Below are 144,179 nucleotides of genomic sequence, written 5' to 3'. Positions count from 1 at the left end.
CTTGGGGTAGGAAGAACCACATGAGAAATTATATTCACTAATATGATTTATCTTCAGGTTTGTAACCTGGGTGGGGGATGAGACAGGGTCTTGGTCACCCCGATACCTGAATTCTGTGCCCTTCCCAAACAACCTCTCACTTGTGGCACCACAGACCAGATAAAATCATCACACCAGAATAAAACAGTAATTAATCCTTTTAATGGTATTGTGTGAGTAGACAATAAATCCAACCAGAACATTAAATTGGAAAAGTACAGTCATGAAGTATAATATAAACTTGCAGTTTTCTTATTTTAAATCAAGCAATATCACTGGATATGGCTTGATAGCAAGGCAACCAACATACTCATATGGATAGTAAAAGAAAAACCTAAACCCTGTCCCAAACACAAAACTGTGTGAAAAAAACAAGAACATGAAGAAGTCCCTCTTGATGTTGGAGTCGGCTAGATGACAAACCAAATAGATGAGCACTGCAGTGTGTGAAAGCTTTTTATCTCCTGGGGAGTTTTCCCAAATGGTTTACTTGGTACTAAACAGAAAGCAGACCTGGTTTCAGTCTTTTACAGAAAAACCACAGTCCACCTGTTTTTCTTTCCCAGTACCTGCCAGCAAGGGTTTATGCTTGACTTTGGCTAAAAGGCTGAAGCAATTAAGATGAGATACTGAATTTATGATAAAAGGCAAGGAAATAAACTTTATCCCTCCTTTGCAAAGTTTAGATTACTTAACTAAGGAGGGTGATCCAGCCATGTGCTTCTGGGCCTGGATATCTCTGGAAAGGAAGTCTCTCAGTCACTGAGCTCCTGGTTCCTCTGTCCCTTTTTGGGATTTTACATGGGGCACAGCTATGAAGTAAGAACAGTTGTCTGTATCTCTCTATTTCCTCAGAGCACATACTCTGCCCCTGTTTCTCTCAGCACAGGGAAAGGAGGGGGAGTGGTGGGAGTTCTGTTGGAGCTTAAAGAAGTTTTCTGGCTAGGAGAACTGCTCTGCAACTCTGCAACCTGTAGTTCCCCTCCTAGTTCTCTTGAACTCCAATGCTGACAATTGCACAAATGAGTCCATATGACTAGTTGAGTTTACTAGCTCAAAATGTTATGCAGTCTGAGCCATTATTGTCCACTGATAATTTTTACACTGGGTTACAAATGTTAATTTTCCCATCCTTGGATTACTGTTATTCCCTCTACATGGGATTACTCGCTGGTACTTTATGAGTGCTCCATAAGTTCACAATTCTCCTGTTTGTCTGTTGGCTGGGACTGGGATATAAGAATATATAACCCTGGTCCTTCAGGCTCTTCACTGGCTTCCCATCCAGTGGGGAATTTACTTTAAGATTACTATGTAAATTCATAAATTGTCAAACAACGTCAATAGTCCATGGATAAATTCCATCTTGAATATTTATTCTCCTCCAGGATCTTTAAGGTCCTCTCAGCAAAGGGTGCTTGAAGTACCTGTTATGTGATATGCATACCATTTAGAGTCTTGGGAGTGAACCTTTTCAGTGGCTGGCCCCAACGTGTGGTACTTTCTCTCATATCCCCTTTGTATGATACCTGACTTGTGCTCTTTTAAGAAGGATCTAAAAACTTTTCTTTTTGAAGAGGCATTCGGCTTATGAAGTGAACCATCTGCTTGTTTTGATAAGGCATCTGACAAAATTTCCTAGGTCAACAGCTGTTTTTTTGGTCTTTGTTGTTCTTGTTTCTATTTTGTCTTATAATTTTATGTGTGTGTTAACCTGTAGGTGAACTAAGGAGGGTGTGGGATAGAATTGGGGTAGATATGGATTTTCCCTTTCCTCATCACCATTTTTCAGGTTATAGAAGATCTTTTGCTGCCTTCAAACTGGCCAGGAGCAGAGCTCCTGCAGTGTGAGCTCAGTTGGCATTAGCCATCTATTTTCCCTCATCACCAGATGCCTTTGATACTATTACAGATCTATTATTTACCATGGGTGTGCAGGCCAAAATAATATTCTGCCGTATTGTTTCATTTTGTTTGGGATCCAAATTTCATGTTGTCCAGAGTTTTTATTTTTTTGTTTTCTGAATAGTATGCAACATTTCCAAATAGTACACTCTATTCATAAATAGTATGCACTAAAATCAATAGAAAATAATACACAAAATTTCATATTTTTCTATTGTTTAGTTTTAAAAATGAGTGAAATGATAAATAATGTCATTGACATTGTCTATGTCATTTCAAACAAAAGCAAATCCCTATTATTTATATTTGCCTGCCATATTTTTACTTTGAGGTGCATGTAGATTTTTTCAACAATTTTATTGAACGTCTTATGTTGTATTTTTATGTATGTCTGTATTTTGGGAGTTTTGGGAGTTTTAAAAAATATTTATTGTATCTTGTTTACTGCTGTGCACCACCTTGAGCTATTTTTGGAAATGGTGAATTAGAAATACAAAGGTGAGTGAAGTAATTAATTTGATTCAGTATTTTCTGTTTTTATAACAAATTGCAATGGCCATTGTGAAATGCCTAGCACAATAAAACCTGCTGGTATCTAAACTGGCTTGCTATGATTTGCTCCTACATCAAGAGGATCATTTGCATGAGAGAAATGGCAAAAGCAGCTGGAAAATAAAAAAAACAACTCTGCCCTCAAAACAACCCCCCCAAATGTTATGATATAAACTGATTATTGTGTTATCATAGCATATTGGAAACATTTTCTCCTTGTGAAAGCACCTCTTTATAATTTAGCATTTGGGAGTCTATGGGGATGCAAAGTCTCTTTTCTAAATGAAAATATTCAGACATCAAACCTTAAAGTGCCAGAACCACTTCAGCTCCATAGATGTTCCTTTCACAATTCATTTTTCCCCCCAGTGAAGTATTTTCGGAGGTTATTAATTGTATACCTGATGAGCAAGCTGTGCACATGGTTCTCAGACTGCCATCATTCATAGACAGTATTAATCCCAATACATCAAACAGAAAAATAGAAAAAGACAGCCATCCCCTCAGAGTGGTTGATACTAACAGAGTGGAATGCAAGCATTTTAAATAAATAAGTAAATAAGTAAATAAATAAATAAATGCAAAGGATCAAATCCGCTGCACATTGTCCAGGTGAAATGAGAAACTAAGCCACGCTATATGTAATTATAGACAAAGATGAACATAAGAACATAAGAAATTGCCATGCTGGGTCAGACCAAGGGTCTATCAAGCCCAGCATCCTATGTCCAACAGTGGCCAATCCAGGTTACAAGTACCTGGCAAGTACCCAAAAACTAAATATATCCCATGCTACTGATGCTAGTAATAGCAGTGGCTATTTTCTAAGACAACTTGATTAATAGCAGGTAATGAACTTCTCCTCCAAGAACTTATCCAATCTTTTTTTAAACCCAGCTACACTAACAGCACTAACCACATCCCCTGGCAACAAATTCCAGAGTTTAATTGTAAGCTGAGTGAAAAAATTTTTTCTCCGATTAGTTTTAAATGTGCTACATGCTAACTTCATGGAGTGCCCCCTAGTCCTTCTATTATCCGAAAGAGTAAATAACCAATTTACATTTACCCATTCTAGACCTCTCATAATTTTCAAGACCTCTATCATATCCCCCCTCAGCCGTCTCTTCTCCAAGCTGAAAAGTCCTAACCTCTTTAGTCTTTCCTCATAGGGGGGCTGTTCCATCCCCTTTATCATTTTGATTGCCCTTCTCTGTACCTTCTCCATCACAACTATATCTTTTTTGAGTAATGGGACCAGAACTGTACACAGTATTCAAGGTGCGGTCTCACCATGGAGCGATACAGAGGCATTATGACATTTTCCGTTTTATTCACCATTCCCTTCCTAATAATTCCCAACATTCTGTTTGCTTTTTTTTTTACTGCCGCAGCACACTGAGCCAATGATTTCAATGTATTATCCACTATAACGCCTAGATTTCTTTCCTGGGTGGATTTTCCATAGGTTTACACAGTCTACTTCATTGGATTCTCATTGCTGACTGGTTAAACTTATTGTCCCATATTCAGAAGGTGGGCAAATTGAGCCAGCCTAAAAAGGGGTGCCTCCAGCAGTATTCCTGGGGCAGGCATATGACTTAGCCAGAAGAAGGGCAGTTTTCAAAGGTGTTTCCACAGGTAAAAGAGTGCTTTCGCACCAGAAATGGCTTTTCACAAAATTGTGTGCCTAATATGCGGTTAAACTTATATATGTTTACAGGGACTTCGCGGAGGCATTTGTAGGGATGGAGTTGGGAAGGGGTATGGATTTACATGTATACTTCTGCATTTTCAAAAGTATGCTTATACATTTTCCCAAAACATTTCCATACAGATAATGGCAGGTATAATTGTGCATAGATAAAACTGGTGGGATAATTTTTAAAGTAGACCTATATGTTGCATAGAGAGAGAAATAACCAGCAGGAAAAAGGGGTGATAATGCCTTTGTTCAGGTCCTTGACGAGGCCTCACTTGGAGTTCTGTGTTCAGGTCTGGAGCCTGAATCTCAAAAAGGATAGAGACAAGAAAGAGGCAGTCCAGAAAAGAGCGACCAAAATGATATGGTGTCTGTATCGGAAGACTTATGAGGAGAGGCTGAAGGATCTGAATATGTATACCCTGAAAGAGAGGAGGTACAGGGGAGATATGATACAGACCTTCAGACTCCTGAAAAGTTTTAATGATGCATGAACTTTGAACCTTTACCATTGGAAAGAACATTGTAGAGCTAAGGGTCACGATACGAATCTTCAGGGGGGACAACTCAGAAGTAACATCAGGAAATATTTATTCACAAAGATGGTGGTGGATGCCTAGAATGCCCTTCTGGAAGATGTGATGAGGACAAAAATAGTAAACAAATTCAAGAGGGTATGGGATAAACACTGTTGCTCCTTAAAGACTAGAGATTGGAAATGAAGGAAAGAGTTCATGGGGGTAATTTGCACAGAGTGGCAGCTATTATCCTTAACAGAAGCATAGAGATTACTTCCCTTAACCAATTAGCCTTGATGCTTTTGACACAAATGCAACATTGTTCTTTGCTTTGACAGCGGGGGAAAAGGGAATTGGATTCAGAAGACAGTCAATGCTGGGCTCCGACTTTTACAATCCAGGGTACTGATCCACAGACATTAGGGGTAAACCACAGGATTGCTTCCATGGTCAAGTCCAAAAGCAAAGCATGTTCAAGAAGCATTTCCTGAATTATCAAGAAGGCTGTTCAACCTGTAAAAATGTTGCTAGCAGTAATTTTGTTATGGGTTTGACAGTTACTTGGTTTTGAGTGTAAATATTGCTACCCTTAACATAAATGTTCTGTAGATTGAGAAGAAGTGGACCCTTAACCCGGTGAGGAGCTGGTACTATCTGAGGAGTCGGCTCCTCGGATTCCTTCGTTGGATGGCGAGGCTGGGTCAAGTAGCTGCGATCGAGACTTCATCGCTGGAAGTCTGCGATTCCCCCGGGAGGAACCCGTAAGAACCCGGACCGCTGGGACTTAGGTGGACCTTTGGGAGGTCGGAGGTTCATGGAGATGGAGCAAGGGCCAACTGGATCTTTGCCACTGGAAGCTCGTGGCCCCCCTGGGAGGAGCCCATAGGGACCCGGGTCGCTGGGACTTAGGTGGGCCCTTGGAAGGACGATTGTCAAGGTCCAGTCCGAAGTTGAGTATAGAAGATTTGTCACTTGCCAGTCCAGAGTCGAGTGCTGGGGGTTCGTCGTTTGCCAGTCCAGAGTCAAATGCCAGGGGTTCATCGGTTGCCAGTCCAGAGCCGAATGCCAGGGGTTCGTTGCTTGCCAGTCTGAGGTAGAGTGCCAGAAGTCCGTCAAGAAGCAAGGCAGAAGAAGTTCACAGGGAAACAGAAGGCTCACAAAGCGAGCAGACTTGTTGCCAAGTCAAAGGACAGGAAGAGGAAGTCTCCCTTATATACTCTCAGGTTCTTACCTAGAGTTTAAGCAGCTGCAGGCAATTAGTAATTTTGCCCCTTTAGGAAGAGGCAGGAGGCGGGGCTGAGCACCTAGGAGAGGGCTGGCCTGCCGAGACCCGGAAGAGGGTTGTGCGGCCCGAAGCTGTCGCGGTGAACCAGAAGGCGTGCGTCCAGTGCCGCCCTGCCCGGGGCAGGGGGGCGCGTTTAGCCCGGAGAGGAACCGGGCCTCCCCCAGAGTCATCTTCCCGATGCTGCCATGATGCCGATGGCAGTTCTGCCATTGCGGCACAGGTGAGCGGGGCCCAGCCGCGGGTGGCCGTGGCTGGGAATGCTAACAATAAGGCTTGGAGGTAACATGCACGGAGCCGCAATTACTAACAGTAACGCACGTCAACTCTAGTCTGAAGTATCCCCAGTGTCATGCGGCATCCCAGGAACTTGACTGAACTTCCTGCAGTTCCAGAACCCTTCTTATAGGCCCTGCTATTTGGATGTCCTGTAACACGCCCTGATGACATCACATTCTGCCTAGTATATAGGTAGCTCAGAACTACTACTCAATGCCTTCGCAACAAGTCTCCTGCTTGTTCTGTAGTGCTGGTTGCTATTGCATGTTCTCACTTTTGTTCTTGCTTTTTTCTTGGTTTGTCTATTTGAATTCCTGCCCTGCCTTGTTCCAGCCTTTTCCACTCCTGTCTGTCCTGTTGTGTTTCTCCCCCTGGCCTGATTTCTTGTTGCCTTGACCTCAGCCTGGACCTTGACTTCAATGAACTGTTTACAGCAGAGTACTGTGGGGTGAACAAGTCAGGGAAAGTGTGATCAGTAGAACACTGTGCTGGACATTTTCCAGCTAGGAGACTGTACAGTTCGTCAGGAGGAGGAAGCCAGGTCAGAGGAGTGACCTTGTAGGTGAGCAGCATTTTACAATTACATCTAGCTTGGTTCCCCATGTCTGAGAATTTGCTCGCATGCAATTTATGAGATCAGTTGGAAAGGATAAATTGTTCAAAAACCCCATGCTGATTGCTTTTTTTTCTGACTTTGAGATACTTAGAGATACTTAACTATTTCTAATTTAATAATTGCCTCCAGTGTCTTTCTTAGAAAGGACTTTTAGTTTACTAATCTGTAGTTCCTACCTGTTTTTTGTTTTTTTTTAATCCTATTTTAATATATCGTTATACCCTGGGCTTCTTGCTGATATTCTAGCATCATGCATATACCAAGTAAAGAAGAATCTTTAGATGAATATCATCTGCATTGAAAGCCTTATTAAACTTTGACGCACTTCTATTATCCCTTACGCCCTGTTCGTAGAAGCTTCTGTCCTCCAGTGTCCTCTCCGATGATGGTTTGTGTGCTATGGCATGCTCTATTAATGGCTTTTTTTCCCCTTAATAAATGTAGGTGAAAAATATCATTTAATATTTCTCCTTTCTCTGTATCCTCTTTATCCCTAGTCAACATGTTTGTAATGTATGGACTCAAAGGGCCCTTCAATATTATTTATACTCTTAAAAGCATTTTCTGCATTATGTACATTGATGAACTTGCTTTTTTTTACAGCACCTCTTAAGTTCCTTCTGATTTCTAAGTGCTTCATCTGTTGCCTGCAGTTGTATGAAAATCTTCCTTTTGTTTGCTACCTTCTGTTTTACTTCTGCTGCATGCCACATTGATTCCCTCCTTATTTCTTTCTGGGTTTTTTTTTCTTTTTTAAGCCACAAACTGGGCCTACATCTTTGTAGAATCCTCTTAGACATCTCCCATTTCCTTTCTGTGTCCTCATCTTTGAATATTTCCACCTCGTTAACTCAGGCGAGGAAATGCATCCTGGGTGTAACATTGCCTGTATTCAAATTGAGTACTTAGATGTGTATCCACCTTTTCAATGCACATTACAGTTTGAAAAGAAAACAAGTTACAGTACTCAATGACACCTTGTGCATAGATGCAGCGGTGTCTGTGCCAGCAAAAATAAAGAGAAAGAAAACAAATCTGTTTTCCCCGACAGTCAGAAGAGGTCTTGTTCTTGTGGTGCACATTGCTACTCACTCTGTGATGTGAGGAGGAAGGTGGTGGTGAATATGGGAATCATCGATCAATAGGATCATCTCCAGGGCTGATGCAAGGGTATTAGCACCCTGGGTAAACCTTACAATAAACAAACAAATAAATAAATCTTTCATGGTCTGTTGTAACTCACTATGTAGTCTCCAATGTTCACAGTTGTTTGGTTTGTACTTTTATCTATTTAAATAAAAAATAGAATGTTTAAAAATATATTTGTAGCAGACGAACCATAGGCCTCATAGCATCAGCTAAAAAAAAAGTATATAAAGCCATATAGTCTGCAATTCTACAATGATCTAGCAGAGAATCTAATGCAGTATTAAAATGTCTTAATATGTATGCCAATTAATGTGGATATTCAACTATTACTGATACCAACTTTTTCATAAATTCTGCTGTTTATGGTTTCGTGAAGGTTAGCAGGGGTGTGAGCCCATCATGCTGTGGCAAACCCACGAGGCCTATGCCAACAGGTGGTGAATGCACCCTGTAGCGGGACAGTCTAGAGCTTCATCTATACCAACTGCCTCCCCCCGCAGGTTGAGCCCTTGGGTTCTGGCAGCTGGCAGGACTTAGGAGGGTCCATAGGGCATTGAAAAGAACTAGAGTCCAAAGGCACAACAGGGTCAGGCCAGGCAGCAGACTAATGGAGTCAGAGGAAGGCTAAGGTTGGGGCAGGCGGCTAGCAAGTGTGGTCAAGTCCAGGCAAGGGGTCAGGTCCAAGTGGCAGGCAATCATGGTCAGGTCCAAGCAAGAGGACAAGAACCTGAGAGTTAGGACAAGGGAGGATGAGGATATATGGAAGTCATTGGACAAGACGGTCAAGTTAAGGTAAGGCTGGACAAGAAGGTCTGGATGAGGAAGGATGGAGAAGATAACGCTGGATAAGGCAAGGCTAGACAAGGCAAGAATGGTAGGGAAGGCTGGAAGTCAATCAGGAACACAGATACTGGAACGCTAGGCAATGCGCATTGCAAAGCAGGAGATCCATTGCTGAGGTGTCCAAGGCTCCACTGGAGGAGCCTTAAGCAGCAAGGGGCCAATGACATCATCAAAGGGCACCATGGTTAAGTTCCTGCTGCGGGCCCTTTAAGTGTGGGACTTTTGGGTGTGCGCTCATCTAGGGGAAGCCGGGAGGAGTGGCAGCTGGTAGCGTCCTGTGCCATGCTGAGGCATCCTGCAAAGGAGGCCTGGCTGCTGAAAAGAAAGCATTTACAAAAGTACCTTGTGAGAGACTTTGAGGAAATTAAAAAGTCATGGGATTGGAGGCAATGTTCTGTTGTGGATTGAAAATTGGTTAAAAATAGAAAACAAAGAATAGGGCTAAATAGTCCATTTTCTCAATGGAGAAAGGTGAATAGTGAAGTGCCCCAGGGATAAGCACTAGGACCGCTGCTTTATAACATTTTCATAAATGACCTAGAGATGGGAATGATGAGTAAGGTGATCAAATTTACTGATGATACAAAATCATCCAAAGTTGTTAAATCACAAGAGGGTTGTGAGAAATTTGCAAGAGGACATTACAAGGCTGGGAGTCTGGGCATGCAAATAGAAAATGATAGCTAATGTGGACAAGTGCAAAGTGATGCATGTAGGGAAGAGCTACCCAAATTATAGCTACACAATGCAAGCTTGCACTTTGGGATTCAGCACCCAGGAAAATGGTCTAGGCAGCATCATGGATAATATATTGAAATCCTCTGCTCAGTGTGCATCAATGGCCAAGGAAAAAAATAGACTGCTAAGAATTATTAGGAATGGAATGGAGACTAAAACAGAGAATATCATAATGCCTCTGTATCCCTCCATGGTGCGACCCCATCTTGAGAATTGTGTGCAGTTCTAGCCACCACATCTCAAAAAAGATATAGCAGGATTACAAAAGGTACAGAGAAGGGTGACAAAAATGATAAAAGGGATGCAAGTCTAAAGTCTAAAGAGGTTAGGGTTCTTCATTTAGGAAAAGAGAGGGCTGTGGAAATATCTGATAGAAGTCTATAAAATAATGAGTGGAGTGGAACAGGTAAACAGGAATCAGTTGTTTACTCTTTCAAAAAGTACAAACACTAGGGACATTCAATGAAATTACTAGATGCTACATTTAAGACAAATAGGAGAAAATATTATTTTACTCAATGCATAATAAAACTCTGAAATTCATTGCCGGAGGATATGGTGAAAGATGTTAGGGTAGCTGGATTTAAAAAAGGTTTAGACAAATTCCTTGGAAAAAAAAGTCATAAACCATTATTAAAGTGGACTTGGGGAAATCCTGGGATAAGTAGCATGGAGTCTATCAACCTTTTGGGATCCAGATTGGCCACTGTTGGAAACAGGATACTGGGCTTGAAAGACCTTTGGTCTGTCCCAGTATGGCAAGTCTTATGTTCTTATGGAGAATGGATACTAATATTAAAATTTTAAAATACATTTTCTGTAATCAGATTGGCTGATTTAGATTTTCTTCCTATGTATCTGTTCATTGTATGTGAGAGACATGTGGGTTAGCAGAGCAAGGGTCAGGTGCTCTCCTTGTATAGTGATGGAGGATGGACATTTTTTGCAGTAAAAAATAAAAGTTTTCCAGTGAATTAATCCCAATATGCAGGCAGTATTTAATAGGGATGTGAATCATTTTTTTGACGATTTAAAATATCGTCCGAGGAGGACGAGCAGGCAGCTGAGGGGAGCAGGAGACGCTTACCATCCTGGGACTTCGGGAGGAGATCTTCCCCGATTACCATTGCGTCCACGGCGTCGGAGGGTGAGGCAGGAGGCGGGACCGGAAGCGGCCCATAAGAACGGCCGGTGTGCGGCGCGCAGCAGAGCCGGCGCGCCGCTGAAGCCGCGCACGCTAAAGGGGCGTGCGCACAAGAAGGCTTTGCCGGGCTTCGCCGGATTCGCCGGACTTTGCGGCCGACGCAAGTAAGTCTATTCCCCTTATTCTGCCTGTTCGGGAACAACAAGTTTAAAAATTGACTTAGCACAAAGGCGAAACTTGGTCCTTGTTGTACGTTTAAGGGCATGCCCCCAAAACGGAAGGGGAGAGTGCGGGTTTTTCCCACTCTCCCACTGCCACCAACCTTCCTACAACAAGAAATTACAAGTTTCATGGCCTCCCCTATACCCAAAATTAAAGATCCCGAAGAATCTGGTGTGCCGGCGGTTATGGGAGAAACCGCCGTGCCTGCAGAGGAGGCATCTTTGAGCCCCAACATCGGGCTCCCACCTGAACAGAGAACACGAGTAAACGTTTCTGATGCTGGAGAATCTACTTCTGGGTCCCCAAATTTGACTGGGGAAATAACAGAAGGTCCCCAGAAAGACCTATCAGGCAGACAAGATGCAGTCTTGCCAATTAACATCATACCAGAAACTTTTACACGACCAGCTCTTGTTACGATGGACACACTATGGGAAATGATGGCAGGAACTATGTCTAGTATAAAACAACTGGAAAGGAAAGTGGACCTATTATGCGAAAAAAATCAGCAGGAATATTCCATAACGCAAAGACAAATTAAAGAATCAGAGGAAAGGATTAAATATTTGGAAATACAAGAAAAGAAATCATTGGAATTCAAAGCTATGGTGGTTAAAGACAGGGAGGGTTTAGCCAGGAGGATTGAATTATTGGAAAATAATACTAAAAGATTAAATTTAAGAATTTTAAATTTTCCTAGAGTAGTTGGGGAGGAACCCCTAACTACTCTAAAAAAATTCTTGGTTGACATTCTTGGATTCTCTCATGATTATTTTCCCATTATCAATAATTGTTATTTTCTTCCCAGATCAAAAAAAGAAAATGAGAGATCAGAAATGTTTCAGGGTAATTTAACAGAATTCTTAGAAGATTCCTCAGCCAATGTAATTGACTGGGGAACTTTATTGGTAAATTTTCAAAATATTTCAGATATAAACTCAACCATGAAAAAATACTTTAATAAATATCCTACAAATTATTTTGGAAAACAATTAAAAATTTTCCCAGATCTGGCAATTTCGACTCAACAACGTCGGAAAGCCTTTCTAGTCCACCGCCAGGAAGTTCTTTCCATGGGCTTTACATTTGTACTGCGTTTCCCGTGCAAATGCATAATAAAGAAACTGGAAAATATGTATATATTTTTCACTCCAGACCAGTTAAACAATTTCTTAGAACCCATGAGAATGTCTGCATCTACCCCAGTGTAATCTAGAAAATAGGTATAAATGGTGTGCTAAGATTCTGTAATGTGAAACGTTTTTCTTTTGTTTCTCCCAGTATCTATGAAACTATCTACTCCTCCAATTTGATTGATATATTAATAGTTTAAGATAAATTATGGATATGAAAATGTAATGTTACGGTAATTGCTGATTATACTATTATATTGCATATGCAGTATTTGATTTATTGTATTGATTGAAAATTTAGAAATAAAGAATAAAAAAAAAAAAAATATCGTCCGATATATTTTAAATCGTCAAAAATCGTTAGAGCCGCGATACAATAACAATTCCCCCGATTTATCGTCAAAAAATCGTAAATCGGGGGAAGGGGGAGGGCGGGAAAACCGGCACACTAAAACAACCCTAAAACCCACCCCGACCCTTTAAAATAAATCCCCCACCCTCCCGAACCCCCCCAAAATGCCTTAAATTACCTGGGGTCCAGAGGAAGGGTCCCGGTGTGATCTTTTACTCTCGGACCTCCGGTGCATTGTAGAAATGGTGCCAGCGCTACGTTTGACCTGTCATATGACAGGGCAAAGGTAGCGCCGGCGCCATTTTGTTTTTTTTGTCCCCCGACGGCAGGAGCATAGGAGATCGCTCCCGGACCCCCGCTGGACCCCCAGGGACTTTTGGCCAGCTTGGGGGGGCCTCCTGACCCCCACAAGACTTGCCAAAAGTCCAGCGGGGGTCCGGAACGACCTCCTGCAGTCGAATTGTGTTGCCGTACGGCCGGCGCCATTTTGCGCAAAATGGCGCCGGCCATACGGCAACACGTATCATCATGGTTTGGGAGCGCTCTGAAACGAAGGAAATTTTTCTGAAATTTCAGGAAAATTCACATTTCCTGTTAGTGCACGCTAACCACAGTTAGCGTGCACTAACATTAAAATGTTTCGGGCAAATTTTAAATCACCCGCGTGCTTAAAATACGGGGGTTGCGCATGCAGCCAGGCCATGCATGCGCCGTGCACATTTTAGAAGGAGCCCAGCTGTGCACATAACCCTCGTTATGTGCACAAGAGTCAGGCCAAAGAAAAGGGGTGGTCCAGGGGGCGGGGCTGGGTGGAGCTGGAGGCGGCTGGTACAGTGGCGCAGGAGCTGGCGTAAGTTCTAAAACAAAGAAAAAAAAAGGTAGGGCTTTTTAAGGGGTCAGGGAGGACAGGGGAAGTGAGTATGGGCAGGGGGATAGGAAAGTTCCCTCCCAGTCCACTTCTTAATTGGAGCAGACTGGGCGGGAACTGGGGAAGGCTGTGATGCGTTGCTGCACACACATTGCATTATTCAACCCACCCTTGCATGCAACACCCTGGATTTTATAACATGCATGCGCCAGCGCGCGTATGTTATAAAATCTTGCATCCATGTGCATGCACCGGGTAGTGAGCGCACATGGATGCACACGCGTATGTTTAAAAATCTATCCCTTAGTGCGCACAAATGGCATTATTCAGGAACCACGAAAAAAGAAATCCTGAACCATGGAAAAAACGAAATTACCCATGAAGGACCCGAACCAAACCACGAAACGAACCCCCCCCCCAAAAAAACAATACATATCTCTATTAAGTATTGTATCCATTTGAAGCTGAAGTTGGGCAATATCTCTCTGTATCCCATCTCTTCCATGCCATTAATGTTGCATTTCAATGCTCCACCAACTTTTATTCCTTATGCAGTAAACAGTAACCTTTATGCTAGAAAAACAGCATTCCTCTATTTTGTTTTCAGTGTAAAGAATTTTCGATTTAAGTATGAATAATTACCAAGACTGCAAGGGAATTGTGCTTTTACTCCACTCTGAAATGAGTGTTTGTGGTTGTTAGTATATATATATATATATATATATATATATATATGCAGTGTCCTTATATATATCACTAAATAAACTTATGTAGGCATGTTACTAAGGATCTGAAAACAAGCATTTATTAGTAGTATCATAAAGCAATGTTAGAGTGTACCATCAACAGTGGGGGAAGATGCACCAGCAGTGCTATGCTGTATTTCTCTGCATTTGCATGGTTTCCTCCAGTTTCTGCCATGTTACTGCAGGCACCGCTAATGTTAGACTTCCTCCTCCTGCAGCTAAACGTGGGCACGTTGTGGAGCTCTCCATATACCTTTAGATGGGTTAAGGGCGAGCACTTACCAAGCAACCCCTTTTACCCAGTACATTGTGGTAAGTAGCTTAATGGCTTTTGAAAATTACTCTGTCAGTACATAGCGCAGTGCACTATTCTGCCTGCCCATTAAACGGCCTTAGTGAGCTTCACCGTCCTTGAGCACAAGTGATTAAAAGCAGGTTGGTAATGGCATTTTAAAGTATTTTGTTAAGATTCATGCCTTTTTTTTTAACTGCTTTGATGGGTGAATTGAAGTATATTAAATAAAATAAATAATAATAAAATAATAATATATCACATCTATTGTACAAACCTTCAGTTTAAATTCATATTTACAATGAGGCATTGTTTTTAATAACACATAGCACACATCTATTAGAAATGATTTTGTATGTTTACACTGCAAACATCCTTTGAACAATTTATAAATCCTAATTCCCTTGCAGTCTTGATAATTATTCAAACTTAAATCGAAAATTCTTTACACTGAAAACAAAATAGAGGAATGTTGTTTTTCTAGAATAAAGGTTACTGTTTACTGCATAAGGAATAAAAGTTGGTGGAGAATTGAAATGCAACATTAATGGCATGGAAGAGATGGGATACAGAGAGATATTGCCCAACTTCAGCTTCAAATGGATACAATACTTAAGACACTGCATATATATATATATATATATATATATATATATATATATATATATATATATATACTAACAACCACAAACACTCATTTCAGAGTGGAGTAAAAGCACAATTATATTCTCTCTGATATCTCCTTTATTTAATTTTCATATCAACAAATATCACAAATTCAGACTTTCATAAAATGACACATAACTCATCTCTACCTCACTAAAATCCACATTCATTCATGCTCATCCACACCATTCTCACTTTGTGCAAAATTTTCAAAATAGAAATTACATAATATATGCTTTAAATACTACAATGATAATGTATACATTAGAACTGTTAATGGAAACACCAGTGCTATGCACTTTGTGATCATCCAGAGCTGTTAAATAGAAATATTGGTACCATGTATTTTTACTGAAATTTGCAAACATAAAGTTGAGCTACATCAAGTTGTATACAATTACATTAATGTTTATCATTGTAGCATTTAAAGCATATATTATGTAATTTCTATTTTGAAAATTTTGCACAAAGTGAGAATGGTGTGGATGAGCATGAATGAATGTTGATTTTAGTGAGGTAGAGATGAGATATGTGTCATTTTATGAAAGTCTGAATTTGTGATATTTGTTGATATGAAAATTAAATAAAGGAGATATCAGAGAGAATATATTGTGCTTTTACTCTACTCTGAAATGAGTGTTTGTGATTGTTAGTATTTAATAGGCACAAGAAGAGAGAGTAGTATTGCATAATATTAGGATTGCTATATATATATATATATATATATAAAATATTTAGTAGCAAATAGATATGAATGAATTACAACATTATACTCCTTGTACTTGTATTAGTGAAACATCTTATTACATTTCCAGGTAACATGTTTTCAGTCTGTCCCAATGTAATCCACAGAGAAACACGAAACCATGTTCACAGTCTATTTACCTAGAAGATGAGCTTCAGCTTGGGTGCAATAGGAAATAAATTAAATCCCATGATAGCTAGACACCTTTAGGGTAGTTTGGCTCTATAACAATATATTCGTATTCGCCAGGATCCCTGTAAGAGCTGAGCAGAGCTAAATTCAGATTTAGTCTCACAATGCTCTTCCTTGATACCGTTAAAGCTGCAATCACAGATGGAGTGTTTAAATATTAAGTGAAGATAAAGGTTAGTAATATTACTAGCACCACCATCAGCTTTGTGACCTGAATACAGATGGTTACAGTACAGAACAGCATGAGCAACAGTTGGGCAACTGCAGCTCCCAGTGAGCCCTCTACCGATGTCAGAATTAAATGCTTCCTAATCAAGAATGCAACAATATGCATATGGCAAAATTTGAGCAGAAAGTGAGTATTACTAAAGGGTCCTTCTCTTCAGGAAATCGGCCAGCACGAGGATAAACAAATTTTAATGAGCTCTGGAGGTTTAGAGTTCATCCACAAATATCTATTGATATGTAAGCACTGGTTTTTTTTTAAAAATAATATTAAGCTTATTCCAAGCTGATGACTACTGAAATTAAGAGCAGGCTGCGATAATGGGGGAATGATAGTAGGTGTGCCTTATAATTGCAGATATGATTAGCAGAAGCTTCCTAATTAGGTGGTGAAAGTCTTAGAGCAGGCAGACATGGTACCAAGAAGGAATGATAAACAGACCTTGGTATCTCAAAACAGGAAAGCAGATTGACATCTTGAAAGAAAGGAACTTTTATTGGATCCAGTTGTTCATGGCTGACGTTATTTATATGTGCCTATTGAACTGCAAGGGCTGAGTGGTTACAATGCTGATTTATAGGAATTTCTGAGTAAGGAAGCAATCAAGCTACATATATCTTCTTTCAAGATATTTTTTTCCTTATGGCTTTTAACTTTAAAAAAAAAAAAATAATTCTTCTCTGTCGCTCTTAGCCCTGATTTGTTACCCCTGCTCAACCAAAGTCTGTCTATTCATGTAACAACCAATAAATGATTCTGTGACACTGTGGGATAAATTTTCAGAAAAGTAGCACGGAAGATACTATAGGGATTAGTCAGATCCATAACCACTTTCCACACAGCCCTAGCTCAAGATCTTATTGCATCTTAAATTGGGGTAGTCTTGCCCTATTTGGTATGAGTTAGGTATGCAAAATTATAAAAAACACATTTGCCTAGTTAATTTGCACCCATCAACAAAGAAAATATCGTAAAATGGATGTTTACTTTGTTTTTCCTGTAGTTAGGTGGAAGAGGGATAGCAAGGGCCCTATCAGGTCTCCCTCTCTTCTAAGAGGAAGGGGGGGGGCAGGGTTCGGGGGGCTGTTCAGTCTCCTCGCTACTCCTTGCTAGAAGAAGGTGGGAGAGCTTCCTTAAGGCCTCTTTGCTAGGAGAACTGTGAGTGCTGCAAGTCCCACAATAACATGGTAGGAGGAGGGTGGGCGCTTCCTTGCCCTTTGCTTTTTATGGGGCCGATGCAATAAAATGCTCATAGAAAACATGCGCCCGTTATGGACACATGCTTTTTGAACGTGTGCCCATCCTATCTCCTGTGCCCTGGATGCAGTAGTCAAATGAAACAGAAATGGGTGCGAAAAAAGCAAGCATTGTTCAAAGCAGAGCATCTGTAATGCTACCCATTTTATTGCATTGGACGTCCATATGGCATCGTATGTGCGATATGTGTACAAGTACATCTGTGAAAAGGGCGTCTGTCAGCTGTAATATGGGAACATTTTATTATAAAAGTAATATTTTGAAATTGACGTCTGCTCCCCCAATGTGACATCAGCATGTTTCCTATCTGCCCATGCTATCCGGGAAGCTTGATCTATGTAGTAGGTCATAAGGAATTGTTTGTGGAAAGTTTTCTGAATTCATTAGTGGACAGTATTCCTTGTTATGCTCATGAATCACAAAGTGATTTTGCAATCGCCAATAAGAGGTGTACAATGTTTATGTTCCCATTCACATTTCTGTCAGCGACCAAGTTCACTGGAGAACATTGGAGACAATGCAAATGGCCAAGTGAACAGACAGATGAACGGAGGAAAAAGAAAGTTACCTCAGGAGGCAGGACCGGTGCAAGGCACCTTTTGCCTTGTGTTGCAACTGCCCCCCGGTCACGCAGACACCCCCCCCCCCCAACCCGCTCCTGGTCACAGCCCTGACTCCTACTTCCAGGGGTGGGGACCACATGCTGCCGCTCCTCCATCCCCTGCACCGCCCCCTCAAATTTAAATAAAATAACCCCTTTGCCCTCCCAACCCCCCCCAAGACTCTGAAAACCCCTGGTGGGCCAGATGAACGGATGGCCGGCCCATGTCACAATGGTGCAGGCAATGGCACCGGTAACCTCCTGTAACATGGTAGGGTCTGAAGGCCACCGGTGCCATTTTGGTTAGTGGCAGCCGATGACCCGGGAGTGGCAGATTGCTTCCAGGCCCCCCGCTGGACCACCAGGGGTTTTCGTGAGTCTTGGGGGGATTGGGAGGGTGGCACAGTGGGGGGAAGGCAGGGTGAGGCGGGGGCTGGGTAGAATTTTGAATTGGCTGCTAAAAGATTCTGCCACCTGATGTGGCCACCTCACCCTGCCTCATTGGCTCGCAAGCAGCAGTGGCACCCCTTAATGGTCAGCACTCTAGGTTCACTGGGAAATAGATATACTATGTTTCATCATAGCCCTTAAGACTTGTCGAAAGTGACGTGAGACTGAAGACTGATTTATCCCTCAAACCAGTCCTACTGTATTCTGGAAACTTCCTGTGGTGAAAAAATGCAAGGCACACAGAAGTTTCGCCAGCCCAGGGACTGCATGGTTGTGAGAGGTGACTGGATCAATATCATTGCACAGGTCCTCATCAAGGGTCTTAATTGCCTCAAAAAATCCAAGGTGGGGTGTGCATGGCTGAATAAGATGTTGCCTGCAGAGTCTATGGTTGGCTCTGAGCTGCACCTGAAAACATAACAACATAGGAACATAAAACACGCCATACTTGGTTGGACCAAGGGTCCATCAAGTCCAACAGCGGCCAATCTAAACGTCACAAGTACACAAATATGCTACTATTCCTTATTGGTCAATAACATTTTATAGACTTCTACTCTAGGAACTACCAGATTTTTTTAAAACCCTGTTAGACCATCTGCCATAACCACATTCTCGGCCTATAACAGCTGTGGGGTGGGTGGGATCCAAAAGCGCACATTTTTAAACTGGCCCAAGACCTCAGGATTCATAATAAACCCTTGTTAATTACGGATGCCCAAGTCCTGGGCCTTTCACACACGCGCTGGACTTGGACGTCCTTTGTCTAGTAACGGCCGTTGTGAGTTAGGTATTGTAGCTGGCGCTGACGCTATTTGTAAATTGCAGTCACATGTGCCAGGTATTCCAATTATATTACATACTTCTCATGCAGTTAAAACACTTATGGGAGATACCCATATTTCTTTTACTGCTTCCAGGCTTGGGAAATATTCAGCCATATTATTCAATTCTACAGTGTTACATAGGACTATTACAAGTGCATCCAAATTTAATTTTCTCCAGGACCTTCTAGAGGGAGCGGTTGTGCTGCCACATACTTGTGGAATCACTGCACTGCCCTTACCTGATAAAGTTGTTTTAATATGTACACCGTTCACAGATGTTCAACTTCTGGGCGTCTTTAGGCATCCTTGTGACGAATGTAATGGATGCCGAAGTCCAGGGTATCTTGTAATGGCCCAGGAATTGGGCGTCCAAGTGACAAGAAATGTACAGGATTTAAAGAGCTACTTGCTAACCTGTGCCTGCACTGCTGCATAGATTTTGGTCTTCTATCATTGGCAGTATTGTTTGCATTAATAATCACTTTGACTGCCCTTATTCTTGCTTGCACATGCAAGAAAAAAGTCAGCACAACAAAGAAGTAAAGAGTTTCCATGATTAAAAAGCAGGGAAGCCTTCACGAACCATAGTTACCACTAGCTCTAGTTCAATAACGCCAAGGTAAGGCAGATGCAAAATTTTGAATGTAAAAAAACTCATTATGGATGCACAAGTTTGGGGCTCACATTACTGGATTGGGTAGCAATAGATAATAGTCGCATTTAAATAGGATTTACATGTCATCAGTGCTATTTGCTATGCTACATGCTGAGTTTGCGTGTGTTATGGACTTGCTAATTCATGTATTGCATGGACGTCCATTTAGTGCATCCAAAACATATGTCCAACCACACGGTCAGCCCCATACTAACTAGAGCACCCAATATTGCATCGGCCCCTATGTGTTTTTATCCTAAGCTTTTAGTGGTAGATAAAAATTCATGATAAAAAAGTGATACATTACAGGTTTTGAGATGATTTACAGAAAGCCGCTGAGTGGTGACTTATCCTGCTATGCAATTAGCAGCAACTTAGCTGGCTAACTTTTTGCAAATTTTCAGTTGCACCGTAGCCTTTCCATGGGGTCTTCAAAGTAGAAAAGGACAGGTACTATCCTCAGTCACTCTTTCCCCACCAGCTCCTGGTTGTGCAATGGTGCCAGCCATTCCTGAGGTTGGTGCTATTTTGTTTCATGGCTGTATGCTTTAAGGCCATGAAACACTGGCACCAGTCTCATGGCTAGTCAGTGCCATTGTCCAGCAGGAGACAAGACAGGAGAAACTCGGGATTTATCTTGACACTTTCAACAATGAAAATCCAATAGAAGGGGTAAATAGAAACATAGAAACATAGACATGACGGCAGAAGAAGACCAATCGGCCCATCCAGTCTGCCCAGCAAGCTTCACACTTCTTTCCTCTCATACTTATCTGTTTCTCTTGGCTCTTAGTAACCCTTGGTTCTATTTCCCTTTCACCCCCACCATTAATGCAGAGAGCAGTGATGGAGCTGCATCCAAGTGAAATATCAAGCTTGATTAGTTAGGGGTAGTAATCGCCGCAACAAGCAAGCTACCCCCATACTTATTTGTTTACCCAGACTATGTTATTCAGCCCTTATTAGTTGTTTTTCTTCTCCCCTGCCGTTGAAGCAGAGAGCTATGCTGGATAAGCGTGAACTATTAGTTTTACTTCTCCCCTGCCATTGAAGCAGAGAGCTATGCTGGATAAGCATGAACTATTAGTTTTACTTCTCCCCTGCCGTTGAAGCAGAGAGCTATGCTGGATATGCGTGAAGTATTAGTTTTACTTCTCCCCTGCCGTTGAAGCAGAGAGCTATGCTGGATATGCGTGAAGTATTAGTTTTACTTCTCCCCTGCCGTTGAAGCAGAGAGCTATGCTGGATATGCGTGAAGTATCAGTTTTTCTTCTCCCCTGCCGTTGAAGCAGAGAGCTATGCTGGATAAGCGTGAACTATTAGTTCATGGAGGCCAGGGAGTTTCCAGTTCAGTTGCAGTGGGCTGGAGAACAAAGGGACATAGGGAGGCTGCATTGCAGGTTCTTTGTTTATTTTGGTTGGGCAAACAGACTAAAACAAAATAAACAGTAAAAGGTGAATTTAAAAAATTGCTTGTGAGAGTATCTGGGCCGAGCGAGAACAACTCATATTTTAAAACGGCCCAATTATGCGCATGTATGCACGTACATGAGCAACCCAATGTGTGAAAAATGGGCAGAGTTAGGGCATGTCGGGGAAATTCTTGGGTGGGGCCAACAATTACGCACATAAATTTAGCAGCTGCAGCAGGCTGTTAGCCGTGCATATTTACTTTTGCTCTTGATGAGGTATAAAACTGAAGAAACTTCTTTTTAGGCCTAAAACACTGGTGAGGGGGCTGGGTAAACGAGGGGGGGGGGGGGGGGGGGCTACAGACTGATGAACTAGAAGGATCTGGATGACCTTGAGAGAGACTGGGCAAACTGGTGGACACATTAGTAAAACTGGAAATGTCCTTCACATGACCATAGTTTAAAACCTGCTTTCCTGTGTGTTAAAGCTGACATATTGCTAAGGAAGACACACGAATTACATTTGCTCAAGTAACTGCTTGAAATTAGGAGCACACATACACACAGCATGTGTATTTTAAATCATACATGTGCAATTGTGTGTACGATTTAAAATTCCTGCATATGTGGATGCTCGCATGCTTATTTTAAATTTACTGTTCCTATGAACTGAAATCCAAATAACAATCTCCTCCTCCTAAAAAAACAAAAAAATAAACACATTTTTGCAGTGCATATCCCCAATAACATAGCTGGCTAATGCTTAAAATAAGAGCTGAATGGCCAAATTACATACCAACCCAGTTTGAAGTGCTTTATTTAACTGCTTAGGGGAGAGGGGAACAATGTTCACATTGCCCAATCTAGCCAGCAATATCCATTTGGCCACATGTTGGCTGGGTGGGTATCAGAATATAACAATAATGTTTTTACTCAAGGTTAGACCCCTCTATTTCAGTGTAACCCTTTATTATCATGTTTGTTTTTTGCTCTGGCACATTTTTTTTCTTCTATACTCTGTTTCATTACCATCCTATAGACTGTATTCACCATAATTCAGATTATTTATTATTTATTTATAAACATTTCATGTTCTGTTTTTTCTAGGATTCAGATTAAGCAGATAACAGACAATTTAGATATATTAATGATTAATCTACTTAATATATTATCAATAAAATAGATTCATTTTAAAAATACGAATCTTGGAAGCCCAGACCAAATGTATTCCACACTTTAAAAAAGATGGAAAGAAGGTCAAACAAGTGATGGCATGGTTTAAGGTGAAGTGAAGTAGACTATTTTAGCCAAAAGAACTTCTTTCAAAAATTGGAAAAAGGGTCCATTGGAAAAAACATAACCATTGGCAAGTTAGATGCCAAACATTGATAAAGCAGGCAAAAAAAAAAAAAAAAGAATTTGAAAAAAAGTAAGCTGTAGAGGAAAACATGCAAAATAATACTTTAAATCTAATTCAAGAAGCCTATGAGGGAGTTGAATGGACAGTTAGATGATTCAGTTTGAATTTACAACTCACATATCCTCTTTGGACTCTTGGATTATCTATTGTACTCAGTAGGAGCTTGTAATCCTTGATGGCCCAAGACATTTTTCTTCAACTGCAACTTGACTTAACAGAATGAGAAACTAATTGGTTTAAAATGTGATAGACATCTTCCCAACTGCAATATTAGGTCATTTGCACTTACTGTAGTCTTTGCTTATGAACTGTACAGTAAACAACAGTTATTCTGTAATAGTGTATTGTGCATGATGTCCAAATTCTTGAGACAGTTGTGATCTAGGCTTTGGCCCCTTTTTGTAGGGCATGGTGTGCATATATGCTTTGTAAAGTGCTACAGTCTTTCATTTCTTCACCAGAGGTATTTTTTCTCTCTTTTTTCTACATAATTCACACTTAAAAGTTCACAATTTATCTCCCCTTGTTGCTTGCAGACCCATGGGTATGTTGTACCCACAGTCCTGCAAGCCAGTGTTTAAGGGGAAACTCCCTGTTGAGTTTCCCTTTGAAAATCCTGTGGTGGGCTGATACAGAGGGGAGTCTTCACCACCACAAACAGTGCGTATGCAAAGTGCACCAGGTAAAGCAGGTGCGGGTATTTCAAAATCAAATTCTTGTGCATACTTCCATAGGCCCATCATGATCCCTCCCCAGCACAACTCCTTTTCCCTATATAGAGGGAGGTGCAATTTTCAAAGTTTTTTTTTCCTTTGGGCTTGCAACTGTCATTCATTCTTTCGTGATGGAACAAATAGACAGACTACTGTAACTCACTATAGTGGAGTTCACAAAATACTACTTCAGAGATTGTAGTTAGTCCGAAGCACTGATGCATGCATTCTGATGGGATTAAGATTATATAACTATAACACTCCAATCTATGATAGCTTGCATTGGGGGCCTATGCATTTCAGAGCCAATTTTTAAATTCTCATAACTCTGGACTCACATACAGCATCTGTAAGATTGCTTGGAGCTGTTATGTGGCAGCTGGAATATTATGTTTGTTGTAGGAAGTTTTGATTTACATGCTCCATCTTTAGCTGAAGTGAAATTTGCTGACACTAAGAGGTGTGCTATTGCCCTGCAGAATTTTATGTTTAGAGAAACAAAGCATGACCTAGTTTTATGGTAACGAAGTAAAATGTGGTATTTTAATTTAGCTTTCAAGTGATTGGAATCCTCTTACACCATTTTGGTGATTTTTAGGTTTTAATATTTGATTGTATTCTAATATAATTAATTATCCTTTTTGTATTTGTTGTTTCATAAGATTTTATTATGCCTGTTATTTAGTTTTCTGTTTTATTCTTGAAGTGTTTTTGTTTTTAGCATGTTATTTTTTTATTGGATTATTGTTAATGACTTTATTCTGTTATATTATTTTGGTATTTTTGTGTTTGGATTGAATTGGATTATTGTTATATAGTTCCAATATGTTTTGTGTCTACTTTTGTATGCCACCTTGAGCTTGATTAAAGAAAGGTGACTAAAAGTCAAATAAATAAATACATGTAAAACTAAATTTACAACACCAGATTTGAGAAAATCTGTTTTTGTTGACTTGCTCAAAAACACTTCTGTGAAATATCTAAAAAATGTACATTCTTAAAATATTTGAAAATGCATCTTTATCAATGGGTGCAATAAGCTAATTACAGGGCATGGGAAAAGGGTCATTTGGATCCCCCCACTTTTTCATAAGTTTGTATAAAACAATTTTTTCACTGCTTCTTACTATCAGCGTTTGCCCTTAGCCCCTTTCCTCTATCTCCTGCTTATCCACTCTTTTTCTCTCTCTTTCTTATACTTAGCACACAGAAAGAAGGAAGGACCTTCCCTATGAAGGGATGCTCTAAGTAGCCCAGGCAACTTTACTACTGTGATTTACCTGCTCAGAATTACCCAATTCTATTTATCTGGAAAGTGCTGAATATTGGTGGTGCCCTCATAGATTTAGGCCATGCCTCGGGAATTTCTCCCCTTCTCTGTCCTACCTCTCTTTTCCTGGCTAAATTTTACCCAGGTAACATTTCACCAGTCAACGGGCCAAGAAGTTGAAATCTATGGGTAATTTAAAAGTTACCCAGACAAACCCTTTTTACTATTGATATTTGTATAACTATCCACGTCTATCTACAATGACAATACAATCAATTTTAAGAAAAATTCATGCTCATCTCAGCGTAACTTTCAGCATTTTTTGTTGTTTTGCCTCTACTTTCACCAAGAAATGGGATTTTAAGCCTATAATATAACTAATCTATTCCTAAAGTAGCACCTACACTTCAGTGGTCATATTTCATCTCTGTTTTTTGCTGTAGTATTGCAGAAAACAGCACTCTGGTATTATTTCTAGGTAAGTGCAGAATTCATTCTCAGGAACTGATTTATAAAGAGTTTTCCCAGTAGAGTCAGAACAGTAGAAAATCCTTGATAAATTAAAAACCTTAATAAGTAGGAAAAACAAACAACTAATGTATTATAAATAAAGAAGTTAATAAAGCATGTACGTACAACTATTTTATTTTCTAAAATATAAGGTTTAATGAACCAGTTTATTAAAAAAAAACCTTCTGAACTAACTTTTGAAAGAACCATGAGTGTCAATATTTTGGAGGATTCTGGAGTTTGTAAATGTTGGACCACAAAATATGTTTTTCCAGTCTTCACTGCTAATCTGAGCATAAAAGACCATGGCTAAGGACAGGTACTGTAGCCTGACAACTCATAATCTCTATTTATAAGTCAGTTACATATAGTGCAGGTATCCATAAAATGTGTTTTGTGCTTTTTTGCTCCAGTGCGCTTAACTCTGCTCCCAGGAGACCAATTTTGCTAATGGTAAAAGGTAATTCAATTGCACGCTTGCTTAGTTCTGAGTAAAGACCACAAATTGATGATAAATAGGGTACAGTGGTTATGGGAGATGAACTTCTGCTCTCCAGAAATAGGCCTGAAACACCCAAGAAATTAATTTACCCTCAGACCTAATGCTAACTACAGTCTTTTGGTGGAAAAGTAGATAGGTCATCTAATAAGTTACTTATTCTCCGTTGGTCAGCTATTAATGTATAAAAGATTTCCAAGTTGCAGACTTGCTGAATGGTGAAGATTCCCCTTTCCCTTATTAACAAGCATGAGAGTTACTGGGCTCAGTTTATTCTTGGGGGTGGGGAAGAATGATTGGGGAATCATCTTTAAGTGTGAACCTGTCAGGTACAGTAAATCATTACTAAGATTTAGGTTATCCAGTGAATACCCTGGACTCTCCCTACAGCAGAGCTCCTTTTATAGCTCATTTGCTTTCTAACAAATGTCACCCTATGGAATAGCTTCCATTGCTGAAGTTCCATGCGTGTAGCATTCCAGTGGAATGGTGCATAGCTCTGGATAGTCTAGTGCTTAGAAGACTTCCTTCTTAAATATAGTAGAACACCGGGCGCTTGCGCATAGGGATGCCACACACCATCACCACCGGGCTCCCTGAAATAACTAACAGTGATCAGAAAGACAGAAAGAAAGAAAAAAAAGGTGAAATAATCCATCTGGAACTGAGAGGGGAGGGGCGGTGAGTGATCCTCGATTGGGAGACCCGCCCCCTCTGATGTCACTGAGGACTGTGATGGACGTTAAAGCGCCAGAACACCAGGCGTTGTGCGCCATGCGCCGAAGGGGCTCAACAAAGGGGCACTCCCCTTTGTGCACCCCTTTGTGCATCCCGTAGTGTTAGCCATTCCCCATGTTCTTTTATATCCCTTGTTAACAATCCCCATATTTAAATGTTTAATGTATTTGACAAAGGTAACGCATGAGTTCCTGCAAATTTTGTTTAAATGTAAACCGATGTGATATGTAAAATCGAACACCGGTACATAAAAATAAATAAATAAATAAATAAATAAAAATGCACAGAACATATGCATTTGTTTCTTGCATTAATCAATCAAAATAATGATGTGGCTTAACTTATCAATCCCCCACTGAACTGCAAGGCAATGTAGAATATAATTTTGGAGTATTCTGAACAGGGTATGAACGTATTTCAGAAAATTATAATTCATGGAATGATACATTAATGCTCAGGTAACTGAATACAATAGTCAGGGCCAGTGCAAGGGTATTAGGCACCCTAGGTGAACCTTCTATCTTAGACTTTATAAGTGATGAAAATTCTAACAAGAGGTTTGTACGCTCTAGTATCTGCTAGCTACATTGTATAAATCAACTCCTTTTCATCACTTACAAGGTCAAAAATTATTTACTGATGTCAATTTTAGAATGGATATCTCTGAATGTGTCTATAACAACACCACCCTAACCCCAACCCATTTCCCGAGAACTCACCCTGAATCAAAGTGCCTCCTTACAATGGTCCATATATAGAGTATCAGACTGAGCCTTACAAAAAGTCTCTCTCTCTCTCTCTCTCACTCCCACCAGACAATTACAGAGGAGCTGGCACAAAGTGACATACAAGCAGCCCTTTTAAAATCTCATATGATATTTTCCATTTTATTCACTATTCCCTTCCTAATAATTTCTAACATTCTGTTTGCTTTTTTGACTGCTGCAGCACAATATATTATCTATTATGATGACTAGATCTTTTTCCTGGTTGGTAGCTCCTAATATGGAACCTAACATCGTGAAACTACAGCAAGGGTTATTTTTCCCTATATGCATCACCTTGCATTTATCCAAATTAAATTTCCCCTGCCATTTGGATGCCCAATCTTCCAGTCTTGCAAGGTCCTCCTGCAATTTATCGCAATCCGCTTTTGATTTAACTACTCTGAATAATTTTGTATCATCCGCAGATTTGATAACCTCACTCGTCGTATTCCTTTCCAGATCATTTATAAATATTTTGAAAGGCACTGGTCCAAGTACAGATCCCTGAGGCACTCCACTGTTTACTGTTTTCCACTGAGAAAATTGACCATTTAATCCTACTCTCTGTTTCCTGTCTTTTAACCAGTTTGTAATCCACGAAAGGACATCGCCTCCTATCCCATGACCTTTTAGTTTTCTTCAAAGCCTCTCATGAGGGACTTTGTCAAATGCTTTCTGAAAATCCAAATACACTACATCTACCGGTTCACCTTTATTCACATGTTTATTAACCCCTTCAATAAAATGAAGCAGATTTAGGGGATCGTGCCTGGAGGCTTCCCTGTAGGTTTCTTTAAATCCGGGAACCTTGTTACTGAGGCCGTAACCACCGCAAGCCCAGGGCCATGCTGAATAAAGCATGGCATGCAGGAACATCGCTGGGAGAGTGCCTGGAGGCTCCCCTATAGGTTCCTTTACACCTGGGAACCTTCTTGCTGAGGCCGCTGATGTCACCACAAGCCCAGGGTCGCGCCAATAAAGAGCGACATGCAGCAGCGCGCAGCCGCTGGCCCGCCAAGCCACGCACCCCTTCTGCTGTTTTTTTTTTCTTGGAAGTTTCTCCACTGCATTACTTAAATTTCACTTCAGGACATGGGCAAGAAGAGGAAAGGTACTTTGAGGAGTTTCCCTCCTGCCTCTCAGTCTACCCTTGGTCTACCCACCCTGGTTTAGAAACTTTTAATTTTACTAGTTCATTATTAGGACCAAGGGGCCGATGCAATATTATTCGCGGAAAGCGGGCTCCGACTTTTCAGCGCCCACTTTCTTAACGCACTCATGGCACCCGCAAGGGGGGCACCATGCAATGCGCAAATTAGGGGGTCGTGCTAGCAAGGAGGCGCTAGGGTTGCTGACTAAGTGGTGGCAGCTGAATATTCGGCTGCAATCAGCAGTCTTCACTTAGCTGGATAAGTACTTATCTGGTTAAGTAGTTAACCGGATAAGTAGTGAGCAGGATATGGGTGGATTGGAGAGGAGCCACTTATCCGGTTAACTTAGCCAGATAAGTGCTGATATTCGGACTTATCCTGTTAAGTTAATTGGATAAGACTTAGCCGGCTAACTGGTGACTTTTTACAGGGTTATTTAGCAATATAGCTGTGCTAATGAATATCCTTTATAAGTTAGCCAGATGTACTTATCTGGATAAGTTTGAATATCTACCCATTTGAGTTTTAAAATACAAAAGCTAAATGTGAGGTACTGGGACATGCAATAGCTTTATTTATTCTAAATCTTGTTTTTATGTTTGACTGTTTATTTGTATTTATGTTTTATATATATATATTTATAATCTATAATCTCCATTGTTAGTATTTTTATGAATGTAGTGATTGAATCTGTTATGAACAGTTTTTATTGGAACTGAAGGAATAAAAGAATAAAAAATAAAATAAGAGGGAACTCCAAAAGTTCTGGGGTGTGGTAGAGTGATAGACATCTTGAAGGGGTACAGAAGGAGCAGCCAAGGGGCTGGACTCTGCACTGGGGTCTCTTGGTTCTGCAGGAGAGGGCTTTCTCCTGTATGATTGGTGAAAAAAAAGAGGACAGAGAAAAAAGCGGTGGAATTAAACATAAGAAAAAATATCGGTGCGATTAAGCAAAAGAAGATTAAAAGAACTCTGACAGAACCCATAGGATGCAGAATCTAAGAAACCGAAGGAGAGATTGAAAAAGATAACAACAACAAAAAATAGTCTTTGGACTAGAAGAATTACTGAAAGATGCAATTTATCAAATATAATGAACTTATTAAAATAATATGGATTAGTTTTAGGATAAGTGAACTGTTGATACCTTTCATGTATGGGTGGGTTTTGTTTTCTACCCTTAAGGTGTGATATATCTAATGTTCTAAAATGTTTCTAGAATATGTCTTTTAGAATAAAACGATTCATACACTTGCTAATGTTTGTGAGAGGCTTTTTACCCTTCCAAAAACAATAATGTGCTATGTGTGGATTAAGTTTACAAAACAAAAAACATTTATAATATGTGCTATATGTGTTGTGTTCCGCAGCCGTGGGAGGCCACGGCTGCGATCCCCTACTTCGCCTGCGATGGTAACCCGCCGCGGGAATTCCTGGGGAAGCCCCCGACGCTAGGCCCATTGCCCCGGCACGGGTCCCCACGCTGATCGCCGCAGGAGGAGTTATCCCTGTTCAGCAGCGTTTCCTCCATGGAGGAAATTCAAGATGGCCGCCGCCATCTCTAGGCGTGAGGCCGCGCCTCCTTCTCAGATTTAAAGGGCCCTGATCCCTTTAACCAGCTTCACCTGTTCCTGATCAGCCTGAGCAGGGGAAGTGTAAAAGGAGGCTTCCTCTGCTCATTCCTTGACTTGGCAACATCCCAACGCTGTCTAGTTTGCTTGCTTCGGTGAGTTCCTTGAGCTTGGATTCTGGTTCCTGTTTCGTCTTGGTGTTCTTGGTTCCTGACTTCGGATTGGCTTACGGTGATTCTCTGGTTCCTGACTTTGGATTGGCAAGCGGTGATTCTCTGGTGTATGACTTTGGCCTGGCAAGTGGTGATCCCTCGGTGTGTGACTTTGGACTGGTAAGTGATGACCCTCTGGCACTCGACCTTGGACCTCCTCTTGACCATCATCTCCAAGGGCCACCTAAGTCCCAGCGGCCCAGGTCCCTACAGGCTCCTCCCGGGGGGACCACGGGCTTCCAGGGTGAAGCTCCAGTTAGCCCTTGCACCGACCTCTCCAAGGTTCGCCTAAGTCCCAGCGGTCTGGGTTCCTACGGGCTCTTCCTGGGGGAACCGCGGACTTCCAGGGGTGAAGACACAGCTCCTCTTCTCGACTCTTCCTCCGCTTCCACCATCGCCACAGTCTCCAGTGCCAAGGGTCAGCTGTCACATCTTCTGCTCAGCCTCACCACCCGACGGTAGAACCTTTGGACCTCCCTCCTAAGGAATTCCATCCTCCCATCGGCCCAAGAGTTCACAACCCGAGCTTAACAATATGTGTATAAATCTTACAAGACAAGAATCTAAAATATTGTTTTCAATAAGTTTTTCTATTGGGGATGAAACATATTTAATGATCAGCATAAATGCTTTAATATAAATGCACAAGGTAACAAATTCTGTGAAAATACAGGTTATTGCTGTCCTTGTGTTAGATTTGGGTAAATGAGACAGGGTACAGCTGAATGGGAGCTTGATGGGCTATATAATAAAAGAGAGGATACCAACCCAGAAATCAGGGAGAAGGCTGCTTTTTTTTACTAATGAGTATCTGAGATTGAGGGAATTCTGCAATTTTCCTTCGGAGCTGAAGAGATAAAGGCCTTTTTTTGGTGGTGGTGATGATGGTGGGAGAAAGACCCTGCGTTCCTTTTACTGTCTGAACCTGACCTGAGCAGCTTAAGGGAATTGTCTGCATATGTGAGCTTTTGGAAATTAACAAAACTGTTTTTCCTGTTTTGATTTTATTATTCTGGACTGTGTCTATTTTTATAGCTTTTGAATTTTGTTTTTATTCAGTAAACTCCATTTTTTCTTTTGGAACCAAACATTTGGAGAGGGTACATTTTATTTTGAGTGTACTTCTCTTAAGGTCCTGCAGGTATATCCTGACCCCCATCACAAAACTTATGCCCTCAACACTGCAATGAGTGGGACAATGCTCAGCAGGGATTAGAATTGTGACCTCCTTGGAAAGAGGGAGTTTCATGGCTCCTTGGAAAGAGGGAGTTTCATGGCTAATAAAAACAAGATGGCCATCTTGCTATCTGAAGAAGGAATCTATGTTGTCTTGAAAGTAGCGTGATACCTTCGCATAACATCTTCTTGCCAGCACCATAAAAGGTAGCACATTCTACAAAGAATATACAGGAAGAAAGGTCAACAAGCCAATTTTAATGGGTAACTTTTTATTGGACTAATTGCATTTCTAACTAGCTTTTGAGAGCTGTAGTCTTTCCATCAAGTCTAAATTAAAATGAGCAAAATGTTTTCATCTGAGGAAAGGGAGGTTAGCTTTCAAGTGCCGCTTAGAATATATTAAAGTTAGTCCAATTAGGAGCTGACCACCAAGATGACAGCATAGTCCCTTTGTTCCTCATTCCTTCCCCCCTCAAGAAAATTAAGTGAATATGAAGATTTCAGCCCACACACCTGAGTGATAATTTGAAAATTAGGACCCTAATGAGGTATATATTGAATATCTTTGCTTTTGCCCAGGTACAGCTGAAAGAGGAATCAGAGTGAAAGATGGGCGGAAGGAGAGCCATGCGGTGATTAGAGGCCCTCCTGCTGTGATCTAGGAGGAAGGCAGTGCTGTAGCAGTAACAGACAGCCCTGGAAAAGAGGTACTACACAGTGCTGGGAACTGATTTGAGCTGGGGCCCATATGCAGATGGAGATGCAGGAGCGCTAGCTTGCAGACAGACTTCCAGGGAGCTCCTTAAGGCAAAAGAGCAGCCGGCAGGGCAGTAAACTCTGAATGTGCTGCTGGGACACCCTGAATGAACAAAACTTGCCCTATAGCAATCTGGGTACTTGTACTGAGAGGGCAGTCAACGTGAAAGATTTCTCCTGATGGCTTACATATTTTAATAATCATCCCACTAAGTGGTTCCTCAAGAAATTATCTTTCTCTTCAAAGTAAAAACCTGTAGGGGGAAGGAGCTGGCTAAATATTAGACTTTCATACGACGCTTGTCAGCACTTTTCAAACAAAGATATGAATCAGAATTTCAGTTAGAACAAGTATAAATTTAATATTCCATATCTTTGGAAGCACATCTGCCAACCTTGCAAGACAGGTAGAGCATCAATGTGTCTTGTAATCTCTGGTACACGCTGTTATTTTATACTTTCAACTATACATAGAAAATGCTTGTGAGAGGATCCTTCACCAATATTACAATGTCACAACCTAATCTCCTCTACCCTGAGAAAACTCCTCCCACCATAAAAAGTTCCTTTATCAACATGGCTTTGATGCACATTGTTCCTTCTGATCCTTCTGATCTTCTGTGTTTTCTAAATAGATAGTAGGCTTGAGTTCTGAATAGATAGTAGGCCTGAATTCTGTTGCTGGTGCCAGACCTCTAATTAAAGCTGTAACCTCCGGGAATCTTCAGTTCACCTGGCTTCTGTCAGTCCACCTGCTTCTTTCAATGAGATAGGAATCTGTGAGAACCAAACTTATATTATGGTCCTTGTATTATGGTTTAGATCTTGCCATTGATGCCCTCCTGGCCTTTAATTATAGACTTTGCAGAGCCTACAGGTTTCCCAGATCTTCCACATTCTTGAGTCTGAGGTGGTCAGAAGTTCACTGTATCTTAGCAGTTTCAGTGTGAATCAGCCAGCTGAGGATTCTGGGACTGGCTAAATGAGCCAAAGTTCTGAACCATTATATCAGAGCCAAAGTGAGAACAGGCACCAGAAACCACAGGTCAAACGATGATGCTGTCAGCCTCTGCCTCAGAGGAGGAAAGCAATACGTAGCTTCCTCTAAGAAAGCTATGGTGGAGAAAGACCTTAAACGGAGACCACCGAGAGATATGCTAGTTGGGATAGCAGCAGATGACAAAGAAATCAAAAAAGAAATCTCTGCGCTGTTTCATCGTTGACTTGATGAAGAGAAGATAACTTTCAATAGTATGTCACAGATGTATTAAGTTAGTCTATGAAAAGGCATCCCCTGCAACTTGCTTGTTGACCCTTCACTCTACTTATCCAAGTGGACTGTCATAGCAATCACAATTCTTTGCTAAGGTAAAAAATGAAATCCAACTAATACATAATAGCATAGCTGGGCTGGATGCGTGGATTAAGGCCCTGGAATAGATAGACACTGCAAGAGTATCCACATGTGACCAGATGGAAAAAGCCATCACTACTCTCATGGACATTATGGATCTGGAGTCCAAATCGTGAAAGAACAAAAGATCAGAATTGTTGTAGTTCCAGAGGATACAGAGAGCAGTGACATAAAGGTGTTTGTAAAGGATCTCCTAGAAGAGACTTTATATTATGGACTCTGCCTTATTTGAAACCAAAAAACCTCACTGGGCCTTGAGCCCTAAACCAATGGTTGATCAAAGACCATATAAAACCAATGGGAAGTGGAGATGATGAGCGGTATGCACAATTGGTATAAACCACAATAACAATGGTATACAGCTAAAATGTTTTTGCGGATCTTTGTACAGGATTACTCAAAAAATGAATCGTGAATAGGTGTCGGAATCAACATTTCCATCTTTATTCATGAGTGGTTAAAGGAGGAGAGTTTCGGTCCCCCGACACGGACCGTATTTCGCCGCATGGGCTGTGTCGGGAGGGACAGAGGTCCATGAAATCAACTTATAGTAAATGTCCAATGTGTAAGACGGAAATAAAATCCAAATGCAGTCAGAGGAGTAGTCTTGACATTGTGTGAAGCGCCCTGAGGAGCATAATCCAAAATGAAGTAAGCTTACAAGCGTAAAGACAAAAACAAACCAATACATTTTTGCTGATCGAAGATCATGCCAGATTATTGTTTGTACAATCAGAGGCGAGAGAAGACGTTTTCAAGTCAATGCTTTTGGTGTGAAATAAAGATGCTTTCTTCCAAGGTTTGGCAAGGGGAGCTTTGCAGCACAGAGAAAAATTACAGGAGGCTTAAATCCTTGCTAATATAGAACAGGTTCATATACACAACTTTTTATCCAGTTGCAATTTATTTGGAAGTAAATGCACAGAGGCATTTGTGCAAAACTCCAGAGAGTAGGCTGGCAGGATTCTGGGAGAGAATGTGAAAGCGTCAGTTCCAAAGCCACAGAGAGCAAAATCTATCACCTGTGGATGAAGGAAAAAATCATTGATGGTTCATATCTGGATGTTATACTTTATGAAGCTTCGCCTTACAAAATGTTTGGTTGAAATTTAAGACTGCAGGTTAAATGCTAGTCGAAAATGAAAGCGTGAAAGATTGGAGGTGACATACCTAACGGAATGGTTCACTGTTGCATCTTGGCAGGTGAATGAGGATATATTTAAAGTTTGCAGTTTGTGAAATGACTCAGGGAAGCAAATGTTAGCTATAATAAAATAGCAGGGATATGGGGACATGATAATCTCCAGAAGCTGTAAGGCTCTTGCTGGGGAATGGAAGTTTTCTCTATTCCAAGGATTTAATAGTGAGATTGGGCGGCTTTAACAATGTCTGTAAAAATAATTCATTGAATGAGTGGATTACAAAGGTTTGGGTGGGAAGGTTTAAGGGAAAGGAAAGGAAGGGAAGGGAAGAAGACTGGGAGAAGTAATCTACAGAAGGAAAAGGAGAGTTTAAACTTTGTTACCAAGCTGGGATTCTAGGTCATCTTTTTCTTAATTTCAGAATACGAAGCTGTTGGAGATAGTACTGTTTGATAATCCTATATAATGAGAGTGCAAATATCCAGGATTGTCTCTGGAATATGAATGGAATTCACAGTACAATGAAGTGAACAAACATTTTGACACAAATTCTTTGGTGACACATAGAGGCCATTAATCAGTAGGCGTTCAGTAGCTGGATAGCCTGTCCCGCATATTCAGCAGGATAAATGTCCTGCTGAAAATACTTGCTTAACTGATTACTTACCCAGATTTCTTCAAAAGATAGCTGGGACAGTAGCACTTTTGGTTAAAAATACCCCAAAAACTAAAAGCGCCTATGGTCCAATTTGCAGTGTCCCCTCACCTAATATTAAAGCTTCCCTATTGGGCCCTTCATTCCCCCACCCCACATCTCAGTAAAAAAAGCCAACATATCTCAGGATCGCTGTCCTCTCCCCCCCCCATGACAAACCTCTTCCTCTCACTAAAATCTATGTCTGAGGCCAGGCCTTCCCATCCCTGCCCCCTGAAATGTACATTACTACCCCGCTGCACCCCAACACCCCCCGGCCCTTCCCTGCAGCTCCAGAGGCTAAAGGAAATCCCTGACAGGAGCGGGGACAGCACGGATCCGCTCCCCCAGCGAGGTCAAAGGTTTACGCTTCCAGCACTAAAGTATTGGGAGCCCAAGCCTGGCGTAGTTCATGCTTCAAGCTGCGCTGGACCTTTCCGGGAGCGGGTAAGTGCTGACTAGGGATGTGAATTGGGTGCCCGATCGTTCCCTCTTTCAGGTTCATCTGGCTGCGGGAAAATCTCGTTTTCCCGTGGATCCTCTTTTTTTTTTTTTAGTGAAAAATTGTTTTTCGGGTTAGCGCGCGCTAACAAAAATAGCAAAAAGTAACAAAAAATAAGAGAAATAAAAGGTTTTTTGTTAGCGCGCGCTAACCCGAAAAACGATTTTTACGAAAATTCGGGGGGAAAAGTGATTGTTTCTTTTTTTAGCCGATATATTAACGAATTTAGATATATCGTACGATATTTCAATTCGTTAGAAAAACAATTCACATCCCTAGTGCTGACCCCACAACCGGCGGGGATTTCTTTGGCCTTGGAAGAGGGTGGAAGGGCCAGGGGGAGCTGAGGTGCGAGGGGGGGGGGGGTTGCTGTTAGATTGCTGAGGGGGGAGGGGGGAGACCGGTTGCACTTTGAGGAAAGGGATTTCTCGGGCAGGGGTGCAACGGCCCCATCACATTTAGAGATGCGGAGTGTAGGAGGTAAGGCCCCATATGGCAACTTTTATATTAGGTGGGGGATGGAAATAAAAACCCAGGCCACAGCCCCTTTTAATTATTGGGGGGGGGGGGGGAGAGTTGTGAGCAAAAGCACTACTTACCCAGATATCTTTTGAAAATATCCAGGTAAACAGCAAATTATCCAGGTAACCTAAAATCCCAAATGGGTATATTAAATCAAAGCTGGTTAGGTTTCTAAGTTATCCGGCTAAGCAAGTATATTGAGCGGGATGTTCATCCCACTGAATATACAGGACAAGCTATCTGGCTGACCTTAGCCAGATAACCTGTCCACTAAATGGCTCTATATAATCACACAGAGTTATACTCTGACAGTTTACTTTTGTTAAGCAAAAGCAAGGGGATAATAGAAGAGGTAAATGAGGATGTAAAGGAAAATGCAGTCTGTAGGATAAAGGTAATATGGCTTCCTACTGGCAATGTGCAGTACAGGATTTCACTATACACAAGCTTAGCCAAATAACGTAAAATAGTTGAAGTGTCGGCATGGGTGTGCTTGGCTGTAACCAAACAGGATTTGAAGGCACAGTTTTCCGTTCAGGATAAATACCTTCCTGCCTTCCTAACTACTTTATGGTGTTTGGTTAGTAATTTGCAGCTGGTTGCAGTACCTGCTGTCTTTCCTCAATGTAGATGTTGAAGTTGTTAGCAGGAAGGGGGGTAAGGGAGAGAGAAATAAGCTCTCAGTTCTTATTCGGGTTTCTCCATGCTGAAACTCACTGGTTCTGTCTGCTTTGTAGGCTGTGCTGCACTTCAGAGACACACACAGACACACACACATGAGAGAGGGAGAGAGAGAGGGAGAGGGAGAGACACATACACACACACAAGAGAGAGAAAGAGAGACACTCACACACACAAGAGAGAGAGAGAGACACACACACACACACACACGAGAGAGAGAGAGAGAGAGACACTCACACACATGAGAGAGAGAGAGAGACACTCACACACACACACGAGAGAGAGAGAGAGAGACGTACACACACACATACACACACGAGAGAGAGAGAGACGTACACACACACATACACACACAAGAGAGAGAGAGAGACACACACACACACACACACACACACACACACGAGAGAGAGAGAGAGAGCACTATCTTGCTCCCTCCCTACCTCTCTCCCTCTCCAGTCTGTAAGGGAACAAATCACTCCTCCACTTCATACTTAAGTCCCGTCTCCTGATTGGCTCTTGCTCCTCCCTGAAAGCATCCAGTTCCTGATTAGCTGCAACAGCAGTTCAGACTTTAGCGCCGACCCCCTAGTTGCTGTATGAAAATGGGCCCCTACAGAAACTGCACTGTTAAATGACAGGATCTTGGGACTGTGAAGGAAACGTATGAACACAACAGTCATAACAGAGAAATCTGGAAGACCAAATAGTCAAAACAGGCCAGACTTACACAGGCTATAAAAAACAAAGAAACAAAAAAAACTTTTCACAAATTTTAGTTTATTGTGTATATCTGGAAGTGAGGAGATGTCTTAGGGCCTGGTTTGCTAAGATTTTTTTTTCCCATAGACACAGATTAAAAAAAAAAGTCTGTTAGTAAATCAGGGCCTTATACGCAAGACATGGGTTTATTTGAGGTTTCAGAAGTATAAACAAAAAGACAGGTCAAAACCTGGAAGTATCTAAATGGTTTTCAGAAATGAAATAGCAGCATTCCAATTTTAAAGAAACATTTATGGAAATGCATTTGTTAAACCTTCTTCATGTTGGAAGATTTTGGAAGTAAAAGACCTCCAATGTTTGTTAGCTGGACCCCTACTGAGATTGTTTGTTACAACAATTTTCAGTTTTGTTTAATGGACTTCTCATGGGTTAAAAGAATGATGTGTGGAAATGAGTTTCAAACTTGGTATCACATCAGATACACTTTTGTTAGCCCCATATAGAGATGTTATATACTGAAACCACCCCGACACATATTCAAAAGCTGTTGGGGGTGCAATAATCAACTTTTGGAAGGTGTGGTACATTGGTGTGGCTTCCTACCAGTGAACTCAAGGCTTGAACTTTATCTTCTTAAAAGTGATGGCTTTCATGCCTTTGAACGTACAGTTTTGGATTGACACTCTCCTTTGAACCATGTGTAATATCTAAGAAAGGTAATATTTCAAATCTCAGATTCTTATGGCCAGGAGCCTGTCCTGATAATGCTTAAATCAACAACTAAGTTATGAAACGTAACCCGAGTAAAGCAAGTGTCAGATGTGTGAAGGAAAAAATATTTCCCCCTGCTAAAAGGCATTAAGTTGAAACTGAGTCATGGCAATGGCTTTCTTCCTGATTAAAAATCCCAAATATGAAAGCAATGAACTCAAAGTGAGCTCCTATTAAGCATTCACATTTCCATCCTTTAGGGATCTATGCTTTTAATTTGTATAGTTGGTTCTCAGCCAAACCAGAATTTGAAACATTGAAAAATTATGTTTTATCCTGATTGAAAAAACCTGATTCGCCCTTTGGCTGTCTACATAAATATAATGCTCCATAAGCAGGACTGACGACACAATATCCCGGTCTGATGAGTGATCACAAACGAAGACCGCATGGTTTTGTATTCCGTTCTTTGTTTTTTTTTAATATTAATTTTTATTAAATGGTGCTGTAATCTTAATGCTGCACCCAGACCAGAAGCAAATCCCTAATTAAATTCAGAATTAGGAAATATTTCTAGCAGAGTATTTTTTCTAAATGTTAAATCATTGACCCTTTCTTGACTCAGTAGGTGGTTACAGGCAAGATCCTGGCCCAATGATGGTTTTACCTTTTTAAAAAGTGAGACTTGAGTCACCTCTCAGACAATGGGACATGGAGCTGAGACTTCTGATGGTGCGGGAATTGATTTCAATAATCAGCACCTCTTGATGTACCCATCCAGAAGGGCTCTACACACAGAGGGGTATGTACATGGAAAACAAATTCATGGGTTAAACTTTGTGTTATTGTTTGTAAGGTTTTGGGTGGACCCTTGGTCACTGTGGCAGCTGACCACGTCCACAGGGGGAAGTTCTGTGAGGGGCCACAGGTCAGGCTCAGCTTTGGGACACACAACACAGAATTATATCTTTTATTAGACAGAGTTGGGAAGCCACCAGAGGTGGCAGTAGTGAGTAGAGATGAAGCCTGGCTGGGCTAGGGTTCCTCAGGATACTGGAACAGCGATTCCCTCTATGGCAGTGCTGTAGTGGAGAAAACTGAGAGAATGAGTACAGTGGAGCATACACAGAGTTCTGATATAGAGCCTCGTTGGTAAAGTTACCCACACAGCAGTTTCTCCCGGAAGGTAACACAGAAGCTGGAATAGAGGCAGGCCCTCGGGGAGCGAGTACCTGGTTCCAGGGAACAGCTCTGAGGAAATAAAGTTGATAACTCACTGATGATGTAGGCAGCGGTTTCTTCCAAGCAGAAGCGATAAGTTCAGGCAGCGAGTCAGGGAACATGGGCCCTTGAGGAGCAAGTACAGGTTCCCAATAGCGACCTGAAAGAAATGAGAGAGGTCCCCGAGGAGCGGGTACCCCATTAGGATAAAGTCCAAAAAGTTGGAGAGGCAGAGTAGCTAGGTACGGAGAGCGAATCCCATCCGTAAGGAGATCCCTTGCTAACTTGATTAGCTAGCAAAAGGTGTAGGCTTTGTATCCAGGATGCGTGACGTCATCACAGGGGAACGCCCCTGAGGTTCGCACCAAAGGGAGAATAAGAAGCAGGGCCTTGCGGTGCACGCGCCCTATGGTACCTGGACAACATGGTGGGATGCAGCGCCCAAGCCGGACCGGGGATGCCGGAGAGGACAGCAGGCAGACGCCGCGGCAGCCAGACATCCATCAACCACGGGAGGAGTCGCAAAAAAGGTAAGGTGGGCGGAGTGGAGACGTCGGGCAGCGACAGTTGTAACACTTTGTTTAACCAAACTTAATTATACTGAGCATACTTGGGAACTCTCCAGATTTCACCCAAAGACTCGGAATTTGCATTGATTAAAGGGCCTGGGGGGGTGGGGGGGGGTGTGGGAAGAAACAGTAAAATACTCTAGGGATGTGAATCGTTTTCCATATCGTCTTAACGATAGAAATCGTGTGGCAGGGCAAGAAAATCGTCTTAGGCACGATTTTTTAGTTAAAAAATCGTTAAAATCGTTTTTTCCGATTAGTGCGCACTAACTCGAGTTAGTGCGCACTAACTGGGAGATAGTGCGCACTAACTGAAAATGATACAATTTGACACTTTTCAGGTCAGTTAAGGTCAGTTTAGGAATGAATACGTATTCCTATTGGCTGCCCTCTTATTTATTCATGTTACCAAGTTTCCTACTGACAGTATATGGGGGATGGGAAATGGAAACAGTTGGTAGCTTGACAAAACAAGTAATGTGATCAGTCAATGTGACTAGAACTTGTGCCCTAACCCTGATACCAGGGGTATTGTGATCTTCCTGCACACAGTGCCCTATCCCTATTAATACCAGGAGTGTTGTGATCTTCCTGCACACAGTGCCCTATCCCTAATACCAGGGGTGTTGTGATCTTCCTGCACACAGTGCCCTATTCCTGATACTGGGGGTGTTGTGATCTTCCTGCACACAGTGCCCTATTCCTGATACCGGGGTGTTGTGATCTTCTTGCACACATCCCGATATCAGGGATAGGGCACTGCATGCAGGAAGATCACAACACTCCTGGTATTAATAGGGATAGGGCACTGCATGCAGGAAGATCACAACACTCCTGGTATTAATAGGGATAGGGCACTGCATGCAGGAAGATCACAACACCCCTGGTATCAGGGATAGGGCACTGTGTGCAGGAAGATCACAATACCCCGGAGGAGTGAGGGTCAGGCAGCTCCCCCCTGTCTGTGAAGCCAGCCTCTCACTAGTAATGCAGGGAGGGGGCTGTCTCAGACTTCACCATCCCCCCCCCCCCCCCCCTTACCCACATACCATTCACTAGCTGGGACATGGGGGAAGTCAGGAGTGAGGGTCAGGCAGCTCCCCCCTGTCTGTGAAGCCAGCCTCTCACTAGTAATGCAGGGAGGGAGCTGTCTCAGACTTCACCATCCACCCCCCCCCCCCTCACCCACACACCATTCACTAGCTGGGACATGGGGGAAGTCAGGAGTGAGGGACAGGCAGCTCCCCCCTGTCTGTGAAGCCAGCCTCTCACTAGCAATGCAGGGAGGGAGCTGTCTCAGACTTCACCATCCTCCCCCCCCCCCTCACCCACACACCATTCACTAGCTGGGACATGGGGGAAGTCAGGAGTGAGGGTCAGGCAGCTCCCCCCCTGTCTGCGAAGCCAGCCTCTCACTAGTAATGCAGGGAGGGAGCTGTCTCAGACTTCACCATCCTCCCCCCCCCCCTCACCCACACACCATTCACTAGCTGGGACATGGGGAAGTCAGGAGTGAGGGTCAGGCAGCTCCCCCCTGTCTGTGAAGCCAGGCCTCTCACTAGTAATGCAGGGAGGGAGCTGTCTCAGACTTCACCATCCTCCCCCCCCCCCTCACCCACACACCATTCACTAGCTGGGACATGGGGGAAGTCAGGAGTGAGGGTCAGGCAGCTCCCCCCTGTCTGTGAAGCCAGCCTCTCACTAGTAATGCAGGGAGGGAGCTGTCTCAGACTTCACATCCCCCCCACCCCTCACCCACACACCATTCACTAGCTGGGACATGGGGGAAGTCAGGAGTGAGGGTCAGGCAGCTCCCCCCTGTCTGTGAAGCCAGCCTCTCACTAGTAATGCAGGGAGGGAGCTGTCTCAGACTTCACCATCCTCCCCCCCCCCCCCACCCACACACCATTCACTAGCTGGACATGGGGGGAAGTCAGGAGTGAGGGTCAGGCAGCACCCCCCTGTCTGTGAAGCCAGCCTCTCACTAGTAATGCAGGGAGGGAGCTGTCTCAGACTTCACCATCCTCCCCCCCCCCCTCACCCACACACCATTCACTAGCTGGGACATGGGGGAAGTCAGGAGTGAGGGTCAGGCACCTCCCCCCTGTCTGTGAAGCCAGCCTCTCACTAGTAATGCAGGGAGGGAGCTGTCTCAGACTTCACCATCCTCCCCCCCCCCTCACCCACACACCATTCACTAGCTGGGACATGGGGGAAGTCAGGAGTGAGGGTCAGGCAGCTCCCCCCTGTCTGTGAAGCCAGCCTCTCACTAGTAATGCAGGGAGGGAGCTGTCTCAGACTTCACCATCCTCCCCCCCCCCCCCTCACCCCCACACCATTCACTAGCTGGGACATGGGGGAAGTCAGGAGTGAGGGTCAGGCAGCTCCCCCCTGTCTGTGAAGCCAGCCTCTCACTAGTAATGCAGGGAGGGAGCTGTCTCAGACTTCACCATCCTCCCCCCCCCCTCACCCACACACCATTCACTAGCTGGGACATGGGGGAAGTCAGGAGTGAGGGTCAGGCAGCGCCCCCCTGTCTGTGAAGCCAGCCTCTCACTAGTAATGCAGGGAGGGAGCTGTCTCAGACTGGTATCAGGGTTAGGGCACTGTGTGCAGGAAGATCACAACACTCCTGGTATTAATAGGGATAGGGCACTGTAAGAGATGACTGTAGTAGATTGAATAAAGATCTGATGTTTCTGCTCTCCTCACACCAAACAAAACAACACACAAGCAGAGAAGCCCTTCTTACAAAGCTGAGCTAGTGAGTTAAGTAGGAGGAAAAGTAAACATACTGGTGCCAGTGTGGCTACTTAAAAAATACACTTACCAACAATCAATTACATATATTTGAACTGTGTACAGTTCCAGCCAGGACCACCTTTCTAAAATGCACAGTGATTGGCAAATTCAACATGCACTAGCATTTCAGGTGCCTGCTAACAAAAATAATAAACAAACAAGTTCTAGTCACGTGAGTGCTGATCATTACATTACTTTTTTTGTCAAGCTTCCAACTGTTTCCATTTCACATCCCCCCAACCATATTGGTAACATCAATAGATAAGAGCACAGCCAGCCAATAGGAATACATACATACATATTCATTCCTAAGTGACCTTTACTGACCTGGGAAGTGTGAACACTTTGTTTCATTTTCTGTTGGTGTTCGTTAGTTTCCAGTTCCATTTCCCATCCCCCCAACCATCACCTCAGTGGTAACCTTGGTAATATCAATAGATAAGAGGGCAGCCAGCCAATAGGAACACATATTCATTCCTAACTGACCTTCAGTGACCTGGAAAGTGTTTATTTGTATCATTTTCAGTTAGTGCGCACTAAATCGAGTTAGTGCGCACTAACGGGGAGTTAGTGCGCACTAACGGGGAGTTAGTGCGCACTAACACGATTTAACGATTTTTAACGATAAATCGTTAGAATTTCTATTGTATCGTGTTCTATAACGATTTAAGACGATATAAACATTATCGGACGATAATTTTAATCGTTGAAAAACGATTCACATCCCTAAAATACTCTGCCTCTCTGTTTACAGCTCCAGCCACTCCCCCCTTCATTAAGCCTGCAGGCAACAAGAGAAGAAGAAAAACCTGGAGCTCACACACCATAGGCATCTTGTGGGGAGAAACTGGAAAAGGGGCTTCAACACACACTGTTCAGCCTGCAGCAATGATTCCAGTATTTGGGACTCAGCTGAAGGTTGAGTGAGGGTGCACAAGTCAGGGAGCTGTGACTTTTGGGGAGGAAGGGAGTGAGAGCAAAGAGAGTGGGAGAGGGAGAAAGGGGAAGAATGCTGGGGTCATCGCTGGGGGGGACGACGACAAGTGGTGATGTTAGCAGAGGGGGTAGATTAGCAGGGAGCGGGTGGAACAGAGAAAGTGGATATGCATTATGCCTTCCTCTCCATCCTGCTATTCAATAGCAATCTCAGGGTGACCACAAGTCAAGTTCCTAGTTATGATGCTGCATCAGGATACACACTGATATGAAATGGGTGGTTTTATTGGGGTCAGGCCCCTTTTCCTCCACCCCATATATGTAACATACAATAACATAGTCCCTCTGTCACAGTTTTGCCTGCTGTGCCATTTTCATGTGCCAAGGTTCCACCTGCTGCGCAACCTTCCTTCCACCAGGGGTCCTCAGTGAGCCTCGCTCTGCCAGTTACCTCCTCACTGGTCACACCACACCGCACCTCAGTCTCAGCCCTACTTAACTCAGCCTGCTCAATGCCTCTTTATTGAGTCACCTTGGTTCTCTGACCTGGCCACTCTATCCTGGTTATCCAGTCTTGCATTGTGGCCTATCCAGGCCTCCTGTCTTGCCTTGTAGTCTATCTGGGCCTTCTACCATGCTCAGCCTTGTTACCTCCGGGCCTCCTCTTGCCTTGTGGCCTCTCACCTTACTCTGTGGACTCTCTTGGCCTCTTGCCTTGCTCTGGGTCCTAACAGGATTTCTGGCCTTGCCCTGAGGCCTCTCAGGCCTTTCTGCCTTCCTCTGTGCCTTCTTGGACTTTTCTGTCTTTCCGTATGGCCTCTAGGCCTACAAGGATTACCTTGCCCAGTCTCTTCCCCTGTTGGGCTTTCTTGTTCCCTGTTACTGTCTAGTCCAGTCCTATCCTTGTCTGCTCATTGTCATGCCCAGTCTAGTTCATGTCATTATCTATTTCTCAGGCCTTGCCCTTGCCTCAGATCCAACCTCAGTTTGTGCTCTGTATCCAGCCCTTAGCCAGTACCTGTGTCCAGCCCTTATGCAGTATTTGTGTCCAGCTTCCATCCCGTGCCTGCCCTGCCTTGTGCAGCTTGCTTTGCCTTGGCCAGCCATTCCTGCCTCATCCATCCTGCAGCTGATCTCAGCTCTCAGCCTGTACCCAGCTTCCAATCCATGTCCTGATGTTATACAGAAGACAGAACTTAAGGGCTCAAGTTGTGGTGAAGAGGGTTGGATGGGCAGAATATCAGCTCCAGTTCTGCCCTGCAACCCTGTACTGCCTCTGTGGGAGTGTTCCCTGACTCCAATTTGCTGCCCCATGACACCCTCTTCCAAAAGTTAGCCTGGAAGGCAGGGGTCACACAGAGTCCTGGGGATAAATCCACTGTTAGTTTCACAACTCCAGGGGTTAGATTCTTCTGATAAGAGGAGGATACTTATCTATAGCTCAAGGTGTGGGGATAACTCTCTTTCTCTCTACCAGTAATTTTGGAATGGGTTTGTAAGTTGCTTGGTTTTGATTCTTACTAATCTAGTGGTATGCATATAATTTTTTTCATTGCTGTTTCATTTTCGGGTCCGGGGTGGGCCATTTCAGTCCATTTTTTAAGATGGTACCAGCCGTCCATTATTCCTACCATGTGACAGGGGCCGGCCAATGGCACCAGTAGCCCCTGTCACATGGTTAGGGCAAAAGGCTGCTGGCGCCATTTTGATTACTGGCAGCCAACGGCCCAAAAGTGGGAGATTGCTCCTGGGACCCCTGCTGGACCACCAAGGACTTTCAGCGAGTCTTGGGGGGGGGGGGGGAGGGTTGGGAGGGGGGGGATTTATATTTAATTAAACTTGAAGGGTTGGGGTGGGTTTGGGATTTTTTCTTTAGTAGATATGCCCTTCCTCCCCCCCCCAAAAAAAAAACAATAGGAAAACCACATGAAATTGTGGGTTTTCCTTTCATTTCTTTTTGCTTCCCGAAATGCAACAAAATATGAAATATCTTTATTTCCTATTTTGTTTCAAATGACTGCACACCACTAAAGAATACTACCCTTAACATTAGGCTTGGGAGTAACATGCACTGAATAGCAGTTACTATCATAAGAATCTTGCTGAGCAGCCTGGAAGGACCATTTGGTCATTACTATGATACAATGTGTGCGTACTGGAACAACTCGCAGATTTTCAAAGTAGGCTTATGGATACAGTTTCCACCAAATCACTTACAGCAAAAAAGACACTTCCCTCTGGGGATGGTCAGATGCATTTTTCCATTGCTACTTTCTCTTACCACATTCTACCAGTGTCCTTGGAGACAGATGTTGCCAGTATGGTATGACTTTGATGATAGTTTTACACCTGAAATTTAGGAAGCTGACAAAAGCTTTGTTAAAAAACCCTACAACAAACAACAAAAAGCAATTCTTTAACTATTAGGGTTATTGAAGGCCCTACTGAGCTGATTTGATCTTGCTAGTGGATCTGCTGTCTACAGAAAGCTGTTTTGATTTCGATACTATTGGTTTTGAATCGTCCTTGATGTTATATTTTTTTTATTTTAACTTCGTGATTTTTTTGTTTTAAGTTTGTATTTTATTAATCTTGTTGTTATCTGGCTTGAGGCTTTCAAAGGCAGAATATAAAACATAGTAATAAATAAATATAGTTCATTAGTCAGCTAACAGCATCCATAAATCATTTTGTGTAGGCAAGATTAAAGGAGTTTAATATCCAGAGGGCAGTCACAATTGTCTGAAGTTAGTCAAAGAAAAAGTTATGATCTGCAGCAAGTTGGTTGAAATTTATTTTGGCTTATATAAATGGACTAACATGGCAAGTGGAAGATTGCATCATTGGGATAGATAATAAAGCTACCGACAACCTAGGCAGTCCCTATTGGTAATTTTTACCCTCAGGGTCTGCTAAAGTAATCAAAGCCAAAATGGAAACTACCTACAAAATTTGAACTTGATTTTTGTGTGAGTCCTTTTTTTTATTTGTAAGGCAAAAACTATGTGGGTAGTTTTGACTATTCAAAATTACCCACATTACAGCCTTCCCTGATCTACGGTTATCCCACCTCGGGAATGTTTCTAAAGATACGCAGGCAAGAGGACCCACATTGCTTATGTATGAGGATTTCTTTTTCCTCGCATAGATGGTGGGCAATAACATAAAATATTGCTCCTTTCTGCTGGTAAAACAGCATTTTTACCTGCAGAAAGATTTTTTGTTATATTGCTCTCTCCTTTAGGATGCATAACTAACAGAGTAGATTTCCTCCTGTCCATGGAATTCCTGCCTGCAATAAACCTAATCTGTGAATTGCCTATAAGACATTAGCTTTTCTTTTCTATCCGATGACATTTTAGCCGATATTTTATGTCTGATGATGCTCAGGAAGGATGATCCTTAGGTCCTGCATTCTAGTAAACTGGTTATAGTTTTCCAGTGTCAGAGAAATAATTTCTGTATTGAATTTTTAGGGGAAGTGCTGCATATTCTCTGCCTTGAGAAAGCAATGGTGAAATTTCAGCTGTGAAACGCATATAAAACTCAATTAGAAAGCCATGGCCTCCTTTTGGTTTCTGTATAAATATTCATGGCTCTAATGGCTTCTTTGATTTCAGTCTTAATGAGAATGATTGAAAGAGAAATTAAATATTTCTTTTTGAAATAATGAGATAATCAGATTACTGATTGGTATGCTACAAGCCTCCAGCAAAAGAGCAGCTCTTAGACTCTCTAATGTGAAATACACGGTACTGGTTTTCTGCAACACAATGAGAGCATAGAGCATACAAGATAATCAACATCTGAACTGGTTAGATCATGATGAGGGGGCAGGAAAGGGAAATCCTTTTACACGGAAAAGTTCAAAATTGACAAATGAGGATAACTGGATGGTTAAACCAAGTAAGGCCAGTGAAATACTCATGTAGAAGGAGAATATTCATTTTGCCTATTCCCCAAACCATTTTTCTCATAGACTTTAATAGCAGAATTCTATTGGGAGGGGGAGGGGAACGGAAGGAGATTACTTCGAGGGGACACGCACAGGTGCATAGGTTTGTGGTCTGTGCATGTGGCTTGAAATGAAAAACAAATCCACCTTTCTCGGAGAGTCTTCATGTCCACTCTGCTGAGTCCGGAAAATTTGGTGTGGAGAGAACACCAAACCCAATGGCGGTAACTTTCTAACCGGTGCGCAGGCCAGGTACGTGGCCATTTTATAACATGCGCGCATACATAGGTGCATGATATAAAATAACCTGACCGTGTGCGTATGTGTGCCCAGTTTTAAGTGGGTGCATCCCTATGCACATAAATCCGGCTTCTACCGTGCAAGTTGGGGAATTTAAAAAAGGGCACCCCATCGCCAATGCTTAGTGCCCACCTCATTGCCAGTTTCACAAGTTTGTCCACCAGTTCACCCAGTTAACAGCCAGGTCCTCCAGACTCCACCTGGTTTGAAAGTCTGCATCCCCCCCAGTTACCCCAGACACTAAACCTCTTCGCAAGTAGATAGAAACAATGGCTTGCACTATACTACTAAAATCTTTGACATAATATTATCTAAGAAATCAAGCTACCCACAGATTTAAAAAGAGGCAGTTTTCAGACTGGTATTATTGCGGATTATAAAAGGGACCGGGACCGATTCCTAAATCCCAGGCTTTGGTTAAAAATGGAAAGGGCTGCCCCTTGAAACAGAGATAGAAATAAAAAATGCAAATCCACAAAAGTCTTAGGAGCAGAAGAATGACTTCTCCAGAGAATTGCAGTTTTGGCTACATTTAAATCAATTCTTTAACAGCTATCCAGGTACCAACAGGGTGCAGACAATCTGTCAAGTTATTTTTAATGTGTCCTGTGTTGCGCGCCCTGTCCGCGCTCGGCCTGCGCACGGGCCTGCTGACCTCACTAGCTCCTCTGCAGGTCATGGGTTGGCCTCCCCAGCGGCAGTTGCAAGCTCCTCCAGGCCTCCGCGTCCCGCGGCGGCAGTCGCCAGGGCCTTCCACTGCCACCAGGCCTCACACCGGAGTTCGGTGTCCTAAGTGGCATTGGGCACACCCCTACATGTGCGCGCACGGACCGCCCTACCTCTTGTAGGGCCAAGGGTCGGTCCTAGCTCCGCGGCGTGCCCCGATTGAAGGTACTGCATAAGGAAGTTCCTGCCTGCACTTCCTTGCCTTGGCAATCAGGTCGGCACTGTATGTCTTTCAGCTATATGCGTACTAGTTTGCCTCCGCGTTCAAAGTCTTGTTCCAGTGTCCTACTGTTCCAGCGTCCTCCTGTTCCAGCATCTGTCTGTCCTGTCTCCCCAGGTAGTACCTCTGGACTGACTCTCTGTTACTGACCTCTGCCTGCTCCATTGATCATTCTGTTCGCTGCCTGGATCTTGACCTCTGCCTGCCTTGTGACCTTGTCTGACCTCTGGAACCTGATCCCTGCTTCATTGACTACTCTCGGATTGACTCCTGATATCTGACTTCTGCTTTGGCTGACACTCCTCGGACTGATTCTCGGAACCTGACCCCAGCTGCCATTGACCACGTCTCTTGATTCTGTCTTTGTCCCTTGCCTTGTCATCGCCTATGCTGTACTGGCCTTCCCTTATTCTCCAGGTTTACAGCCTAATGACGACTGCGCTCCCTTGATGCTCGTGGGCACGCCTCTCTACTACCTCTCCGGGAGACCCTGTGAGGCCCACCTAAGTCCAAGCGAACCGGGTCCCTATGGGCTTCACCCGGGGGGACCGCGGGCTTCCAGTGGTGAAGTTCATCCTAACCTCTGTCTCCTCCTGTGCTCCATCCCCTGGGGGCAGGTGCTTCCTGGTCCCTACCAGGGAGCCCTTCTACACTGCTCCAGGACAAAGGTCCACCTTCACGCGCAACATCCTGAACTAATATTCTGACAAGATGATATAGCTGTATTCCAGGGGTGGCCAATGCGGGTCCTCGAGAGCCATAAACAGGCCCAGTTTTCAGGATATCCACAATGAATATGCATGAGATAGATTTGATTGCACATCCTCCGTGGTATGCAAATCTGTCTCATGCATATTCATTTTGGATATCCTGAAAACCTGGCCTGTTTGTGGCTCTCGAGGATCAGAATTGGCCACCCCTGCTGTATATCATCAGCATAAAACTTATTGTAAGAGGCAATGAGCTTATTATGAGAGGCAATGAGCTTCCCAAGTGGGAATAAAGAGAGTTAAACAGATAAGGCTGACCTCGGTGGAACTCCTGTAATAACAGACTTTACAGTTGAAAAAAATCTCATTTAAAACCTGGTAAACAATTTTAGGACAATACACCAACACAAATCTGTTCCGTAAAATCTAATGTTAGAGGATGTGAAAGGCAGAATATAAGAGGGTGTTAGGAACTAAGGGTCTCGTGCTGTCATTTGGCTTGTACCCGCATTAATAGAGCTCTAATATGTCATTTTTGTCAATGAAACACTGTAACTGGTGAAGGGCACATTTTTCTATTATTATTTAACAAAGAGATGTTCAAAATTGGTCCTTAATTTGCTAGCTCAGAAGGGTCTGAAGTTGCTCATTTAGGACAGCAAAATACCTCCACTCAGAAGGTGACCATTCTTCGAATGATAATCAACAAAAGTTTCCCTAATCCAAAAGTCTTGCAATACTCATTGTCACTCTTATTTAAAAGTGGGAGATGGTAGTTTCATACATAGCCAATTTTGATATGTTACTTGACTGAAATCTCATAATCATTAACTGCCACCAACCCACCATAGTTTTAAGCAGTCCAAAGAGTATTAATTTTCCATTTTTTTATAATTTTAAATGCATATAAAAAATTCATTAAAAAAACTTGCTTTTTGAAAATAATTGCCAAAAACTTATAGTCCCATAGCACAATACTTTGTATTTATTTTTGTGAGAATATGGTTCCAAGATCTTTAAACTTCCAAATTTAACCAAGTTAATGAAAGACTTGACTTGAAATCCCATCCTGACGTGGCCACGTTTTGAAGCAAGTCCTTCCTCAGGGGATCCGACATAAATTTTAATTTCATGATGACCCATTGGCTACATGTCCAAACAAGCAGAATTAGTTCACAATCACAATAATACTTAGTCATAAATCAACCATGTAACACAAAACCTGACAATTTAAAATATAATAACCTAAAAAAAATCACCTTAAATTAAACTTAAACATAAAAAAACAAAACCTTAAGACTTAAAAAAAATCATACCATGATGCTATCAGTGCACATTAACATTAGTTATGCATGAGAATTAATTTTTGTAAAATGGATACAAATGACTTTTTTTGCATGCATTCCTGCAATATGTGCCAATTTCCAATAGATAGTTTGCTAAATTTATCACAGAATATTTCTCATCTGCTGGAGACAGATGAAAATGGAGACTTCCCCTCATGTCTAAGGGGCAAAATGAGAGGCACATTTTTCTCAGCAAAATAGAGTCTGTGATGATATTGTGGTTGCTGAAGAAGACAGACCTAGAGGTCAAGTCACTAAAGGTTAATATTATTTAATACGCATGCTAATTTATCACTAACAACTAATTATTTAGTGTGGGTGAAAACCTGGACTAAATCAGGCATGTGCCTGCATTCTTAAAATTATCATGCAGGGGCATACAAAATATGTAAATAGGGTGATAATGAGCTAATTAGCTATTATTACCCTATTCACTAACATCTGCTAAATCTCTTGAGACCATCAGTTACCGCTAAATTTAGCATGGTGTTTAAATGTTAACATGTTGGAAGACTCTGGACTCTATTAATCCTCCAAGCCTATCCCCCCAAATTGATAAGTATAGGATCTCTGGACCCTAACCCTCCCAGAACCCACCCAATCCTCCCTCCCAGGCCCTTAGACCCCTAAACTCATCCCGTCTTCTGATCTCTGTAAGTCTTTTTCTGGCTGGAGGAAAACCTGCCAGACCTTTCCTGTCTGTAGCACATCATTCCTCCAAAAGGCATCATTTGGTGGATTGCTGCGAGACAGGCAGCAGAGATCTGCATTCCCTCCTGCCTGCAAAGACTTTAGGGATTTGGAATATGAGAGGGTTAGGTGGAACCCGGGGACTTGACTTGATAACGGGAAGGGCATGGGAGAAAGAGAGATTGAGTGGCCTACGAAGGAGCCTGTGTTGCCTTGGTGGGCAGAGGACCAACTGGCTCCTGCAGGGCTCTCTTTTGTGTTGGGAAGGGAAAGCCCTGGCCAATCCACCATTGCACTTTAGGCCAGAAAGCACGAGAGATATTGATATGAACAGAGTGCAAACGTTGAAAGGTTCATTCTCTCTTTAGCATGGGGAACGTGTAGTGTCTCGTAGAGGCGTGCACAGACATTTTTTTCATTTTGTTGTTTGTTTAGTTTCTTTTCATTTATTTAAAAATGAAAAAAAACAAAAAGAAATAAAAGTAAGAAATGAGAAAAAAAGAAGTTGAGTTTCTTCTACTGTTGTAAAAAAACAAACAAACCCCAAAACAAAACAAATCCCTCCCAGGCTTTTTTCACGCTACCCTTCCTCCCTCCCAGACCCTCTTGCCATATTCTTCTTTCTTCAAGGAGCAGCGTGATTATTATCCGGTTGCTCCTGCCCTGCCGGTGTGGCTATTGCAAATGGTGCTGGAGGGACTTAGGCTGGCACAAGTGTTAATTTCGGCTGCATAAAATGGTCCTGGCCTGGGCCATTTTGTGCAGCAGAAATCAGCAAGGGCTCCTAGATCTGTCCAGCATCTCCTCCTCTCTTCCTCCCAGCAACCTCCTTTCTCTCCCTTTTATTCCCTACTCAATCTCTTTGCCACCCTTTTTTGCTTTGCCCAATATCCTCTCCCTCCCCCACTCCATTTCACCTGTCCGGCACTCTCTCTCTCTCTCTCCCTCCCTCCACCCAGCACTTCTTCCTCACCCCGCCAGCTTCCTACTACCCACCACATCTAGCCAGCATCCATTCCCTCCTTTCTTGTGGTGCTGTGCTTTAAAAATGGGTTAGGTGGTGCCAATTGAGCTTCTTCAAATGGAATTTATAAATGCAGTGACAAATGGAACTTACAGTTGTCATGGGGCCAATTACATTGTAAGACACGGTGACCAACACTACACACAAATGGCTCATCAGAATGCAGCAGCTGCAAAAGTCAATGAGCCTTGTATAAATCTCATTTAAATAATAAGATGTCTCAATTCATCTAATCCTCACTGCTAGCCAAATAAAAAAAAAAAAAAGTTAGCTAAATGCACTCCCTATCAATAAAACCTAACCTAAATGCACCTCCTATCAAATAAAACCTAACCTCCATTCAACTATCTTGTACTTAAAAGATGCATTTTATTTTTCTACAGTTCTGGGAGGGCTGTTGCAAAGCAGGTCTGCTCCTACTGAGAAGCTGAGCTCAACCAAATCAGAGAGCCTCCCCTGTCCTTAAACATGTTTCATTCCATGACACCTGACTGGCTAAGAAAAATTAAAACATTTCCAATCTGAGTTAAAAAAAACCAAAACAAAATGTAAATTAATATTTTTTTCATTGTTGTTTGATTGACATATTTCCCATTGCCAATCAGGCATCTCTGTAGGTAACAGTGGAAAATAACTTAAAAAAAGAAAGAGGTTAAACAAATCGGTCACTAGCAAAGTCACAATGCCCAGCCGATACGTTTAAAATGAAGCCCAGACATACATCCCACTGGCAACGGAAATTTGGTTTCACTGCAAATGTCGTTCATTTTAGGAAGGCGTGTGCCATCTCTTAAGTCTTTCGTTAATTTCGTTCTTTTTATTTATTTATTTTTTTTTTTTTGGGGGGGGGGGAGGGGCGGAGATCTTTGTGATTAGTGCTGGGAAGGAGAACAGGGAGACAGATGGAGAAGGGATCTCAAGAGGAAGGGGCAGAGGGATATGGGAGGAAGGGGCGATGGGGGGAAAAAAGCTGGTTTTACATTTAGAAAGGGGGAGAAGAGGGAAGGAAGATCGCAATAGAAGGAGAAGAGGGAAGGATAATGAGAGAGGGGGAGGAAAGGGCCATCAGGGAGATGAAAGGAGAAAGAATGGATCCTGGCTCAGGGAGGGGGATATCCTGCATCAGGAGAGTGAGGGAGGGGATCCGCTTTCACACACCCCTGCTTCTGATGCCGATCCCGTCTCTCTCTCATGCACCCCACATTCCCTCACTTATTCTTCTCACAGTCCCTCTGATCCCCTCCCTCGCTCTCACATTCCCTCCAGTCACCTCACTCTCTCCTTCCTCCTCCCACTCAATCTCCTGATCCTCTCCACCCTTCCGATCTCAGTTTGACGGTAGGAGGAGAACAATGGTGGTGGTAGTGCTACTTGGGCTGCATCCTTCTTCTCTCCTGCTCAGGGCCGGTGTGTCCACATTTTCAGCCACAGAGGACATTGTAAGTGTTGCGTGACTCAAAGCACAGCACTCCAGGCCCGAGCAGCAGAGGAGCAACAGGACATGGCATGAGGCACTAGGCCGCAATCACTACCTTTCTACTGGTATGAACTTAGTGATGAGTGAGAAGGGGGAGATGCTGCTGCTTACACATCTACCTAGCCCCCAGCCTCCAATTGCAATTCCTTTGGACATAGGAAATCCCACAGCAAGGGCCAGATTTTGCGGCTTTTATCATGGCAGCAGAACTGTGGGAGTCTGGAGGCCCTGAGTGTAACCAAAAAAAGACAGACTAGCCACATAACAGAGACAGTACTCAGTGAAGACCTGAAGAGCACAAACACATAAGCAGAAGAAAGAGAGAGAAGACAGAAGATGTGAGTAGGCGCGGTGTTAAAATTGAACCGAAGGACACACTTCTTTTGAACATATCGAGGTTGATATTCCAAAGCCATTTAGACGGACAACTGAAAAGGTATCTGTCTGAATGGCTATTCAGGCAAATTTAAAGACTTATTCAGCTACATTCTTGCTGGATAAGTCGGGTGTGATCCTGGTGTGGGCGGAAGCTATTTCAAAGAGGAGCTGAGTTAGCCACAAAGTTAACTGGCTAACTCCAATATTCAGAGTTAGCCAGTTAACTTATGTGGCTAACTGTGGATGTGCTGCTGATCTGCCCTAAAGATAGCAGGATAAACATGACTGGCCGCTCAGCAGCTGAATATTGCCCCCATCATTTTCGCAAAATAAGGAGAGCAGAGAGCAATAACCCACAGCAAATGTCTCGGCCACACTAGCAATAATAAAACAATGTACCCACTGTCAAGAAGCTGCTTTCCTTGGGGTGGTGCCCTCAAACATTTCCTTTTTACAGGAAGATAAACTTTGTCCAGCACAGCTTAGGCTTTTGCATTTACCTATTGCAAATATTTCTCTATATTCAAGAATGATTTTTAGATCAGACATTCTTTTGCTAAGGATGTCCGCAGCCAGTAACAGTTTTCTCAATCCTTAATTTCAGGGCAGAATCAAAAGCCTTAGCCAAACACTTTTTTTTTCTCCTCATATCAAAGCATTTAAACAGTACACTTTCTGCTCCAGCAATGTTTTTTCACCAAAAAAAAGGAAGAAAAAGAAAAACATTGTAAACACTTCTCTCAGTTCATGCCTGTTCTGTTGCTCTGAAGACTGCTTTAAAAAAAAGGTACTTTTTAGAATATTGCCTCCTCCAATAGTGTAAACAGACTGGATGACTACCAACCTCCCACACAGGTGTTTAAAAGGAACCTCCCCCTCCAAAAGCTACCATAGTTTCAAGTTGCATAAAAAATAAACCATCACTTCCCTTTTAATATTGCAGGGTTGTTAGTCCCTCTGCATACTCTATATTCTGTACAACCACCTTAGAGAGATTCTGCTGTGGATCAATGCTCTCTTGTTCATTATCTAAATCCAGATCTGTTTTAATCCCTGAAATCAATTGCTCTCCTGCTTCCTCTCAAGGCCAGTTCTCCTCCCCTTGTAGTTGCTCATTAGCCTTATAATATATAACTGCTGGGAATACTCCCCTGACTCCTTCCTGCCTGTTTCCAGTCAGGTGATCCAAACTTATTGCCCAATGCTTTCTGGGAGAGGTAGTTTTCACTGGTAGTTCTAATGACTTAGAAACGTTTTTAAAGTACAATTCCCTTTTAAAGCAAGCTTTCTGGTTTCCTTGTGGTTCTTTGGGAATCAGTGGTGATGAATACTCTGGCACCTCATCATACCACTTATCTGACATTTTCTCCCACAAAAATGGACTCCCACTGCCCCAAATCCTGCATTTAGTCAGACGAATTATTGTCCAAACTCTTGTAATATGCCAGGCAAGGAGTGAAGATGCACAGCAGCACACTGAAGATATCAGCAAACAGTTAAGTGTGTGGCAGCAGCAATTCTAGACGTGTCCTTCAGAAAGATAAAATACATCTCAGCAATTTATTCTAAAAGCCTTTAATGAAAGTTCCAGGGAAGTCACTAATGCAAATGTCATCAGCGGTCCCCTGACATGGTCTTGTGTTTTACATAGGCCTGGGGGAGGAGCAGCACGAACAACAGAGGTCCTGAATGTTGACTAGGTTGCATTGCTTAGATTCAAACCCAACACAGTAGAAATATATAGAAACTAAGGGAGATCTTATGCATGACACTTTGCAAGGTTAGAACCAAAATATCATTTTGGCTGCCAGACTACTTGGAGAGAACAGGTGGGAGAAAGTGGGAGAATTTTCAGAGGGAAAGTGCAGTATCTGGAATACTGTGTGCATAAATGTTCATAGTCTGGGCAATAAAATCCCAAGCTTGGAGTCCTCAAGTCAGATTTAGATATGGCTATCACGGTGACTTGGTGAAATGAATCCCATGACTAAGATATTTTATTTTATTTATTTAACATTTTGCTATACCGAACTTCATGACAGGCGTCATATCAGGCCGGTTTACATCAAACTTAGGGATTAATTTAGTAAAAAACCGTATAACAAGAAGGCCGAAGCGCAGTTACAAATAACAGGGAGAATGAACTTGGAGGCTAGAGTAGCCAGGAAATAAAGGACAGAAAAAAACTGGAGAATGAACATGGAAGAATTAGCAATTACTGAATTTGTTCATTTAGTCAGTTGAGCTAAATCAAAGCACTGTTGTGATGTTATGCTTGAGGGAAGGCTTGGACAAAAAGCCAAGTCTTGAGTTTTTTCCGGAAGGTAGTCAGGCAGGGTTCCAGTCTTAGATCAGTCGGCAGGTTGTTCCAGATGAAGGGGCCAGCTGTGGAGAATGCCCGTTCTCTCGTGGAGGTTAGACGAGTGGATTTAGTTGGGGGAGCTTGAAGGGTTCCTTTGTGTGCCGATCTGATGGGTCTTGCAGAAGTGTATAATTTGAGTGGTAACTGAAGGTCTAATGGAAGTTGGTTGTGTATGGATTTGTGGATGATAGTGAGTGCTTTGTGCAAGATTCTGTATTTAATAGGTAACCAGTGTAGGTTTCTGAGTATCGGGGTGATGTGAGTTCTCCGGTTAGTGTTAGTTAATATCCTGGCTGCTGAGTTCTGGAGCATCTGTAGTGGTCTAATGGCAGAGATCGGGAGTCCTAGAAGGAGTGAATTGCAGTAGTCGGTTTTGGAGAATATCGTTGACTGAAATATATATATATATAATAAGCAAAATGACATAACAACAACTGACACCAGGACAGAGGTAGCTTAGGCATCGCCAGATTGCCTGTGGTTCTTCTGAACCGAGTGGAAGAGTCTCAGCTGCTGGTGTTGCTTGCAGGTGTGCCTTCCATATTGGAGCCGTGTGCTCTCTGGCGATGAGCTGAGAGTCTGTATGATAGTAATAAAACTCTTATTTATTTATTTATTTATTTATTTATTTATTTATTTATAACATATTTGTCTGTCGTTGTGCCAGCAGTCACAGTGACTAACAATTTAACACATTCATAAACCCTAAAAACAAACAATATATCAAAACATAAAAGTAAGCACCTTATTGTACTACAAGCATAATAACAATAATAATAACTTCTAAAACAGCATGAAGAAGCTTTAAAATCAAATAGTATAATAAAAAAAGCTAAAATATAAACACAATACCATAAATATAACAATATAAAATATTATGACATAAAATAAGATACAAATAAAATCAGTATAAATACAAATCATTAGACAAATGACAAAAGTACCTACAAGTACAATGTGTATGTTCAAAATAATTCTTTATGCTGTGATTTCCTCAAATACCAATTTAAAAAGCCACGTTTTAACAACTTTTTTTTTTTAACAATTTTGAATCAGATGTTAAATGTAATTGTTCTGGAGTCTTATTCCAGAGTATAGGGCCTGCAACAGATATTGCTTGATTTCTTACCTCTCCTAAATGTGCTTGAGGTATATTTGAAACAACTAGAAACCCTTGTTAGGTGATCTTAAAGTGTGCTGGGGAGTATATATGTACAGAGATGCACCTAGCCAGATCGTATCTCCATTGAACAGAATTTTGTGGATGAGAGACAGTATCTTATAATCTATCCTATATGTAGCAGGAAGCCAGTGAAAAGAAGAAAGTATCAGTGAAATATGGTCATATCTCAAAGAACCAGTCAATATTATTGCTGTGGAGTTTTGTAGGAGTTGTAGTGTTCTGAGAGAGACAGCTGGGATGCCCATGAAAAGAGAATTGCAGTAATTTAATGCTGCAAAGACAATCGCTTGTAAAGTTGTTCTAAAATCAGCTTCTAGAAGTTGTTTTAATCTTTTTAATACTTTTTTACTTGATTTGAGTCAGTTGGTTGAGTGTGTGCGTTGAATCTGTGTTCTTGCACAACTCTTCCACAGGTATGGCCACTGATTTGGAAAGTCACACCAAGCAAGATATAAGGGTTGTCCGCATTAGCTGGCTTAAAACAACCAGCTAGTAATATTTCTATAATATTCCTTTAACCCTGTGCTGATTTTTCTCCCATATAGGGCACGCATACTCTACTACTGAGTATGAGAATCCAATTGCACTTGTCCCAAGTAAGGCTGTTGGTCAGTTTTCAGAGGATGTTAATTGTGAACTCATTTTTGCCCTTTTTTTCTCAACATCTGCTTTGAATATTAGAGATTGGCTGAGGGTCATGGGAGCTGAAAGATGATCTCACAGTATAAATCTGCCTCTGCTGAATTTACTTCACAATTCTGAAATACATTTGCAGCTTGTTTAAAAGTGCAAAGTGTCCAGTTTTCAGCATATCTGAAAATGTATTTGCTATACTTTGGGGAGAGAATTCAATGCAGATTATAACGTAAAACCAGCAAACTGTAATTGACGTGATTTAGAGAAATTCAGTTAGATTTTTGTCCTTTCCGCTTACTCAGTGGTTGTGCATGTTTTTGTTTCCCAGGAGCTATAACAGTAATAATAATTTGGGATTTAGATGGCAACTTCTAGCTAAATGAGATTGCAACAAGCTTTAGAACTTCAGAAATTTACATCCTGCTACCTGTAGTAGTTTCAGAGGACTTGTGGAATATTTCTTGTGCCTATACTACAGGTTTGCTAAGGAATGAAGGGTACAATATTGTTTATAATTATTTATTGCCCACTATCCAATGTCCTTTCCTAGAGGACCTTGAGCAATTTGCTCCAAGGGAATTTGAACTAGCATACTAGTTCTTCTGACTCATTCAGTAGTCTTATAACCATATCACATCTATGGACCATGTTCTTTACTTATAAGAGTTGGGGAAAAGTCATATTCTACTGTTAACACTGAAAACATTATTGACTTGATACAGATTGTTAGAGCTAGCACTAATGTCCCATGTTAGTGAGGGGTGTGTGTTAGAAGAGAGAAGAATTGGCTAGTCAGCTTCAAATGTTAAATGCTTGGATTGAACTTGACATGCATTTTTGTCATTTTGCTTATTATATATATATATATATATATAGGACTCCAAAAGTACAGAGTGAGCCCAGACCAGTTTGTAATCCACGAAAGCCTATCGCCACCTATCCCATGACTTTTTATTTTTCCTAGAAGCCTCTCATGAGGAACTTTGTCAAATGCCTTCTGAAAATCCAAGTACACTACATCTACAGGTTCACCTTTATGCACATGTTTATTAACTCCTTCAAAAAAGTGAAGCAGATTTGTGAGACAAGACTTGCCTTGGGTAAAACCATGCTGACTTTGTTCCATTAAACCATGTCTTTCTATATGTTCTGTGATTTTGATTTAGAATACTTTCCACTATTTTTCCTGGCACTGAAGTCAGGCTAACCAGTCTGTAGTTTCCCGGATCGCCCCTGGAGCCCTTTTAAAATATGGGGGTTACATTAGCTATCCTCCAGTCTTCAGGTACAATGGATGATTTTAATGACAGGTTACAGATTTTTACTAATAGGTCTGAAATTTCATTTTTTAGTTCCTTCAGAACTCTGGGGTGTATATCATCCGGTCCAGGTGATTTACTACTCTTAAGTTTGTCAATCAGGTCTACCACATCTTCTATGTTCACCGTGATTTGGTTCAGTCCATCTGAATCATTATCCATGAAAACCTTCTCCAGTACGGGTACCTCCCCAACATCCTCTTCAGTAAACACCAAAAAAAAGAAATCATTTAATCTTTCCGCGATGGCCTTATCTTCTCTAAGTGCCCCTTTAACTCCTCGATCATCTAAAGGTCCAACTGACTCACTTATCTCTGTCTTTCTCTGCAGAAGATTGAGTTCCAAGGTTTGGGATTTCCTGGAGATCTCCAAGCCTATCCACAGCCCTTCTCTCCTCTTGCTGGTTTCTTGACTTCCAGGACACAGCTTCTCTCTATCTCTCTAAAGCTGGCTTCCTTCCTGCTGCTCTCTTTTGCAAGTGATACTGGCTGAATTTTCTGCACTCTAGCTCTCTGCATACATCCCTCAGTCAAACTCTCCTTCTCTTTCTGCTTCTTAACTGAAATTCTTCCCAGAGATCCCCATTCCTTCAATTCCCCTCTCCTCAGTGTATTGGTTCTTAAAGTCAACTGTTCTCACATAATTAGCTACATGGTGCAGTGACAACAGCAGGAGAGCAGCCATGTTGCAGTTGTCCTCAAACAGTCTCCAGCTCAGTAACCACTGGTAGTCATGTTATGGATGCTGCCTCAGGAGTGATTATCTTTAGTGTCTTGGTTGCTTCTCCATGCCAGCAAATAGAACCAGATAAGTGTTGCATTTCTGGCCACTACACAATTTCCCCTCTACCAGAGGACCCCGGTGAGTCTGGCTCCAAAATACCAGCATGACTTTGGTCCCTGGCCATTGTCTGTCCTATACCCTCTGCGCCACCAGAGGACTTCCACAAGCTCTCGCCCCTGGCTAGCCAAGCCCCTCTTTTCTGCTTGTATCACACCCAGACTCTTGCCCTACTTAATCCTGCTTCTCCCATGCCTCAATGCTTTGGCATTGAGTTCCCTTGGGTTCCTTGCTCTAGTCACCCATGTCTTGCAGCCTTCCTATGCCATTCTCTGTATTTCCTCGTGGCCTCCAGGCCTTCTGACTCTTTTTCCTTGAGTCTTGTTCCTTGACCTTGGGCCTTCTGTTTTCTGGTTTCCTTGGCTGTCTTGTGGCCCCTGGCCTGTTCTGTCAGGCGTGCCTGAGACTCCCAGATCTCTTCTGTTTCTGGGCCTCCCTGTTTCTTAGCCTCTGGCCTAGCCCGGAGACTCCTAAGTATCTAGGCCTATCTCTGCCTTGCCCCTTGAGGCCTTCCTTGCCTATGCTGCCTTCGGGCATTCTATGTTCCATGCTCTGTGTAGGACTTGTCCTGTCCTGTCTTAGCCTGTCTTGCCCCAATCCCTGTTCCAGTTCCATGCTTACCTGCATCCAGCTCCAGTTTGTTCCAGTTGTTCCAGTGCACTCCTACCTGCATCCAGCTCTACGCTTACCTTCACCCTATTCATAAGAACATAAGATATGCCATACTGGGTCAGACCAAGGGTCCATCAAACCCAGTATCTTGTTTCCAACAGTGGCCAATCCAAGACTCAAGTACCTGGCAAGTATCCAAACATTAGATAGACGTTCGCCAGGTCCTTCAGTGTTTTCGGGCTCACAAGCTGTACGCCAAGCTTGAAAAATGCTCCTTTGAGAAAGACAGCCTATCCTTTCTGGGGTATATAATCTCTAGCAGAGGCTTCCATATGGACCTAGAGAAAGTATATTGCATTCAAGACTGGGTGCAGCCATCCAGACTCCGGGCCTTACAGAGATTCTTGGGATTTGCAAATTTCTATCGACACTTCATTCCCAATTACTCTCGGATTGCCACCCCCCTTTCAGCACTCACCAAGAAAGAAGCCTATACCAAGACCTGGCTGGCTGAAGCAGCCATGGCCATCCACAAGCTAAAACAGGCCTTTCTTCAGGAACCCTGTCACTGCCACCTGAACCCCACATGTCCTCTTTTCTTAGAAGTCGACGCTTCCTCTCTTGGGGTGGGAGCCATGTTAAGTCAATAGGCAGGCTCGGGAGTTCTCCGACCGTGTTCATTCTTCTCATGGAAATTTTCTCCTGCCGTGCAAAACTATAGCATTGGGGATAAGGAACTCTTAGCCTAAAAGCTGGCACTCGAAAAATGGCAGCACAGGATGGAGTGCACAGCATCGAATTACAATATACACTGATCATAAGATCTTGGAACATCTACACCAAGCCCAACGCCTGAATGCCCGTCAAACCCTATGGTACCTGTTTTTATCTTAATTTGATTTTGAACTGAGATACCGACCGGCAGACAAAAATGTCCAGGCAGATGCCTAATCTCGTTCCTTTGAGGCATAGGACATTCCCAACCCATCGGGGCATATCATCAACCCAACTTGAATCATCCTTGCGAGCTCCCTGACCATTCTCCCAGGGAAGAAGGTTGTCCCAAGCTGCCTTTGTCAGAAAATTCTGTAATGATCCCATGATTCTCGCATTGCAGAGCACCCTGGGTGGGCCCAAACCCTGGCACTACTCCAACGGTATTACTAGTGGCCCCTGATGAAGGCCTATATGGACTCATGTCCTACCTGTACTCAACAAAACCTGCGGTAGGATGACCTTGGGGGCTGTTATAGCCATTGCCAGCCCCCAAGCAACCCTAGACCCACTTGTCCACTGACTTAATGGTGGATCTCCCATTCTCTAACAGCTGCACAAAGTGGGCCATTATCCAAAATGGCCCACTTTGTGGCACTTTCTGGTCTCCCCTCTGCACCAGAACTGGCACATCTCTTCACTTCTCATATCTTTCATCTGCACGGTTTCCCACAGCATATGGCCTCTGATGAAGCGTCCAATTCACTGCCAAGTTTTGGCTCTCACTCTGTCCGAAATTCAATATTACACTCAACTTCACTACCACCTATCACCCACAGAGGAAAATAGTAGAAAATAGAACAATGTCAGCAAGAAATCAGTCTATACTATGGCTAGCAAATTAAAAATTAAACTTCTCTGGTCGTAAACACAGGTATGTGTCACTCTGGAGAGGAACCTGAACAATTATTACTCTTCTATTTAAGTTACTTCTTAATCAACCCCTACAGAGCCTTGTGAGTCACGAGACCCAGAAGAAACTAGTTTTTTTTTTCTTAAACTTTAACACCAGTTATTTCAATACAGTCCAGAAAGCTGTCTTAAAGCACTGGCTAGATTAAATCCACATCCAACGTGAGACGTTTGCTCAGCGGGGCACTCTGCAGGGGTGCCCTCTTTCCCTTTTCTTACTTTTTTGTCGGTGGAACCTCTTTTGCGAGCCATTCAGTATAATGTTAATATCCAAGGTGTCAGATTGGGGGAACATGAGTTTAGAATAGTGACTTTTGCAGATGATCTGCTTGTCCTTCCTACTAATCCTTAGTTCTCCTTGCAGACATTAGTGGATGAATTGTCTTGTTTTGGTATTTTTGGGGGTTCAGGTTAAACCTTGGGAAATCTGAGGCTTTGCCATCCTCCTCACATTTTAAAAATCTGTGGGTGATGCAGCTCCTCTCCATTGGGCACAAAAACTCCTTTCAGTACTTAGGAATGATTCTTTCTATGGATATGAAACAATTATATGATTAAAATGTTCTCCCTCTGCTCAGTACTTTGAAGAATAAACTACTAGTGTGGAATTCACTCCCACTGTTGGTGCTGGGGAGAGTGAATCTTTTTAAAAATGGTATTGTGTCTGCAATGACTGTGTGTTATGCAGGCTTAATCACTCTGGTTACAAAAGAAAGATATTAAGCTAGTTTATACTTTGTTCCCACTATACTTATGGCAGGGGAAAAAAAGATTAGGATAGGTGTCTGCCACTTGTTAGGTATATGGAAGGTGGAGGGGTCTGGGAATCCCTGAGCTGGAAGGCAATAATGCAGCCTGTATATCGTGGCACTTGAAAGATTGGCTTTTTTGAGTCTTCTTCTTACACCCTGCTTGAATATGAAAAATAATTGGTTTCTTCTCTGGAGCTTCGTTTCATTTTGCATGCTTACCCTTCGGAGCTTCTGAGATCTCTTAAAAAGAATATTTTGGTAGCCCTCATACCAAAAACCTGGATGTAACTCTGTGTTAAAATGGGCCATAGTTTCTGGGAATCCGTCTTCCTGCCTATTCAAGGTATCAGTGTCTTTACTCCGGGCACTCAGTCCGCTCTACACTTTGGGCCTCCAAGGGGATTCAGCATGTTGCTCATGTACTCAAAAGGAAAGAGATTTCCACGCTTCAAGATCTGCAGATCCAGTTTGATTTGGACCCTAGGCATACTGTATGTTCACATGCATTCAGTTGAGGCATTATATACAGTCTATGTTTAAAGCCAATCTTTCTGAAGATTTTAGGGTACAGAAAGGGCAGTTTCTTCAACTGGAGTCGAGAGACAAAGTGAGCATTTCCGGTTTTTATAGATCTTTCAATTCCTTTCTTCCTGATCCTAACTTTGAAATGTTACTGCATGCATGCGTGCCAGATCTTCCCATTCAATTGACAAATATTCAGCTCCATCAGTTCTTCAAGTAGATTACAGGCCTGGTGGGGAATGCTAACCTTCGGGAAGTACAATATACATTTGCTAGATGAGCCTATATTACATCTGTTCAAGCTCTGAAGGCATGCATAGCAACCTCATATCTCTGTGTGAAATGTTTGCAGGTTAGGGATATACTGGGACACCTTTTCTGGGGTTATCTATCCAGAGATTTTGGGGTAAAATTAAAATATATTTAACATCCTTGCTGGGTCATTCACTTAACTATTCTCTGGAAAGGGTTCCATTTGATGATGATAGCACTTTACAAGTGGTAGGCTGATGCCCTACTTTCCTGGTTAAGAAGGCTTAATTGATAGGTAAGAGAGCCATATTGTTATTATGGCAGGATTGTGGAGCTTCCACCTTTTGACCTGGAGAAATGTGTTCCATTCTCTCATACAGACGGAAAACTTAGGTACACTACAATCTTTTAGGAGTAAGCAAAAATGTATTGGTATTTGGAATGCATGTTTGGAATTGCTTTCTCCCAGGGTGAGAAGTATGGATATTAATTATCCATGATTTTTTCACTCCATCCATGTTTTCCTATTTTCTGCTTGAACTGCTTGAACACACACACTCTGCTTTGCTTAAATGACACGTTTGCTCCTGAATGGTTCTTGCTATGTTTATAAACCCCAATGCTTATTACTCTGCATGATTAGGGAAGGGGAGGGGGTGGACATCATCCTGTTTATCGTACTGTATGTTTGAACATAAAAAGAGGAAAATTATGAAACTGTTGAAAAGTTTTCAATTGTATTTGTGCATGTTGCCTGGTGTGCATAAAGATCAAATGTAAACTGGTTTTGTCTGTATTGTTTCTTCACTTCAATAAAAAAAGATTTACATTGAAACTAATAAGGATTACAAAATGTCCTGCTCTCCATGTCTGGGATCTTTTGATTTTCTCTCACCTCAAGCTTGTTGTGGATTGGGGAAAAAGGGACCCGCACAAAGTTTATCCTTTCTCTCTCTCTCACACACACACACACTTCCACATGCTCATTCTCTCTCTCAAGCACTCTCTTCTTCATACACACAACACACACACACACACACACACACACACACACACACAGGTGCTCTCTGTCTCTCACACGCATACACACTGAGTCTAACACACACACACACACACAGGCTCTCTCTTACACATATGTAGGGACTCATACACACACATACATTCTCACACACATGCATGGAGGCTCTCTCACACACACACACAAAGGCTTTCACACACACCCTCTATCTCATCACACACACACACACACACACACTCACACACACAGATATATGAATACAGGCTCTCACATACAAGCTCTCTCACATATACATGCAGGCTCTCTCTCCCCCTTTGTCTCCCTCCCTCTCTCACACTCACAGGCTCTGTCTCTCACACACACACACACAGACACACACATACTCTCTCTCTCTCTCTCTCTTTCACGGCCTTTTCTTGAATACACCCACCCAGTGGGAGTCTTCTTCAGCCGTTATGAGATGGAGTCAGTTGTGGCCCCACTGGGCCTCATCTTCAGCTGCAAGGGGATGTGATCCATGGCAGCCTGCTGGGTCCTCTCTCTTTTCCATTTGGTGAGAACAGGCACCCCAATCTTGTCCCAGCTCCATGGAAGGGAGTTGGACATGAAGGCAGGCAGCTCCTGCTCACTGTGATCCACGCCTTTAGGAGTAGCCAATTCACAGTCAGAAGTTGTAAACTTACAACTTCAACCCACAAGCTGGCTGCTGAGAAGGGCGAGCATTGCAGGGTGCAGTAGGCAGATGACAGTCGACAGTAAAGGAGGCACACATGAGTCACAGTTTGTGTTCCAAAGAGCCACATGTGGCTTGTGAAATGCCAGGTGGCAACCCCTGCACCAAGAGGTCTTTTTCTGTTGACAAGTCACTAGGAGCTCAGAGGCTGAAGGTGCTGCAGGAAATCTCACAAGCTGATATAGCTTGAGGAGAAGGAACTCTAATTCTTTAATTTTCTTGAAAAGATAAGCAAGGTACTTTTATATCCTGTTACAAGCTGTTAGATTAACAGAAAATGTTAATAATATAACTAGTTTTGCCATGTAAAACCTCTGCGAATAAAGAGAAGAGCTTCCTACTTTTCTGTGATAATTACCTGCATTTATGTTAAAAATATTTGGCAAGAACATGCTGCTGTCATAATTTCAATGTATTGTACTAGTTACATTAAAATCAAAAAGCATTCTCATGATTAACATGCATGGTGCATGACGTAGCAGCAGCATAAATATTGTCTTGCTTTGAGAACATTTTAATGCTTAGTCAGTTGGAGTTCAGAGGCCGGCGGTCCAGCAGTGAATTTCTCAGGCTAATACAGTTTGAGGGGAAGGGACTCTAATTCTTTATTTTGTGGCAGGTGACTGGAAATCTGAAGAGAAAATCTGTAAGCAGAAGCAGCTTCCATCCCCCAAATGGAGTCCGAGTGTCTGAAGGATCTTCAATAAGGATTTACAGTACATGATTTCTCACCGGCAAAGTTGTTTGCATTGAACTAAAACTGACTGATAAATGTTGCTGGTGGACCTAGAGCTGAGCAGTTCGTTGACTTTATTTTTTGTTCAGTTAATTCTGCCTAAAATATATATTTTTCTTGCTGTGATGTATACATGATATCATTGCTAATCTGCCTGTGTAGATACATTGAGGCCAATATTCAAAAGCATTTAGCCAGCTTATTCTGCCTCCACAATATATACTTTGAGGTTGATATTCAAAAGCCTTTTAGATAAAAGACATAATGTTTGATCTGTTTGACAGCAAACCAAATACTGTAACCCCCCCCCCCCCTAAAAATCAGTTTCAGTGGTTTGGATAAATCTTTTTGTGGAAGTGTGTCAATCATATTGGTTGATGGTTTGAAGTGGTTCGGACCCCAACCACAATCAATGGTCAGATTCAGGAAACTTCTGCCTTTTGAAGACCACCCATATACAAAAGGGGACATCTGATGTCTAAGTGCCATCTAAGACATTTCTGTATAATGGTAGGACTGGATTTTCATTTTTTTGATGTGGTTCTCCACAAGATGTGGAATCACATTACATAAGAACATAGGAACATAAGATATGCCATACTGGGTCAGACCAAGGGTCCAACAAGCTCAGTAACCTGTCTCCAACGGTGGCCAATCCAAATCACATGTATCTGACAAGTACCCAAACATTAAATAGATCCCATGCTACTAATGCTGGCAACAAGCAGTGGCTATTCCATATTGAGTAATAGTAGTTTATGGACTTCTCCAGGAACGTCTCCAAATCTTTTTTAAACCCAGCTACACTAACTGCCTTAACCACATCCTCTGGCAATGAATTCCAGAGTAAATTGTGTGTCAAATGAAAAACAATTTTCTCTGATTTGTTTTAAATGTGCTACTTGCTAACTTCATGGAGTGCTCCTCAGAAACTAGCAAGTGTGATATATGGTGAGGTATTTCCCATATGATAATTAAGTCAGGAAAAGCTCACCACTTGGAAGGAGTGTTAAAGACAAATTACATCAAGTATAAAAACAACACTTCACAGGATGACTATGGAATGTTTAAACAGCTCATTGGTCTTTATTTGCAAGGGCATTGACATATTTACATAGGAGATGATGATAATGCCACTTATTGCATTTGAAGTGGTGTAATAAATGACTCGTCTTATGTACCTGCCATTTATTGCATCTTAAAGAGATGAGATAAATGGTTAGTACATAGTGCAAGATATACAGTATATCACAATGCTGTATATTGGCCCAAAAAGTCACACAGACTTTAGTTTGTCAGAAACATTTCTATTAAAAAGAAGCCATTTACAGTAGAATTTTTCAACTTTATTTTTTGCTTAACATGTAGAATTACTGCAGTTTCTGAAAACATGAAAGGCATATATGATCCTTTTTCTGAACATCTTTGCTGACTCCCAGAAAGAAATGGAAATGTCACATGCCTTCTCTTTAAAAAATGTCTACTCTGAATGCTTACAGTAAATATCACTTGGAAAGAAAGAAAATATTCTTGTGGCAACAGTTTTAAAATATTTCATGTCTCAGAATTTCCGTTGCACACATAGTTTTGTTATAGTTCTTATTAATGTATAGACCAACCTCTTTTATGTGCCTTGTGTTTTCTATACAATGGACTGCCTGTCCACATCTAAGACATGTTTCAAAACTTGATTACTAAAAGGATTACGAAAAAAATGAAAACCATTGAAAGAAAGAGAGAGGCCACATTGTTGAAAAAAAAAAAAAAGGAAATATCCCACATCAAGGATCAGCACTATTGTATGTTGTGGAAACCCCCCTTAACTTTGTCTCGGAATAAAAAGGCTTTCCTGTTGGGTTAAAACATAGGAAATGCAGACTCTAGTGTTTGTGGCTAGAACTGGAAGCTTCACTGAATAAGTCACAAAACGTCTATGAAAGCAAGATGTGACAACACATTGCAGCATTTGGTCCCCTGGCTACTAAAGTTTTCGAGCAGATTTGGTATCTTTAGGTTAAGTAGACATGTTCCCTTGGGTTCTTTCCTGATGGAGGGAAAGTTACAATCTTCCAAGGCTGTTTGGAGGTCTTCTGACACTTTCCTGTCGGGATAACACACTACCACACAGTTCAAAAATAAATTATTTACTGCAAAAGCTGATGCAGATGAATAAAATCAGGTGGTGTGCAAACTGAAGAAAAGTGCAATGCATACACCAAAAACAAAAAAACAGTGCACAATCCAAAATGTTATGGTTTGCTGCACATACTGGGGGGAGGGGTGGGGGTGGGGTTTCTTACTTCCCCACCAGCCACCAGCTCCGAGCCATCTTCTGAAGATAGGGCGCTTCCTGGCCTCTCTCCTTTTTGGCACCTGCTCTCTGGAGCGCAGATCTCTACTGAGCAGATCAGCTCCTACTGATCCCTTCCAAGCAGCAACTCTGGAAGGAGATTTCCTAGTCTGGCACTCCTTACTCTGATTCCAACCAGAAATTTGCTCTGCAAATCTTCAGTGAAGTGCAAGGAATATGGGATTAACTCCCCTTTCACTATTCATCACCTCTTTTGGTTCAGGATTCTCCTTGGAACCCAAGAAAATCTATCTCCGGGAAGGCCCAAGGGCTCTGACTCTGTTTTAGATACCCTCGCAGGGTGGAAGATAGGGCAAGAAAAGGACATGAGTCAAAGTGGGTTCATAAGTCCCAACAAGTACACTCCACTCCAAGGCATTCTCCTCCAGGGAGGGCCAAAGAGTTCTGTACGCTCCTTATGCTCTTTGACATCTGTGAAGACTTTGATGCATATATTAAGGGACACTTTGGTAACACCATTACAAATGTAAACACAGACTATAACATTAGACAAAGACCGTCTAGTCTGCCCAATTTCCTTCCTGGTGCAATAATGTAGACCTACAGCTTTACCTTCACTTCTTCTCAGCCAGGGATCCTCTCTACATTATGTAGAGGAGGTTTGGCCTCGCTCTTATATATTCCCAATGGTCCTGGTGGGATTTTATAGATAGTTTTTGTATATCCAGTCCCTCCCCAGCTTTTGGGCAATCCTCTTTTTGGGCTGGGTCTCGGTGCTATAAATAGCCACTGAGCATGTGCAGTATCCAGAGGGTTAGGAGACATTGAAGGCGAGACCTCATAGAGCAGAGAGCAAGGAGATCATCCCTGGATCTCACAGTGAGAGGAATATTTTTGTAGGAGGAGATTTGGGTAGGTCCTCAAGGCCTAATCAAGTGAAGAGGTTTTGAGACTAAGAGTTCTGAAAGCTTTTTGAAAGAGGACTTTTGGATATATTTGGATCAGCTTCTGACTGAGAGGGAAGACCCCTGGAGAAAAGGACTGGATCCCTGTTCTTGTATCTCGTGTCCAGTAAATAGCAGGGTGGAAAACAGATTGAAGTTTTTTTTGAGAGATTGAAGTATTTTGAGCAGTCTGAGAAGTTTTTTTAGAATCTATTTTTTGGAACTGGGAAAGATTTTTTGGTATCTCTAATACATGTTGGGGTTGGAGGTGAATTTACCTACCCTAATTGAGGAAGGTATTTTGGACCAGGACACAGCTAAGAGTAGGAGGGTCATCAAAAGAGGCACTATGGACAAAGATTCATATTTTTCTCATCCTGTTTATGATTTTTGGAATCCTAGTGTGGATACTTCCTTGTAAGTTGAAGTAAACCTTATTATTTGAACACCATCTTTGGACTCTAAGTCTCTTTATTTCAAGTGTTTCTCTGGCTCGTCAGACCCACTCTCTGTGAGTATTGGGCTATGTGTGAGAGTGACTATGCAGCCTGGTGACCCCATCATTGCATCTAGGATCCTGGAGACCCAGGCCTTCTCCTCTCTGGAGAACCCAGCCCCCAGAGCTGACGTTGTGAAAGAGTGTTTTTGTGGATCTGAGAGAGTGAAGGCAACGCTAGGACTCTGCTGTGACTCTTTGATTAGGTGGCCCACAACCAAAAGGGGGGTTACAATTATTTTTATCTTTCAGGTATTTGAATGTCTCTATCATCTCTCCTTTTGTCTCTTCTATAGCATACATATTTAGATCCTTTCTTCTCATTTGATAGAAATCATGGTACAGCCTCTGCACCATTGTGATAGTCCTTCTCTAGACTATCTATAGTCTTCTATATCCTTTTGGGGATAGAACCTATAAACTAAACTGGACTCAGTATTCTAGATGATGCCTGGCCAATTATTTATACAGAGGTATTTTCAGCTCCTTGGAAAAGATCACCCTGAAATCTGAATGTTTTATTTTATGTATGTTTTAATTTTGTAATCCACCATGAACCCTTCTTTTGTGATGAGTGTGGAATATACATTTTTAATAACCTAAACCAAACTAAACTGAATCTTTCTCTGGTTTGGTAAACAGCAGTATGTCATCTCCATCATCTTTTACTCCTTGGTTTCTGCACCCCAAATGCATGAATATACCTTTTTGCACTGAATCTTAGCTGCCACGTATTTGAGTATTCTTTATGTTTTCTTAGATCAGTCCTCCACATTGGTCTCATGAATGTCCACCCCAGATTGAACACCCCTATAATTGAAAATATCCACAAACAGGATATTCTATGTCTATTCTGAGTGTTGAATCAGCTTACATTAGGGAAGTAAAGCAATCAAGCTCTTCATTTGATAGACAATTTGTTTTTTTTTTATTAAAGGTGTCTCATTTCAAAAACCGCTGGTTTGATTTTGTATGAAAAATATTGCTTCATCAGGGCAAAGATTAAACAGAAGAAATCATCTCATAAATACCTTCCCATGACACGTAGCATTTTACCCTGTTCTTACCTGTTACTGTCTTCACTGGGAAACCTGTCTCGTAGCCATCAACTCCCTACTCACTAACCTCCACCTTGCCCTTAATACTAACAAAACAGAACTGTTATTTATATCCCACCATACCACACCCAAACCCCCTTTGGCGAATGACCCAGCCTTTAAATCTATCACAGCGCAACTCACGGTAAGAGACCTTGGAGTCATATTAGACCAACAATTAAGCCTGAAGAAATATGTCAGTTCCATCCTCAAAGAAGTTTCTTTAAACTAAATGTGCTAAAGAAGCTAAAACCTCTATTACACACCCAAGATTTCCGCACTGTTATCTCGGCCACTCTCACCTCTAAACTGGATTATTGCAATTCACTCCTCCTGGGGCTCCCCTACTCGACCATTAAACCACTCCAAATGCTCCAAAATGCTATGGCAAGAATCATCACAAACACCCGTAAAGCTGAACATATCACCCCCATCCTCAAAGATCTCCTCTGGCTCCCCATCCCCTTTCGTATTCTCTACAAAACCCTCACTATTATCCACAAATCTATTTACTCCCATGACTCCAATTGGCTTGATCTGCCCTTCAGCCCCACACATTCAGATCGACCAACCAGATCAACAAACAACGGAACCCTTCACGTGCCCCACCTCAAATTAGCACACCTCTCCTCCACTAGGGATCATGCCCTCTCAATTGCCGGTCCTACACATTGGAACTCCTTGCCCTCCTATCTCCGTCTTGAGCCATGCGCCTTTAAATTCAAAAAGAAATTAAAAACATGGCTCTTTAAACAGGCCTATCCCGACTAACTTCACCGTCTGCCTCTAAGAATCCGGCCACTGGACCCACCATGATCCTATGTATATATTTCTGAGATGCCACGCCGTTAAGCATTTGCCTACTCTAGATAACTATTTATGTTAATGAAAGTTTTCAGTTGCACTGTTTTTTATCTACCCTGAACGTTGTGTGCTCCCTGCTCCCACTTCTAGCCCTTGTTTCCAGCTGAATGGAATACACCATTAATACACTTTTATTAAATGAATATAGGATTGTAATTTAAGTAATATAAATAAGATCTTTGAAGTAAAAACGGTGTATCCAACAAGAAAGACCAATAATAACATCAATGTGGTTAGGGAATACAAAGTCCAGTTAGGGCAAGATTGAGGTAAGAAGTAGGAGAGGATTGAGGGTTATAATCATGTGGACTTAATGTTGATTTTAGTGTTAATGAAATACTCAATGATATGTTAAAAATTCATTTCATGAAACATTGATAGGTTAATGTTGTTAAATTTTCAATAAAAGAATAATAATCTTAAGAAACATCACATTTTTGAAATGGTTTATTGAATACACAAGAGTGCTTGTTTTTCTCCCACGTTTTTACGTTGGAGGTTTTTTTGTATACACACTAGTTTTAGCACTGGTGGAGATAATACTGCCAAAAAATTTTTTGATTGCTATATATATATATATATATATAAATATATGTACACACACACACACACCTATTTCCAAAAATAAATTGTAATGACATCTAAAATAAACATAAGGAGCACAGGGCCCGTGCAAGGAGATTAGGTGCCTTAGGCACTTTCTGCCTCGTGCTGTCCCCATTCGTCGTACCGCCTCCCCCCCCCGGTCGCACCACCACCTCCATTAGGGGACGTGAGCCGTGTGGGGCTGCGAGAAGGGGAAATTGCCGAATCTCCACTCCTCTTTGGCGCAACCGCTCAGGGCCCCACATGGCTCGCGCCCCCTAATGGTCGGCACCCTAGGCCCAGGCCCAGGCCCTAGTTCGCCTAGGGGTTCTGCCGGCCCTGAAGGAGCATCATGGAAGTGAACCAATCCCCTGGAGAAAATGAAGGCAACCACTGCTAATTAGGGATGTGCCTTCATTTGGAAACGATACAGAAACAACAACTGTTGTTTCTGTATCGTTGTTTCTGTTTCTGTATCGTTGTTGTTTCTGTAAGTCGGAGGTCCCGAAAGTTTAAAAAAGTAAAAAATTAAAAAAAAAAATTAAAATGGGCCCACGGCTGTCGGGTCGAAAACTGGATGCTCAATTTTGCCAGCATCCGGTTTCCGAGCCCGTGGCTGTCAGCGGGCTCGAGAACCGACACCGGCAAAATTGAGCATCGGCTGTCAAACCCGCTGTCAGCCGCTGCTTCCGTCAAAAAAGAGGTGCTAGGGACGCGCTAGTGTCCCTAGCGCCTCTTTTTACCGCCGGGCCTAATTTAAATAAATTAAGATACTGTATCGCGCACACAGGAGAGTGTTTTTACTGTATCGGCCTGTTGTTTATTTGTTTGCCACCTGTTTGCCACCTAGGCAACTTACAAAGCATCACCATTCCCTTTCAAATATCTGTGAAAGATCAGTAGGCCAATGGAGGTCTGCCTGCCAGAACATACGTTTCCCCTGGGCCCATGCCTTCTACTAGACATGTAAGGAAATGGAATATTTGAGAGCTCTCATATTAAAGCTCTGAAATGTGATACATCAGGGACTCCTTGCGGTTTCCAGTACTTCATCCAGTCACCCCAATGCACCACCTATAAATGAGAAGGACCCAAATAAAATAAACCTGCAGAGCTTGAGATCAATGACCTGAACCGGAGTTTGAGCTATCAGTTCCATCAGCTGCTTCCCATTATGACATCGGTTACACTACATGGACTTTGTAGGACATTTCTAGCTAATTAGAACCTGAAGAAACACAGATGTCTTCTAAAACACCTGACCCATAAATTTACCTAAAAGATATAGTTATTTGCTGAATGAAGTGTCTTTTCCTTTTGGATTAAATACCAGGTATAGAAAATAAAAGCAAAGGCCAATAAAAAAATGCACAAGGCTACAGAATATTAGTCAATCTCCCATACAAGCCTTGCGTTCCTTACACCCACCTTGTAGCTTATGGGTTAGGGTTACCAAATGGTTCCAGGTTGTAAGGGACAGGCAGAGCCAGTCCAGGTGTTACCCCTTTAGAATGCAATAGGGATAAACCCTGGACCAGCTCAGCCTATTGTTGCAACTGTCGCTGCTCGACGCCCTCACTCCGCCCTCTTTACCTCTGTGGCGACTCCCTCCGGGTCTGATGGACGGCTGGCTGCCGCGGCGTCTCTATGCCATCTCTCTTCGCCGTCCCTGGACCGGCTCGACGTTGCAGATCTGCCATGTTGCCTGAAGACCTAGGGCGCGCGTGCCGTCTCTGATTAAAGTACCAGCAAGGGCGTGAACCTTCAGGGGCGTCCCCCTGAGATGACATCATCCACTTCCAATATTTAAAGGTCTCTATTTTCACTATCAAACTGAGTTAGCAAGTGTAAGGGGTTTGCTTCGGCTACACCTCCCAAGCTACTCTGCCTCCTCGGACTTACCAGAGGTACTCGCTCCTCGGGGGCCTCGCTCTTTTTCTTTACTTTCAGATTACAGATAGGAACTGGTACTCGCTCCTCAAGGGCCCATGTTCCTGGACACTCTGAAGATTCTCTACTGCTTGGAAGCTATCGCTGCTACAAACAATTGTGAGTTACCGTCACTCTCTCAGAGCTTTCCCTGGAACCAGGTACTTGTTCCTCGAGGGCCTAAACCTTTCCAGCACCTGAGCTTCCTTGAGACTTTACGTGAGTTTTGTCATCTAGTTCTGATCATGAACTCTGCCTACTCTGCCTACTCACATTCTACAGTTTCTCAACAGCTCAGACATCCTGGATCGCTGTTCTAGTACCTGAGGGACTATAGCCCTGCCGGGCATATCAGCTCACTATTGCCACCTCTGGTGGTTTCAAAAACCTGTTTAATAAAAAAACTAATGTATGTCTGTCTCCATACTCAAGCTTAGCCGGATGTCCCCTCGGGATATCCTCCCGGGAGCGTGGTCATCTGTCACCGGCCCAGGTACAACTACATCAGATTGCTAACTCCTCACGGAGATTCATTACAGATTGCTAACTCCTAGCTCTAACACAGAGCTTTCCTAACAGATTGCTAACTCCTATCTGATTGCTCCTCCCATCAGATAGCAGATTCCTAACAGATTGCTAACTCCCTAGCAAATCCAGAACACCTATCCCAAGACGATCTGGAGTATTCACTAATCAAATAATAGAGGAGGTGATCATCATCTGCTATTGCTGTATAAGGAACAGTTTTGAATCTAAAAATTAAATACAGTAGAAACCAGGTGTTTAAATAAGGAGGTAGACTGGGCTATATTTATTTAATTTATTCAATTTATTTACATTGATTTTAAGTTTGAGGTAAGAGTTATGTGAGAACAGCTGTATTGGGATTGTATAGTAGATCACATGGTTTTCCCTTTAAATTTATAAAATAGTTCTCTGGAGTGGTGGGAGGAGGTGCACCATTATGAATGGATCTGAGACAATGTGTCCGGAGAGAGGTTTGATTTGAGTTTTATTGAATTCAATAGTTATTAGCTGAGGAGTGTTTTGTGACTGTCATTCTTTATGTTCACAGAAAACATATAATGATCCCCTGAAGCAGGAATTCAATGCCAAAACATTGGCAATGTTGGGAGTCTTCATTGATCATTTTTAGGAGGCGTTTGCTCTTTTCAACTTGAAGCTCCGAGTGAGATAATGCTTCGTTTGATGATTTGTGATGGATAATTAGTACCGATATAGTTGTAACATTACTGCCATATTTGCAATGAGGATTTTTGGGAATACTGTAAATAATTAGAATTCAATGCCTGTCTTATGGTTCCATCTCAAGCCCACTGAGGACATAAGACTAGGAATGAAGTTTGGATTGTTTCTCATTCAGTTTCCCTTCACTTGATTGTATAAAAAGTTGAGTATTTGACAGTGAGATTTTTACACAGTACAGTTTGGCACCCAACTGTATATCAAGATGATCTAGATCCATCCGTAATTGAATTCATTATAAAATTATCACACTAAGTTTTACGATTATTCATTTTAATGATGCTAGATGGATCGTTGCAGTGTTGCATTTTTATACTCCGCAACTAACATTGTAATCCCAAAATAAAGGTTTTTGGTCATTCCTACAATTTGGATTGTGCACTTAACTGAAGTAAGAGACTGTGCATTTTTCATAGCAGGCCCTAAGCCATGGAATTTAATGCCAGAAATGTTACGCACTTTAACTGATGGTAAGAGATTTAAATGCGAACTGAAGGCATGGCTATTTAGAAATGCTTACAAGCTTGTTTAAGAGAGATATAGAGTCTGCAACTTTGTAATAGAGCTGTGAATATAATCGTTACTGATGAGAGAAATTAAAGATACGGATATTTTAAAAGTGAGAGGGACGAAAGTTATAAGTAATGTGATGACTATTTTATTTGATGAATATTATTTATTTTTATTTAGGTCTATGAGTGTTTTTTTAATTCATTATATTAATATTATTTATGTAATTTGTAAACCGTTGTGATCTTTATGTGGAATGACATAAAGATCACAATGATTTAAAATGTTTAAATAAATAAATAAATAAATAAATATTATAGTCCAACTTTATGAACATGTAACCCCCCTCTGAGGTAGTTTAAGTTACACAGGTCACAGGAGGGGCAGTTAACCATAGAAGAAATACTATGATACATTATTTCAGGTTTGCTTCCCTTGAAGGAGTAAGACACAGTGGCGTTGAAGTCCCAATATCACACCCGAATCTCCCCACACAGATTCTCTGAACAGTAATATTTTTCCCATGTTCAGTAGATCTAAACACACTGACAACTGTAATAAATGGTTTAACATTTACTGGAATACATTCAAAATAAGACAGTAGAAATAACACTGGCGTTAAAGCCCAGTGAACATAACCTCAATTCAATGGAATACTTTGTTCAACACAGTCAAATATGCAGTAATATAAGTCCTCTATTAACAATTTTACCAGTAATTTTTTTTAATTCTTTATTTATACATTTAAAAAATTTACAAGTATTATAACTTGCAAACAGAAACATTATGGAAACCTCAAATCCAAGAAGAAAAAACTCAAGAAATACAAAACATACATACATTTGAAGGCTCTCGTAAAGCATTGTTAATAATCGACCAAGGGGGGGGGGGGGGGATGAAAATTATAGGAGAATTAAGGAAATTGGTTAATGAAATAACCTGATACATTCAATTTAAAATCCATGGCAAAGACTGGATACATCAAGCAGCCTGTAGTTGAGCTCTAGCATCTATGAATGCTCTCAGCTGTTCAGATCCATTTTTATAATAACCTTACAGGGCTATTTGAATAATAAGGAAATCTCCAAAGACAAAACTTCTTGATGCATAGAAAGAAACCCCCTTCTTCTCTCCTGGGTAACCTTGGAAACATCTGGAAACATTCTTATGTTTTGACCATGAAAGGGAGAATTAATATGTCTAAAATACGCAGATGTGATTCTACTAATATCATGCTCAACAACAAAGGAAACAATCAATAACTTCATAACCAGACTGCTCTTGAAATTTAGTTAAGTTCTCCATGTCCAGATAAAACAGGACAACGGTGCCTTTCACCAGCTGACATCAGAGGAAAATAAACTTTATTGATAGGGGAATCTGATCCTTGACAATAAGAAGAACTTCATGTAAATACTTCTTAAAGGTAAAAAGAGGAGGTTCTCCTCATAACTTTAGGAAAATTAGTCAGTCTCAGATTTCCAAAAGGTCAATTCTCCTGGACAAAGCATTTTTCTCCTTTATAGAAGCGGAGGGGGAAGTTATGGATCTCCTGTATCTCAGATTCTACTTTACCAACAGAAGAATATAACCCTGAGAGAGCTTCATCATGAGATCTTACCAATGGGACCAGCTGATTTGTTAGAAAAACTATTTTAACATCAGAAACCTTTACAGCCTGTGGAAGCCCAGCTACCATTTCCCACAGGGTGTCAAGAGTCACTACCGTCAGCTTGAGAGGAGAGATGAGTAGTAACTTACCCTGAACTGGAAGAGTCTCTACAGAGGGAGAAGATGTTGTGAAACCACCTGGAGCCGACACACCAGAAATTCCAGAGTAAACGGGGGGAGTTGTTTCACTTGGAACCGCAGCTTCACCACATCCTGAATTAAGATATTTAGTGAATCTGCTTCCCCACTCTCTGCTCAGCAGGCCCCCCTCCTCAAGCAACTAAAATGTGACATTATCAGCCAGGGACGCCAGGAGCGCATCTAGAGTGGCATCTCTCCTTGCCTGCGGCACTGGGAATCAGGGGGATGAGGGAAACCTCGTCCCCAAGCAACAGCGGCGCTCCTCCATCGGCTGGTGCAGCAGGGCTCACTCCCTTGATCACTGCAGAAGCAGGAGTTATGAACGATGTAATAAGCACCTGCTCATCAAGGTGAGTTGCAATGGAGGGGAAAACCCTCGCCTTGCCCTTTCTCTTTGGCGGCATAGCAGAAAACGAAACAAAAAAAAATGAAGCAGGCAGAACAGAGCTGTTCGTGACTCGAACCAGGATGCCATCTTGCCCCCTCAGTAAATTTTTAGCATAAATTAGTCCTGTGGGAATTCTGCACTACTGCGGAGCGCAACATTCCTGCAGAATTCTCCTCTTGCACAGCTGAGCAGAATCTGAGCAGACTTTGGCAGGCCCTGGTGTGCCAAAAGCGGGATGGCCTCTGCTCGCGTTATGCCTGAGCCTGCTTCATTTTCGCCATGAGCGGGACGGTCTCCACTTGCATTGAAGATGGAACAGGCCCCAACATGCCATGAGTGGAGGCGGTTTTCGCTTGCGGTGAAGAAGGAGCAGGCCCTAGCATGACAGAAGTAGAGGCTGTCCCGCCCGTGGAGAAGAAGGCTCAGGCCATGGCGTGCTGTGAGCAGAGGCCATCCTGCTTGCGGTGAAGATGAAACAGGCCCCGATGAGATTGAGTCTGTGTGTGTTGTAATACTGCGAGCCTGGGGGGTGAGAGAGAGCATATGTGAGGGTGTGTGGGTATGGGTGCCAGAGAAAGGGAGCCTATAATGAGGAGAATGTGAAAGAGTGTATATGTGTGAGAGATTGGGAGCTAATGTGTGAAAAAGGGATTATGTGTATGTGTGGGTACTTGTTTTGAGAGAGAGCCTGTGTGAGCGTCCTTGTTTGATAGTGAGAGAGGGAGCCTGTATAAAGGGATGTGTGTGCGTGAGAGATAGAGCGGGAGCCTATATGTGTATGTGGGGGGGGGCGGGTGAGCGAGAGAGGGAGTCAGTGTGAAGGGGAGTGTGTGAGGGTGTAATCATGAGCGAGAAAGGGAGCCTGTATGAGGGGCTGTGTGTGTGTGTGAGAGAAAGTGCAAGAGAGAGAGAGAGAGAAAGCCTATATGAGGGTGTGTGTATGTACAGTAGAGAAAGGGAGCCTGTGTGTGTGTGTATGTGAGAGAGAGAGAGAGAAAGAGGGACAGAGGGAGCCTGTGTGAGGGGCAGTACTGAGAGAGGGGTCAAACTGTGGGAGTGGAGATAGAGTGGAACATATTGAGCCTAGAGGGGGAGGGAAGAGATGGCGGCAGGTAGAGAAGTTGGGGCCTGAGAGGGCAAAGTGGCCAGGGGAGTAAGGAGAGAGGGTGGAAGGGACACTCTTACAGTGAACTTCTAGGGAAATTCTGCTCAAAATATTTAAAACTCTGCATCTTTAAGTAATCACTTTTTTCTGTATTACATTTTAAATTAATTACTTAAAGACTGTCATGTATATTGTGTTATTTTGACCAATATAAAGTAAGCAGAATTTTGCAGAATTGTAAGTTTTTGTGTGCAGAATTTTAATTTTTTTTTGTGCAGAATTCCCCAGGAGTAATAAATATGGAAACTCTAGGAACCCTAAAATTGTTACTGCCTATAAATGTGCACATAACATTCAGTCACCATTGGTGCCCGTACTGAAGTGGCACGCTGGGGTTTTATTTTCCTTGCCTTTTATACACACTTCTCACCCAGCTCACTAGTCTCTGGCATTGAATCACTCTGGGGATAATTCTCAAGTTGCTCACAGCTCCTCCGGGCAATTCCTTGGACAGCACCACTCCACCTTAGCAATGCAGTAGAGTCAGAATGTCTGTGTGCTCAGGGAGAGCTCTTCACACCACTATGCATGAAAAAAGGGCAAATACATGCATATGAGGGATGTTCACATGTATCTTTGATTTCCCAAACAGATCACATGTACTTTTGAGTTTATGAGCAAAAGTACATGCATTTACATTTACATTTATTAAAATGTATTAGTTGCCTAACACAATAAAAGCCTAGGCGACATACCAAATAACATTCATAAAATCCAAATATATAATGCGAACAAAGTGGACATGTTTGGGTCATGTCAGAGCATGGTTTGCAAGTTCGCTCGTTCTTTGCTATTTTATAATGAATGTACGCACAAATGTCATCAAGAATGTGCAAACACTTTTACTCCTGCAATTTAATGCACCAAAGTCAAACTTACTTTCTCTATTTCAACCTGGCGTTTGGCAGGCTTGTTTTTCCCAGGAGGAGAGGGAGAGAGAGGGGGGGGGGGGGGGGGGGGGGGGCAGGAAATGGGAACTTGTTTTACTTGCTCGAAATATGTTTGCCAGTAAATATATTTGTGGGGTTTGTTGTCCTGTCTGATACAAGGTTTGACTGTATTCTTTGGGGGAACCTGTCTGTGAATGGCATAGGATTTCAGAGAGGGTGTGTGTATATGTGTGTGTGTTTGTGTGGTGACTGGGGCATACTGGGACAGACTTGGGGGATGAGTATGTGTCATTGGGGCATAATGGGTCATACTGGGAAAGACTGGGGAAGGGGGATGAGTGGCTGGAAAAAAATGATTTAACAACTTGTAGAATGATTTTTGCCAGGCCAGGTTTTGCTATTGTGTTGTCTCGGTTTAAGTAGTACAGTTTATTTTTGTCTTTACTACTGCTTTATTGCATTCCTAACCTTGTACTTGTCTCAGAGTATTTTGATTGATTCTATGTATGTTTTTAATTGTAAACCACTTGGATAACTTGTCTTCTAGGTGGTATATAAAGTTTAATGAATAATAATAAAAATAATATAATAAACCCATGGATACTCATGGCAATAGCAGTGGAAGAGGGAGAGAGATCAGAGGAGGAGGAGGTACTCCTTACAGAGACTGTACGGTACCAGGGCACAGTTTATGGATTTGTCAGAGGACATGTCATTTTAGGTTAAGGTTCAACATGGAAAACACATAATACCTATGCCAGCTGTTAGGGCAGGACCTGTGCCCTTCCACCCAGAGAGGCCACGACTTGCCAGTACATGTCAAGGTCACTATGGCCCTGGCCTTTTTTTGCTACTGGCACTTTCCATATATCTCTAGTGGTCACATCTGGAATAAGCCAGTCAGCAGCCTCCATATTTATTGATCAGTTTCTGGCTTCATTTCTCAGAAAGCACACCACTATATATCTTTTACTTGGAGAAGACAACAACAAAAACAACAACAGTAAATTATGAGGAAAATAGTTAGAAAAAAACTGAAAGGTGCAGCTGCAAAGGTTAAAAGTGTTCAACAGGCTTGGACATTGTTTAAAAATAAAATCCTAGAGGCGCAGTCCAGATGTATTCCACGCATTAAGAAAGGTGGAAGGAAGGCAAAACGATTACCGTCATGGTTAAAAGATGAGGTGAAAGAGGCTATTTTAGCCAAAAAAAACATCCTTCAAAAATTGGAAGAAGGATCCATCTGAAGAAAATAGGATAAAGCATAAGCATGGTCAAGGTAAGTGTAAATCACACAAATACCCACTCACACCAACAGTGTATTCCAGTACACCACTCTGTAAACAACAACAATTCAACCAATGTACTGGTATATCCTATACAGCACACTGTCACCGACAACTTTTGTTAGACCCTCTATTCACGAGCAGGCATATATACTTCCCTCTCGTTTGTCATAAGGGGTCTCATTACTTTAATTGTGAATCACACCTATATTTTGTTTACTTAAACTTTTCAAATTTTCTTTAAAAATCCTCACAAAAACTCATGGGGAACACTCCCAACTGATAAAGTCACACGGATAATGCTGAAGCGGATACTTATCCACGGTGAAAAGGTCCCAAACGTCCCGACATGGCCATGTTTCGGACCGGAGTCCTGCTTCAGGGAAATAGCTCAAAATCTGGAAACCAATTCAATGGATACGATCCATCTTTTGCTCAGAGAAGTTCCATCATAAGCAGTGATTTTAGTCCGTGCATATCCCTTTTTTAAAATTGTGAGCTGAATTGCAGCCCACCTAATTTGGCGCTACCTTTGCCCTCACTATGTGACATATGAGGGCAAAGGCTAGCACCGGCACCATTTTGAATACTGGCAATACGGCCCGAGTGCAGGAGGTCGCTCCCGGACCCCCGCTGGACTTTTGGCAAGTCTTGTGGGGGTCAGGAGGCCCCCCCCAAGCTGGCCAAAAGTCCCTGGGGGTCCAGCGGGGGTCCGGGAGCGATCTCCTGCACTCGTGCCGTTGGGTACCAGGAACCAAAATGGCGCCGATAGCCTTGCCCTTACTATGTCACAGGGGCTACCGTTGCCATTGGTCAGCCCCTGTCACATGGTAGGAGCACAAGATGGCACCGGCCATCCAGTGCTCCTACCATGTGACAGGATCCAGCCAATGGCACGGATACCCTGTCACAAGGTAAGGGCAAAGGACGGCCCGGTAGCCAGAGGACGGCCCGGAGCGGGAGATCGCTCCCGGGATCCCCACTGGACCACCAGGTACCTGTAAAAAGGTTTTTGGGGGGGGGGGGGGAAGTTAAGGGGTTACTTTTAAAGGGTCGGGTGGGTTTTTGGGTTATTTTTGTGTGCCGTTTTTTCCCGCCCTCCCCCAAAACGATAAGGGAAGCCCCACGATCAATATCATGGGGTTTTCCTATTGTTTTCGGAGAGCCCCTGATTGCTGATGATTTTGAAAATATCGACGATATTTTCAATCGTCCGAAGCCCGATTCACATCCCTACTCATATCTCTATATGGGCACCAGCGGACAACGAGGCCATCTTCCATAACCGCAAGGGCTTCCATTCCCTCAACTTGCCAAGGGAATCATCATCATGTAATGCCCAGGTTTATGAGGTTTATTGGGGAAAGCTGTGTGCACTATTTGCAAATAGTATGCATAAAAAAGTGATAGAAAATAAAACATAAATATGACATGAAATCACATAGACAATATGTAACTCCTTTGAAAATTTACTCAAATGGTTTTAATCTGTACCAAATGGTTTTTGTGCATTAAAACTATTTAACCTGTTGAAAAATGAAACAAAACAGCCCCCCAAAATCAAACCAAACAAAACCCCACCGCCAATGAAATGAAAAAAAAAAAAAAAACCTATTAAAAAAAATCTCCACACACCTCTATTGGTACTGTTATGGTTCATCTGGGACATAAAATGCAATTGTGAAGTATTATTTTGGTGTGGCAACTCCCTGGTCGACCACTAGATGGCCCTAGATCCCAGCCTTTTAGGAAGTATAACAGCTTAGAAGGGACTTCCACTCCTTCCCTTCTCTTCCCTTCCCTTTGAGACTGGCTGTGACTGGTGGCCTCAGTCTATTTCGAGGAGCTGGATTAGGAGCATGTGTGGGCGTTTTGGTTTAGAAATGGAGGAGTGAGGAGCATTGTGAGGTTTTTCTTTAGAGTGAGGCCTATTCCCCTCACTGGAATTTTCTTTGGAGGCTAGCCCTTATTGTTCATTGCTTGCCCCTTTTGGATCAGTTTTCAGGCATTTTAAGAAACGGTTTCTTTGGAGTGAAGAGGATGCCTGGTTTTTTTTTTGGTGAAGGCATTTCCTCAGAGCTGGAGGCCAGGACACTGAAGCTGTGGTACTCTGCCTAGGGGCAAGGCAGACCTGCAGTGAAGGTGGGGTTTGCTCCCTTCAGTGGAGTTTGCCTTTTGGTAGTGTAAGGTATCATTAGGGACTGGAACGAGGATTTTTTTGTCCACCTCTCCTCACTTGGGAGCAAGGGCTTCAGGAACCTGGTATTGGTTTCATCATCGGACTTTTCCCTCTGTTAGGCCACATTGGATACAAAAGGTTGAAGAAGAAAGGACCATGAACTTAGGAGACACCCAACCGGATCTCCACCCCAAAGGACCAGGACAGAGACTGGGTTCAAGAGACTGATAAAGTGGACTAAGATAGGAAGTGATAAGTTCCATCTCTGGACTTGAGAGACAGGACACATTTTCAGAGCAAGCGAGACAGTGTAATATATCCCATTGTAAATATATACAGTTATCTTCTGAAAAGGACATTGACTGAACTTTTAAAGAATCAGTACATTTTTATTTGAACTCCCAGTTTGAGTCCAGCCTGTTTCTCCCAACAATAAAGACACAGCCAGAGAACTACACACACCTAAGGAAAAAGCACACCACTGCCTGGGCTAAGAAGGACTGCCTTCACCCCCATAGAAAGAATTCATCCCTTGGGATATGCAGTGAGGGGAAATATGCTTGAGAAGACAGCCCCAGGGAATATACTTTTATGGCCCTAGGGGAAATAGCAAACGCCTGAACAAAGGGTTACATTGGAAAAGATGTACCTTCAGTTTTTGAAGTTTGTAAGGGTTTCCATGGTTCCTTGAGTCCCCTAGGCAAGCTTTCAGTGGTGAGGGTGTGTGTGAGTGTGTATAAGCTGGAAGGGTGAGGATTAAAGAGGAATAAAAAAAATATCTCAGCCTTCTTTCTCACTGCTATTTTAGAAACTCTAAATTCTAATACCTCAATTCTGTAAAAATAGGATGTGTGCCAAAAGAAATGATTCATAAAGCATAAATCTCCTCAGGATAGTCAATAACTCTCAAGCCAGCCAGAATATCTTTTTTGCAGCAGTAGAAAAAAAAGGCCACAGGCAGACTATCTCCAGATATTTGACCGTTTACATAATTCCAACGTTTTGCATAACTAAGGGCTGTATGAATGTCCATCTTTGTATTGAAAAACAATGCTAACAGCACATTGATATAGCAATTGATTTGTGTGATGCCTTTTCATAGAGCAAACAGCCCAGCTCAATAATTTTCACCAGTTCTTACAATCGCTTCAAATATTAAAAAAAAAAAAAAAAAAAAAAAAGTCACACAATGGCCAGACACATAATTTTTGGCAATGGACCACCCCGTCCTAACCTTCCTTTCCTCCTCACCTCTTTCTATCCAACCCCTCCGGTAAACATAGTCACAACTGGTACAGTTTTGGAAAGAGGGTCATTTATGTTGGAAAGCATGGCCACAGCATATAAAGAATTATAATATTAAATAGAGGTGTGCAGTCATTTTTAACAAATTGAAAAACGACAACGAAATTTTCTATTTTGTCTTTTTTTCAGAAAGCCCAAAAAAAACGAAAAAGAAATCAACGAAATTTCATGAAAATTGGTATTTAGCATTACTATATACTAACGGGACCTAATGCGCAGTAACTGGTTGATACCGCGCATTAACTACTGTTAGTGCACATTAACTGAAAATGTTGCAAAATAGATATTGGGCTAGAGGTATGATTCTGTATTCCCATTGGCTGTTTCCTTCTTAGTTACTTATTTGTGTTGCCAAGGTTGCCACTGAGGTGGTGTTTGTTGGGGGATGGTGTGGCACGACCTGCCAGTGCCTGATAACAAGTGTATACGTAAACAAGTTCTAGTCACGTGACATCAGTATAAGCAAAAGCAAAGCATGTAATGCAAGTGCACTTTTTGAATTTGCCAATCCCTGTGCGTTTTAGAAAAGGTGGTTTTGGCATATGCATGCGCACACATGCCTGTGATTCTCCAATCCTGCTTCATTTTTTTTAAAGAGGTACATGGTAATTGGTTAAAGTGTATCTTTGATTTGGACAAGTATATGCTTATTTCCTCTCTTACTTTTACTAATAAGGGATTCTCTACTTGTATGCTGCTTTGCTTGTGGAGTTTGAGACAACAGCTCTTTATTCATTTGATTTTCTAAGGTAGACAAATTAATCATCAGTCAGTGTTAGCTGCAGATGGTGATTTATTTAGTAGCAGTCTTGAGGGGTAGCTAGTGCTACTAGCCAGCCACTAAGAAGCAGTAGCCTAGCCACTCTAGTGCTTGCAAGGTAGGCACTTTCTGTGCAGTGTGGTGGCATACTGACCTCAGTGCAGGGGCGGATTGGCCTATCGGGGGATCGGGCATCCTCCGGTGGGCCGGTCGCGCCAGTCACGTGGTCTGCCGTGTGCAGCCGTGACAGAGCCGCGCTCGGCAGACCACGTGATGTGTCCTGGGCCGGCCTGGGCGGCGAATACCCGAGCCGGTCGTCCTCGGGAATCCGCCGCTGCCTCAGTGAGTGCTGCAGAGAGTGCAGAGTTAATATCTCAGGCAGTGGTATGCTGGACTGGAGGTGGTTTTCCTCCACTGCTAGTAGTAGCCTTGTAGCTACTAGCCACACAGTAGAACCACTTGATTTATTTCCATAAATTCAAGTGAAGAGCAGAATTCCTTCTGCATTTTTTCAGCATAGCTGTGGGGCACACTTGTGGCAGGCTAGCAGCAGCAGCAGCAGCCACTTATGGTTTGTGTATGTATGTGTGTGTGTGTGTGTGAGTGCGAGCTGCCTGTATTGCCCTAGTGTTTATCTACGTCCAGCGTTCCCATAGCCACATTGCCCAGTCCACACAGTGGACTGATCATTTGTTGATCAGCTGGTGGGAGTGACAAACATATGCACACCTTGTTTTTTTGGTAGCTAACTAAATTAGTAGTATTACTATTAAATAGCTACTAACTAGTCATCTGCTACTAGTATAGCAGTGCCAGTTATCTATCTAAGGTGTGTGCTTGTTTATCCTCTGGACTGTAGCTTCGGCTCTGCAATCTGTCCAGTTGCCACTGGTCTGAGGCAACTGGCCCAATAACGTCAGTGCCAAATCTTCAAATTTATTACAAATTTTTAAGAGCAGTGAGAGGACTAGAACAGCAACTCAAGTGCTTGTGTTCACATCAAGACACACATCACATTTTCATGATATTAGTGCGGCACTTGTGGCTCTGGCTGTGTCTGGCTGACAGGCAAGCCAAGCAGGCAGCCAGTGTTAGGTCACTGGTGGTCACAGTGAGTGCCACCTAACCACTTTTACTAACTGTGTGAGGGCCGTGTTGGCTTTTTTGCTGCCCTATGTGAACAAGTATTGTGCTTCCCCCCCCCCCCCCCCCCCCCCCCCCCCCCACCACACTTCATTCAATCTCTATCTCGGGCCTGACAAAAAACCCCAGCTCCTTCCAGCAATCTAAACTTTAAAAACTGTCACCCTCTACCCTTCAGGTCTTCACCTCCTCCCCGGAACCCATTGCTGGTGCAAGAGTAATAGGTGCCCTAAGCAAATCTTATTCCCTTGTACCCTGCCTACTGCTTTCTCCACGTACATAGCTAAAACGTATGCATTTATAATAGCAGATTTTATATGACAAAGATTATTCAAAGTACAGTCTTCTGTAACCTCTTCAGCCTTTCCTCCCCTATGAGGAAAGGCTGAAGAGGTTAGGGCTGTTCAGCTTGGAGAAGAGACGGCTGAGGGGGGATATGATAGAGGTCTTTAAGATCATGAGAGGTCTTGAACGAGTAGATGTGAATCGGTTATTTACACTTTCAAATAATTGAAGGTCTAGGGGGCATTCCATGAAGTTAGCAAGTAGCACATTTAAGACTAATCAGAAAATTCTTTTTCACTCAACGCACAATAAAGCTCTGGAATTTGTTGCCAGAGGATGTGGTTAGTGCAGTTAGTGTAGCTGGGTTCAAAAAAGATTTGGATAAGTTCTTGGAGGAGAAGTCCATTAATGGCTATTAATCAAGTTTACTTAGGGAATAGCCACTGCTATTAATTGCATCAGTAGCATGGGATCTTCTTAGTGTTTGGGTACTTGCCAGGTTCTTGTGGCATGGTTTGGCCTCTGTTGGAAACAGGATGCTGGGCTTGATGGACCCTTGGTCTGACCCAGCATGGCAATTTCTTATGTTTCTTATGTTTGGTACCAACCAGAAAACCCTACAAAAAACGATTCTTGGAACCATATGGCATTAGGGCTACTGTAATGCATGTCAGGTGTGGGCTTGACCCTCAGAAAGCCTTAAGTAAATTACAATTAAAATATAATAAACTTTCCACAACTAAACAGCACTAACTGCCAGCACTTAAAAAGTAACAACCCTACACCAGGCCCAAACACACCATCACACCTCCTATTAGGAAAACAGAAGAAACCAAGCTGCTATAGATTCCAACATGCTAGCAGAATACCCCTCCTCGATCACACATGCAGAACACAGGCAGATCCTCACCAAATACAGAATAAAGAGACCATAAAGTATTAACAGAAATAGTATAAATAGAATTGTGTGCAGACAAAAACTGAATAGGAAAACTGCAACAAGTCAGACTCTGTGCTGTGCAACATTGGAAAGACAGAAACTATCACCAATCCTTGGACATTAAACAATAAAATAAAAAAATATAATAAATACATTAATCATAATAAAATAAACATACTAATAAAAACAATATTTCAAAACAGCTGGTGAATGGAAGATCCAATAATTAAAAACTGATAATTTGTTTTACATTTCTCAAACATCAATAAAATATTTCAAAATAGCAGACTCAAACAGCATTCAAAAAATTAAAACTAATAAGGAATAAAGTAATTCACGCTTTCCATACCTGGAAACTTTTGATTTCCAGTCACTCTGAGATTGTCGTGGATTAGTGAGAGAGGGATGAATAAACCTTCTCCTCTCTCTATCATGGATATATATCTATACATACACATACATACATACATAAATTTGCTCTCTCCCTCATACACGTACATGCTCCCTCTTACATACACATGCTCACATGCACATGCTTCCTCTCTCTCACACACATTCTCACTCACACACATGCTCACAGATGCTCCCTCCTACATATACATGTTCACACACTCACACACCCAAGATCCCTCTCTTTCTCACATATACATGCACAGACGCACACATACGCTCACAAATGCACACACATGCTCAGACACACATACAAAGAGAATACCCTATGCTTCAGTACCTCTACCTTTCCTGATACAAATTGAAGAATTCACTGCTGAAAAACAACTTACTACTATTTAGATCTCTTATTCCATCCTCCCTAGAGCTTGCATCTGTCTCAGTGCTCCCTCTCACACACACACACACACATGCTCCTTCTTTCACACACATGCCTCTCTCGCATGCACATGCTCAGACACCCACACACATTCCACTTCTTCTCATACACACACACACACACACTTAGACAAATACATGTTTCTCCCTGCTCATACATACACCAAGGTCTCTCCCAGTAGCTCTGGCCCTCCACTTCTGCTGCAGGGCAGGTTGGGAGTTGCCTTGTGGTTTGTTTTTTCCTTCTGGATGCCTAGTGGGTTGGGAACCATGTGGTCCTGCAGCTCCTCATCTTCACTTTGTGGCTCTGCAACTCATCTTTGCTGCGCAGCAAGTTGGGAACTGCCACACAGCCCTATGGCTCCTCTTCTTCTTCGCCGTTGAGGCCCTATGGCTCCTCCTCTTCTTTGTGGTGCAGTGGCACCAGCAGCTCGCTAAACTCAGTTGAGGCCCTTAGGCCACCACCACCTCCAGGCTGCTGCTCTCTGCAAGTGCATGGCTTGCACAGTGGGTTGCACTGGCCCTGAACTGTATGTGTGGGCAGCTAGCTTAAGCATTGACCTTAGAGATGGCCTCTGTAGTGTGTGGTCTGTTCTGTATGCACTGACTGAAGTGCAGTGGAAGACTGGTGATAGCAGTGAGTGAGTGCTGGAGAGTTAACATTTCAATCAGTTGTGCACTGGACTGGAGGTGATTTTCAGCGCTACTAGTAACCTATTAGCCAACTAGTTATAGCCACTAGCCATATACTAGAACCACTTGTTTTATTTTTATAAATTCAAGTGAAGAGCAGAACTCCCTCTGTATTTTGTTTGCACAGCTGTGGGCCACACTTCTGGCAGCAGCCACTTATGGTCTGTGTGTGTATGTGTTTGTGTGTGTGTGAGCTGCCTGTATTGCCCTAGTGTTTCTCTAAGTCCAGCATGCCCATAGCTACACTGCCAAGTCCACACAGTGCAAGTAAATCAATTCTGATTTGCTTGCTAATCATTTGTTGATCAGCTGGTGGGAGCATCACACACACACACACACACACACACACAGAGTTTTCTAATGTGCTGTCTAATGTGTGTGTTTCACCACTTTTTCTGACTGGGTGTGCATGCAGCCAACTTAATAATTGACCTTAGAGTCTCTGTGCATGGTGATCTCTAAACTAAGTATAACTTGCCATTTCCCTTAGGAAGAAAACATGATTCTACTAGCACTACTACTGAAAGTGCCTGGCAGATGTTAAAATATGGTAGTAGCAAGAGTGTTGGTATCAAATACAAGGGTATCAACTACTAGTAGCAGTTGCATGGGTAGTGGTACCAGGAAGAGCAGCCCTCCCCCCCAGTACCTAGAAAAAAACAACAAAGTTTTGAGAAGAGTAAGGATGATAATCCTTCTAATACTTCAGAGGATGAGGAAGATCAAGGTTTCTTGTAGGCCAAGATCATTAGCAAGGAAGGAAGAAAGTCTGAGCAAGGTGAAAGTCCAAATCTGTGCAGCACACTCTTTATTCTTAGATGAAAGATCAGTGCTAGATAAGGTCTAGCATATTGATTATTCAAAAATTGATGAAGATGATGATGATGAAGATGATGATGGTGACCATCAATCTGATATGGATTTCCTAATGTTGGGTGAATTATCTGCTGGCAAGCTGAAGAAAAAAAACGGGGGGAACATGTTAGGGTTTCTCGGCTAGTCAGATTTCTGATGAGGAGGAGGAGACCACCAATGGCAATGTGGTTGCAGATGGTAGTCAGAGTGCAAAACCCAGCATCACCCCTATACCATTTGTACATCGGCGAGTGACGTCGCTGACTACTAGTATGTCATTGACAACCAGTGCCCCTACAGTAAGGGATACTAGAAAGAAATCTAAGATTTGGAATCATTTTCATACTCTGGATGATCAGAGATTTGCGGAATGTATCACTGTAAAAAGATTGTACGCCAGGGAAAGATAATTGGATATCTTTCTAACAGCAACATGAGATATCACCTGGAAAAACAACATAGAGCACTGTTGCTTGCAGAAGAAGCTGGTTCTTCCATTGTGGATAGTGATACCCAGGCTTCAACTAAAGCAACAGGGAAGCCACAGGAGGAAAGTACAGATTGTTGTCATTCTTCTAGTGTTACCCCACAGTCCTCTTCCTCAGGTACTAGTGTGCATGTGCAACAGTCTCTTCCATAGCAGCAAGCTAAGATTGAGCAGATGAGGTGGTGACCTACTGCACTGTCCCAGTGCAGGAAACAGGCAGTGTCCAAAGTGGCTACATGACATATTTATTCAATTATCTCTATAAAATATTAATATAATAATAAATGCAAATAATAATACGTATATGTTTATATAATATATCTTAGTGCGTGCATCTATAGCTTTCATTCATTAAATAATTATTATTAGTAGCAGTACTAATGTTAATAGTCACAAATTGTGTCTATAGTATCAGTAGTAGTACTACTACTATTACTGTACTGTATGTAAGCTATAGGTGCGCTCACTACCTGCTCATGGTCACAAATCCTTTTTTGGAAAATTATAAATATTTTTGAATTGCATGCAGTCTCAAATACAGTAGTATACATGCCCCACTGGTTGAGGCTGAAGGTCTCCCATCTCCTGATGGGCCTGGCTGCTGGTGGCTGTGGCTGCAAAGCCCAATGCCTCCATGAGGGAGGATTATCACCCAGACTGATGCATGCAGTATTCTTTCCTTGGTACTAGCTGTTTCCACCACATTTCACATTTCCTCCCAATTACATGGCAGGTCGTTCCACTACCCTGAGGTTCTCACACGTGTTCTTTTAAGGGTCCAAATATAAACAGATGCCCACAGATCCACACAATCCAGGCTGCTTCTGTGCTGCCTGAGGTAATGAATGAAGGAAATTAAACAACGTGACAATACAAGGCTGTCAAAATGATGCTAACAGTAGGAGCCTTTGCCCTTCCAGCACTGTAAAACATGTACATGACTTGTATTGTTCTGACTGCCATCTACCTATATCCTTGATTCTGTTGGCTGGAAAGTCAATAGTGTCTATCATGGTAGCAGTTCCAGTGCAAATGGAAGGAGTCTTGTAAAGGTGCTTGTCTTAGCTCACAGGAGAGATCCCCTTCTTCACTACTTTTATGAAACTGGTAACTATGAGCATGGGCATGAAGATCTTGTATGCACTATGTTGAAAAAAAAACAACCCCAAAACAATCTGATATCATAGATAAGCTCTGGGGAATGGGAGTTCGCTGCTGCTCAGTTCAGGCAGTGAAACAATTGGACATTCAGAAAAAGCAGCTGGGTCAGACAGACTTATGGGTAATTAGGAAAGTTATGCTTCACTTGTTGCAAATAGATGCACAGAAGTGAGATTTAAAGGTGCACCCACCCTGTGCCGCCATGAATGCTCGCTACCCTGTAATCTTATAAAGAGGTCTTCTGATCCATTTTATTCCTCCACTGATGACTTTTTGCTCAAATCAGGACAGGTACAGTATATATTAGAAGAATTAATTTTCGCACAGACTCCTACATCATCTAAGTGTTCATGCTCTGTTATTTCTAATGGCACACTAAATAACTTTAAATGAAATGAAAAAAAAAGGGGATAAAGGACTTTTAAAAGTGGTTCAAATACACCTGTCTGAGAAATGAGCAAGAAAAATGAAGCATTGTCATGGCAGACGCAGTACATGGATTCTTAACAACTCTAAATGGGAACACACTGACATACTTTTGATTGTTTAGATTAATCAGAAGCCAAAACCCCAATCATCCTTTATTTTCCGCTGTAATTATTCATTAATGATTAATTGAGCTATTTTTGCCAGTGAGAAGAAAGAAAAATGTGATTTTTTTTTTTTTTTTTGGGGGGATGCAGTGACACGGTGAAATATGGCCTTGGGTTATAAGAATACTGTTATTTTTTTGCAAAAGCGATGGCAATGCTGGGGCTGCAGGTTTTATAGGCAAGACACATCCCTCCAGCTTAAGGAGCAGATGTAGGATAGTATTAATCAAGCAGTAGAAATGAACTCAGTAAGAGATACTGTGTATTAGCAATGGATGGCATTTAACCTAAGCATATTAGGTTTGGTGCAAGTAGGAACACCTATCCAGCAATGTAAATGCTTTTTCAGCATGGAACAATCATATTTCTATAAATTGAATATGTTTACTCCCCCCTTCCATTTTTGTCCTGTGGTAGAAGTCACACATCCATTTGAACTACTATACTGCATGGGGTCTATATTCAGACACAGTCTGGATAGCAAAGTTAGCTGGATAAACTTATCCAGCTAATTTTGGAGGTAACATAGTATGATGGCAGAAAAAAACCCAAACAAACAGTCCATCCAGTCTGCCCAGCAATTTTCTTATGGTAGTACATGCTCGGGATATGCAGCAGGGACGGATTCGTCCCATTCAGTATTCGTATTCGTCAGGACCCAAATCCGTTGCATCTAATCTCGAGAGACCCCGATCCGTTTATTAGTTACATATGTATTCGTTTCCCCCCAAAAAACGCATCCCAACCCTTTAAATGTAATTAACTGCAACCCCCCACCTTCTGACCCCCCCCCCCCAAGACTTGCCAAAAGTACCTGGTGGTCCAGCGGGGGTCCTGGAGCGATCTCCTGCACTCGGGCCATCGGCTGCCAGTATTCAAAATGGCGCCGATAGCCTTTGCCCTTACTATGTCACAGGGGCTATCGGTGCCATTGGTCAGCCCCTGTCACATGGTAGGAGCACAAGATGGCGCCAGCCGTCCATTGCTCCTACCATGTGACAGGGGCCGACCAATGGCACCGGTAGCCGATGTGACATAGTAAGGGCAAAGGCTATCGGTGCTATTTTGAATACCGGCAGCCGACAGCCCGAGTGCAGGAGATCACTGCAGGACCCCCGCTGGACCACCAGGGACTTTTGGCAAGTCTTGGGGGGTCATGAGGGTGGGGGTTTATTTGTTAGTGATACGTTATATTCATGGGGGTTCGCCATACGTTTCATGACCTCCACGAATACAACGAATATGGCATATACGTTGCGGATTGCCAATACATTGTAAACGAATTACCCCCAAGCCTTATGTTAAGGGTAGTAATATTAACAATCAAAACCAATCAACTGTCAAACCCATAACAAAATTCATGCTAGCAACATTTTTATAGGGTGAGCAACCTTCTTGATAATTCATATAATGTTGCTGCTTGAACATGCTTTGCATTTGGACTTGGCCATAGGACCAGTTCTGCACTTTTTGTCTGATGTCTGTGTATTAGTACCCTGGACCGTAAGGACCCAGCATTGACTGCCATCTGAATCCAATTCTCCTTCACTCCTCCCCTCCCCATTGAATTAGAGAGCGATGCTGCAGTTGTGTCAAAATCATGTATGCTAATTGGTTAAGGGTAGTAATCCCCATGCCTTCTGTTAGAGGTAGTAGTTACCACTTCATGCTGGTTACCCCCATGCACTCTTTTCTTAATTTCCAACTCTAGCCTTTTGGGATCCACAGTATTTATCCCATGCCTTTCTGAATTTGTTTACTGTTTTCGTCTTTACCACCCCTTCTAGAAAGGCATTCCACCACCCACTCTGTGAAGAAATATTTTCTGATATTGAACATAAGAACATAAGAAATTGCCATGCAGGATCCATCAAGTCCAGGATCCTGTTTCCAAGAGAGGCCAAACCAGGCCACAAGAACCTGGCAAGTACCCAAACACCAAGAGGATCCCATGCTACTGATACAATTAATAGCAGAGGCCATTCCCTAAGTCAACTTTATTAATATCAGTTAATGGACTTCTCCTCCAAGAACTTATCCAAACCTTTTTTGAACCCAGCTACACTAACTGCACTAACCACATCCTCTGGCAACAAATTTGGTTTTGAAGTTTCAAAATGTGACCCCTAGTTTTACTGTTTGCTTTCCAAAAGGATTGAGGAACAAGCATCATTAAAACCTTTCAGGTATCTGAAGGTCTGTATCATATCTCCCCTGCACCTCCTCTTTTCCAGGGTATACATATTCAGATCCTTCAGCCTTTCCTCATTAGTATTCCAATACAGACCCCACACCATTTTGGTAACTCTTTATTGAAATGCCTCCATCCTGTCTTTATCCTTTTTGAGATACAGTCTCTAGAACTGAACACAACATTCCAGGTGAGGCTTCACCAAGGACCTGTATTCGGGCATTATCACCTCTTTTTTTTTTTTTTTTACTGTTTATTCCTCTCTCTATGCAGCCCAGCATTCTTCTGGCTTTAGCTATAATTTTGTAAAATTCCTTCAGTGCCTTAAGATTACCAGACATTACCCACAAGGTCCCTGTTGCAGATGTTAGTATCATCTGCAAATAGACAAACTTTGCTTTCTATTATTTTAACAATGTTGCTCACAAAGATATTGAACACAAACGGTCCTAAAACCGGTCCTGTCAGAAAACCAGTCCTGTCAAGAAACCAGTTTATAATCCACTCTACCACCTTGGCACTGACTCCCAAGCTTCTCATTTTATTCACAAGCCTCCCTTGCAGGTCCATATGAGAAGCTTTGCTGAAATTCATGTAAATCACATTGAATGCCCTTCCTCGATTCAATTCTCTAATCACCCAATCAAAAAAGTCAATCAGATTTATCTGACAGGACCTTCCCCTGATGAATCCATGCTGCTTCGGGTCCAGCAACCACTGGATTGTAGATAGTTCACTATCCTTTTCTTCAGCAGTGTTTCCATTCATTTTTCCACCACCGAGATAAGGCTAACTGGCCTGTAGTTTCCAGCCTCCTCTCTGCTCCCACTCTTGTAAAGCGGGACCACCACAGCTCTTCTCCAGTCACACAGCACCATTCCTCTTTCAAGGGATGTATTTATCAGGTCTTTCTGTGGATCCACCAGCACATCTCTGAGCTCCCTCAGTATTCTAGGATGTAGCTCATCCAGTCCCAGGGCCTTGTCCACTTTCAGTTTTCCTAGCTCTTCCTATATATTCTCTTCAGTAAACGGAATTTGTTAAGGAGGGACAGAGAGGACAGAAAAGGGGGAGGAGTAGCTTTTTATGTCAAAAACAATATCCAAGCAACTTTACTGCAAGGAATGTGGGATAAAGAAGAAGCATTATGGGCCAAGCTGAGGCCAACTAAAAAGTCAATCCATAGAAGCAGGAAGGGCCAGGAGAGGAAACAGGCAAGAGACAGGGGAAGGAGCAGACCCCAGAACTGTAATACAGGAGCAGGGGTAGGAAGCACAGGACAGGAACAAGAACAAGCACCACGCACTGAGAAGTAGGTTACTCAGGAGACCTGTTGTCAAGGCTCTGGCTGCTTAAAATAAACTTTCTTATATACCCCTGGAGGATGTGACATCATCAGCCAGCACCATAGGAAGTCCCAGCTAGGGGGCCTAAAAAAGCAGTCCAAGTCTACAGGAAGTTCTATCCTGGGTCCCTGGAATAGCATGCTGCTGGAAGCTATGCCAGAGTTGCTTCGGATCAGAGGTGAGGGGCTCACATGGGGGAGGCGGCAGGAGCCTTTCACAGAGATCCTGATTTTCATTGGTAAAAGGGACGTGAATGCCTTCCTGCTGGCACCACTGCAGCTGCTACATGACACAGCTAGATGGTACTTTAGCACTATCATGCCTTATTTCACATTTTGCTTTCTATCTTGTCTCTCTTCAAAAAAGGTCTCAGAGTGGCTTACAAGATCATATCAAATACAACAAAAATATAAAATACAATAATAATTCTTAAAATACAGATATAATCAAATACAATTAAATTCCCTGTTCCATCTCTATCACAAACAATAGAACAAAAATGAACATCCCACTCCCACCCAACCAGTCAATAATATAAACACTCTCTTCGGTTGATGTCCAGATGGGGGCCACTAAGAGTCCCAGGGCCAGTCTTATCTTCCTGGACCTCTAATTCTTTCTGCCTTGCTAACCACTGTGTGTTGACCACTGGGATAAAGGGGTTCCATCTGTGGGGAGGGTGACAAGCCTCCGGGGTCCTAGACGCACAGTCTCTCTAGCCCCACATGCTCCGCTCGACCTTTCTCACACTGGTACTCCAGGAGATCTCAGCAGTCAGGTTCCTGAACTCAGAAAGAACAGGCAAGGCGCTTGAAATGGTATTCAAGATAACTGTAATTTAGAAGAACTTGATCAAAAATAGGAATATAGAAAAATCACAAAATACAAAATAAAAATCTCTTGATACAGATGGAAAGAAACTACAAGTGCCTTAGTCTCTCTCTCTCTCCAGCTCTGAGTCAGTAAGTATACCTTACTGGTGACAGGAAAGTAGAAAAATCTCTTCTCTAAAAAGTGGGTAAGATGGTGATAGCAAAAAGACTTCCTCTCATCCAAGAATAAAGAAAAAACTTCTTCAAATCAGTTCTTACTTCTGGGCACCTACGTTCTCCACTTTAACTGAATGCAGAGCAAAATAGCATCTTATCCCAATCCCCTCAGGCAGAGATGATTGCTCTCCTGAGCAAGGAGTAGGTCAAGGAAAAAAACCCCAACTCTTTCAAAAGACAAAACTCTTTCTTCTCCTCTCTACCCACCCAAGACAGTACCCTCCAGATCCATGAAGGTTCTAGAAAGGCTTCTGTCCTTGTTTTTCCCAGTTCTGCAGGCTGTAGGGTCTACTGGGATTCATCAGAAAGACACTCCTTCTGCTCCAGAATCAAAACTACAACCAACCACACATTGCACATGCTCAACCCGTTACACTGGGGTAGCCTGACCAATCCCAGCCCTCAAGGAGGGGGAAAAAAATCTTAGAGATGGTCCAAGAATGCCAAAAACCTCTCCCCAGAGATGGAAAAGGGAAACTGTGGTAAGGGAATGAAGTTTGCCCTTACAATAACATGGTCAAAAACTCCCTGACTCTCCCGGTTGTTCCTGAAGGAGCTTCCACCAGGCAGACATCTTTGGTATGTTCTTTTGGGAGCGACCCATGCCAGATGTCAGTGGGGGACAGAGCCAGTCATGGTGGGAGGGGCCAGGTAGGCTGATCATTTCATGGTCTCAAGCTGGCATTTCAAGCAGCAGGGAAGGGTTCTGAGCAGGACAGCAAGATATTGGCTGCTCTACTCCTCCTACAGTGTCTGCTCAGTCTTCTCTCTCTCTCTCTCTCTCTCTCTCTCTTTCTCTCTCTGGTGGAGGCAAGCCTCTTCTCAAACTCTTGTATCTCAGTTATTTCCTGATCCTTTTCTTTTTACCTTTACTACCCAGAGCATGTATCAACTTTTCTAAGTAGTACATAGCATGAAGTGCAGGCATGCTACACCTGTGAAGGCATGTGTACATTCCATGGCTTTTGTTCTGGACACAAAGAGGTGCCCCTTATTATAGCTATAGTTTTATGTGCTGCCTTATTTCCTGTATTGCAACTGTTTCCCTCTGTGTTGTCTTTCTTTCTCTTTTAGTCTTGCCCAGCATGCTGTTCTGTTGCACCACCTCCAGAAGCTGCAGAAGAGGAGGATGAGGCATCCTGGAGATGGCGAGGAGAAAGCAAAGACTCTTAGGCCTCACACCCAGTGCTAGCAGGATGAAGAGCCAGCACAGCCCAGAAGCCTGAAACAGCTCATTCCAGCAGGAAAGGAGTGGAAGATTGCTGCTGTCAATCTGTGGCTTTTTGCATGTTTCCTTCTCCTATTTGCCTCCGTTGGTATTAACACTTTGTCCATCTTTCCATTGATGTCACTGTCAGTGGGATGAAGAGCTGACACAGACCTGTGGGCATGTTACTATGGGCGGGTCATCCCAAAGGGGCAAACCAAGGGGAAATAAGAGCATAAAGAACATAAGAAATTGCCATACTGGGTCAGACAGAGGGTCCTTCAAGACCAGCATCCTGTTTCCAACAGTGGCTAATCTAGGATACAAATAACCGACAAAAATCCAAACAGTAAATAAATCCCATGCTACTAAATCCAATAATAAGCAGTGGCTATTCCCTAAGTCAACTTGATTAATAGCAGATTATGGACTTCTCCAGGAACTTATCCAAATCTTTTTTAAATCCAGCTATGCTAAATGCCTTAACCACTTACTCTGGCAATTAATTCCAGAGCTTAATTGTGCATTGAGTGAAAAAGAATTTTCTCGAATTTGTTTTAAATGTGCTACTTGCTAACTTCATAAAGTTCCCGCTAATCCTTGTATTATCTGAAAGAGTAAATAACAAATTCACATTTACCCATTCTTGTCTTCTCATGATTTTACAGGCCTGTATCATATCCCCCCCTCATCCATCTCTGCTCCAAGCTGAACAGTCCTAACATCTTTATCCTTTCCTCATAGGGGAGCCATTCCATCCCCTTTATCATTTTGGTCATCTTTCTTTGAACCTTTTTCAGTGCAAAGATATCTTTTTTGAAATACATTGACCATAATTGCATTCAGTATTCAAGGTGTTATCCCATCATGGAGCGATACAGAGGTACTATTACATTCTCCATTTTATTCATCATTCCTGTCGTAATAATTCATAACATTCAATTTGCTTTTTTGACCACTGCAGCACATAAAAGTTGACGATTTCAATGTATTACCAGCCATAAAATGCTGATATTTTTATGGGGTGGTAACTCCTTATGGAACCTAACATCCTGCAAGATGGAATGGAGGAGTGGAGGAGTAGTTTAGTGGTTAGAGCAGAGGGTACAAGCCAGGGTTCAACTCCCACTGCTACTCCTTGTGACCTTTAGCAAGTGACTATACCCTTCATTGCTTCAGATATACATTTAGATTGGATAGGGACAAAACTGCAATACCTAAAAGTAATCTATTTTGAAATACAAAAAAGCAGAATAACATTGGTTGTTTTTCCCTATGTGCATCACTTTGCACTTGTCCACATTAAATTTCATCTGCCATTTGGGTGCAGGATCTTCCAGTCTCACAAGGTCCTTCTCCAATTTATCACAATCCACTTATGACTTTAAAACTCTAAATAATTTTGTGTCATCTGCTAATCTGATCACCTCACTTATCATTCCCCTTTCCATATCATTTATAAATATATTAAAATCACTGGTCGAAGTACAGATCCCTGAGGCACTTCACTGCTTACCTTTCTCTGCTGAGAAAACTGGCCATTTAATCCAACTCCCTGTTTCCGATCTTTTAGCCAGTTTGTAATCCACAAAAAGACATAAGAACATAAGAAATTACCATACTGGGTCAGACCAATGGTCCATCAAGCCCAACATCCAGTTTTCAACAGTGGCCAATCCAGGCCACAAGAACCTGGCAAGTACCCAAACACTAAGTAGATCCCATGCTACCGATGCAATTAATAGCAGTGGCTATTCCCTAATACAACTTGAATAATAGCAGTTAATGGACTTCTCCAAGAACTTATCCAAACCCAGCTACACTAACTGCACTAATCACATCCTCTGGCAACAAATTCCAGAGCTTAATTGTGCGTTGAGTGAAAAATAATTTTCTCCGATTAGTTCTAAATGTGCTACTTGCTAACTTCATGGAATGCCCCCTAGTCCTTCTATTATCTGAAAAAGTGAATAACCGATTCACATTTACGCATTCTAGATCTCTCATGATTTTAAAGACCTCTAACATATCCCCCCTCAGTCGTCTCTCCTCCAAGTGAACAGTCGTAATCTCTTTAGCATTTCCTCATAAGGCAATTGTTCTGTCCTCCTTATCAGTTTGGTCACCCTTCTCTGTACCTTCTCCACTGCAATTATATCTTTTCTGAGATGCGGTGACCAGAATTGTACACAGTACTCAGGTGTGTTCTCACCATGGAGCTGTACAGAGGCATTATGACATTTTCCATTTTATTCACTATTCTCTTCCTAATAATTCCTAACATTCTGTTTGTTTTTTTTGACTGCCGCAGCACACTGAGCTGACAATTTCAATGTATTATTCACTATGACGCTTAGATCTTTTTCCTGGTTGGTAGCTCCTAATATGGAACCTAACATCATGTAACTATAGCATGAGTTAGTTTTCCCTATATGCATCACCTTACATTTTTCCTCATTAAATTTTATCTGCCATTTGGATGCCCAATCTTCAAGACCTGCAAGATTCTCCTGCAATTTATCACAATTTGCTTATGATTTAACTACTCTGAATAAATTTGATCATCTGCAAATTTTATTACCTCACTCATAGAAACATAGAAATGACGGCAGAAGAAGACCAAACGGCCCATCCAGTCTGCCTAGCAAGTTTCGCACTTTTTTTTTTCTCATACTTATCTGTTACTCTTGGCTCTTAGTAACCTCGTATTATTCCTTGGCTCTTGGTATCCTCGTATTATTCCTTTCTAGATCATTTATAAATATATTGAAAAGCACTGGTCCAAGTACAGATCCCTAAGGCACTCCACCGTTTACCCTTTTCCACTGAGAAAATTGACCATTTAATCCTACTCTGTTTCCTGTCTTTTAACCAGGTTGTAATCCATGAAAAGACATCGCCTCCTATCCCATGACTTTTTTGTTTTCTTAGAAGCCTCTCATGAGGGACTTTGTCAAACGCCTTCTAAAAATCCAAATACACTACATCCACTGGTTCACCTTTATCCACATGTTTATTAACCCCTTTAAAAAAAATGAAGCAAAATTGTGAGACAAGATTTCCCTTGGGTAAATCCATGCTGACTGTGTTCCATTAAACCATGTCTTTCTATGTGCTCTGTGATTTTGATCTTTAGAATAGTTTCCACTATTTTTCCCGGCACTGAAGTCAGGCTCACTGGTCTACAGTTTCTTGGATTGCCTCTGGAGCCCTTTTTAAATATTGGAGTTTCATTGGCCACCCTCCAGTCTTCAGATACAATGGTTGATTTTAATGATGTTACAAAATTTTAATTAATAGATCTGAAATTTCATTTTTGAGTTCCTTCAGAATTCTGGGGTGCATACTTTCCGGTCCAGGTGATTTGCTGCTATTTAATTTTTCAATCTGGCCTTCTGCATCTTCCAGGTTCACAGTGATTTGGTTCAGTTCATCTGACTCATCACCCTTGAAAACCATCTCCAGAACCGGTATCTCCACAACATCCTCATTAGTAAATACAGAAGCAAATAATTCATTTAGTCTTTTTGCAATAGCCTTATCTTCCTTAAGAGTCCCTTTAACCCCTCGGTCATCTAATGATAAAACTGACATCCTCACAGGTTTCTTGCTTCGGATATATGCAAACATTTTTATTATGAGTTTTTGCCTCTATGGCCAGCTTCATTTGAAATTCTCTTAGCCTGCCTTGACAATGCTTATGCTTTTTCCTATTTTCTTCAGATGGATCCTTCTTCCAAGTTTTGAAGGAAGATTTTTGGCTAAAATAGCCTCTTTCACCTCACCTTTTAATGATGCCAGTAATCGTTTTGCCTTCTTTCCATCTTTCTTAATGTGTGGAATAAATCTAGACTGCACTTCTAAGACTATTTTTAAACAATGTCCACACTTGTTGTCCACTTTTAACCTTTGCAGCTGCACCTTTCAGTTTTTTCTAACTATTTTCCTCATTTTATCAAAGTTTTCCTATTGAAAATTTAGTGTTAGAGCTGTAGATTTACATATTGTCCCCCTTCCAGTCATTAGTTCAAATTTGATCATGTAATCACTATTGCCTAGTGACCCCACTACCATTACCTCTCTCACCAAATTCTGCATTCCACTAAGAATTAGATCTAAATAGCTCCCTCTCTCATTGGTTTCTGAACCAATTGATCAATGAAGCAGTCGTTTATTCCATCCAGGAACTTTATGTCTGTAGCATGTCCTGATGTTACAATTATCCAGTTAATACTGGGGTAATTGAAATCTCCCATTATTACTGCACTACCAAATTGGCTAGCTTCTTTGATTTCTCTTAACATTTCATGATCTGTCTGATCACTTTGGCTAGGTGGACAATAGTATACTCCTATCACTTTACTCTTACCCAGCACACATGGGATTTCTACCCATATAGATTCTACTGAGCATTTAGGAGTAGATTTTCAAAGGGGTACGCGCGTAAGATACGTGCGTACCCCCCGAAAACCTACCCCAAACCCCCCCTGCGCGTGCTGAGCCTATTTTGCATAGGCTCGGCGGCGCGCTCAAGCCCCGGGACACGCGTAAGTCCCGGGGCTTGCAAAAAGGGGCAGTCGGGGGCATGGCCAGGGGGCGCGGTTAGGGATTGGGGGCAGTAGTAACTTTTCCGATAAAGGTAGGGGGGGGTCTAGATAGGGCCGGGGGGGGGGTGGGATAGGTAGGGAAGGGAAGGTGCGGGGGGGTAGAAAGAATTTTCCTTCCGAGGCCGCTCCGATTTCGAAGCGGCCTCGGAGGGAACGGGCAGCGCGCGCAGGGCTTGGCGCGCACCAGTTGCACAAATGTGCACCCCCTTGCGTGCACCGACCCCGGATTTTATAAGATTCGCGCGGCTACGCACATATCTTATAAAATCCAGCGTACGTTTGTTCGCGCCTGATGCGTGAACAAAAGTACACGCGCGCGCTCTCTTTTAAAATGTACCCCTTAGTCTCTTGTATGATCTTTATCCTGTTGGACTCCATACCTTCCTGGACATAAAGTCTCACCCCCCAACGAAGTTGATACTCCCTATCATTGTGATATAAACTGTACCCTGATATAGCACTGTCCCATTGGTTATCCTCCTTCCACCAGGACTCTTAGATGCCAATTATGCTTATCTGATCTTTCACTCCTATACATTCTAACTCTCCTATCTTACTTCTTAGACTTCTGGTATTGGCATACAGACATTTCAGAGTGCATTTTTTGTTTGTATTAGCAATCTGCTTTTCAGTTGATAGGGAAAATTTGGAATTCTTTATCTCAGGTGATTCTTTATTTATAGGCACATGGACTACTTTTGCTTTTATTGGAATCTCTCTGTTGGGATGTCCTAACTCTCCTGTTTCATTAGTATCCTTCAAAGATACATTCCTCTGAACCATGCACTGCTGAGTGACTGTTGGCTTTCCCCCTCGGTCTAGTTTAAAATCTGTTCTACCTCCTTTTTAAAAGCTAGCACCAGCAGCCTGGTTCAACTCTGGTTAAGGTGGAGCCTGTCCTTTCAGAGGTCTTCCCCTTCCCCAGAATGTTGTCCAGTTCCTTACAAAACTGAATTCCTCTTCCCTGCACCATCTCATCCACGTATTGAGACTCCAGAGCTCTGCCTGCCCCCGGGGACCGGTGCATGGAACAGGGAGCATTTCAGAGAATGCCATCCTGGAGGTTCTGGATTTTAGCTTTCTATCTAAAATCCTAAATTTTACTTCCAGATCCTCCTTCCCACATTTTTCTATGTTGTTAATGCCCACATGTACCATGACAGCCAACTCCTCTCCAGCACTATCTATAATCCTATCTAGGTGTCACGTGAGGTCTGCCACCTTTGCACTAGGCAGGCATGTTATCAGGCAGTCCTCAAGTCCACCAGTCACCCAGCTATCTGCATTTCTAATAATTGATTCTCCAACTATGATGGCCAACCCAACTCTTCCCCACTGGGCGGTAGCCTTGGGAGACTTGTCCTCAGTGCCTCTTATCTCATGACTTTTTAATTTTCTTTGAAGTCTCTGATGGGGGACTTTGTGAAATGCTTTCTGAAAATCTAAATACACAAAATTTTCCAGCTGTTAAGATTCATGGCTTGCGGGTAGGCCCCATGAACCCCGGTATTCACTCCCAATTCTGCTTAGTCTCAGTGTGGCTGGAAACCGCCAGAGTCAGCCCCACCTCAGAGCAGCATGAACGCTGCTGGTGTTAAGTCAGCCAGCTGTAGAGCCTATGTCCAGCCTTCCTTACCCAGGATTGTGCTGCCTTGCTGGGGGTGGGCCCCGGCTCCCCGTGATGCGGAGGGGGTGCCCCCAGTGCTACTCTCTTCTTCATAACCCTGCTTGCCGCCGGTGGGCCTTGGAACATGGTGGAGATGCCGCTGCCGTCTGCTCCTCGCATCCGGTCCCCCTAGGCGCGCTCCTCTCTAGTTCATTTAAAGGGCCCATGGCAGGCTAGGGTTTCTGGCCCTTTCTGATGATGTCATCAGTCTGGGACTATTTAAGGCAAGCTCTGACAGTCAGAGCTTGCTTTGGCAACAGGTCTCCGTGCTTCCTGTTGTGTTCTTAGTTCCTGTTCCAGTGTTTGTGTTCATGTTCATATTCCAGTACCCGATCCTGTTCCAGTTCTTGTGTTCCAGTTCCAGCTTCTTGTACCTGACTACTCTCTGGATGGATTCTTTGGCTTTTGACCTTCACTCGGACCTGAGCTTGTCTCCAGCCACCTGCCCTGAGTTCATCTTGAACCTGACCTTGTCTTCAGCCGCCTGCCCTGACTTCAGCTTGGACTTGGCCTTGTCTTTGACTTTGTTCCTTCGGACCCTGCATCTCTGCTGCTTCCTGGCACCCTCCTTGGACACTCTCTCCAGGATCAATCATGCGGAGGCCCACCTAAGACCAGTCAGCCCCGGTACCCAAGGGCTCAACTTGCAGGGAATGAGGGATGGTATTGGCTAAGCTCCAGTTGGCCTCCGCTTCCCATTTGGCCCTGCTTCCCAATGGTGGAGACCCATGGTGGTTTCCCATGGGAAGCGCAAACACCACCTCGGGCCAAGGGTCCACCTCCATAACAGCTAGATCCAGCATCACACACTGCCATGATCACCACGACCCGGCCAGGGCCGGTGCAAGGATATTAGGCACCCTAGGCAAACTTACAGTCTGGCACCCCCTCCTCATACACAATTTTAAATTATGCATTTATAACATATTTTACATGAAAAATGACATTCTGAGGTAAAATTAATATACAAGTTATTGTGATAATTTCATGCACTGTTGTGATGCCAACAAGAAAACTTTGCATCTTGGAATTCATATGGCATCATACCTATTGTGATATATTTCAGCATGGTCCTCCTGTATCAACACAGTACTATTTGCCAACACTCAAAGAATAACAACCCCACCTATGAAAAAGAATACCACAAATATTACACCAGAATCTAAAATATCAATACACCTCCTATCAGGAAAACAGAACATGCTAAAAGAATGCTTCATCTCAGTCTTTGCATGCAGAACACAAACCCTCACCAAATACAGAATAAAGCCACATAAAGTATAAATAGAAATGTGCAGACAAAAACTGAACTGTAAAATGCATCACACCAGACTCTATACAGTGTAACAATGGAAAAACAAAAATTTCACCATTCCTCGTGAAACAAAACAATAAAATCAAGATACATAAATCATTAATCATAATTATAAAATCATACAAATAAAATAATTTCAAAACAGCTGATGAATAGAATATCCAATAATTAAAGACTCATGCAATTTTTGAAAGCTTTACCAAACACCAATAAAATATTTCAAACAGCAGACACATCACATACTACCCAATAATTAAAATGGTAGTCAATCAAGAAAAATGAACTTAAAAAGCCACCTTTACTTACCCTCTCCAGCAATTCTCCTACTCCTTTCCCTTGCAGGCCATACCAGAAGCAGCAGTAGCTGCTGAAGCTGTCCTCACAGTCCTCTTCCTTAGGGACCACAACCAGTCTCTTCTCTCTCTCATACACACACACCAGTCACACCCTCAGGACCAATTTCTGTCTCTCACACACCAATCTTCTCCCCAACCAGTCCCTTTCTCTCTCTCTCACACACACAAGCACACTCATACCAGTCATCTCCCTGATCAGTCTTTCTCACACATACACACGTCATCTCTCTGGCCAGTCTCTCTCAATCACACAATGCTCTCGCTCTCTCTTACTTCCACACAGGCTTTCAATCACACACATGCTCTCTCTATTTCACTTACACACAAGCTCTCAATCACACACATGTTCTATCTCACTTACAAACAGACTCAATCACACACATGCCCTCTCTCACAGCCACAAGCCAGCCAAAAACATGCTCCATCTCTCTCGCACACACACACACACACACACACATTGACACACAAAAGCACCCTCCCTGACTCATATATACACCACACACATACAGAAACACCCTCCCTGTCTCACGTATACACCACACACATACAGAAGTACCCTCCCTGTCTCACATACACATTACACTCTCACAGAAGCACGTTGCTTTCAGACTTGCATGATTTTTCACTTTTACTAAAAGTGAAAGTGATGTTCCCAACCCTTAAATAAGAAAACCACATTCCTATTAGAAGGAGAAATGACACCTTTCCTTCAGGTTCTGTCCTCCCAAGGGACAGCCACCCACACCATACAGCTTCTCTTGTTTTATGCTTTCAGGCAATAAAGCAAGTATCTTTCTTCAAACTATCAGTCGTATGATTATTCATGTGGGAGATATGGAACAGAAAGACATCTTTACTCAGCTTCCCTTTTAAATGGGAAGATTCCGGTCTTAGTCATTTAAAAATATACATTTTCTAAAGGCTTAATAAAAAAAAAAAAAAAAAAAAGCAAAACCATTTCAGATTGGAACTATTCTAGTCTTCATGCTTAAATTATGCTTCAAAAAAACCCAAAAAAACAAAAAAACCAAACCCCACCTGGCATCACTACTTAAATTTTTTATTTTGATGAGATAAACATTTTAAATATTTTAATTTTTTTTTGCTTTAGTAATTTTCTCTACCCACTTTAAGTTAAATTTTATTTTCCAGAAAAGGGATGCTTAAAATTCAGTAATTTCATCTTTCATCCAACTTTTCAAAAGTTGTGCTACCAGCACAAAAGTTGAGGTATATGTAATATCACATTTCATTTTTTTAAACTGGCAGATTTCTTTCTCACATACACACAACATACACACACACAGAAGCTCCATTCCTTTCTCACATACACACCACATACACACACACACACAGAAGCACCATTCCTTTCTCTCATACACACTCACATACACCCACACAGAAACACACACACACAGAAAGAAGATCGGCGCAGCCGGAGACTTTGGCCACATGATCAGCTAGACCGGCCCACCGGGGGAAGCCTGATCCCCCGATAGGCCAATCTGCTCCTGGCGCCGGTGGCCTTCAGCCCCTACCATGTGACAGGGGCTACCTGTGCCATTGGTTGGCCCCTGTCACATGGTAGGGGCTAAAGGTCACCGGCACCATTTTGGTTAGGCACAAACCTAGCTCGCCTAGTGGTTCCTCTGGCCTTGGACCCGGCCTTCCCATAGGTGCTCGTGCATGTGTGCACATTATATGCGCACAGTGGCGGGAATCCTTAAGAGGCATTTCCAGATGACATCAGCCTCTGGGACTATTTAAACCAAGGACCTGCAGTGGTTCCTCACCTCAGCAGCGGGTCTTCTACTCCTGAAGTAATGTGTATTGCTCCTGCATGTTGGTTCCTGAGTCCTGTCTGTGTTCCTGAATCCTGTTCAATGTCTTCCAGCCTTGCCTCATCCTGCCTTTCCTTCTAGCCTTGCCTCATCTAGGTTTGGCTTCTCCCACTTTCCTCATCCAGCCCATCTTATCCAGCCTCACTTTGTCCTACTCGTCTTGTCTAGTGCCTTCATTGTGTCTTTGTCCACCTGGCAGGCAAGTTACTATGTGATCCTCATGTCCACCAGTCATTCAACTATCTACATTCTTGCTGGGTAGACTGGATGGACCATTTTATCTTTTTCTGCTGACAATAGTATGTTACTATGTTATGTTACTAATAAACGAATCACCAACTATGATGGCTGACCTAACCTTTGCCTCTTAGGCAGTAGCCCTGGGAGACTCTAGAATTACCTACCTTAAGCTATCTTTAAATTTCAAGCACACCCAAACTCTAAACAATTACCTACCTTATGTTTGCTTTTTATTCCAGGCACATACAAACTAAACAATCATCTACCTTTTGCTTGCATTTTATTTCAGGCATACACATTAAAGAATATACCCCACCTCTCTCCCAAACATTTTAAGTCTTAAGATTTCCCAAAACAATACTTATTGATCCTCTTCAATCGGCTGCAAAATCTTCTTGTCTTCTCAATTCTCCCACAGGAAATACCCATCTGAGTGCGTCCCTTTGGGGGTCAAAGAAGGGCTGAGTTTGATTATTGAGGAACTGGGGATTTGCCTATGACTTGTGTTACGCTTAGTCAGGGCCGGTGCAAGGGTATTGGGCCGCCTAGGCAACCCTTGTGCTGCTGCCCCCCCCCCCCCTGGCCATGCCCCTACCTGTTTCGGGGCCGCGAGCAATGTGCTGCTCACGGCCCTGAGAAGCACACAGTGTCGCGCCCCCCCCCCCCCACCTGTTTCAGCACCGATTGTGTGCTTCTCAGGGTGCCGAGCCATAGGGGGCGCCGAAGAGCAGCCACATGGTGCCACAAGCAGGATAGGCCCTGCTTGCGGCACCATGTGGCTGCTCTTCGGCGCCCCCTACGGCTCGGCGCCCTAGGTGACCACCGAAGTTCGCCTAATAGACGCGCCGGCCTGCATTTAGTCACTAGAGTCTAGAGGATGGAAATTTATAATAATGAGATTATTTTTATTATGCTTTATTATTATTATTATTATTATTATTATTATTATTATGTATTTTGTATGAGGCCCTGGGTCTAGGGGTTATGATTTTAAACTCTAGGGGGGGTGACTCAGAACCAAAATCAGGAACTATGTTTTCCCAGAGGGGGTGGTGGATGCATGGAATGTCCTCCTGTAAGAACTGCTGAAGATGAGAACGATACTGGAATTCAAAAGGGCATGGGATAAACACTGCAGATCGCTAGAAGACAGAGGATAGAAATGAAAAAGTGCTGTAATCTATGTTAACTTTAGGTGAAAAACATCTGCATGGGGGTAACCTGCATGGAGAAGCAGTTACTTTCAAAAGCAACTTGCTGAGCAGATTTGATGGACCTTTGGCCTTTATTTTCAATCGTTTACAATGTTACTATATTCTGCTTTGTATTTTCTAGGTTGTTAGGGGAAGATGGAACATAAGTAATTAACTGAAGTGTAATTTAAATGGAAGGAGTATATTTCATTTCAGCTGTGTGATGCAGCCTGTCACTTCTGGTGAGAACAGAGGGTGGAATAAGATCATATTAGAGATATGTGGAACTGTTGAATTTTACTATTTTAATGATGTAAATCTCTTGTTGCACTGCGATGGGAGAGAGCGCCAGAGCAGAACCCTAGACTCCAAGGCTCGGTGTGCAGAACTCGAGTAGACTCGGTGGAAGACCAGAACCGAGGCTGGAACCTGAAGCTAGAAGAAGGTCTTGGAGGCTTACGCTGCCAATCAGGAGAAGACATCTGGGAAGAGGTCAGGAACATCAGGAACACGGTCATGGTCAGAAGGAACTTGGAGAAGCTCATAGACCCCAATGGATGGAGCTGTCCCACCGAGCGCCCTACACACTCCAGCCGGGATGGTCGCAGACCACTGGGCCACTGTGCATCCTACACAACCCAGCCAAGCTGGTTGCGTTCCACTCAGGATGAGCCACGTGGAGTTAGAGACATCTGAAGACGTAGAACAAAGAAGACATCAAGACACGCTGGACGAGGAAGACATCAGGACGGGAACGGAACATCAGGACTGGAACGGAACATCAGGAAGAGACCAGGAACGAATTGGGATCCCAAGAGAAAGTGCCAAGCTGGAGCGGAAGACGAGGAATCCTGAAGTAGGACTGGCTCCTTGCGAAGGCAAGGCATGAATGACCTGAAGAGCCTTTTGTAGGTAGAAGAGGGTGTTCCAGGAAGTGAGGTCATCTAGGGCCCACTCCCTCACTGGCCCTTTAAGAAGGGCAGAGAGGCACGGCCCCACGCCTAGGGGAAGCAGGAAGAAGGAAGTCTACAGGACCCTGGACAGCAGTCCTGCAGACGCAGACACTGATGCTGAAGCAGAGGAGGAGCCGGAGTTGGGCCCTGCAGGCTCTGACGTTGGAACAGTGGCATCCTGCCACTGGATAAGTGGAGCAAGGTGGTGTCCTGCCACCGAGGAACAGGCCTCGAGGCCTGTATGGAGATGGTGATGCCGGCGGCAACCTTTGCCGCTGAAGAGTGAAAGCCCGCGGGTCCTGCCGCAGTGAAGATGGGACAGGTGCAGCCTCGGCCAGCCACAGAAGTGGCGAAGATGGCAGCCTCCAGGCCGTGGAGGGCTGGCTTGCGGCTCCGTGCTGTGAGAAGGAACCCGGCACGGCTCTTTCTGTGCCGGCAAGATGGTGGCCACAGCCGTAGAGAGGAACCCCGGTGTGGCTCCTGCCACGCCGGCACTAGTGGCCCCAGGCTGCAGCAACCAGGGTGTTGGGGAGCAAGACACACAGGTAAGAGGTCTGTGGCTCCAGCCTCGGGAGGAATTGCAACATCTGTCAGGTTCCCATTTTGGGGGAAAACAGTGGTACATATGTAGAAATAGAATAAAAAGAGAAATGAAATATATTTAATTTGTAAAAAAAAAAATATTCAAAATTTATGTTTACATTTGGTGTCCTAGGCTTAGCAGTTACTGGCTAATTTTAAAATGAACATGTGTGCTCCCATAAACATACGTATCGGCACACAAGCGGAGATTCGCTGCAATTTTATATTGAGCGCACAAGTATGTGTGTATCATTTAAAATCCCCCTGCTGCCCGTATGTGTGCATATAGGGGTAGATTTTAAAAAGCATTTACTCGAGCAAAACTGGTTTTTGCTCGAGTAAATACACTTTACTCAAGTAAGTGGGCTTTTCAAAATTGCTACAATATATGCCATTGAATTGTCCATAGGATTTACTCAAGTAAGTGCACTTTACTCGAGTAAATAGCTTTTGAAAATTGCTACGATAGTATGTCACATTTACATGCGTAACTCCTTTGAAAATGACCCCCATAATCTTAAGAAGCGGATCAAATAAATGTACTTTGCATATTTTCTCTAGGGCTTAAGCGGCTTTTACATGCGTATACAAGCAAATTTTAAACCATGCTCACGCAAGGGAAAAAACAGTTTTTCTAATTAGTCCACCAGTTTGTCCAGTTGATATTGAGGTTTTCAAGACCCCTCTGGTTCTACATCCTATAAGCCCCCCACTTGACCCCGAAACCTTCACGCTGTGCTGAATGTCCTAAAACTCTGTATTTCTAGACTTGCTCCTCATCAAGACCCGCAGCAAGGTTATGCGGATAACACGCGGACGAGCGCCTTGGTCAGCTTTTTTAAAATTCGGAGTTCCGTGCGTAAGTCTTAGCCCTGCCCCGGACCATTCCCCACCCCCTTTCCACCTCCGTGTTCCTGATGCGTGTGTGGATATGTACGCGCATACGTCACGGATTCTTAAAATTTGCGTTGCTCACACATGGCCCGCATACGTGCGTATGTGGCTGTTTTAGCGCCAGCAATGCTTTTAAAATCTACCCTTAGTGAATGAATGAAGGTTCTGAGTGCAGGGTGGGTGCAGACAGTGTATGCTTATGAGAAAGAGGTATTGTATGAATGGGGGGAGCAGTGAGGGAATATATGTGGATAATGTGCTGAAATACTTATGCAGTAGATCGGAAATGGCAAAACTGCTTTTCAACAGACAGTTGTCGCAATGTGCTGTGGCGATCACGCTACTGACTCTTTAAAAGAGGCAAGAAACAATTTTGAAAGAGGATAATTTTTGCAACTTTTCCTTCAGACTTTTTTTCCAATTCCATTCTAATGGAATGGGGGGGGGGGGGGGGGAGGGAAGGGGAACCGGATACAGTCAATAACCAACACGGGCCCTGTCTTTTACAGTCTGGGAAACTGACACGCAGACATAAGGGAAAAAGCACAGGATGGCTTCTCCAGCCAAGTCCCAAAGTAAATAGTGTCAAGCAGCATTGTCTGAATTATCAAGAAGGCTCCTCCCGCAGTAAAAATATAATGGTCAATTTTCAAAGGCTTGCATGAGGCAAAACTGGGAGATACGCGCGTGACTTGGATGTGCACCGTCTGCGTGGATTTTCAAAGGGCCACTGCCAAGCGCGCAACTCCCCATACGTGCATAAAAAAAAGTTGTGCGAAAAAGGGATGGTACATGGGCGGGGCCTGGGCGGTGCATTGACGGCCCGGGACTACACCATGAAGTCAGTTATGCACACAAGCGCCTGCAGGGATCCCCTATCATGTAACTTTGCTACTCCTATGGGCGGCGGGTAAGTCATGTAACAATAAAAATGAAGCTAATCAGAGGTTTATAAGATTTGGAGCTGATAGGGTAAAAGGGAGGCAAGTTACGTAGGGGGTTTAGGAAGTCCTCTCCCTTACTGGGCTGAAATGGGAAAAAAGCCTAATGCGTCGCTGTGCATACCTACTAAAACTCCCCCCAATTATGTGCTCAAGACGGTATTCGTGCACACATGCACAAGTCATGTGCGCATGTACACACGGGTAGCTGATTTTATAACACTCGTGCATATATGTGTGTGTGTTATAAAATCGGCGCGTCCATATGCGCGCGCTGGCAAATGCGTGCACGCATGCGGGTCTTAAAGTTTACTTTGTTGCTAGCAGTAATTATGGGTTTGACTGTTGCTTGGTTTTTAGTTGATTGTAAATATTATTCTTATCATAAGGATTGGCGGGGGGGGGGGGGGGGGGGGGGTAACCTGCATGGAATGGCAGATACTATCATAGGAAGCTTGCTGGGCAAACTGAATGTGCCTTCTAGTCCTTTTCTGCCATCATTACTATGTTACTATAGGAAAAAGGTTTGAATACAAGTTGGCTCCCATGATGGAAATAAAATAAAAAAATAAACATTTTCCCTTCTATAAGAAAGAGTGGGAGCTATGAAGGTAAATTAATTCTGCTCTGACCTGGAATAAGTTAGTGTAACCCTTTTTCCAAGGGGTCACCTTCTCTATTTTGGAGGACCTACTACTACTACTATTATTACTTAACATTTCTATAGTGCTACACGACATACTTAGCACTGTACAAACATACAAAAAGACGGTCCCTGCTCAATAGAGCTTACAGTCTAATAAGACAAACATACAGGACAAGAGACTTGGTTGAAAAGAAAAGAAAGTTAGTTATCAAGACTAAAAGCAGACAATCAGGCTTAAGATTTAAAAGCGGTTTCAAAAAGGTGGGTCTTTAGATGGGATTTAAACATGGCAAGAGAGGGAGCACGACGCACCAGTTCAGGAAGACTATTCCAAGCACACGGCGCAGCCAGGTGCAAAGCACAGAGTCTGGAATTGGCAGTAGAGGAGAAGGGCATGGACAGGAGTGACTTATCTGATGATCGGAGTGTATGAGGAGGGGTGTAGAGAGACATAAGAGAGGAGAGGTAGTGAGGTGCTGCAGAGTGAAGGTACTTTTAGGTGAGAAAGAGGAGCTTGAACTGTGTGCAGGAGAGGATAGGGAGCCAATGCAATGACTTCAGAAGAGGGTTTATGTGAGCATAGCGACTTTGGCGAAAGATAAGTTGCGCAGCTGAATTTAGGACAGATTGCAGTGGAGAGAGAGATGGCTTTAGGCTAACTCCTCCAAAGTGAGGAACAGTCTCTTCTGGTCCTTGGGTTCTGTGGGCAGGATGCCCTGCAGGGCCAAACTGGGCAGAACATTCTCTTGCTCTCAATACAAATTCAAATGTCCACTCTAAATGTGTGCTTCAAACAAAAGACTGATTTATTGTAAAAGTCTTTCAGTAGTCCCAAATAATACAAGGCTGAAGAAAAAAACCACAAACAAACAAACAGAAAGTCTTCAACAGTGTCCACATAAAATCAAGGAAATTCATATTCATTTAATTAAATCTCCTCTTCAGCCTACCCAGGCCCACTCAATCTCTAAACACTCTGTTTTGGGTACTCACAGATATCCTGATCAGTTCAAGGAAGTTTGCTGCCTGTCTTTTAGCAATGAAATCTTCCAAGCCCCATGGCAAGTTCCAGCTAGGCCACAGTTTGTTTCCTGGTCCTGCAAGTTCCCACTACATTTAGAAAATCTCTTCTTCTGAACTTTCTCTTCTCAATTGCATAACTTTTCTTCTTCCTCAGGCTTTCTGAGGCACTTGGAGAGTATCCCTACCTGATTCCTGCTTCTCCTACCCTGTAATCCCTGGAGGGGATAAGAGCCTCATCCTCCTTGTTGATCTGTGACTTTGGAGATGCCCCAGCTCCAGGTATAAGCAGGGCTTTTATATCCTACACTAACCATGCCAAAGGGACTGTACCCGGCTGTCACTCACATAGATGCCCGACACACCCTCTGCACTCAGAATGAACCTCTTTCACTGGAACACTCCCCACAACCACAATACACAACCCTTACAGGACTTCCCTTAGGAGGAAATTTTATTTATTTATTTATTTATTTATTTAAATTATTTTACTATACCGATACTCAAGACGAGGTCTTATCGTACCGGTTTACAATAGAACAGGGGAAACCAATTAACAACTAAGTAGAAGGTAAAGTTACATTAAACAGGGAGCGAAAACATGGGAGATGGAAGACAGGAAAGATTTTAATCACAGCTTTAATACAGCCCATCCTCTCTGTATTAAACATTATATACACTATTTGGCACACAGGATAGGGACCTCAAGGAAGCAAATAAAAGCCTTGTATCTGTGTGAATGAATAACCCTTTACAAGTGGGAGCAGAAGGGGAGAGGAGCCTGGAATTAATGCATGAATAATGTTTACTGGACCCTTCTGAATAACTTTTGGAGTGTTTCATTTTCAAAGCACACCTAATTGTGGCCAAATAATCCCTTTTATGAAGGTAGATATTCAGAAATGTAAGAAATATCAGTGGGGGGAAAAATGACTCCTTTTTCCCTACTGATTTCATCCCATTTTTATTTCAATGAACACACCATACTCGAATATTGTTTGAAATGATGTTCTATTATGCATTGTAACCTGTAGCCTATTGATGCGATTTCTGAACCATTGTTCTACTGTTTCTGAACACCTCAATAAAATATTAAATTAGAAAAAAATAAATCACTGATACATTCCCAGTAAAAAAAACCCAAACCAATAAAAAGCAAGAATGAAGGCCCCTCTATGACATATAATGTTTCACTAAGGATATTTGTTGTTGCTACTAGTACATTTCACAACTGCTTTTTTTGTGTGTAAAAGGTCAGAATCCACTGAATAAGAATTTGTGTTGCAACCATTTAACATGAACCATAACTCAGGAGTGGCATCTATTTATAAATGATTTTCTCCTGGTTTTGAAAAAAATGTTTTAAAAACGAACACCCATAGATTTACAGCAAATTTGGTTTACAGCAAAATAAGATTTTGTCGACTGCTAATAATAATAAAAAAGCAATCTGTGGAAGAACATAAAATCTAAATTCTTTGCAATATAGGTTGATCACACAAGATGGCAGAATGAGCCTAAAACTATTTCAGAAGTGTTGAATAACATTGTGAAGAAAAGCAGTAATTTTCCTATCTAAAATGCCTCATTCACAGTACTACAACACTTACAAATGGCCTTTATGCATATTACTTTCATACATGATAATCAACAAAATCCTCCAATTTTCTTTGGAAATTAAACTGAAATGGTTATAATCCACTGGCTACTTGTGGATATAGATAAGCATATCTTTTGGAGCTTTTACATGTCTTTAGCCAGAGTGAAAGCACAGGCGTGCTATCCAGCAGCCCAGTCATTCTCCAAAATGAGGTTTAAAACCTGAATGGAAAGAAAGCAATAATAAAGGGACCATTTTAGAACTTTACGGGGCTGGTTTGCATCCTGTTTGTTTACATTGTGAAGCCCCAACATGCAGCATCGTTCACATGCTGTAATTGTGGGGGCAGGAATGCTCTGATGGCTCTTCTGTCTGTGAAGATGAGGGGCTCTCTGTAATGTAAGCCCTCAATCCTGGGGGGGAGGGGGACTTCGTGTTGGGAAGGATCAAAGGGAGGGCTCAATCTTCCTGGGGGGGGGGGGGGGGGTAGAGGCTGGGGGTAGTTATCACGGGGGTGCCTAATGGTGATCAGAGAGGGTGTGATGGTACTGATGGGGGGATTGGATGATGACGGGAGAAGGGGGCATCAGATGGTGCTTGGGTAGGATTGGAGGGACAGATTGTCATCATAGGGGTTCGGAGGAGAGGAAATCCCCCATGCTGTCTGTTCCTTTGACTTTGGCTTGCTTATCATGGTGGATTTCAAGATGCAGGTACCATGCACCTTATACGATTTTGGGTTAACATGCACACTACTATTATAAACAGGCTCCAGAGGCAATTTTTTCATGTCTTCACACTAAATTCTCTTAAGAGGATACTTTTAAAAGGTATTTCTCTGAGTAAAGCAGGGAACTTCACACTTTTTGCATACATTTTGAAGTTTTATTTGCAATAATAACAAAAAAAGTTAAAAATAATTATTAACTTTTGTATGATACGGCACTAATTGTAAATGATTATAAATAAATGCACATAAACTCAAAACTGTGCTCTTGGACGCTGAACAAACAGTTGCCTGACTAGAACACACTGCCTTCATAGATGATACTACTAGTTGGTAGAGAGCATTGGTGCTTTAAATTGTAGGTTAAGGCAGTGCTTTACCTGTGCTATTGAGCTTTTATACAATCGACCACCTGATATATGGGGAATAAAGCACACATAAGACTTGCATGTGTGAATTTTTATCTGCAGCCGAGAAAGGTGTTCCAGAGGAGGGAGGAAGGCAGGGTCTGGACAGGATTTTCAATTATGCACATACTTTGATTTCAAAAATTATGCATGTAAATTTTCATAGCAAAACTGACCGCATAGAATAGTAGGCATAACTGCGTGTGCAGGTCATTTTCCTGCGGCAAATCTCAAAGTGAAATAACACATGTAAGTTTGTTTTGAAAATTGGTGTAATCTATGCATGTAAAAGGCTACAAATTTATGCAGGCTGTTAACACAATTATCCCCTAATTGCTGTCTTAACATGCACATTGCATTTTTACTGATGTGCATGGTAAGAACTTTTTAGCCTTAGTTTCATTGCATAGGCTTCTATGGGTCTTATTCAGTAAAGTTTATCCTTTTACTAGGCACAATTCATTCCCAGTGGTAGAATTTTGTTTTCCCTGAATATTTATAGTTTTAAAAAGAGATAGTTGCATACTACTTGATGGGTTTTTCAACCCTCAAAAGATTTTTAGGGCATGCAGGTGGTAAAGACTAACCATACGCAGAGGATGTATCAATAAGTAATGATCTCCCAGATTCTTGTACTCCTATGGGTCTTCTATTAGCCCTCAGGGAACCTTTGCACCTTTGGCCTCTGCCTCCTGATAGGCAGGAAGCGAGGTGCCCCATTCAGACTCCAGATTAGAAGTAGACACTTCATAGGGTATGGGTTGGTCTGAAAACCATCCAACAACCATGAAGATTCTCATTTGTGAACAGAGATACCAAGTGTAAAGACCTCCTTGCACTCTAACAGCACACAATTTATTTATTAAGAAAATGTGCATACCTTATCTTTTTCACATGGAAAGTAGGAGACAAGACATGCCAGATCAAAACTAGAAGGAGAACATACCAAGGTTTTTCCTCCTGTCTCATTATTGGTTCTTGAGTAACACCTACAGGAATGCAAGGTAGTGACTGAGGTGCTGGCCAAGGTAAGCTCTCTATCAGACAATAAGGATGGATTTGTGATGACTGCGCTTTTATAGGGTGAGTAGAACCCCTGGTAGGGTGGCATATTACCAGCATTTTATGGCCCCATGTCTGTTCATGATGTCAGGGATAGCCGACAAGTATCTTGTGCTCTTTTGTAATTCTAAGAGAGGGCTTCCAAATGTGTCATTTGTTTGTATGTGGCAGGTTGCTTCCATGAGTATGGATGTGTATCCTCACCTGGAAGGCATTAGGACAGTATGTATGATGGATGTGGTGTAGAAGATGGCATGGTGTTTGCAGGAGTGAGATGTATGAAGGCAGTACTTCCTCTATTACTGCGTGACTGCAAAGATGGCAGAGTAGGTGATGGAGCAATGGAGCTCTTAAGTGTAACAGTTAGAGCTTTAGTAATGAGTGCCTTTAACTTTGCTGGCCTGTGTGAAAGGGGTTTGCGAGGCCATGACTGCAATACAGGGATTGAGGAGTGCATGTGTGCATACAATTAGTGTCCTGCAATTGGTATCCCATCATGAGAGGAGACAATTGTAAGGGAAGGATACAGAATAAAAATTATGTAGACAGGAATTATTTTTTTTTACTTGGAGATATATTTGCAAATCATGCCAGCTTTTCCTCATGCCCTACAGTTTGTTTTGTGACTATAATGTGTATTTAACATGTATATGAGTACTGGGATATTTCCCATTGATTCCTATGAAGCCAGAGAGAATAAATATTTCAGACAATACGCAAATTAGGGAGATATGTCAATAGATGTGTAAGCAAGCTTCCTGCCCTTAGATTGTGCTAGATTACAGTCTGTATGCACATCGTAAGTCAAGCAACTTTGTATGTCTTAAAAAGGGAGGGGCACATTCATAGGGCAATGAGGCAGCTGATACATTCTATGGCTTGGAGCAGGGCGGGTCCAAAATATTTAAATTCATGTTTGTGCTTTATCAGCTGCTATTCAGTCTCCCATGCAGCCTCTGTTCCAGTTTTGAATAGCAAATATTTTTGTTTGGCAGTCAGACCAAATAGCAATGCATCTCAGTCTCCTTTCCAAATTCTGCTATTTTCTCCCATTCCCTAGGTACAGCTGCGTAAGGCTTGCTTTGATCACTGCTCTCATGCAGTTATTTAACAAATCTCATGTTCTGTGTTGTTGATCTCTAATGGCAAAACTGTTATGACGCATGAGGTAGCACGGTTTTATCGCGGGCAGAATGTGTAAAGCAAAGTTCATTGATTTCTTTGATTGGGTGACTAGAGAATTAGATCAGGACATGCTCTTGATGTGGTTACTTGGATTTCAGCAAAGCTTTTGATATGATCCCACATAGGAGGCTCATTAATAAACTGAATAGCCAGAGAGTAGGGCCCACATTAGTAGCCTGGATTAGAAACTGGTTGAGTGATAGAAGACACAAGGTAATGGTAAATGGAATTCACTCTGGGGTGAGAAAGGTGATAAGTGGAGTGCCTCAGGGATTGGTTCTAGGGCTGGTTCTGTTCAATATCTTCGTTAGCAATATCAATGAGGATTTAGAGGGAAAGGTTTGCCTTCTTGAGGATGACACTAAGATCTGAAACAAAATGACACCCCTGAAGGAGTAGACAGAATGAGACGTGATCTAGGAAAGCTTGAGGAGTGGTCTAATACTCAGCAGTTAAGATTCAATGCCTAAAAGTTAAGAATCGTGTATTTGAGTTGCAGAAATCAATGAGACCGATATACAGTAGGCGGTGAAGAGCTGATGCGCACCACCCAGGCGAGGGACCTTGGTATGATAATGTCAGATGATTTCAAGTAGTGAAACAGTGTGATAACATAGTAAATACAGCAGAAAAAGATCCAAGTAGTCCAATGAGTCAATAAGGAGGTAACCAGACCCTGGAGGATACTTGAATGCACAGGGAAGGGTGTAACCAGTAGGAAAGAAGAAATAATAATGCCTCTTTACAGGTTGTTGGTCAGGCCTCACCTGATATACTGTGTTTAGCTTTGGAGGCCATATCTCAGAAATGATATAAAGAGATGGTCCAGGGAAGGGCAACCAAAATGGTGCAGGTTTGTACTGGAAGCCCTTTGAGATGAGACTGAAGGAACTTAATATGTATAGACTAGAAGAAAGGCAAGACAGGGGGATGTGATACAAACATTTAAATTCCTGAAAGGTGTTAATACACAAGAACCCAAGCTTTTTCATTGGAAAAAATGCTTTTTCCAACTGAACTAGTAATAGCCTCCACTCCTGGGCCTATTGAGAGGTTGTTCTCCACTGGGAATGCCAGCCTCTAGCCTCTGTCAAGTAGCCGGTGAGAGAGATGGCAGGGGAAGGATTTCTGCAGCTTCCCTATGAGGAAAGACTAAAGAGGCTAGGACTTTTCAGCTTGGAGAAGAGACGGCTGAGAGGGGATATGATAGAGGTGTTTAAAATCATGAGAGGTCTAGAACAGGTAGATGTGAATCGGTTATTTACTTTCAGATAATAGAAAGACTAGGGGGCACTCCATGAGGTTAGCATGGGGCACATTTAAAACTAATCAGAGAAAGTTCTTTTTCATTCAATGCACAATTAAACTCTGGAATTTGTTGCCAGAGGATGTGGTTAGCGCAGTTAGTATAGCTGTGTTTAAAAAAGGATTGGATAAGTTCTTGGAGGAGAAGTCCATTACCTGCTATTAATTAAGTTGACTTAGAAAATAGTAGGGATGTGCAGACGGAAAACATTTATTGCTATTCAGTATTCATTTCGCCAGGGCCCAAATCCATTGCATCCATTTCATAGGGGGAAACCCAATTCGTCCATTAGTTGCATTCGGTATTCGTTTTCCATTAAAGTTGGAAAAACAAAACAAAAACCCATCCCAACCCTTTACATTTAATTAACTACAACCCCCACCCTCCTGACCCCCCAAGACTTGCCAAAAGTCCCTGGTGGTCCATTGGGGGTCCTGGAGCGATCTCCTGCACTCGGGCCGTCGACTGCCAGTATTCAAAATGGCACCGATAGCCTTCGCCCTTATTATGTCACAGGGGCTACCGGTGCCATTGGTTGGCCCCGTCACATGGTAGGAGCAATGGATGGTCAGCGCCATCTTGTGCTCCTACCATGTAACAGGGGCTGACCAATGACACCAGTAGCCCGGCGCCATTTTGAGTACTGTTCGAGGAGCTGAGTGGAACCTGGATGGAAACTCCTGGTGTAACTTTGCCTGATTGCCTGGAGTCTACAGTGTTGGTGAATACCCTCAAGGGAGCTCAAGCAGTGGTGACCAAGGAGGCTGGGCAGCCTGTGCAAGGCATTGTGGCAGAGGCGGGGAAAGTATCATTTGCTTTGACGAAACCCCGAGTATTTACACTAGAAGAAATATGAATGACTGGGAAATATGAAGGACTGGGAAGAACTCTGCACAAATAGTTCAAGTTTCTGTTAATTATCAGGATATAAATGGATGGCTAGTGATACAGGACAAACGCAATGGAGGGCTGCAATAAGAAGCTGAATATAGTGGAGTAAAAAGTTGGCCAGGTTCAAATCAATGAAGCCATTTTGGTGAAAGATAATATTGTGATACATTGTAGGTTAGAAAATTCGGAGAACATTTATAAATGTAAGAGCTTGATGTTAATTAACTTTCCAAGGTTGGAATTGATTTTTCTGAAAGAAATGTTCAAAACAAATAAAAACATAAAAACACAGAAAGAAAGCAGAAAAGGACCAATGGTCCATCCAGTCTGCCAGCATGCTTCTTATGATAATATCTGCCACGCCGTACATGTTACTCCTATGTATCAGTCAGTTTTGCTTGACGTGCTTTGCTTATGGACTTGGCTGTTGAAGCAGTCCTTTGGGGTTTTTTTTTCTTATTGAGATTCTTAAAATTAGAGCAGGGTCCTTACCTCCTATTGCAAGACTTTTTCTTTGCCACATTCTAAGAAATATTTGGGAGGAGAGGATCAGGTGGATTTGTCACCTATTTCATCAGTTAGTTTGAATTTAAAAACCTTTCTGGAGACTTCTGGTGAAACAAATGTAAAATATGCAACACTGATTGTAAAGCTGGTACTGGTGTCAGACAGGATTATGAAGATGGTTTTAAAACATAGAGAAGAGTTGTTTTTGAAATGCAAGATAAATATCCTTCTGAATGTGGAGCAAACTACTCAGAATAGAAGGGGGCAATATTTACTTTTGAGATCAAGGGTTTTGCAGATTGGGGCTATGTTCTTTTAAAGTATTAATCAAAGTGTTTGGTTAAGTATTAGAGTGTTAATTATGTATTTTATTTTTAAATTGAGCCAGTTTACACTCTTAGTGGCAAGTCCACCTCTGGTGGCACCCCCAGGAATGCTCCCTCTGAATCTTAAGTAATAAGGGTTTCGGTTTTCCTTTGGGCTGGTGTTCTAGAGAAGGTTCCCCATTCATTTTTTAGAATGGTTCTTTCTCTTACCCCCCCCCCCCCCCCCCCCATTTTGATGGACTTGTGTACGTTATGTGAAACTATTTAGGTGTTTATAAAGTGTTTATGTGATATGTCAGTCTTTACTTTGTAAACACGTTTCCTAACAAGATTTCATTTCTTGGAATGTATGTTCCAATTCAATAAATCTAGAATGAAAAATTGATAATAATAGGTCTGTGAGGTCTTGAGAGTTCACGTATTACAACCTCTTTTTGTTGGTCCTTTAAAAGTTATCACAACCTACAAAGAATTCAAAGTTGATAGGGTCTTGACTCTGTGACCCATTCTGACATCTATGACTTTCAGATTTTTTCAGCGAATCTGGAAACAATGTTATTACTGTTTATGATTTGTAGATTACATTTCCCTTTCTGGGACATTTTTGGAAAGGAATGATCTGAAAGCCACCCCCCGCCCAATGGAAAGTGAGTTCAGTATCCTCTTAAACAGGGGTGGGCAATTCCGGTTCTTGAGGACGGCAAACCAGTTGGATTTTCAGGATATCCCTGATGAATAAGCATGAGAAAGATTTGCATAGAACTGAGGCAGAGTGCATACAAATCTCTCTCATGTATATTCATTAGGGATAATCCTGAAAACCCAAATGGTTTGCGGCCCACGAGGACCAGAATTGCCCACCCTTGCTGTAAAAATCAGATTTTGCATCTCACTCTAATAACAACATTGTTTCTTTTCCCCTTTCTTTTTCTTCCTTTCGAATCTGGAAGATGTCCTATAAAGTTTGATTTGCCACATTATTCTTTAGACACAAGCTGTAACATGGAGGCATCTGTTCAGTATTTGTCTGACGGCTTGTACTTTGTCAGTCATCGCTTTCTCTAAATTATTTATTTATTTAATGATTTTATATACCATAGTTTGAGGACCATCACAACGGTTTACATGGTACAAGCATGCTCATATAAACCCTTCAGGAAACAGGTAAGACATTCGTTGGCTTATTTGCCGGCACATGCTTGCCCTCCTCTCAAACTGTGGCTTATATTTTTGCTGCTTATCTGGATTTTTCTTACCCATTTCTTCAGCAATAAGTTTTAATTGGAGGTTGGTTTTCTACACACTTCTTTATCTTTGGCACTGTACCTGTTTCTCAGTATGGATAAGACTTTTGTGTAAATGGTAGCAATCCGAGCAGCAGGAATATATTTTGGGGGATAAAAGCATTAACAGAGCAAATCTCAGGGCTTAGCCGTGAGATGCTGTTATGACCATCAGTCGCAGATAGTTGCGACCGAGTGTACTTACGTTTTGCACTGCTCTCCTGCCCTCCCCGGCGCTGCTCGCGGCTCGGGCCAGTTTTCGCCACCGTGTTCCCCGGCACTCCTCATAGCGGCCCGGACGCTGCCACCATCTTCTTCCACTTCGGGCCTTCCTAGGCACGCGTGCACGCCACTATGCCTTCTCTTCAAGCCTCCTTGGCGGGAACCTTGGGGGTGTCTCCGGTTGATGACATCATCAGACTGGCATATATAATCTCCACCTTCATCCTCAGCTAGCCGACTTGGCAACATGTTCCATATGTCTTCGACTACTACTACGTGTTCCTGGATCTACACTTGCTCTGGACTTGAACCCTGTCTGGTACCCGCTTCTCGGGGGCCAGTGTACGCCCTGGGGTCTTGCACCCCATGCCTACCCTGCTCCTTGGGCTGGCTCTGCGTCTCTTGGGTTACATCCAGTATTGCTTCCTGTTCTTCAGGACTACCTCTGGGACACCTCAACTACTCGAGAGTTCTACTAGGGACTTCCCCGCTCCTCGGGGTTGTGCCCACCTTCTGAACAAGAACTGGTTGCGTCTCCCGCTCCTAGGGACCGTGCTACTTGTGTTAGACCATACTGGAGCCTCCCCGCTTCTCAGGGTTTCTCCCTCTGGCTCCCTCCGGAACTGTGAGCCTACCCACTCCTCAGGGTCACGTCCACGGACTACATTGGGACTGCCTACACTTCCCCGCTCCTTGGGGCAGTGCTATGACATCACTAGAGGCTCAGTTCAGGCTTCCCTGTACTGTGGGCTGGTCTACAGAGTTTCCTCATCATCCTACGCTGTGCAGCTCCTCCTCTCAGGGTTGCCTTCCAGAACTCCTCCTGATTGCTCAAGCCTCACGCCCCTCGCTCTGCAGTCTGTCTGGAATTCCTCCCCTCGGGGTCTTTGCCCAGGTACTGTCTCCAGTCTACTCTCACAGGGGTCCTTTCCTAGTTCTGTGGGACCTCTCCATTGCCTCACCCAGAGCTCTCTGCTGTCTCTGACCTTGCCTCCCGATGGTGCAGACTTGTGGGGCTCCTCCCCACAGGCAGTAAAAACTTGCACCTTGGGCCAAGGGCCCACATACCCACAAATCATAACAGATTGCCAAGTCCATGGACCCAGAAGAGGTCTCGGCCCTTCAGGCCATCCCTGGCCTGGCCCAAAGGATCAGCGAACAGCAAAAATTCTTAGAGTCTCTGGTCGCTCTTGTCTGGATGCTACTGTGACTGCCACTACCACGTCTATCAAGATCAATGCCTCTACCTCTTCGCCGGCTCCTCGGCTGATGTTGCCCTTGCTGGCACCACCGCATTTTTCTGGGAACCCTCTCCTGTGCCGGGGGTTCCTAAACCAATGCAATATGCATTTCTGTCTGCAACCTACCTACTTCTCAGATGTGATCACCAAGACCACATATATCCTGGCCATTTTGGATGGTAAAGCCTTGGCCTGGGTGTTACCACTCTGGGAGTGAGCATACACATTCATCTGGGACCTTCCAGGGTTTCTAGCCCTGTTTCGATGAACCATGTTCGGTTCATCCCTTCTGCATCCTCAGCAAGGCTCTCGCCCTTTAACGGACTCCATCATTGAATCACGCACCCTTGTGTCAGAATTACAGTGGGACACCGACTGCTTACATTCCATATTCCTTGAAGGGCTGAGTCCCTGGATTAAGGATGAGCTGGTGGCCCGTGAATTGCCTTCTTCTTTGGACTCTTTGATTGATCTTACTGGGAGCATCAACCGTCGATTGCAAGAATGTTCTCTGGAGTCCAGAGCATCCCGGAAGGCTGCACCTGGGTCATTCCGAATCAGATGCTCATTTTCTCCTAGACCGAATCCTCCACTAAACTCAGCAGAGGAAGAACCCATGCAGATGGGCAGAAGCAGACTTTCACCTAAAGAACATCGTCGTCAACAGCAGTCTGGCCTTTGTCTGTACTGTGGCCAGCCGGGCCATACCATTGTCTCATGTCGGGTTTGTCCAGGAAACTTTCTGGCCTAGGATCTGATGGAGGACTCCTCCTAGGCCTAACCTCACCATCTCCTCCACACCTTGGCACTGGTGGACTCCGGGGCCGGTGGGAACTTCATTTTAAAGCAGCTTATGGAGCATCTATGGATGCCAACTATCCACTCTCCAGTACCCTTACTGCTGACCTCGATTCATGGGGAACCTCTTCCTGGTGAAGTTACCCACATCATAGCTCCCATCCAACTACGTACCAGAACCTTGCATGTGGAGACCATCTCGTTCCACATCCTAGACAAGGCCATCCGCCCTTTAGTATTGGGATTACCTTGGCTACAACAGCATATCCCACACTTCAACTGGGCCATCTTACATCTCTCTCTCGCTGGGGCTCTGCTTGTCACAAGAACTGCCTGGAATTCATTTCACCATTGCCCTGTATGGTGACCACAACCATTCATTCTGGCCTTCCACCGCATTATGCATCCTTCTCTGATGTATTTTCTAAGTAGGCCGTGAATACATTACCTCCACATCAATCCTATGACTGCGCGATCAACTTACTACTGAATTCAAAGTCTCCACGGAGCAGAGTCTACCCTCTCTCTCAGACAGAGACCCAAGCCATGTCAGAATACATTCGAGAAAACCTGGCCAAGGGATTCATTTGGCCTTCTAAGTCTCCTGCAGGCGCAGGATTCTTCTTCGTAGGGAAAAAAGATGGTTCCCTGCGCCCCTGCATCGACTACTGTGCCTTAAATGAAATAACCCCTTAAGGATCGCTACCCACTGCCACTTATCTCAGAGCTTTTCGATAGGCTTCAAAGTGCTAAGATCTTCTCAAAGTTGGATATCTGCGGGGCCTACAACTTGGTCTGGATCCGCGAGGGTGATGATTGGAAAACAGCCTTTAACACCCGCAACGGACACTTCGAATACCTCATAATGCCATTTGGATTATGTAATGCCCCTGCAGTATTTAAAAAACCTGATGAACGAGGTTTTCAGAGATATGCTATATTTAGTGCATGGTCGTATATCTTGATGATATCCTAGTTTTCACAGGACCTCGAAAGTCAACGCCGGGACGTTTCTCGAGTCCTACAGAGGCTGTGGGAGAATCAGCTATTTGCCAAGCTTGAGAAGTGTTCGTTCAAACAGGAGACTGTCCCTTTCCTGGGCTATGTGGTATCTAATCAGGGGTTTCGTATGGATCCTCAAAAACTGAAGAGCATCTGTGATTGGCCCTCCAGAGATTCCTTGGCTTCGCCAATTACTATCACTCATTTATCTACCATTACTCCACTCTGACCGCACCACTTACAACCATGACTCATAAGGGGGCCAACCCCTCTCAATGGACACCTGAAGCTATGACAGTTTTTCTGGATCTCAAGGCTGCCTTGCTTAAGGAACCCTGTCTCTGTCATCTGGATCCTACATGCCCGTTTGTGGTTGAGGTCGATGCCTCCGATGTCGGCATTGGAGCCATATTAAGTCAGTACTCCACTACCCACATGCTGCAACCTTGTTCTTTCTTTTCCCGATGATTTTCGCCAGCGGAACACAATTACACCATTGGGGACAAAGAACTGCTAGCTATCAAGATGGCATTTGAAGAATGGCGACCCTGGCTTGAAGGGGCACAGCATCAGATTACCATATACATGGATCATAAAAATTTGGAGTATCTGCACCAGGCCCAGCGTCTAAACCACCACGAGGCCCGCTGGTCCCTCTTCTTTGCATGATTCAATTTCGTATTACGTTACCATCCTGGTAATAAAAATGGTCGCGCTGATGCCCTTTCACGGTCATTTCTCCCCGAGGATGTACCAGATTCACCGCGACACATCATAGACCCTGCTAGGTCATTCTGTCGGCCACCTATCTTGTGCCTCCTGAGAAGACTGTGGTTCCTCGCCTGCAACGACAAAGAATCCTGCAGTAGGCCTACGACTCTCTGACCTCTGGATATCCAGGTCAGGCCAGGACTCTATCCACTCTTCTACGCTACTATTGGTGGCCACTATTCATAAGGACACCCAAGCCTATGTTGAAGCATGTCCTACATGCACTAGCAATAAGCCTCCAGCTGGAAAGCCCTGGAGGCTCTTGCAGCCACTCCCTGTTCTGAGAGAACCTTGGACCCATATTGCCACTGATTTTATAGTGGACCTGCTCGTCTCCAGTGGGAAGAACACTATATGGGTCACTGTTGATTGCTTCTCTAAGATGGCACATTTTGTGGCTCTCCGTGGCCTTCCTACAGCACATCAGCTGGTGAAACTGTTCTTTCGACATGTGTTTCGTCTCCATGGCCTCCCGAAACATATTCTCTCCGACCGTGGTGTTCAATTTACTACACGTTTCTGGAAATCGCTTTGCAAGAAGTTGGATATCTCCTTAGACTTCACTTCAGCCTACCACCCTCAGGCTAACGGCCAAACTGAGAGGACCAACAGGATTCTGAAACAATTCCTGTTAACCTGTGTGAATCAGCGGCAGGACAACTGGGCCAACCTTATGTCCTGGGCAGAGTTTGCATTAAACTCTCATGTATCCACGTCCACTGGTTCGTCTCCTTTCCAGTTGGTTTACGGGCGCCACCCTTGCCACTGCTTCCTCTCCTGCTGTCTGTGGCCTCTCCGGCAGCACAAGCGATTGCTCAAGAGCTACACCAAATGTGGCGTGATACGCAACAACTGCTCAAATGTATTGCCTAGAGATCAAAAAGGCTTTCGATGCCCACCATCGCTCAGCACCTCAGTTTCAAACTGGAGATAAGGTGTGGCTTAGTACTAAATTCATCCCCCTCAAGTTGCCTTCATCACACTTCGCTCCCAGGGTTATTGGTCCCTTTCCTGTCCTATGCCACCTGGCTCCAGTTACTTACCGTCTTCAGTTGCCCTCCTCACTCAAAATTCACAATGCATTTCATGTTTCCCTGCTGAAGCCTCTGATTCTTTCCAGATTTTCAAAGAAACCACCGGATCCGGTACCACTGTCTGCCGAGGCTGATGTCACCTATCAAGTCCGAGATGTCTTGGACATCAGGAAACATGGCAGAAGATGGGAGTACCTCCTGTCATGCGAGGGCTTTGGGCCTGAAGAAAACAGCTGGGAACCCATGGCCAACATTCTGGACAAGGATCTCCTTCGACAGTTCCATGCCAAGCACCCTCACAAACCCAAACCCCCGGGGAGGGGCCTTAAGAGGGGGGGGGGTACTGTTATGACCATCGGTTGCAGATGGCTTTGACCGCATGTACTTATTTCCTTCACTGCTCTCCTGCCCTCCCCAGGACTCCTCATGGCGGCCCGGATGCCGCCGCCATCTTCTTCCACTTCAGGCCTTTCTAGGCGCGCGCACGCACGCACCACCAGGCCCTCTCTTCAAACCTCCTCGACGGGAACCTCACGGGCATCTCCGGTTGATGACATCATCAGACCGGCATATATAATCTCCACCTTCGCCCTCAGTTAGCCGATTTGGCAACAGGTTTAGTACATCTTCGACTACTACTACATGTTCCTGGATCTATGCTTGCTCTGGACTTTGAACCCTGTTTGGTACCAGCTTCTCAGGGACCAGTGTACGCCCTGGGTTCTCGCACCCCATGCCTACCCCGCTCCTCAGGCTGGCTCTGCATCTCTTGGGTTCCAATCAGTATTGCTTCCTGTTCTTCAGGACCACCTCTGGGACACGTCAACTACTCATGAGTTCTACTAGGACTTCCCCGCTCCTCGGGATTGTGCCCACCTTCTGAACAAGGACTGGTTGCGTCTCCCGCTTCTCGGGACTGTGCTACTTGTGTTACACCATACCGGAGCCTCCCCACTCCTCGGTGTCACGTCCACGGACTACACTGGGACTGCCTACACTTCTCCACTCCTCAGGTCAGTGCTACATCATCACTAGAGGCTCTGTTCGGGCATTCCTGTCCTGCTGTGCAGCTCCTCCCCTTGGGGTTGCCCTCCAGAGTTCCTCCTGATTGCTCAAGCCTCACGCTTCCTGCTCTGTGGTCTATCTGGCATTCCTCCCCTCAGGGTCTCTGCCCAGGTACTGCTTCCAGTCTACTCTCAAGGGGGTCCTCTCCTGGTACTGCGGGGCCTGTCCATTGCCTCACCCAGAGCTTTCCGCTGTCTCTGACCTCGCCTCCCGATGGAGCAGACCTGTGGGGCTCCTCCCCACAGGCAGTAACAACTTGCACCACGGGCCCACATTCCCACAAATCATAACAGACTCAAATATCTAGTGAAGAATATCTGTTCATATTTCTTTCCTCCTGCTGTGTTTCAATCTCAGTTCCTTTTCCTTGATTGCTTAGGAAGCCAATTTCCCTATTTTAGCATGGGGAGTGAATGACCAAAAGTTAAATTAGCAATGCATTTTTTTGTATTCTATTTTATTTTGAAATGGATGCTCATTTCCGAGTACAGATGCCTCGGAAGCCTATGAAAAGGATTCATCATTAACAACCCATTGTTATAACTTTGGGTAGTCTCCAGGAAGATTCAGAAAAAAAAAAAAGGGACAATGATTGCCTGAGGTAGGAGAGAAATGTACAATTTTCTTAAGGACGGTAATAAATCCCATAATGATGGGATCAAGAGCTGGGCTTGATCGAATTATCCTAACTATTGGAATGACTCATCTTGGCCCTCAAATGCAGTAGTTGCTGAGTTGATCAGCTAATGGAGTAACTTAACGACAATGCTAAGAGAGAGGCAGAGTACTGAATGGAACATTTCTCCATTTCATTAGTAATATTCATTTATTGCCTAGAAACAAACTGAGAGCATTGTATCCAAGGTGCTATTCCGTAAGACATGCTCTGCAAAGTGTGTAGCATAAAGACAGTGTGCTAGAGAGGCAGTTTTCTTATCATGTTTTTTAATGAAGACCGTTGTGTGCTCACAGATTTTTTTTTTCCCTTCATCCTTAGCACAAACAAACTGCTGACCTTGATGAATGAGCCTTATAATAGGCCAAATGCTATGGAGGCAGTGATTGCTCCTGGCACTGTATGCTACATTATTCATAATAAAGAGAGTAGATAGGTTTTACTTTGGTTTTATGCTGCCCATTTTCTTTAAAGAATGAACAATTGACTGCTGTCTCTATAAGCAGGCGGAAAAAAAAAATAAAAAAGGAAAAAAGATGAAGAACTTTGTCAGATACAGTGCGTTACAGATATTCCAGACAAGCTGGAAACAAAAGTCCATTTAAATAACCATCCCAGAGATCTATCTAGCTTAGCTGAGACATGCCTTGACATCCTCCAGCAGACTCAAAATGAAGCCCTTGGATAAAGGAGCGCCTGCAGATAGATCATGCCAAGGAATAATTCACTGAAATAGGTTTGTTCCGAAGACAATTTTATCTTTATAAACAGAACAGAAGAGCTGAAGGTACAGCTCTTTCCAGAAACCTCTAGTATGGCAGCTTAGAAGCTCCCCCCCCCCTCCTTTCTCAAATAAATAAGTCGCCTATAGTCCAGGGGTGCTCGAACTGGTCCTCAGGACCCCTCTCTGCCCCAGCCAGTCAGGTTTTCAGGATATCCCTATTGAATATGCATGAGAAAGATTTGCATACAGGAAGCAGTGCATGCAAATAAAACTCATGCGTGTTCATTAGAGAGATCTTGAAAATCTGACTGGCTGGGTAGGCCCTAAGGACCGGTTTGAACACCTCTGGACTGAAGAATTAATGCTCCCCAGAGGACTTGCAAATGAGCCATGAGTTGTGCACTGAGAGGTCACTCAACCAAGAATATCAAAAGTGCAGATCAGGGCGTGAATGTAAATGTTTTTGAACTTAAAACCAGGCCACTTTGTGGTATGAACAGCAAATTTCGGAAGAATATCTCCTTTTGATTTCCCTTTGGACGGCATTTGATTTTTATTCAAGCTCGGAAAATGTTCTGAAAGCATGAGACAGCTAAATCAGAAAATAACAATGTTTAACATTTTAATCGGCAAACAGGTTTTAACATCCAGGTGCCACACAATAAGGGCCAGGGCAAGGATCTCAGGCCCCTAGGTGAACCTTCATCATTTGCTGCCCCTTCCCATTACCCACCTCTGACACAGCATCCTCCTCGCCATCCTTGAACCCCAGCAGCACCCTCTCTTACCCCCCCCCCCACTAGCCACCCTTCCCTATTTGCCCAACAGCCTTACTTTCTTGACCTAGCAACCCCTCCCTCTCTTTCCAAGCCCTCCTTCTTTTTCTCTCTCAGCTCTGGCAGCGCTCTCTGTCTCTTCCGCAGCAGCATATTTCTATCTCCTCCCCCATTCAATTGTTTCCCCCCCCCGGCTGTACTTATGACCCAAAATCTGCAGTGCCCGGCCCCCGACACCATTGATGCCTCATCAGGCTGCATCTCGTCCAGGAAGGTCAATGAAAAAAAAAAAATAACGCGCAGCCTTAAAACAAAAGATGGCTGCTGTGAGTAGGAGAAAACCGATGTTATCTTTCTCATCAGTTATTCAGTTATTCTTCTCCCCAACCCCATGCTCATCCGCACCAGTTTCCTCCTCTCCCTGCCCTTCTCCACCCTCTGCAGCCCCATCTACATTGCAATCTCTCCCCCCCCCCTTGCCTGTCCCCCACCACTCTCTCTCAAGGCTCGTCCTTTTTTTCTCATATTCTCCTAATCTCTTCTCCTCCTCTCTCCATTTTATCCTCTTTTGCCCCTTCCCTCCTTAATCCCTCTGTACGCTTTACATTTTTCTGCAAGCACGGACTATTGCAACGCCCTTCTTTTAGGCCTCCCAGCTTCCTCCATTCGCCCTTTACAAGTCCTGCAAAACGCTGCGGCACGAATATTAACAGGTAGCAGAAAGAGGGATCACATCACCCCTTTCCTAATAGAACTACACTGGCTACCCATAGAATCACGAATTAAATTTAAAACGCTCTGCATTCTTCTTAAACTCATATATGGAGAGCAAGTAGACTGATTAAACACAGCCGTTAGAGTTCAGGTCCCACAAAGAAATTTGCGGTCTGCTAATAAGGGCCTACTGTCGTTACCTTCGGTCCAGTCAGCATGTTTGAACCAAGTAAGGGAGAGAGCGATATCTCTGGCAGGTCCAAAACTTTGGAATACACTACAGACGAGTTTGAGGCTTGAAACTGATTTTAAGAGGTTTAAACATGATCTTAAAACCTGGTTATTCGATGCAGCATATACGGTGTGGTGATCTTTTTTACTTATTTTTGCTCTTATAGCCTTTCTATGTTTTAGGTAATGTTTACATTTTTTAATGTTTAAGTTATGGATGTTTTAGCAGTTGTGTTATTTTATTAAGAATATATATTGTAGTGCTAAGTATTTGTTTTATATTCTTAGCTAATTTAAAATTACTACTGCTCATTTAAAAACTGGACTGTTCTTGATATTTTATGATTTGTAAACCATAACGATGGCTTGTCTTAGTGACGGTATAAAAAACTTAATAAATAAATAAAATATTAAATAAATAAATAAATTCTCCTGCATGAGACTCCTTCACTTTTATATTAGGGGGTGAGAGGTTTGTTTATGATTTGTATTTTGTTACATTTTTATGCATTGTAATCCGCTTGGTAAGGTGTGTCCTCTATAAAGGGACTATAAATACTTTAAAGCAAATTAACCCCTCTGCCTACCGCACTCTCTTCTCCCCTTAGCTTGCTCAGCTCTCCATTTCCCCTTGACCCGTCCTTCTCTATTCCACTCCTAGTTCCTCTTCCCATCCCTCTGCTCCCTCCTCACCCACATCCTTTTCTCTGCAGGTTTAGTTCATTCATCCCTTCACTGCTCCCCACCCCTCACCTCTCCTCAGTCTGTTAGGCTTTCCTTCTGTTAGGCTCAGCTCACCTCTCGATTTGTGATTTCCCCTCCTCCACAGGCTTGGATCACTTTCTTGCTCTGCCCTCCCTGACCCCAGGGACAGCTCTTTTTTTTTTTCTGGAACTGCTCCTGCCTCCCCAACTCCTGCAGCACTACTCCTGGCACACACAGATTTCAGACCAGAGTCAGTCCCGCTCCTGAAGACTCCACATCAGGCAGTCCACCACCTGCAAGTCCTGAGCCCTGGCAGTTCAACAGTCAGCATCTCCCCAGATCTAGGGCAAAAGTTGCATTATGGTGCTTCCTGCCCTCTGCTGGGAAATCCTAGAGATAACTGCTAGATCCTGAGGGATAGAACAGGGGAATTATTTTTTTTTTTAATGCTTGTCAAGTCTCTCAATACTGGAGCTGCCAAGTGGAAGCAATTTTTAAGAGAGATTTTCATTCTATGGGATCGCATGCCACCACAACCCCCTTCTTCTTCTACCTCCTTCCAGTAAAATACCATATTTACCCCAGTGACTGCAGGGCTGGAAGAAATGAGCAGATACCACCTACCCCACACCCTGGAGCCCTTCCAGCAAGCACAGAAATCTTCAAAAAATCTTTGTGTCTGTATGTAACCCCTGCGCTAGATGTACCTGGATAGTGGTACCAGGGGCCATATCTCAATTACAGTTTCAAGTGGTAAACTTCCCTTATTACTAACATGTTATAATCTTCAAGAGTTTCCTCAGTGGGGGTGTGGGGGTGGGGGGACATAGCTTTCAAAGCTTTTGCATTGCATTCAATTAAGTCCCAGTTTACTGTTCTTGTATACAGCACAGATAAGCACTAGCATCACATCACAGCAAAAAACACACTGGAAGCTGACTTTGGTTTCCAACAATCATTTACTAATATAATGTGAAATGATGAAAACGTTTTTACAGCAGTTTAGTTCAGTGGCGATGCTACAAGTGCTTTAAATAAATGTGTGACTTCTTATGGTCTTTTTTAAGGTTTAGATGGTAAAGCCAGTTGATTCAGACTTTAATCTGATGTGTCTCCCATCCCATTGGAATAGGGCAAGCTTTATTCTTCCAATGTTGGTGGAATTCTAAAGATGAAATCCATTTTCAGATGTTTGTTTAAATACACAGTGACCACAACTGTGGTGCGATAACCGAAGAACACAATTCTGTCATAAAACTAAAACAGTGTTTTCTTTACAAGTTACCTTCCATCAATGTAGCCATCATGATAGGCACTCCCAGCAATGAACGACCTTCATTTGCCTTTTATTTTATCATAGGCCAAAAGTTCAGTTTTTGAGTTTTTTTTATATTATGCAGATAAAATGCACTTATCTTATTTCTCTCTGAAGAACAAACTCCCCAACACGGAACTGTGTTTCAAGCATCTGCAGCAGGGAGATTCTATCTTGCAATATCATTTGCTTCTTTTTCAATTTTGCAGAAGCCCTACAGAGGTGAGTGAAATACCCTAGCACCTTCCGTGCCTAGACAGCCTGCGAACGGCCGGCCCCAAGCTGTCAGAAAGCCGCAGTCTACCATGCAAGCCAACAGCCTCCCCGCCATCATCTTCTTCCTGCTGCAGCCAGCTGATAACAACTCACGTGACTGGACCGTGAAAGGCGTTCCCCCCGTCCTAGCTATGGCACGGGGGGACCATCCAAAGGTGGAACCCCCTCAGCTCAGGTCCTCTGCCGGCAACTTTCCACTTCTGTGCCGCTGACACAAGTCGAATCAGGCTGCGTTGGGGCCCAGGAAGGAAGATGCCGAACAAGAGGAGCCAGTGGGTTTTAATTTTCCCGCCGGTCTCCTCCCCCTGTCGACATCATTGCGCCGCTCCTTCGGGCCAATTGACCACTTCGCAGATCAAGGGTCCGCTATCCTTACAGGTTGCTGAGGCCATGGACTCGGTGGACGCATCAGTTCTTCAGGCCATACCCTAGCCCAACATATTCAGCGACAACAGTACATGTTGAACCAAGTGACCAGTCTATTTGAGAGGATGGCAATATGGATGAATGAATGCACAGTTGCTGTCACGGGCTCTGGTCCCCATTCCTGCAACCATGCTTCCACCAAGGCCTTTCCAACCCCTATCGCAGCTTCTGCCAGGTCGAACCAAGAACTACAGTGACTTTATAAACCAGTGCAAAATGCATGCACTTTGAGCTTCAAGTGGCTCTTTTTTCCAATGATCACTCAAAGGTGACGTACATATTGTCCCTCCTGGGTGGATTTGCTCTTTCTTAGGTCTCCCCGCAGTAAGAGAGTGAAGATCTGATCCTTCAAAACTTGGATCTCTTCCTACAACACTTGTAGTTGGAGTTTGATGAACCAGGCCAGGCTCCCCCTGCTGCCATGGAATTATTGAGGATCCATCAAGGGACTCACATTGTAGGCGAATATGCTGTTCAGTTTTGAATCTTAGCCTCAGAACTTGGCTGGGGAGAAGATAGCCAGATGGCTATTTTTTGGCAAGAATTGTCCGGGCAAATAAAAAATTAACTATCAGGCAGGGATATCCCCTCCACACTAGAAGATTTGATAGCCCTAGATACCAGGGTAGACCGTAGGTTCCTAGAATGAGCACAAGAAAATTGAGTATCCCACTGTCCTATCCGTCCAGAGCCTCGATCCCAGGATTCCATATCATCCTTGCCCTGCTCGGCAGATATTGCCCCAGCAGATGAACCTATGCAGCTGTGTCACTCTAATATTCCTGAAGAGGAGAAACCTAAATGACAGCTACTGAACCTCTGTCTGTACTGTGCCAGAAAGAGGCATTTCGCTAATCATTATCCAGATAATTCAGGAAACTTGCATCCCTAGGGTTGGTCGGAGAGGCAACCCTAGACCAGACTCCTTCCTCTCCACAAGTGGTGGTTCCTGTCTGTCTCGATTTTGGAGAAACCATGATATATACAAAGGCCTTCGTAGATTCCGGGGCTGGAGGAAACTTTATCAAGGAAATGCAAGTAGAATTACATAATCTGCCCACAACCACGCTGGCTAAAGCCTTCATTATCTCTTCTGTTTATGGCAACCCCCTACCAGTCATCTGACATTGTTTACTGCCCCACTAATGATGCAGACAGGCCTTCTTCACATGAATGTATTACCTTTTATGTGTTGCCCAAGACAGTTAATCTTGTTATCCTTGGGTGCCCTGGCTCTGCCTTCGTCAGCCAGTTATTGATTGGGCTTGTTGGGCTCTGTCTTGTCCGCAAAATTGCCTAGTCTCTATCTCATTCACAGTTACCATAGCTTGCACAGCTTCTTCAGGTTTCCAGGTTTGCTGCCTCAATATACAGCCTTCTCAGACTTCTTCAGTTAGCAGCACACTGAAACATTACCTCCTTATCACTCCTATTATTGACATTCCGAAGGACATTCTACCTGGGAAAATGACCCCTAGAGGACAGGTTTACCATTTGTCAGAACCAAAAACACAGGCCAATATATATCCAGGAGTATTTAGACAGGGGCTTCATCTGACCCTCATCTTCCTCAGCAGGTGCAGCTTCATTCTTTGTGGGAAAAAGGATGGTTCCCTTGGGCCTTGCATTGATTACAAAGGCTTGAATGCTATCACAAAGAAGAACTGCTATCCACTGCCCCTTATTACTGAGTTATTTAAACGTCTCTGAGGGGCACACATTTTCACCATGTTTGACCTGCCTGGGGCATATAATCTTATATGGATTGGTGAGGGTGATGAATGGAAGAAGACCTTCAACACCAGAGACAGCCACTATGAATATTTAGTAATGCCAGTTGGCTTATGCAAAGCTCCAGCTGTCTTCCAAAACATGGTCAATGAGATCTTTCAGAATCTTCTATACTCTCATGTGGTAATGTACTTCAATGATATACTCATCTTTTGACAATTCCTGGCTCAACATTGACAGCACGTAAAACAGGTCCTGCAGAGGCTTCGAGATCATCATCTTTATGCTAAGCTAGAAATATGATTTTTGAACAAGAAGAATTACCATTCCTGGGTTACATCATTTCCTGATGTGGGTTCTATATGGATCCTGAAAACTGGAAAGCCATCCTGGACTCACTGTCCCCAAACTGTGGGACTCAAGGCTTTACAATGCTTTCTTGGCTTTGACAATTATTATAGACAGTTCCTATCTGGATATTCTGTGTTGGTGGTTCCTTTTACCTCTCTCACAAAGAAAGGCACAGACACCATATATTGGCCAGAAGAGGCCATCCAGGTCTTCAAGAATATTAAACATGAATTTCTCAAACAGTCCTGCCTTCATCATCCAGACCTTTCAAAACCCTTTGTTCTTGAGGTAGATGCTTCTGCCATTGGGATAGGAGCTGTCCTTATCCAACATGATGATCATGGAACTCTCTTTCCATGCTCTTACTTTTCTAAAAAATGTTCCCCAGCAGAGAAAAACTACACCACTGGGAATCGGGAGCTTGTGACAGAATGGTAAATCACACTATGTACAGTCAATATGTTGCAGACGAACTCAAGATATAAACTTTTCTAAACGTAACTGCAGTATAAATTTAAATTTTTAGTGTTCAGAGAGAAAAGTAATTTAAATAGATTTTAAACATTTTAAATTTTAAGTGGACCTTCATACCACCCTCTGCGAATATTGGGACCACTGTTATTGGTTCCCTGATTTTTTGCTTTTAGGGTCTTCTTTAATCATTGGTCCAATTCATACTCAATAATAAAGAGTATGAATTGGACCATCAAATTACTTTTCACTCTGAATACTAAAAATTTAAATTTATACTGCAGTTACGCTTTGAAAAGTTTATTAAAAGAATGGTGCCATTTATTAGAAGGAGCTTGACATCAGATCACAATCTACATGGATCACAAGAATCTAGAATTCCTGCCACAAGCTCAATAGTTGAACCCCCGACAAGCTCGGTGGACATTTTTTTCAATCATTTTGATTTTGAATTGCGCTATCACCTTGCAGAAAACCAATGAGAGGATGCCCTTTCATGCTCTTTTGAGATCAAAGATGCCCCGGAGACTCCTCGCTATATGATAGACCCAGCAAGAATTGTGTCTGCTACTGCCATACCTGGGAAAACTGTCATTCTTAAATGACCTAGGGAGAGAGTATTAAAATGGGCTCATGATTCCCATCTGGCAGGACATTCTGGAGTCACCAGCACCCTGAAACTTATCAACTGTCACTACTGGTGGCCTCAATTGAAGCAAGATGTGAATCATTATGTGAAGTCTTGCCCCACTTGTGCAAGGCACAAGACTCTCGGGCTCACTCTTGGGGGCTGTTTCAACCATTGCCAGCCTCTGAGGAACCCTGGACCTACAAAGCCACTGACTTTGTCACTAACTTCCCCTCTCAAATGGCCACACCACTATATGGGTAGTGGTGGATCGCTTTTCTAAGATGGCTCATTTCATTCCCCTTCCTGACTTGCCATCTTTGTGGAATGTGGCTTCTGTTTACATGGACTTCTTTCTCATGAACTCTCAGACTGAGGGGTACAATTCTCCGCCCACTTTTGGAGAAGCTTATGTAAAATTGGCATCACCTTGGATTTCATTTCTGTCTACCATCCACAAAGTAATGGGCAAATGGAAAAGGTCAATCAAATTCTTAAAAGTTTTCTACCGGCCTACGCCAATTAGTGCCAAGATGATTGGGCTTCACTTCTCCCATGGACAGTGTTCTGCCACAATAACTATGTAGAGAATTCTACAGGAGCCTCTCATTCCAGATTGTCTTATGGTGCCATCATGGGTTCCACTTCCAGTACTTCTTTCCATTTCCTGCACAGTGGCCAACACTATAGCAAACAAAACAAAAGTAAGACCATGTGCCGTGGAAAGAAGTTTTTTATTAATATTATTAGATAAAACGCCCAACTCTGGCCAAGTTTCACCTAATTGGATGCATCAGGAGCTGTATTAGTAGTAAAAAAAATAAATAAATAAATTAAAAAAAAAAATCAATATTTATTTATTTATTTATTTGTTTATTTAAATTATTTAATATTTTTTATATACCGACTTTTAATGCGAGCATATCAAATTGGTTTACAATAGTTAGCAAATATTAATTTAATATTATTTGCATTTCCAAAAGAAGAAAAGAAGTAGATATATAGTTTCATAATGTAAATAATTAAAATATTAAGCTAAAAATAGTAGGCTAAATAATCATAAAATTTAAACAATTAGAGAGGCAGTATAGTAAGAGTAGAGATAATAAAAATAATATATACATTACCTTGGTATAAAATCAATAGTTTGAAATCATTATGTTAACAGTTCTTTGAAGGCTTGTTTAAAAACCCAAGTTTTAATCCCCTTTTTAAATAATTTGATTTTTTTTTTTAATTTATTTATTTAGTTTTATATACCGACAACCGTTTGCACATTGTGCCGGTTTACAGATAACTTACAACCAAATTATATGTAGGCAAAGCCTTTACAAGGAACAGTGTGTAACATAAATGTAGTAACGGAGTAATAACTAGATAACTAGGGGAGGGAGGGGTGGGGGTGATCGAGACAGAGGAGGGGGCAGGGGGAGGGTGAAACAGATACATAAGGAAAAAATATGTACAGGGAATCAATGGGCAGGTGATATGTACATAGGTTTTATACAAGTATTGTATAAGCGCATAAACAACAGTGAATGAGGTGAGAGGATGTGTACGGGTTCTACTAAGTGATGAATTATTATGTGCAGGATGTTACATGTGGGGTTTGTGTTTGATTCAAGGGGGAGGGTGTAGGTCCTGTGGTAGGGGTGTTGGTACAGGATGGAAGTTGGGTTAGGGTGTTGGTGGGTGACGATGATGATTGGGGGTATGCTTGGAGGAAGAGCCAGGTTTTGAGTTTCTTTTTGAAGGTGGGTGTGGAGGTTTCGGTGCGTAGGTCAAGAGGCATGGAGTTCCATAGGGATGGGCCTGCGAGGGAGATGGCCCTATTAGTGGTGGAGATGAGTCTTGTGGATTTTATGGAGGGGGGAATAAGGGTTCCACGGAGGGAGGAGCGGGTAGGTCTTGTGGAGGTACGAGGGGTGAAAGGTGGGTTTAGCCAGTTGTAATGTTCGTTAGTAATACTTTTGTGGATGAGGGTAAGGGTCTTGTATATGATTCGTGAGTGCATGGGAAGCCAATGGAGATTAATGAGGGTGGGGGTAATGTGATCTTTCTTGTTGACATTGGTGAGGATGCGTGCAGTAGCGTTTTGAAGAAGTTGGAGAGGTCTGATATGGGTGGCAGGGAGTCCAAGCAGGAGTGCGTTACAGTAATCTATTTTTGAAAAAATTAGAGATTGGAGTACTGTGCGGAAATCGTGGAAATAGAGAAGGGGTTTGAGTTTTTTGAGGGTTTGGAGTTTGATTGGTTTATAGTTTGATTGGTTTGATTGGTTTATAGTCCTTACAATGACATAATTATATATTAAAACATAAATATAAACAAATCTAGACATCAAAACACATATAAAAACAACATTTTTAACTCACAAAAAAACAGAGATTTTATCTCAATTCTTCTTTGTTTTGTATTTAATGCTACACAGTTGTTCATATGTGTAGCAATACGTCAAAGATGTCTGAAAAACCTAAGGGGTAGATTTTCAAAGGGTTCCGCGTGTAAGATATAGGGCAGATTTTCAAAGGGGTACGCACGTAAGATACGCGCGTACCCCCCCGAAAACCTGCCCCAAGCTCCCCCTGCGCGCACCGAGCCTAAGTTGCATAGGCTGCCAGCGTGCAAAGCCCTAGGGCGCGCGTAAGTCCCAGGGCTTTCCTGGGGGGCATGTCGGAGGCGTGTCGGGGGGGGGGGGTGTCGCTGCCGGCGCGTCATTGAGGGCATTCCGGGGGCGGGGCATTCCGGGGGCGGGGCGTCATTGAGGGCATTCCGGGGGCGGGGCCGATAGGTCTTGCTGGCAGACTGCTGTTACAGCTAGCAAAACACGATGAAGTCCCCTGCCTCGTGGCCATCAAGTTCATTCACTACCAATCGCTAGTAAAGTGGTTGACTACCACTGCGATCCTTTCCCTGCTGGACCCTTCTCCACTCCCAAAGAGCAGCCATGATTTCTCTCTTTCTCACTGTCCTGTGCTCCTTACTCACTCTGTTCCAAAATGCCATTGTTCCCACATCTGGTGCACTCCTAAATGCTGACTCTGAACTGGGATTGACTCTCAATAGTCCACAAGGAGGTGACATCACTTGTGAGTGTACATTCTCTGTTGTCCTACCCACATTCTGGAACTTACCGTCAGAAGAGATTAGGCAGTTGGACTGCTTAAAAACTTTTAAATCTATGCTGAAAACTCGTGCTGTTAAGAAGGCGTTTTTATGCTAGCTATGGCAAATCAGTGTTTTATCAATCAGTTCTGTTTTAGCGACAAGTTTAAAGTACCATATTGTATTTTTATTTTATCTTTGTCTTGAATGATGATA

This window comes from Rhinatrema bivittatum, chromosome 3 (assembly GCF_901001135.1).
Source record: "Rhinatrema bivittatum chromosome 3, aRhiBiv1.1, whole genome shotgun sequence".
In the NCBI taxonomy this organism is placed as follows: domain Eukaryota; kingdom Metazoa; phylum Chordata; class Amphibia; order Gymnophiona; family Rhinatrematidae; genus Rhinatrema; species Rhinatrema bivittatum.
This window is presented reverse-complemented; position numbering follows the sequence as displayed.